The sequence below is a fragment of the Pithys albifrons genome, chromosome 5 (genome assembly GCF_047495875.1).
Source record: "Pithys albifrons albifrons isolate INPA30051 chromosome 5, PitAlb_v1, whole genome shotgun sequence".
Lineage (NCBI taxonomy): Eukaryota > Metazoa > Chordata > Aves > Passeriformes > Thamnophilidae > Pithys > Pithys albifrons.
The window spans coordinates 17,080,752-17,224,930 of NC_092462.1; the positions used below are offsets into that span (position 1 = coordinate 17,080,752).

At 40.5% G+C, this 144,179-nt stretch overlaps 2 protein-coding genes across 2 annotated transcripts; both read right to left on the reverse strand.

The window, feature by feature from the left end:
- Nucleotides 1–10,213: 10,213 nt before the first annotated feature.
- On the reverse strand, nt 10,214–50,854 carry PRKG2 (protein kinase cGMP-dependent 2). The gene is made up of 22 exons (XM_071555811.1): nt 50,773–50,854; nt 44,993–45,133; nt 44,409–44,521; nt 43,859–43,959; nt 33,336–33,842; nt 27,923–28,089; nt 26,243–26,356; nt 23,826–23,931; nt 23,361–23,424; nt 21,268–21,345; nt 20,154–20,248; nt 19,346–19,414; nt 17,972–18,070; nt 16,912–17,062; nt 15,529–15,665; nt 15,278–15,367; nt 14,919–15,060; nt 13,941–14,104; nt 13,126–13,248; nt 12,153–12,215; nt 11,270–11,336; nt 10,214–10,411 (listed from the first exon to the last, which is right to left on the reverse strand). The coding sequence occupies exons 5-22, from the start codon at nt 33,827–33,829 to the stop codon at nt 10,316–10,318; spliced, it is 2,319 nt and encodes a 772-aa protein (XP_071411912.1). The 5' UTR covers nt 33,830–33,842; nt 43,859–43,959; nt 44,409–44,521; nt 44,993–45,133; nt 50,773–50,854; the 3' UTR covers nt 10,214–10,315.
- Nucleotides 50,092–83,044, reverse strand: RASGEF1B (RasGEF domain family member 1B). Its single transcript, XM_071555812.1, has 14 exons — nt 82,873–83,044; nt 68,848–69,030; nt 66,931–67,053; nt 63,808–63,945; nt 60,944–61,156; nt 60,770–60,844; nt 59,393–59,488; nt 58,743–58,845; nt 57,948–58,027; nt 56,590–56,685; nt 54,672–54,767; nt 53,317–53,440; nt 52,597–52,669; nt 50,092–51,393 (listed from the first exon to the last, which is right to left on the reverse strand). The coding sequence occupies exons 2-14, from the start codon at nt 69,022–69,024 to the stop codon at nt 51,369–51,371; spliced, it is 1,419 nt and encodes a 472-aa protein (XP_071411913.1). The 5' UTR covers nt 69,025–69,030; nt 82,873–83,044; the 3' UTR covers nt 50,092–51,368.
- Nucleotides 83,045–144,179: the final 61,135 nt, after the last annotated feature.

Genomic DNA, 144,179 nt, shown 5'->3' on the forward strand with positions numbered 1-144,179 from the left:
GGGCAACAAAGAGGCACTTTTTCCATGTGGTTCTGGGGAAGGTGAGGCATGGGGAAGGAATATTATATTCAAGCACAGCACAAGGAATGCAAATAGCCAGATGTTACCAGCACACCAGCCTTAGCTTGCTGAATTTTTACTTAACAAGATAGTTAACTGCCAGCTAACATAGACCTCTAATCACTGATTTGAGTATTGAGATAAAAGGGAAAATAAGCAATTACACATTTTAGTAAGTACTTTTTCTCCCCCATTTCCAGGTTCAACTCAAGTTACACTCCTCTCCTTCCCTCCTGCTTAGCCTTTTATTTCCTATAGCAAAAATGCTGTAGATTGCCCTTGGCACATCCCCATTTGTTCAGGGAGATGTCAGCACACGGGAGATGTGGTTTGCATGGTGCCATTGTTGCTTCAGCATGGGTCCTCCCCTTGAGTCAGATCCCCTAGAGGTGAACCTCTCCAGCATGTGGGACACCTCTGTCCTGAAGTAAGTGTCCTCAGAGGTTTTTCCTTCCACAGATCTCCTCAGATCTCTCACTGGAGGTCTCCTCACATGGCACCTCATCTTACAGCTTCCCATCTTCTGCTGTGGTGTACAGGCTTCTCTCACCAGTTGGTGTTTTGGCATGTGATGCCCCCAGTGACCTGAACCCTGCAGTTTCTGTCCCCCCAGCACTCAAACATGTACTAAATGGGCACTCACACATGTGCTGATGAGAGCACATAAGAAATGGCTGCTTGTGTGTAAGCTGATGGAACACCCGGGCACGAGTTTATTGGGTCCCCATGTGAGCCATCTTGATGCTCGTGTGTAAACAAATTGAGTGCTTATGCATGAACTAAGTGGATGCTTAGGTATAGATTTATTGGGCACTCATGCATAACCTAATTGGGCACTAGAGTGTGAACTTTTAGGGCATTCACGTGTGAAGTAATGGGATGCTATACATAAATTCTTGGGTGTTCATGCGTAAAAGTATTGAGTGCTCATGCATGAACTGATTAGGTGCCCATCATGCAGGCCATCAAGTCTGCAGTGTCTACTCAGCAGTGGAGGTCATGCTTTCACACTGGCGTTCTACTCACTAGCAGCTGGGAACTCATGAACATCCACTCACACATCTCCCTCTGCCTCCAGTCCTGGCTGGCCAGCAAGCACAGGACAGTATTTTCTGTAAGAACTGGCTTAAAAGAAATCCAACCCCCCAAAAACCTCTAGGCAGCAGATGCCAACTGTGTTATGTGCCATCCAAAGCAAGCTTTTATCCTCCTCTGTGCAAATAAATCGATAGTAATACTTTGGAAAAGATGTTGATTTTCTCAACTGCCTGTGAAAACTGAGCTTGGGATGAGGTCAGAGGGGTCGGTGGTGTGCTAGCCTGGCTTTTATCCTCCATTAAGTGAATCGAGTGTCTGCATGAGTCACTACAGCCCCAGATCCAAGCATGGGCAGCTCCTTGCCCAGGCTTAGACTGTACCTTTCTGCCACTCTTTTGCACCATTGTCCATGCTGAAAAAAACCCTTGTGAGAAAGTGGCCACAGTGTTGCAGCAGGGATGGTGCCATTGGCCCTGGTGCCTGGTCCACATGGTGGCAGACCAGGAGTGGACACTGGGCTGCTGCTCAGCATCCAAAAAGCAGTTACTATGGCCCTATATTAGCCAAAATATCTAAGCACGTATCGAGAGAGATGGTATAGCATGGGCTTTGTGTTCCTTCAGTAGCATGGAAGTTTCAGTGATCCCTTGCAGTTCCAAGGATATTTTTAGCTGTATATTGCTTGTTTGATTCACCTATTTTCATTGATATGTACATGAAAGGGAAAGTTGAACTCCTCTGTTCTTGTTGAAAAATGTTTTGCAGGTGAATTACCATGTTTGAAGGATTAAGGTAAAAATGAGAAAATTGCTTCAATATTATTCACTATTACAGCTGAAACTTATTTCTCTTGATGAGGGATGGTAAGTCTCCTGTAAGCCCTTGTGATTATGAACATGGTGAGCGCATCTCCTCCTCCCCATGAGGATTACTGGCAAATTCCACAAGTCAGTAAAAATATTTGTGTTGCCGTGGTCAGCACTGTATCCCTATTGACTTTTCCAATCTCATGGCCTCTTGCCTGGTGTGGGAGAGAAATGATCCTGACCTGATCTGTCTCCCTCCAGTGGGATGGGAATGGGTATAACCTAAACAGTTTTAAGGGAAATAAGTTCTGACAGGATTTAAAACAGCTTTTCCCCATCATAGAGGAAAATTTTAACATCACTTATGTAGACAATCAGGCCAGTTGTGTTCCAGCATTTATGGGGTTTTTTTCAAAATATCACTAATATTAATGCAACTTGTTTGAAACCCACCCATTCATTGCTGAAGACACTCCAGGACAGCAAATATAGGGCAGTGGTCTCTTGCCCCATAAACTCATCCTCATTTTTCTGGTAACATGCTTTGTAATGGTGCCAGTGATACTGACACAGAAAAGGTCAAGTTGCTCTCCAGGCTTCTGAGCTTCCTTGGCCCTGAGGAGATGAACTCCTGTCCTGCTGGAACAGGCCCCACCAAGATCAGGGAACAGCAAGGTACCAGGTGAGAGTCACAATATCCAAGCACAGAGCTACTTCATCTGTATCAGTCCAAAGGTGTGCAGGGATCCTCTCATGGCCTCACCCCCCATCCTACTGCCTCAGCCAGAGAGTAGGGGAAATTGAGGGGATTGGAAACAAGGGGCAACCCCAGCCCAGAACTTGTCTGGGGCCACAAGTCATACCTGAGACCTGATGCTATTATCCCTCTTCCAGTCATGAGCTCTGATGGCAAATAAACATTGTTTTGTTACAAAATAAGCTGTGCCTTTACTGGAAGAGGGGAAGGTACAACCCCAGCAGTGTGATAGTTGATCCTTTAAGCGTATCTAATTAAAGATACTTGCTGTTATAAACTGCTTATTTTAAACTTTTTGTTGATTTCTCATCTCTGTTGTCTTTCCAGTTATACTTTGAGTTGACACTGGGTGGCAGCAGTCCTCTGTATTCACCAATACATTTCCTTCCCCATGTCCTCCTCCTCCTTCAATATTTTCACAGTTCAAGTGCCAAAGCAATAAATTGGAAGTCACTATCATTTTTCGGCATTCCTGTTTGTATTTATGCAAAATACTTAACCAATTAACTGTGTCTTTCTTTCCTCTTGGAAAGAGGAGTCCATTTTTATGAAACTTAGATCAAATGTTCCTTGAGGTGATGGAGGGAGTGAAAAGGTTTTCTCTCGTATCTGACTTTTCCTTGTCTGTTGGCTGGCCAGTTCTGCGATGATAATGCCACATCCACAGTTATTCCCCTTTCAAACTGGTTTGTTTACAGATCCTCTGATCTGACTGGTGCACTTGGCTGCAAATTTCAATATCCCACAAGCTCTCCCTTGTTCTTAATGTGGCTGCATCAGTTAAATTAGTCAATTATGCTGCTGTTACTCCTTGAGCACATCATAACTTTATAACAACTGTTAAATGCCAGTTTCTCTTTCCATGGCTCAGTCGTCTGATGCGATAGGGTGAGAATTTCATCAAGAAGTACCAGATTTCACAACTAGGCTAGATTATTAGTGGCTTGTTGTTTGGGCTGTGATTTCTGGCCTTTGATTTTGATGAATATTTGTGTGACCTATGCAAGCAAATTTGTTTTCTATTAATCTTGCAAAATTATCTCAAAATTTAATTTTTTAGTCTGAGTTGCTTAAAAAAGTAGCCTTTATGCCTTTTGACAAAGCTGAAAGAACCCCAGGCCCCAAATCCATTAAGAGTGAAGTAAAGATACACATCGTTCACAATATATCTAGTTATATTCTAGCACTGCTCTCCCTCATTGACTTAACCACTCTGATTTATTTCTGTCTATTTAAGTCAAAGGATGTTCACCCCATGATTTCTGTGACAGCTGTCTCATTTTGTGAGATGTTTCTGGGATGACACTGGCAGCCCTTGTCCTGCTTAGGCAAGGCCTCACAGCAAGTTCTGCTTCAATAAAAATGGTAAGTGACTTTTCTGTTTTGTTGGGGTTTGTTTTGTTTGGTTTGGTTTATTGTTGTGTTTGGTTTTTTGCCTAGGGTAACCAAAACAGTGGGTGATTTTCCATCCCTTGTGATTCTAAGAAGAAAGTCAGATGTTACAGCAGTTACAGCTGAACACCAACAATTCTGGTCAGCATACTCTAAAAGTACAGCTGAGTCTGTGCATCAGTTCTTTTCTACTGCCAGCTAAAACTGCTGAATGCCCAGACCTTCAGTTGATACCAAGCTACTTGGCTTCAGTGCTTCCTTCAGAGGTGTGTTGGTCTGTAACTTCCAAGGTTCTTGGTCTGGAGAAAAGATAAAACCAGAATAAATATAAGAGGCTGGAAAGATGAAAGCATCAACCACAAGACATTTAGTTTGCTCACAAAAGCACTTTTAATCAAAGCACTGCTAAAAGAACATGTCCTGCAAATGAATAATTTAGAAAACTCAACTTCACTTGGATGGTCCCTCTAATGATGTTATCATAAAGCTGTACAGTCAAAAATTACTTCAAACTCTCTTTTATTGGCTGGATTTCAAGTAATTTTAGGTTTTACACCTGGCACTAGGCCAATTCTTGTGGAACTACGTTCTCTTCTTTTTCAAAATAGCTTTCCTTTCTTGTGGTATGAAATGCAGACAGGGAGAACAAATACTGTGCAGGGAAACCAGCTAGTCACAGCCACCACCAGGCTGTGAATACCAGTACAGGGCAAATTCTAACCTCATTCAGCTCTAGTAACATTAAGAGGTTTTTTGTAATGAAAGCTTTGAAAGCATTCAGGCAAGAGATGGTGACAATGTGGGCTATATTGGATGGTGGGGTTTCTTTGTTGATTTTAGTTTTGTTTTGGTAGTTTTTTGGGGGTTTTTGTGCTGTTCCTTTATAAATCAAATGGAAACAGCAGCATTCTGGTAGTTTTTAGGCAGAAGGAACTTGAAAACCATTAAACTAGTAAGTTATTATTTTGCCAGGCTGAGCCTTCTCTAAGGTTAATGGGCAGGTTAGAAGTCAGACACTGTATGTGCAAATCAGATGGGCTTAAAAAACTGGAAGGCAAAAGCTGTGCTTCTCTTCCATCTGGAAAGACAGACAGTTGCAGACAACATAAAGGTTTTCACTGCTGTGTCTTGGTAATGAAGAAGAGCCTGTCTCTCTGGTGTGGAGCTGTGTGGACTATGTCTTGACTTTAAGGATAGTCAGAAGTTGTGATGTGCACAGGCTGACTGTACAGTAGGATTTTAATCCATTGGTCACTCCTTGGCCTGGTGTCACTAGGAGATGTGGGGAATACCACCTGCTAAGCTGGAAGCAGGCTTGGATTTTCAGTAGACATCAGGCCCAGCAAGCAAAACAGATGCAGTGGTTTCCAACAGTTGTCTTGCAACAGCTGCACAAATAAATCCATAGTTTATAAAATTCAGTGTGACAATGCCTACTCTTGAAAATCACACTGGCTCAAACAATAAACCTCACTAAATCTAATCTTCAGTTTGTAGAGAGCTTGTTGCAAAGCAGATTTCATAGAGCTTAATAAGACAAATTCAGTTTTGTGCCAATATGTCTCATTCTTTGTTGAAGGTGTAAGTAACACTATCACTAACATAATTTCCTGTACAATATCTGCTGCTGGTGCCCAACTACAGTCCCCCTGAGTGACAGACAATGCACAGGCTGAAGGAACTAGGACACGGTTCCCCCTTGCTTTGTTCTCAGCAGCATGATACACTGCAAGGAACAGTTCAAGGTAAGATCTGGCATGTTTCTGTTGCCCCTCCTTTCCTTCAGGGAAGCTGATCAAAACCATCTCTAGTGCAAGCTCTCAGCAGTCAGACACCTCAGCAGTGTGACTGTACTTCATTTCTGGGTGCTCTTTTGCATCCCATTAGGGCGAGTTTCAACTTTCTTTGTCTGGAATGTTTTTAGCTTAGCAAGGCAGCACAGAAAACAATCTACCTGGGGATGTCCCTAGTGACTAGCTAGACTATTCAGCAGCCATTCCTTCTGCTATTAGCCCCCCAGTTTAATTGGAATACTCATTCTGTCTTTTGCCATTGCTGGTCTGCAGCTTAGTACAGGCAACAGATTTTGGCTCTGCGAGCACGTCAGATGAGCTCAAAAAGAGAAGGGCCACTTCTCATCTGCCACACATCAACGAAATGCTGGCTGATGGGGGTCAGCCACAGTGTGCCCCTGATTTCTGTGGGTGAGGAGCTTACCTTATTTGAGTACTTTTGTCCCAGCTCCTGTCAACCAGTGATGAGCCACAGAATATTAGGAGTCACAATGAGCTCACATTTGGGAGTTCTGCCAAAGGATGCACCTGATCCCTGATGTAACTCTTGCTGCCGTCTTGCTGCTATCCCCAAGACAGACCATTGGGCAATATCTGCAAACAACAGATCATGGATTTGTGAGAAAGTAATTACCCACCTGTGCTTGGTGTGCAGCTCAGTTTGCTTTGAATTTGTAATCTCCTGCACACAATTGCACACAATTGCTTTGATTACAAGGTGACAATAGCCGAAACTAAGAGCCTTAAGAGGAAAAGATGCTCCTGACTGCTCCATCGTTCCCTGCTGGCCCAGCCTACTGAATAAATTTGTGCTGGGTCTCAAAATAATACCCTGCCCTCCCTCTGGAGGTGACTCAGGTTCCAAACCACAGAACAGACAGGTTTGAAGAAGACAGGTTGCAGCTCTGCATGATTATGGATGCATTTAATTTCACATCTTCACATCTGCTCTCTGCAAAACCTCCTCCTTGCTTTCCACCTCTGGGAGGAATTATCCAGGTTTACTGATGCTACAACGTTCAAGAACAAGGAATTTAAGAGATAAAGAGCACCAGTCTTCTGCTGCTTTGCAAAAAGTGGAAAGGAATGATGAATTTAGGACAGAGTGCTACACTACAGTTGGGAAGGCTGCCTTTACCTCTTTTCCACACTTTCTACACAATCTTGAGGAAGATAAATTGTCAAACCATCAAAGGTGTCAAAACCCAAAGCTACACAGAGCTCTCTAGAGGGGCTTTAAAGTCAAGGGACTTAAATCCCCCAGGACTTTGTCAAATAAACGTAAGAATTCTTCTTGCCACTACACCACAGGGTCCCGGGGGACCACAGCAGGGGAAAGCTCGGTCTGTTCAGAGGTAGTTTGTTGAGTATGGGGAAGAGAAAGGGATCTCAGTTGCTTTTCATTGCAAGTAAGACCTGTTAAATCCTGCCTAAATTAACAGAGATTCTCTAAATACCAGGACAGCTGTTTCTTCTCATTAAATACAAAAATCTTATAGGCTTACACTCTCTAACATCCACTTCACAGCCCCTTCTATGATCAAATTCAAACATTTGGGGCACTGGGGTTACTTCTTCCTCTTTCTGTTGACAGGTGATACATTCAGGCATGGAGGTGGCCAACCTCCTCCTTCTCAAAGGGGCAGATGTGAGGTGGAAATTCATCAAATGCACTAAAAACTGGCTGGAATTATGATATGCCTGGGACTTTACTCTCTCACTCTGCTTCTGCTCCTGCCTACAAGTCTCTCTGAAGTTCTCATCTGAATCTCCACTCTGATGTTGTAATTGGAGAAGGCACTTTCATCCCCCAGCACAGGCGAACTGCTTCTCATCTGTGCCCTCAGTCAGGAACAAATATCATCCCTTCTGCCTTCTGAGGCATGTTCTTTTGTGGCAGAAGTACATGGGAAAAAGCAGAGCTATAGCTGAGTTTCTCAGGAAGCCACACAATAAAAGCACAGCTGACAAGACAGAAAGGCAAAGCACAGATAAAAGCACCAGAGACAGAACTCAGACAATTACTGACATATTCACAGCATGACCCAAACTTGAATGTCAAAATCTGCTATTCAATGATGTTAAATTAGAAAATGTAACAATAAGCATAATCTGATCATCATCATAACTGTCCATTCAATTTTCCCATGATCTCCTGCACTGTGAAGATACTTGAGCCTGAATCACTTATTTATCCAATTGTTTTACAACAGCAGAACTCCACTGGTGCTGGGTTGAACTCTGAAGTACATCTGTCTGTCAAAGACGTTTGGCATTAGTTCAAGTAATGTTTAGCCTCTACCGTATCAGCTTCTATGATTCTATGATTCTGCTTGTTTCTGGAAAACTTCAGCTCCGTCAACTCTTACGTGCCAGAAATAAAATGAATCAAAGGTACATGGGAACTCTACATAAGTACAAAATGATCTGTGGCCTCATTTGTTGTAGCTTCTTATGAATTCATTTTGCCAATATACACCAGGGAAAACATAATCTGAGTGGGGACATGCTGCAAGAAATGACATTGGTGACTCTCTCTCCAGGGTAGTCTCTTCTGCCTCAGTCTCTTCTGAATCACGTAGACAAGAAGTAAGACTCAGGGCTACCAATCTGGACTGCTGAGTGGAATGTGCTTCTAAAATATTAAAATCCTACCCATTGCACTTTAAGCTTACTTTATTTGCACACAAATTAACAAGGTAAGTTAAACTTTATAAAGAAAATACATCCTACAGCCGCATAGACCAAGTACTAACTGCACTAAACTTCTCATACAGCTATTTATTCACTTAAAAAAATGTGTACACACCATTATTTTATATATATATATATGTATATAATGTATAAGGAAACTACCTATAAGTACAATGGAAAAATACATTCAAAAGCTTTTTATAAAACTTGGCACAATATTATTTTGACTGTAATAAAAAATACTTATGAGAGAAAGAAAAATGCACAGAGAAACATAAATAACTAACTCCCAATGCTCTAAATCCTGAAAAGAAAATCTGGTCTTTGGTGTTGCTAATCAAAGTTAGTTGCAAGCACCTACAGTCCCAGCTTATAGCCTCTGCTCCACCTTCTCTGGCTGTGCGTGCTTACCATCATTTTGCACAGGCTTTGCTGGCTGCAAGTTTCCATAATAATTTGCAAACAGGCAGGGAAACAAAACCAGCTAATTGTGTAGTGTGTCCTTTCAAGGGCTCAATCCAACCTTCATTAAATTTAATGGAAAAGATTCTACTGCCTTATTCAGGCTGAAGGTTATACAAAATATTTAAATTGATTTGCTGTCAAAGCAATGGCCATGCAGCAGCAAAAAGTAATTACAACCATGTAATAAACTATGGAACTGCCCCTGTGGCAGTCCTTCCCTCACCCAGTGGGAAAAGTCATGACCAGTAGCAGCTAGGAAGACTATCCAGCAATCACGGTAACTAAATCCTGAGCACGCAGCAGGAGTTGCCTGGGAGGCTTTCCAAGCAGCATGTGAAATGCAGGGTGCTGTAGCAGCTTCAGTTCTGAAATTTAGATTGGACTTTGTCTCTGTGGGAGATGAAACAAATCCTAGCAGGGGTTGGAGATGCATCGATCCTGTAAGCCCAGGAATGTCCCTGTTTCAACAGCTGTTGCAGTTCCTAATGGAGAGTAACAGAATTTTTCTGTATAAATCATGAATGCACAACATTCAACTGCATTTTTTTCCCTGCAAAGTAAGCGCTTTTTGTCTAGCTGTTTTATCTTCACACTGCATAAAAGCAAAACATTTTAAGAAATGGACATGGCTCTTTGAAGCAGTAAGGGAAACACATGCCACAGTCTGATTCTTGAGGCAACTTCTATTATGTATACACCTTGTTTCCTACTGGATTGTCATTTGACCTGTCTCACATATTCAACCTGGTCCAAAACTTGACTGACAGAGAGGCAGCTTCACAGTGAAGCCCTTTTAGCTGCAGCATCAGATCAAATCAACCTTTCAATAAAAATCTCTTTTATACACATTTCTGGATCAGTGTAATACTGGACGTTATGGTGGGGAAAGAGAAACACAGCAGACTTTAGATAAAATGAAAAATAAATAAATATAGTGTCAGCTGTTGACAAATGCCACAGAGTTATTGGGTTCCAATACTTATCATCTCCATCCAAAATAAAGACATATGGTAACCCTGTTAATATCAAAATATTAGCTATTTATATTTCTAATGGCAACACCATAAATCCGATCTGAAGTGTCTGAAAATATTCACAGAGACACTGTGTATTAAAAATCATTCAGGTTACATCCACTGACTGAATTCATGTCCTTGTTTTAAAGAGATGGATACAGATTTTGGTGCATTGTCTGAAAAAGTTCTGGTTGCTGTACTGTCTTCTGTTCTTCAAGGAGAACTGTGTCATTTGTAGCAAGAAACAAGATAGCAGGTCTAGTACCAAAGCCAATGTCCCAGAAGAAACAATAATCAGAAATCCTTGTCCCAGCCTGAAAGTTCATCTGGAGGAGTTCCCTCTTCAGGTGGATAGCTGTCAAAGTAGCTGTAATCAGTTGGTCCAGACAACTAGGACATTAAAAACACAAACAAATGGTTGTTTCAGAAAATATCTTTTGAAAATATTCTCTATTGATTATGCATCATTTTTACGGCTGTCAGTGAGGAAATGAAAGGCTGGTATGATACAGAAGGCTTGTTTCAATGGATGCAATTCCTCATTCTTCAAAAGATAAACCTTCAGTAATTTAATTGTACAACAGAGCAATGGCATCCGCCTTCTTACACAAAGCACTTCCCAAATGCTATCAACTCCAAGATTTCACTGAAATCCCTATAAAGTCAGTAGGAAAGCTGAGCCAAGCTGCACACAATTTTGATTCAATTTTAAGACCAAATCTACATTCATAGGGTAGCTACTCAAAGTCAATCTCAGAATTACTTTTGGTTTCAAACTGAGGTCCAAGTGAGTTTCAAATTCTTTACCCTCAATCTTGTTTCGTTTTAGGGCAAAGAGAAATAGGCCATTTAAAACAAGAAGCTTACTCAAGGATGTGTTGTAACTCAGTGGTAAGAGAACACAGGAATTTGTATTCTGCACAGTAATATGAACAATGCATCTTATTAATGTGCCCATTACCAAGGCAAATAAGGGGTTTTTCCGTATTAGTTTCTAACCAAACATAATTTATTCTAGTAATGGTGAAAATCTAATGCAAAGTACACAGGCAGAATAATATTTCCAGTATTTAACTGAATTGAAGTTATATTTTGCTTGCTGTCTTTCTTTCATATAATTTTCACTAAAAATGTCAAACTGTAATAATTCAAATGCATCTTTGGGAAATTTTGCTATCACCAACAATTGTTCTTTGAAGCCAAGCTATATTTTTAAAGCATTATGATATTGAAAGCCAAAGACAATACCTCTCTTTTTAAAGGTGATGTTAATTTCCTCATTTTCAGACTATCCCAGTTAAAACCACTCAACCACCTGATTAAAAAGAAATGAAAGACAGACAGGGAGAGACCAAGAGAGAAAGACATTGTTTTCTGTCATTATACTATAAATAGCTGAAAAACATGTGAACAAGGGCTATAAGAAATTTTTTTCACATCAACTCCTGTCCATGTAACAATACAGTTGTTTGAGCACTGTCATTGCATTACAAGGCAAGGGGAGCTTCAGGATTACCAGACACACTGGTACTTCTGTACAGAGGAGATGCAGAAGTACAGTCATACAAAGACTTCTGTGTCCCCTTGGAATCTCACCCTCTTTACAGCATGAGAAGAAGGAGTCAAGCAGAAAAGTTAAAGAACTTCTTTCCCCAAGCACAAGCTACGTGGCTTAGAAACAACTCAGATAAAAAGAGAAAGCAGAAAATGTTTTATCTACAGAGTAACTTCATTAGAAGAAAGACTTGCATTAGAAGAAAGACTTTCTTCAGTAGAAGAAAGAGGACAAAAACTTAGTATTGCTTTGGAGCTCTTAACTACTCATTCTTTAAAAGCAACTGATGGATGATCAGGAGGTCTGAAAGGCAGATGCTGAACTGGCATCAATTTCCCTGAGAACTGAATTAAACTCCTACAACCACAACAACCTGCAACAAAACCAGTAAACAATAAGACATTTCTAGATAATCATGTTGAGGATTTATGTTTGTATTGCTGCTTGGTGCAGTTGCAAGTATACTCAATAGCAATAGAGATCTCTCTTTATGGGTTTACCAGACTGGGTTCTAACACATTAAAATTATTTTAAGTTAGACCCCAAATTTTCTTCTTGACAGATTCTTTTGCTTACCTGTGCTTCTTGATGTCATTAATTCCATTCCTCAAATTTCCTAATCTTTCTGTAGGGTTTTGCCTGATAAAAAGAGGAAAAGAATAAGGACAGGAATTTACAAAATATTTCTATTTATTAAAATAACATTTATAGGTCCAAATTGCTTGGGTTTGACAGTTACACAGGGATTGGGCTTGCATACCATATGTGGCCTCTTAAGGACACATAATAAGCTGTTGTTCACTGCTACCTTTTTTTTTTTAAGGCTGGAGAAACCTTCCAGGAAGCCAAAAGAGTGTCACTCAGCTGTGAGAAGCAACAGAGTGAAATCAACTGGCTGAATTTTGGTTGCACATGTTTGTTTTTTTTCTTAGCCAGTAGGTCTGCTCTTGAGTTACAGAAGGAGCCAAATCAAAATTTACATCTACAAGGTTCCTTTCAAATCCTGGTACACAAGCATGTTGTACATTGTTCCAAGTGCCATGGATGAAATCCCACAGGAACCGGGAGTTCAAAGCCAGCAGTGTCACCAGCCAGAGGCTGTGCATGTCACTGTGCATTAATGCTTCTGAGTTATGCTGGCCCTTTTAAAATACCACCTTCTGCACATTTTCAGATGGGCTTAAGTCAGTCTTTAAGTGCCCTGTGTTTTCTGTAGAAACTATAGGGCAAAGTAATGTGCTTGCTAGCAACATCAAATTCCCTAGCTCTTTCCTCAGCCCACACTTCATAGGTTTTCCCTGAGATGTGTTTCAGAAAAAAGTCACAGCTACAGAGAAAGCCCAAAGCCAACACTTGTAGATGCTGCCTCTGCAGACTGAGAGGTGTGACACATAATCATAGGCATGCAATGCATACTGAGTATAATCAGAATGAACCGTGCTATGCATAAAAATTCTCAATCTAGTCGTCAGGAATTCAACACTCTAGTTTGAATTCTACAAGGCTCAATCTGTGTACACCCTGCCTTTGCACAAACTGCCCCTCCTACCTGCAGAGTCTGCGGATCAAATCCTCAGGCCGCCTTGTTATTGTTTTAGGAAAATCCAGCTTTTCAATGCCTTTGAGAATCAAATTATATGTCATCATTTGATCACCTCCAGAGAATGGTGGACTAGAAAAAGAAAGTGACACTGATAAATGGAATGTCTGGCAAGTGGAGATGTGGCCATTACTTATCAAAGCATATATTTGAGAGTATGGAAAAAAACCCCACCTTCCTAGTTTTACAACCCTCACCCTTTCAGACTGTTTAAGATGTTAGAAAGCTTTGAAAATGAGAAACTTCGTGTAGGTACCAGGGAAAACGCATGACCATAAGTGTTCCTCTAATCCAGCTCTGCCTCTAGTATGACTCAGAGAAGCTTTCATGTTGTGTTACCATTGAGCATTCACAAAGAATTGTCATGTAAATGTGCACGGAGGCAAAGAATAAGCCCTGCTTACAGTTCACTCACTCACCCTGTTGCAACCTGTCACCCACTAATGGGGAAAAGAACAGCCTGTTGACAGTTGTTCCTCACAGGAAATATCATCAAAGGAGCTCTACACCAGCCAATTATAACTCATGCCTGGCCCTTTCCTTGCATGGATAAGTCAGAATTGAGCATATGTACCACACTTTGTGGCATTTCTGAAATGATGGAAGGTAAGACATGCGTAAGAGGCAAAAACAAGTATCATTTTGCAAGTCTGTTTACTGATGGAAAAAAACCAACATCCCAAACTGTTTATTTTAAAAGTAGCTTTAAAAAGGTTTATGAAAACAAATAAAAGAGGTAGGAACTTGAAGTAGGAGGCACTTACCTGCCAGTAAGGAGTTCATACACAAGAATCCCAAGGGACCAAAAATCCACACTGAAGTCATGGCCTTTACTCAGAATGACTTCAGGGGCAACATACTCAGGGGTTCCACAAAACGTCCAGGTTTTCTGCCCTGATCCAATCTTCTTTGCAAATCCAAAATCAACCTGATCAAAATCAACACATGCTGCATAATGCAGAGTTGCTTTGCACTGGGAAGCCTTAAGGTCTTAATTGCTTCCTCCCCTCCTGCAAAGATCTCAGTTGCCAATTTACAGCTAAAACAACTACAGTGTAGTTGCAAAGGAGAGAGAAGTAATTCCACTGGATTACTCAATGTTGTAAAACAGCTGATACAGTTATTATCACAAGTAATTTTCTGAATTATTTTCCTTTTGGAGAGAACAACTCATGATTTCATTGAAGTCATGAGATTTACTGCTCCTGGAAAAGAGGACGTTGCTCATTGTCCTCCAAGAGGGTATTTAAAGTTCTTTGAAGCGTATTCTTGTTTCACTTTTCACCGTCACAGTCAAATATGGCAGGAGTTCTTTACTGTGTTCCCTTTCTACAAAGAGAGGGAACCCATGATTGTAGATAAAATGAATGAATGTAGAACCTATGATTGCTTGAGGCTGGACAGGGTGGTAATTCTGCACCTGGGAAATGTGGTTCCTGTCTTTACATTAAAATATTAAAATTAACTGCTGGGAGAACATGTGGTGGTTTTGTTTGTTTTTTTTTTCCTGTTTATACTGTGGCAAGAGCTCTTAGAGGCTGCAAATCTTCAGTTGGTCTGTGGCTTGTAATGGCTTTGCAATGCCTTTGTTTCTCATTGTGCAATAAGAAGCCTGCCCTCTTTTCTACTGAAGCTCAAGAATTATTAAACTCTGGAATCTCTAATTACCTGCTGTCTATTTATAGTCCCCCTGCAAAGAAACAGGAGACAAAAGGAAAACATTACAGCAGATTACATCTTACCAGTTTTATATATCCTTCAGCATCCAAAATTAAGTTTTCTGGCTTCAGGTCTCTGTAGATAATTCCTATGTGATGTAGATAATCAAAAGCCTCTGTCACACACCCAACACAGAACTTGGTGGTGAATTCATCAAAGCTGCCTCTGGAACAAAAATAATCACCATTCTTACAGACAATTAAGTCATAAAAATGCCTCATTTCTTAACCAGATAACACATATTAGCCAAATATTAATACACCATCAACCACACTGAAACAAACATCTTTTCATTACACAGCCCTTGAATAGAGAAACTACTCAGCAGACGTATGGAGCTGAGTGGTATTTTACAGGGAAGGTTACACTTTTTTGCTGTTACCTGTCTCTCAGCAAGCTCCACAATTCCCCTCCAAGGCAAGCCTCCAGGAGCATGTATACATACTTACTATCTTTGAATGTGCGATATAGTCTGTGGAGACAAATGGCAAAAACTTAGAAAATGCAATATAAAATGCAAGACTTACAATGTCTTTTCTCCAGAACTCATATATACCAAACCTCATTCTTAATAATGCTGTTCAGTGGCTCAACTGGGGGTCAGCATTCTAGGAAACCTTATGGTCAACTTACTTTACAATGAATGGAGAACATATTTGCTCAAGGATTTTCTTCTCAGAATAGACATGCTCTTGTTGTTTGGTGTCCACTACGTGTTTCTTCTTTATACACTTCATGGCAAAAGCCATGTTCTCATTTTTCACTTTAACCTGTGAATAAAAATGATGAATATATATGAGGCAAAGTACCAATCAGTTCTCAATAGGTACATTGATATCCATCTTTTACAACGTAACACAGGACTAAAATTGATGGCTGCAATGAGGGACAAATTCCAGATATTCTGCAGAACGGTTATGGGTGATTTACAGTCAAATATCAGATCTTTTTAGTTTCCCAATCCCCACTTGCAAAATTAAATGTTCTCTTTGTTCATTTTATGTATACAAAATAGCAAAAGTTTGCATAGGTACTACATTCCACAATGAGCTTATACCTCAGTGGGTCCTAATTTGAATTTAAGATTTCTAACCACCTGCATAATACAAAAGAACAAAAAGCAGAGGCAGTTTAGGAAGAATGTTTACAAATGATTATGAATTACACTGAAATATTATCCAATATGCAATAAAAAGATGGAAGTTAAAACAGGGCTTAGAAACCAAGGAAGCAGTTATCTGTGTTCTACACCTGGAAGAGAATTCAATTTTTAGCTTATTATTCAAGCAATGTGGTAGAATTTCCACTGTGGAAAGTTTGGGGTTTTTTGTGAAGCATGAATCAGAATAAAACAACTGCTGGTCTAATTACTGTGAAGGATTATTGACTTCACTAAAATCACAAAGTCTCCCTTAATTTACCATTACCTTCAGCAGCCTGCACAAAAAGCTTTCAGATTTTTCTCAGATGTTTACTATTCAGCCAGAGGAGACTAGAATTTAAGCCTTTAGGCTCATGAGGCTCTTGGTATCCCAGAAACACAGCTGTTCATGCTATTGAATATGACTCAAAAGAGCCATATAAATTGTTGGAAATTTCATAGTCAACACAGCTCAGAGAGATCACACTGGTTATAGCTGTTGTGGGGCATCCTGAAGCAATTCTAACAACACAGATTATGTGAGGCTGTGGAGATTACTTCAGGTCCAGGCAGAGCCTTGGGAACACAATGCAGGGAGGCACATCTGCAAACTCCACATACACAACCTGATGACTGTGCCTAGTGACCAGGAAGATACTTTTTAACAGCAGGAAATGGAGGCACACAAGAATGGATTTGCTTCTTTGCACGTCCAAGTCCTGAAATGTTTTTTAACTATGCATTGCTTTATATAAAATTATTTCTGCCTGAGAGGCACAAGCACATAGAATATTAAAATCCTTCACGTTATTCAGTGGCTAAATCGATCATGTAAGACAGAGAACTACTTGAATATGTTTAAAACAATGTCTTACAAGCTCAACCCTTCCGAACCCACCAACACCCAGAGTTGCAACAACTTCTAAATTCTTGAATGGGGAAGGAGGGAACTGGGCTACTTTCTCCTTCAGCTCTATCATCTCCAAAGACACCTCTTTGGTCAACTGTCCACAGAAGGATCTTCCTCTGCATTGAGAAAATGAACACAGGTTAGTGCTCTTCCTTGCCATTACTTTCAATGCTTCTACATAAAGGAAAGAAAAGGAAGGAAAAGGACAAGGACAAAGAAAGAAAAGGAAGGAAAGGAAAGCCTTCTTATTTACTAAGAGAATCTTAATTTCATTTTATGCAGAAGCATTTTTTTTTTAGGCATCCTGTCAAAGTAAATTAGAAGCAAAATGCTGCTGAGTACAATCAACAGTATTTTTAGCAAGAGCTGATTCATGGTGAGAATCCTATTGATGTTGTCAGCTGCAAGACTTTGGGCTCTCCAAGTTGGAGAACCAAAGTTTGAAGAACTGTGTACCAGTAACAATAGAACAATCAGAACTAAGAATGCAGCTGTACTCCTAAACAGAAGAAAAACATACTCTGCTAATTTTCCAGTAATGCTCAGGTTGAAATCAGAGGCACATAAACTAAAAATGTGGCCCACAGCTAAAAGCAAATGTCAGGATTATCAGTGCTACACTGAAACATTAAAAATAAACTGCCTCCTTTATGTATGTTTCTTTTTCAAAGGACAATTAGTCTTTTGCATAGTAAAATAGTTTCTTTAACTCAATCAGGAGTTAGAGTTGGCCTTTAAGGGTTTTACCAGTCAAAGAACTTACTGTCAGAATGCAAAATTTATTTGAGCACAATGTCACTTCTTTTCTTGGGATAGGGTGAATTCTTGTTGGAAAGTCAATATACTGAGATTCTACATAATTTTTGTTTCAGAAAATGTTTCTTGGACTCTGTAAGCATATCCAGACTTTTATTATAGCGTCTGCTGTTATTCCTAGGGCTCCCTCTCCATTAACTACCATGCATGATTTCACTCTTTTTCATAATTACCTACTAAAGATGTACCCACTAAATGGTCTGACTTACTTTGCATGTCGCTCTTCATCAGCCTGGGCCAGATTAGCCACATAACCTTCTAGGTAAGTTTGGAGCTCCTCATACGTTCCAACAGTTTGATTAAATGTCCTAAAACCACAAATGAAACATTATAGAATGCTAAACATTTAAATCATCATCCAGACCAAGCTTTACATTGTCACTTTTGACAGCATTTTAAGAGCTCTGAAGAGGCAGTAACCAGTTGAAGTACCAAACATTTGCTAGGGGGTAGGGGGACAGAATGCCTGATCTCCTCAGGTCATTTCATGTCATGTTTAAATAATTTTAGCAGGGTGTACTTTGCCTCCCACACGTAGTGTGGTTATCATGTGTGGTTCCACCATCTCTACCCCAGGAACCAGCCTGGCATGAGTTCAGGCAATCAGTTCTTCTGCCCCAATGGATAAATCCCTTGGTACACAGTGCCAAAGTGACTGAGATCACCTCTCCTACTTCACAGGTGAGTAACAGCACTGCGGGAAGAAAAGACTTCGACTATTTCTGTTGGAAGAGACCTACAGCAACACAGTCCAACTGCCTGACCAGCTCAGGGGGAATCAAACTGAAGTATGTTATTAAGGGCATTGCCTAAATGTATTGAGCACCTCACTAGGAAGACTATTCTAGAGTTTCTGGGCCAACTTTAGCTTCTTCGGGAACCTTCTTTGAAAAATCCCATGGGAACAGGCCCTGCAGGGAAGAGGGATCCAAGAGAGTTGGCTGATATTCAAGGATTACTTCCTGCAGGCTCAAGAAATGAGCAAGAAATTGGACAGGTAGGGCAAGAGACCTGTGTGGATAAATAAAGAAGTCCCGTCATTACTCAAGTATAAGCAGGAAACATCTGGGAGACAACAGCACCCAGGATACGGGCCACTTGGAATGAATATAGAAAGGTTGTAAGAGTAAGCAGAAATGAGACAAGGAAGGCCATGGCCCATGTGGAATTAAAACTGGCCAAGGATGTCAAGGGCAACAAGAAGGGCTTCTTCAAATATGCCAGTAACAAAATTAAAATGAAGGATAATGTGGGCCCATTACTAAATGGAGAGTGGCCCCAGTAACTGAGGATGCAGAGAAGGCAGAGCATTGGTCTTCACTGACAAGACCAGCTCTCGGGAATCTCTGACCCAGGTGACCAGGATAAACAGCACCACTAGGAGAGAAAAAAAAGAATACCTCTGAGCTACTTTTAAGCTTCTGTGTGCCAGTACCTGCTGTCAGTTTCTCCTCCTTAGTATTTCAAAAACATAACCACTCATTCAGTGTTCCCTTAAGAAAACATTGTGAGTTTGCCTACAGGGAAGTCTCATTAACCTACTGAAAGGATGCAAGTCTTTTATTAAACAGTAGAGTACTTACTCTCTGTCTATAACGAGGCACTCCACATTGTATTCATCTGCAATAACATTTGCTGATCTGACGTCGTCACTAAGAATTGAAATGTGTTTTCAGAAACATATCAAACATACAAAACTCCTCAAAACTGTGAGGATTCACACTATACCTCACACTGTACCCCACACTGTACTCAAGGAGGGTCACTGTTACTATAGATGAAACTCCTCAAAGGTATTACAGCTTGTATCTGAATATTGCTGACCCAAATGCAACATTTTAACATTTTACTGGTCATTGTTGTTGTATAACAGTATTTTTTCCAGTTTCAATAGGGTTTGGATCATGACATCCTTTAGCAACCTTCCAAGAAATTAGTGTAAGCAGTAATTAGCACTATATCAGAATTTACTACTTATTTCTGAAATAATCCTTGGATATAAAACATTCCAGAAACCAAAAGATTCCCTACTCAATCACCCACATAAATATTTATTATGTGACTCTTTCTGTTTCTTACTATCATGGGCAATGGAAACAACAGCTCAGTCCAGCCATAATTGGGCTTATCCATTTTAAAGTCATTTAGAGCCCAGCACAAGTTTTCATCACAGCTCTTACTGAAATATAAACAATAAGCCACAATGTAGAGAGGATCAGTATTTGTCTTCTGCAGGGAAACCTAAAGGCAGATGACAGTGTATACTTTCGAGTTCTCTCTTACAATCAAAACAAGCATTACATTCAAAAGAGTCATGGGTTGTAGAATCTGATATGTAGTGATAGGAGAACTGAAATACTACACATCATGAATCAGACAATGTGAACTAACCTAATAAGAGCCTTTTCTCCAAAGTAATCCCCTTTATGTAGATTTTTAATCAGCTGAGGTTTTGAGTGATCTGCTGTACTTTGGGTAACTATCACCTGGAAAGTACAGGAATAAAAATTTAGCAAGGTAAAGTTTCAAAGTATCACATGGATTTCCCTTCTTTTCTGTGTATTTCATAAGTGTCTTAAATGCTGTAATGCTGCAGAAAGAGCTATAGATATATATAATTACTCCTTCCTCTCAAAATTGAAATCCAAACATTCTCTGACACATCTCTGATTTTTGCTGAGAAAAAGGTATACATTCTCTATTACCCATCTCCAAGTGTTTTCTCTTCATACCTTTTATAATGGATCAAAATAAGTCACATTTTATTGAAAAACTAAAAATACTTCAGTTTCCACAGTGGGCAGACATCATATGAGCTTTTTGTATTCTCAGCTAAACCAATAGCCTCCAGAAGCATTAACTAACATTTCCCCCTCATGAAACTCTTCCACAGCAGCACACATTCTGTTGATGCTCACATTAGCAAAAAGCAAACCAGAATATCACCAGACACAGACAGGTTTTCAAAACTCTCCTGTAAGTTTATTGGTGAAATTCTTTAGAATCCCATGTCAGCCTCCAATGTAACAGCTGATGGGTAAAGGCTGCTGCCTTATTTCTCCGGTACTAGTAAATGTCAGGAACAGATTCTGAGACACCTAGAAGGCCATTCTCCATTAAGAAGAGGACTCCATTACTTTGTAGACGTTTCACAAGTCTATGTTTTGCCTGTCAGATATTGAACCATCTAGGAGAAGACATAGGATCAAATCTCATTTACAAAAAAATTGACTTTACATCACTGCTACAGCATCAAGAGGCTTCAGGACATACTTTAATTACATTTTAATTAGAACAGTATAATATGGGTTCATAGTGAATGGAAAATTAGGCTCCCTGAACCTCTGAAATGCTGCTCCAGGGCTTTATCACAGTATTGTGAACTTAACAGCACCCTCAAAACCATTCTGCACAGATTTTACTGAAGATCACACCTCTCATGGTAGCTTTTGAAATACAAGGGTCTGTACGTGTTAATTTATAAGTGAGGTTTATTAAATCTTACCTTTCCTTTTGCTATTATAAAGAAGGTATTTCCTTCTTCTCCTTCCCGAATAACATAATCTCCCTTGTCATAGTACTCCTGTTGGTGGGGAAGTGAGAGACAATATTCTCTAATAAGCTGAAAGTTCTGATTACTATGTAGAGTTCTTAATACATGTTGATGTTCCACTGATGCTTAATTTCCAGTCTCCTTCATTCATTATATCCCATAATATGCAACCATTTCATTATAGAAAACATGGTGGCCAATCTTAAAGCAGCAGCACATTACTTGTTTTTAAAAATAGTAACACTGGTGTCCTCCTTATGAAGCAGGGGAAAACCAGGGGAAAAATACCAAAAACTTTTTAAGGAGTTCTAAATCAAAAAGGCATTTCCAAAAGTAATTTCAGGCTTGACATCTCAGTGGGAATGCCTAAATTATCTGTTGTAAGCTACAAAGGCACCAAATTTTCTGTGTCTGCTAAGGGACCCTGCCCACCATTACCACGCATTACCATTCAGGCCATGAATTATCTGATTTTTTAACTTTCAGTTAAGCATTTTTTCCATGTTAACTTCAAGCTTTGTGACATGTTCCTCATAAGAAAACTCATTATTTTTCTGTCTTCTGAGTGTTCTCTAAAAGATTTCCCCTCCCAGGAAACCCAGAAAGAAAAAAAAAGTTACTGCTTAAGATACTGCTGTGCTAAGGCCGTTTGCCACTGCACATGATCAACATCATGATCTCCTAACCCCCTGGTGATCCCATGAATCATTCTATCTGCCTCCTCCAACCTGCTTGGACTGAGGCTCTTTGTTTACTGAAGGAACTTTTGTTCTCCCTTTGCAGAACTGTTCCAAGACTGAGGTTCCTATAGATATTCCCTATACAAAAAGAACTAATAGTTATCACTGCCTGTGGAAAAAAATGACAGCTACGTCAAGCCTTTACCTTCAAAGCCTGTTGGCAAATGCAACCCTAAGGCACACAGATATTTATCTGGATTCATATGTTTAAGACCTTGTCCTAGTTCAGCAGCTGGGACCAGTTTATCACTGTGTGGATGTGACCAAAGCTGTGTATTCTAAACCCTCTATATCATTTCTCATGAACTGTTAACAATGGACCATTTGCAGCAGTTGCCCAGGGCACACCTGACCCCTCAGGCTGCAAACTGGGTATTAAAGAAGCTTGTGAGATAGGAACTGTGACAGCTCCCCTCCAGGGAGTTGTTAACACCTCCACACTCAGCCTGAGGGGTCGTCTGCTAATGGGCCAGCAATGATTTCAAATACCCCATGACTCACAGATCACCCATTGTGGAACTTCCTGCCCTGGGGGAGGTACTGGGCATTCCCACCTAAACCAGAGGATATATAATCCTGAGGTGTGGGGATTTCTGGTACCACTTGTTTGATCCAGAGGAGAACCAGAACCTCGACAGGAGGAGACCACCACTCTTGACCAGACTGCAACCACCATCTGCACCAACAGGTTTTCCCCTTCCTTTTACTTTGGACTCTGATGAACCATGTGTGTCTCAGCACAGGGGCTAATGAACACCATTTTGTTTGTTCCTCAGGGTGCTGGGTTATACTTTTGGGTTTTGTGGGGCAAAACCAATTTCTCTTTGCATTGTTGCATTTATTGAAATATTTTTATTAAATTGTAACTCTGACTTATCTCTTTCATGCTGGGTTCATTTCTGCTGCTGGTTTACCTTTAAACCAGTAGAGACCTAAAAACATATATTTTGTAGCGTATCTGGTTCAAGGCATATGAAACTATTTCATATCCCCACTGCAAACAGGTAAAGCCTGATTACCAATACAATTAGAACTGGAGAGCAACTTTGTGCTTAATCTTAACAAACGTTAGATTATAGATCCTCTTATCTACTTGCTTGACTACTTTGATGCAAAAAAACATTACTTACTTTTAAGCCACTAAATGTTACTGTTTGCTGCCAACATGGAATTTCACTCTGATCACTCCAAGCCCACTCTCATATTAAAAAAACCTTGGTTGTTTTTTATTTTTACTGGTTTATTTTTCTCTTTTATTTTGAAAGCTTACTGAATACTATTTAGAAGAACTTAACAGTATCTTACCACCTCCAGGCAGTCCATGATCTTGGTTAATTTATCTTCAGGTAAGTTTTTCAGCAGGGACACACTTCCAGAAAATAGAAATGCAAAATAAGGAAAAAAACCCCAAACGTAAAAGAGTTATTTTTGACACTTTTTTATGATCTAATCTATATAATTTGTACAATGACATTTTATAGCTAGTTAAACTGGTGGTGAACACAATATACAACTAAGTCTTAATTTGGAAGGTTCAAGCATTCTCATCAAGCATTCTTCCTAGTGTAATACAAGAGAAAAACAATTAAAATGGGAAACACTCTCATGAATCTTAAAAAAAAGAAAAAATAGGTAAATAGTCAGGCTTTTTAGGCCATATTTACATAAAGAGCATCTTTTTCTCTCTGTTTACAAGACAGGCACAGTATTATAGTGCACCTTACTAGGCAGCCCAAAGCAGTATTAGAAATAGAAATTCATCATATTTACCTTCTGAGGAAGTTTCTGTACTGCTCTTGTCTTGTTTGTGCTGTCACTCTCATGATATTTTGAAACACTTCTCTGTCCAATGCCCATGTTTTAACATCAGTGATTGCTTAGAGAAAACAAAAAACCAAGACCAAAATCAACAATGTTTCCAAATGATTTGAGGAATGATATTACAATATCAGGTCATGCTACAAGACCAATGAGCTCTTTCCAAAGGCCCAAGACCAAGTTTTAAAATATCCAGCACCTATTGCGAACAGACTTTTAAAAGAATTCAAATTCCACTTAAACAATGCTACCTAAAGTAAGGCATAGATTTCCAAATGGTTCCTCCATGTAGCATTTTCCATGCAACTCCACAGGCTGAATAACCTCGAAAATCTAATCAAGTACAAATAGGGCTGAACACTTGTGAAGATCTACTCTTATCATGGACAGTCATTGCACTCAAAAGCTGCAATCTGCAAAGCGGCTGATTTGAAAGGAATAAAAACTTGGCTGAAGTTTTCCAAATCCTACGATGTTGAATACTGTGGCTTGGATTCATCTCTAATTCAACTTACATGTAAATGGTTGTTAGATACATAATAAGACAGAAATTAATTTCATTTAATTCTGAGATCCTCGCAGAGTTTTTCTCCAAAGTATCCATCTTATAAGGGAAAAAAGGGTAATTGAAACATTAATTATTACCCTTCAAAACATAGTCAAAATATTAATACAGTAATCATGCACAAGATTCAGCACCAAAGATGAAAACCACTACGCAGCCTCTGTGTCCAATCATTGACACAACAGAACACACTGCGCCTTTTATGTTTTGTTTTTTTTTTAAGTAAAAGGAGGTAATTCTGTTTAATGTAATTTTTTTAAAAGAATACTATACCATATACAGCAGTTTTCCTTCCGTCATAAGAAAGAACAAAACTAGCAGTAGCCATTGAAAAGCTGTTTGGGTAAAGTCTGTCACTCATCAGTTTTCAAAGACTGCAGGAAAAAGGTGTCAGTAGATCCAGAATCAAGGAAGGGTTTTCACATATGTGTTTACTCTTCATGCTCAGTTACGGCATTTTACTGCTCTTCCTCCACAAGAAACATGGGAAAGCTATTGGGGAGGGGTAGGTTTCTGCAGCAATTTCAAGTATTCAAACATCCTTTCTTGTCATAATTGGACAATTCTTGTCCTACCTCAAAACCAATTACTGTTAACAAAGGTCTAAAGCAGCTTGACATCTTATTATGCAGAAACAGTACTTTATAATGCTAATATTGTACAGCAAGCTAAAAAGAAAAATAGGGAACATATTCAAGTAGAACAGCATGTTAGTAAGAAAAATAATCACATTACTGATGCTTTTCTCTTTATCAAGCAGCAAAAAACCCCCAGATTACATGTAATAACTTCCATCTGCACAGCCAGCAATGATTAAGTGCCTAAACTGGGTGCAGGAAGAAAGACCAAAAGCTTTTAAAGCAGACAACTTTGTGTTTTATTCCATTTGCTTCTTATTAAAACAAGATGAACTCTTCATACTTACTGGTAGTTCAAAGTCCCTGCAGATTTAGATGAGAACAGAAATTAGACTTCAAACAAAAGTAATACGTATGGAATGGTGGAGAGTGGAAAACTGAACTTAATCTTATTTGGTCACTTACTTGTTTGTCACAGAAAAATTATAGTATGTTAGAAAAGGAATCAAGGGTTATTTAATGGATGAATACCCAGGAAGAGGGATATTTGTATCAGAGCAACACTTAACTCCATCCTGGTCAGTCTGCAAATAGAAGATGCAAAAAGCATTTGCCTCAGAGAAGCAGCAGGTCTCATCTAGGAGTTTCATCTCTCCCACCACCACATTTGAGATCAAACTCAAATCTCCCAAATGCCAGCTGCAAATGGATCTAGGCAAGACTCAGTAACGTAGTGATCATACAGAACTAAAAGAGGTACAGAGGGAACTAATTCCTATGTATTTTGTTTCCACTTGAATTAGACTTTATCTGCTCTACTAAAAACACTGTGGTTCTAATATCTTTTCAAATTCACTGTAATTCTCAAGTTTGCATTTCACATGAGCCCTTAAGAGCCAAAGACCATCACCACTACTAATGCACCCACAATTAAAACACAATCTTTGCTTAGTCTTAGTATGGCACAGATTAGGGTAACCAGCATACTTTGGAGATGCCTAATTGTTTATCCAGGGTTATTCTAGAGATGGAGTTATATTCATGGCATAGTATTATCACAGTTCCCAAGGAAAAACTCAAGGAAGGAAACAAGCTTACTGTAGACAAGCAAGACAGGCAAACATCTATTAAATGAAAACTTCAGAAAAAATCTGGATATAGCAGGGACCTCACAAAAATACATAGTTTTGATTTGGAGCAATATTGTCATAAATAACTGTAGGTACCTTTCACAGAAGCTGTCCTCGTGCAGTTGTATAAAATGGCTAGTTCACCAAATGCTGTCCACACAGGTATTGAGGATAGTAGCTTATTCTGCTGAAAGACTTCCAGACTGCCCTCTGTCAAAAATCACCAGGATAATGGGTATTAAAATTGTGCTCAACTGCAGGGAGTGAATGGAAAACAAATCAATGTAGTTCTGACTCTGCTGCTCCCTGGAACACATGAATGAGAGTAACAATGCAAACAGTGCTTTGAAACACACATATAAACCAGTAGAGGTTTTTTTAAAATGTACTGCTAATCTACAAATCTACTCTGAAAGGTAGGGCCATTCTAAATCCTGATGGGATAAACCTTTGCTACAACAAAGCAGTCAGTAGTGGTTCAGATATTCTAGTGCGGTGTAGACAAATTTAAGGTCTTAAAAATAGTGCTCACTGGAGAAATTACTCATGAGGATTGTCTGTTCATATATATGTATGTGTCTATATGTGCAGAACTCAAAGGAAAAGGCAGAAAATTTAAAAACACATTAAATATTCCTTCAAGAAATTGTTCTTGAGCCTCATTACAAATCAAGAAAAAGTCAAAGAAAGTCTGAATTTCCTCACAGGTTATGGCCCAGAAAAATTTCCAGGTGCACATCTTCTTTCTCATATTTCATCTGTTTTCAAAATGTTATCATTTTGTGTTGCAAGAATATGACTATCAGTTACAAATCTGGCCTCCTCTTTCTGCCTGCACCATTTATGTTATCCTAGTTCTGTTACCATAATTTTTTCAAACTAACACATGTTTATGAAGGTAGAAGACAGAAAATGTTCTTTCCAACATATACCAGTATGCTTCTGGCTTAAAAATTCTTGCCTAAACAGAACGTACTCCTTACAGCATAAACTCTAATTCATATGAGTCTCTAGGCTTTTTAGTGGTTTAAAATAGACAAAATATGCAAATTAATTTTAATAGTGAGATGATGAAAGAGACAATTAGGAGCAGGGTCCAGTGTGGATAATCTGCAACTTGAGATTTGCATGTAAGCACAGTAACAGTCAGCACATATGACTGCAGAAAGATTATTTCAGAGCTGTTGGCATTATTTTAGGGAAGCCTTTTTATCCTAAAGATTTTTGTTTGCTTTGTTGCTAGTTTGGCACTTTGTTTTTCCCAGAAAAAGACTCAAGCAGGTCTTAAAAAAAACAAAAACCAAAACAACCAACCACCCAAAAACCTTTCAGCTTTGAGAAGAGTAAACGCAGACCTCATCTCTGAACTTCCCACACACAGAAAACTGGTATTAGTTCTCATGAATGTTGAAAGGTAAGTTTAATTCAGAAATGGCTTCATCATTGAGCAGTTCTCTATATTTTAAGTAATTCCTGTTCTTCCTTTTGAGATAAAGGGGTTGGCTGCACGTACAACAAAAAGAATTTGCTGACCTCCAGGCTTTTAGCAGTGTGAAAGAGGTCATGAAATAGCATTAAATCAAGATTCAAGTTTCCAAGGTGCTTTTTGCTGTTTTCACTCTGTTTTATAAGTCACAGGTAAAATCTGCATTGCCTCATCAGGCCAGCGTAAATTATTTAGGAGCACAAACACCATCACCGTGGCTTCCTGCCAAAGCTTCTTAACTACTTTCCTGTTTCTTGCACTTGTGTGCTGTACAAGCAAGCAATATTCACCTTTGAGCACAAAAATGTGATTGCCTGGTTCTCCCTGTCTGATGACGTAGCTGCCTTGCTGGAAGGTCCTTTCATACATACATTCCACCATATCGCGTGTCTGGTGAGGCTCCAGTTTCTTCAAGAACTGATTTTTATTCAGGGCATCCGTGATAAGCTTCTTCTCACTGGTTTCAAACAAAAACCCCAAAGTTTAAAATACCCAGCATGGTTGTGGTATATTATTCACCAAGCATGCACTCCCCTCAAGATGCTTCCTCTCACTTCCAGTACTCACATGACAGGTACCACTGGCAAATATTTCAATCCTTGCAGGATTTTACAATCCTTGCAGGAAGACAGGCTCCCCAGAAAGTTTTGCACTGTTTCTCATGAATTGAGGTATGTAGCCTTGCTTATCTGAAGGAAAGAAATGTGAAATGTATGTCTTCATATATCACTGCCTGTACAGGATTATCAGCTTCTTACAAGATCTGGCTCATTATTCTAAGATTCTAAACAATTTTTTTCTAATATGCAGCAAAACCATAACACTGATAATATTAATAGGATTAAAGTCAACATTGATTGTACTAAAGCCTCATCAAGAGTTTCTCTTGAGTCATAAAAGACGTATGGAAGGAAAAGTATGCACAAACATGATTAACATGTGTTGTTTTTTCCTAGGAGAATGTTAGAAGACACTGCTAGTGCATGAAACAAAGCAAGTTGTAGGTGGATACGATTGAAAGAAGACTACAGAGTCCATCTTTTGCACTAGAAAAATAATATGACCCTGTGACATTTCCTCTTTATAGCTACTAAGTAAATCTATTTGAACGTTGTCCCGAAATTCACAAAGTCCAGGATCTAGGAGAAGCGTGTGTGGAGGTGGAGGGTCAATGCTGATCCTCTCCTGCACTGCTCTTTGCTTTCCATCTATGTCCCTGAAAAATTCCTCCTACCTCTACTGTGCCCACTTCCTTTACACAGATGACAACAAACAGCATAAATGATGCTGTCTGAGTAAAAATCCTATTTGTTCATGTGGGATGCCAAATATATTCCATTTCCTTAAGAATGACAAAACATGGGAGGATCTTCCCAAAGCAGGCCCTTTCCTCTACTACTTCTATGACTTTTTAGGGTGTAATTAGAAGTTGCCAACCCACTCTCCATGATATTTTAAAAGTTGTGGCAGTCAGATGAAGTCCTGGGTGATGGGAAAAAGGGAAACAATGTACACATTTGACTGGGGTCAGATCTGTCAGAGCCTGGAGGGCAGTAACAGACCTCATCGATCAGCCTTCCCTGGGACCACCACACATGCATCCTCTGCCCTGGACTGCATACTCTATTTAAGCTCAGGTCTGGGCATTCAGTTCTTGTCTGGGCTATGTTATAGAAATAATTCCTTTTGGCTTTGTCTTCTGGATGGGCATTGGCCCCACACTGTAAGTACTTTGCTTCTGTCTCTGGGTGAGAGCTTGCATCTGATTGATCTCTTATTCTGTGGGACTCCTGATGGACCCTGTCATCACCATCCTGCTCAGCCTACTTTGTCCAGACCTTGGAGATGGTATCCTGGTTAGTGAGGGAATTGTCCATGCTGTAGTAACCTGGTTCATTTATTCTTGTGGAGCAATCTTGTTCTTGCTGCTCCCCAAGACAGTCTCTGTATCTTTTCTTGTAATAAATACATATGAATGAGTTGTAAAGACAAGAACAGGCTATATTTGAGCAGCTGGTGGAAGAGGCCAGTTGTTAAATTTTAAGAAGAAGAAACAGTGGATGAATCCACTAACTAATAATGACTAACCAACTGAGACAAAGCAGGCTATGCACACCTACTGGGCAATCTGTGAGTTCTGATTAATTTGTGCATGTCTTGGGTCAAGGGCTTCCTATAAAGCAATGCTTTGAATCTATGCCAGAAATAAATGCAACTAAACAACCGCTGCACTGGTGGAGCTTTTGCGGACCTACTGATTAGTTCTCCTTTATTGCTGAAGTGACAGATAATTCTGCGTTTAAAGCCCCCATGTTTCTAACAAGCATGTAAGGAAGGTGTGTAATGTAGTCAACACTTTGACAGCTTTCTGAGGCATTTAAGGCCTAGTCTTGCTTGTATTCATAAAACAATCCAAGGTTGTCATCAAAACTAGGTTATGGGGGGAATCTCCTGAGGACAATCCAGGAATGAACAAACATAGGGCAAGTAAATAAACTTACAGTGTTACTAGCCATATAATGACTGAAATAAGCAAAGGCAATGAGATGAGTCAAGAAAATAAAATCAAGTAACTATGGTGAGGACTGTGTTTAGAAATGGAGACCATAAGTTACATTCTGCTGAAAGCAGCAGGGTTATTGCAATATAAGCTCTAACTTAGTTTTCTGCTAAAACCAAACTAGCTAATTTAATTTACCCTGGCCTCCATCGTGCATACAATACTGTAATAACATACTGTCATTCCATATAATCCAATACTTAAAATGAGCAAAAGAGTTTCCAGAACTACATAGGAGACTATGCTGTTTTCAGGAAGTGCAGGTGGCCACAGAGTGAAGGACTCATGGGTATCCTAAACTGTAGCTCAGGCTCTTGAATCAGTTGTTTGCTCATTTCATGGGCATCCAGCACAGTAACAGTTGTCCCTCCATTTCTCCTGTACCTACCCCACTTTTGAGAATGGCTGCTGGAAAAAACTGGATGTCCTGAAAGGAGAGAAGACATTTAGTCCTGTACTTGTGCCAGTCACTGTCCTTATGAGTAATACTCAAAAGGTTAAAAGAGGTGCACAGAGCCACAGCACTGTTCTGGTGTTGATGTCTCTCTTGTTCTCACTGTTAGTACAACTTTTCTTCACTGCCCAGGGCCAGCTTTGCCATAGCATCCTTCTCCATGTTTTGTTCCCCACCTTGTTGTTAGCCTTCATGGAAATGTCCCCCCTGCCTCTTTCAATACATTCCCAGTCAAACCCTAGAAATAGCACCTGGCACCCTAAAAATGACTTTTTGTGAACAGGATTGGGAATTTAGTCACATCATAAGATAGATGTCATCTTACAGGTGCAAGGGTACAACATATATTTTGCCATGCAATGCTTTCTTTTCATATATTTTTCTGATATTAATGAGAAATTTTTGGCTGTCTGCTGGCATTTACTGGTAAAAGACATCAATGTCAAGGGTCAAGATAGTTCTTCCACAGCCAATAATGGCCGATAACAGAACTGGGTCATGATCCTGAGCCCATAACAGGAAGGAACTTTATACAGGTAGTTTAAATGCTGCTGATGGTAATAGCATGCTCTGTAAGGACACAGAAAAATGGAGAAGCAGTCCAGTAGATAATGAGACACCTAGATTATTAATACCACAAAGGTTAAGAGATTCAAAATATTTTCCATTTGAAAGACTTTTGAGGGATCTGCTCTCATATACCACATTCAAATTCTGAAATCTTCAGGTTTTAGTTAAATTTTCAATGCTTAAAATCCCATTAAGGAAAAAACTCATTTTTTGAAACTGAGATAGATTTAAGAAACTGGCTCAAGAGAAGAAATATATACACGAAAAAACATCCACTCCCATGGGATAGATAAGAACCACTGAAAGCTTCTAAAACTTTAATTAAAATCAGTCGTGCTGAGATACTTCAAACTAAAGCAGGGCACTTAAAACCCTACTAAATTAACAGCATAAAATTATGCTATTCGTTTTACAAATGTTTTTAAAAGGGACTGATAACACTTTGGACTCAATGCAAATTCAAGAACACAGCATGGAGCTACCCCTTTTGTAATAACTGCATTCTCAACTGTGTAGCAACACTGCAATTATCTTACGCAGAGGTGGGGCTGCAGAAAGTCCTTTCTCTGTAAAGGAGAGGCAGCTACTGATACCACTAACTCTAAACACTTCTAATAGACACTGTTAGGCTAAAAGATCAGTAGGTGTTAATTACAGTGGACAGAATTCTGCAGACAGTAAACATCAGACTTTGTTCTTACCTGTATGCCAACTATCTGAACTTGACCTACTACAGTATTTACAGCCTAGATAAGGAAACCAAATGTTTGTACCTTTCAGCGTTTGGTTGCTTCAGTAGGAAGGTGATGGAGTCTTAAACAAGCACATATCACAGGCTTATCTGAGAGGCAGAATAGTGCATAGTAGCACAGTTTTGTGGTGGTTTTTTTTTTAGCTAAGCTTACTTTTAAAGTATTTGGAACATCAAGTGACACTTTGGCCACTATCACATCAAAAGATAGACAGCTTAAGCTGCAGTACTTGGGTTTGTTCAGACTGCTGCACTTAGCTAATCAAAGCTCTTCTCTTGGCTTTACTCCTCAGTGCTGTTACAATTCTGTCTCTGAAAACACCCTAGGAAACCATCTGGTGGAGTACAGCACAAGGATGGTGCCAAGGAGAAGACAGATAGGTGATTACAAGTAGAACACTCCTAAAACAAGCAGTGATTTAAACTGCTCAGGTACTTGTGATGAAATATTAATACAGTTCTTCTACTCTTGAGGAAAAACACTGCTAGCTGAAGTTCTCAGCTCTTCATGGTGACTCAGGTTGCCTTTCTGATTCACAAGACACCCCTAATGTGTAGTGCTGGACATGATGGATGAGAAATCAAATCTCATAACTCTCAGGTCTACTGTGGTACACTCAGATACATCATGAATTTTTAACAGAATAATAAAGATCCCTAGAAATCTGAGGTATTTAAGCCACTAGCTGAAGTCCAGACAGAGTCTGGCTACCACCATGTTAAAATAGATGCTCAGGTTTTGTCTGTACTGTAAGGTCTTTATGTTTAACGATACTGGTCTGATACCTCTGTTCACAAGGTCAGCTGCACACACAGATATTTCTGGGTCTTTCAGAGTCTAGAAGACATAGTTGGATGCAAAGAGGAACAAGTAAAATTTCGTTCCTACACCATGACTATCAGAAGCCACAGGGCAGGAGGATGCTAGGAGGATAATCACACCATACAAAATAGTTCATTGCATTCGGGACAGCTAAGTTGGGGTCACCTGCTCCTTCCTAAGACACCCATTCTATAGGATTAAGAATGAAAGTAGGTGAAAGCATCCAGCCACCTTCTCATCAGTGTCCCACAGCACAGCTTAAGCTGTGAGCCTCAGGCAAACCTAGACCTAAGAAGCTTAGGTCTAGGCTAGAAGAGGTTTAGATTCTGCTTAGCTGGCCATAAAGATAAATCCCCAAAAGACTGTAAGAATCTAAAATAGAGCCTTCCCACCACTCTTCATCAAACTCAATCAGCATTTAGCTAAAAAACCTGTATGAAAAAGACGGTTATTTTAATCTTGATTTATCATGAGGACAGGATACCATTGCAATAAAAGTAACATCCTTGTAACAGAATCATATAAACCCTCTGAAATGAGCTCACCTGGAATCCTTTCGGACGGTTGCTTTTTCAAGGGAAAACATAGCTTGCCTGCTCAAATCATACAGCTGCGTTGTTGGCTCTGCAGATACACCTTCCTTGGCTCCTCTCCTTCTATTGGCAGAAACTTTCAATGGAGAAGGTTGAAGAGACTGCTGTCCTTGAGTGCTAACAACATCCTGCAGCTTGTTCAACTGTATACACTTGCTCTGAAGTTCCTTCGTGAGTTCTGCTATGACCTTAGTTTGCATGGCCAGCTGTTCCTGAAGCTCAGCAACATGACTTTGACTGTCTTGCAACTCTTGATTTTTCCTCCTCAGCTCCTTTTCCAGTTCAAGTACCTTGCTGCAAAGAACATCAGCTTGTCCATTGATCACACTGATGCCCAGGCATGGGTCCATCAAAAACTTATGGTTGGCAGCACAGCCAATAGCAAGGTTTGCTATGTGTCTATCTGGCTGCCTCAGGTGCTTGGGTTTCACTAATCTATTTCCCATTTTGGCCAGAGACCTAGATAAGAAAACAAATTTGCAGTTTTATCTCATTCTCCAGGAAGAATAAAAAATAAAATAAAATCATGGAATGGTAAACAATGAATTTAGTATTTAACTGGTAGCTGAATTTGCCATATACAACTATAGTAAACACAGTTGATTGTTTTCATCCTTTCCAGTCCTGCAAGTCAGTGTAGTAAAAGGCAAACAGAAGAGGTGGATGGGGAGGTAGAGACAGAGCAAAAGATCTGATGGCTACCACTTTATTTTTGTGAGTCAAAGAGATGTGTAAACTCCTATCATCCTAACAAAGACAAAAGAAATAGCAGGAAGAAGAAAAGCTTGCATTTGACTGCTGAAGCAAGAAAATTGTTAGAAGGAAATAATAAAAGTTGGGTCACTTCCCCTTTGAGGAATAAGTATTGAGCACATAGACTAACTTAACCAGTGACTGAATACCAGCTTAACATAAAGGATATGTGATTATTAAGCATACGTGTTAACAATAATTTTTGGAAAAAAATTTAAGGGTTATGACCATGAAAGAATGCCATACTGATGAGAACAGGAGTCTGGCTAGCTTGTTAACAATCTCCAACCATGGCCATAGGGAGATGTCCAGGAAAGGGTATCAACAAGGTGAGCATATAGGCTGCTTGACTGAAATACTCTCTGAAATTTCCAATTTCCTGGGCCTGATATGTTTTATTTAATCCTCAGTGAATCTCTAATCCTAGCACTTATCTCAGTCCCCTTCCAACCTTGTAAACTTCTTAAAAACTTAAACTCAGACCATGACGGGACCTTACCGAGGAGTTGTACAGGTCTGCTTCTTGCATGAAGAATTACCTCCTTTTATATGTTTCTTCCAACATATAGTACAAAACCAAGGATACAAAAGTTAGGAAAAGCCAGTTTCAGAAAGATTTTTCTCTGTCAACCTCTTCTATACGATTTTGTAAATTACTATGCTGGTTTTCTGCCTGAGCATATGCCTGAATTCTTTCCCAGAATGGTAAGTCCTTCCTCGTGCAGACATCCCTCCAAAAGTTTGACCAATATGGCTGTCTTTTGCTGATTGCGAATTCAGGACAGAACAGAGTTAGACCTACCTTATCCCTGTTGAGGGCAGGCATATTTCATGGGATCATTTTAAGAGGAACAAGGTGATTGCTGCTTAGGTCACACTGTATTAAATGCACAAGTTGATGGAGGAAAGAAATCAACACATTACTCTTGGAAGTCTAGTGTTCAACATTCTGGCCCACAGTACCCCAGAACCAGTCTTGGAGAGCAAAGTCTGCCTGTAAATCCCATCTGTGTGCCACAACAGAGCCAGGTTACAGGTTTGATTGAGCTCAAGCCTAAGGAGACTTCCACCAGGAGAGAAGGGATGAGCTGAGGGCCATGCCGTTCAGGCACACAGAGCTTCTCCCAAAATCCCTGCTCAGGCTTTTAGTGAATCCTGTTCAATTGCATCCTGCTACTCCAGAAGACCACAGCACAGAAAATACCTGCCTTCCTTAGATGAAACACAAAATTGTTTCCTTGGACTCTGACTTTTGCTGTATCAATAAGCTATTTGAATAAGTTGTATGAAAGTTCTGGTGCACTAACCAGGCAATCATTCTGCTGTTGTGATCAGGCATCAGTAGACCCAATGTAGCTGTTTTTCTGCTTCATGAATAAAGTAGAACTTTTAGATTGTACCTCAAGTCGCATGGTTTAAGGTAATACCTTTTATCATTTCATTGGAACTGGGTAAGAACATGTCCCAGACAACAAGAAAGAAATGAAGAAGCACTGGCAATTTGATTTTACTGGTTAATAAAACCATACTTTTAACAGATGCACAATTCTGTTCTGGTTTACGGCCCTCAGTGGGTTAGAATTGAAATAACTGACAAGGTAACTGACATTGCATATGTAGTTTTCCTTAAAACAGTCTTTCCTCTCAACCCTTGTCTTGCGTACTGTGATTTTGCACAATATTTTTCTTTTGTGCCAATTTCATGGATGCAGTTTGGCAGCTGGTGCTTCAGCTTGTTAGCAGGCTAGTATGTCAGAAATAAAGGCAGATCTGTACTGCACAGGAGAATTTAAACAAATGCATATCAAGGTACCAAATCAAATAACTCTGAAGAGGGACCTGTGTGTCACTGCACACGGCTTACCTAAAGATTGTAGCTCATCATGCAGCCATATTAAATAAAAAACAAACAACATCAAACCCCAAACAACAAGCAATGTAAACTAAATGTTACAATATAGAGAGTAGGAATGAAGATTATGGGAAACACATCATCACACACAACATGGTAGCAGCCTCTGCTACTTAATGTAGTGACAATAACTGCATTTCAAATACAGGATATCACATCTATTTTAAAACTGTCTTTATATAAGGGCAAGGTGACTGCTCCAAGGTACCTTAAAATTACTAAATGGATTGTATCCAGAAACAGGTTTACTGTGTGATGATGAAAGTTTGTAATATATCAACCCCGCTAGAGTGAAAACGTTAGGAACTTCTGTCTTCTCATTGTATATGCACAATTAATTGTCAGTGTAGAATGTAGAATTGCCAATGTAGAAGCAATTGGAATGGTCACTTGTGTAGGAAACTCATGCCCTACAGCAGGATTCAAGAAAAGACTGACAAGTGATTTTGGTAATTCAACATTCCAGTGTCCATTTCTAACAGATAACTTAAAACCTTATCCCTCCGAGGTCTGATTAACCTCTGCACACAGCTAGTGAGACACAAAGCAAAAACAGAGCACGCACTGTGTTTACTACAGGGCACCTCACACGCTCTTTGGAGGTCACTGGCCAGACGTGGCCAGGGACCGGGCAGTGCCAAAACCCACCCGGGGAGCCGAGGGTGCCCACGCCCGCCGTGGGATGCTCGTTGGATGCTCGTGAGATGCTCGTGGGATGCTCGTGAGATGCTCACAGGATGCTCGCGAGACCCAGCGCCAGCAGAAACCGGGTCTGCCCCAGGCCCGCGGGGGGCCGAAGCTGCCGGGCCAGGACACCTCCCAGATCCCCGCCCCTCCGGAGCGCGGTGTCACCCCGGGGAGGCCGCAGCTCCTCCGGGCTCCCTGGCAGCCGGTCCCGGCCTCCCCCGCTCCCCGCACGCAGCCGCCGGCGCCCCTCAGTGCCTCCTGCCTGGCCCCTCACCTGTGTGCTCGGCCGGCCCCGGGCTCCGGTCCAGGACGGGGCTGGGCGGCAGCAGGGACGGAGCGATGCTCCCGGGGATCCGGGCTGGGCGGCGGCGGCGGGGACGGAGCGGTGCTCCCGGGGATCCGGGCTGGGCGGCGGCGGGGACGGAGCGGTGCTCCCGGGGATCCGGGCTGGGCGGCGGCGGCGGGGACGGAGCGGTGCTCCCGGGGATCCGGGCTGGGCGGCGGCGGGGACGGAGCGGTGCTCCCGGGGATCCGGGCTGGGCGGCGGCGGGGACGGAGCGGTGTTCCCGGGGATACGGGCTGGGCGGTAACGCCGCGCCCGTCGCGGGCGGACCGGGGGCAGAGGGGCGGGAGCCGCGGTGCCCGCCCGTCTCTCCCTCCCTCCTTTCCTCTCTCTTTCCTTCTCTGCGCTCTTTCCTTCTCTCCTTGCCTCCCTGGGCGGTGCGGGGGCTGCGAGGGCACTGGGCTGTCACTCGCCCAGGGCGTGGGGAGCCTCCGGTGCGGTGTCCGGGCTCGGCAGGGAGGATACCCCGTCCCAGGCGGGTAGGGACCAGCCGGACTCCTCACCGTGTCCCACTTCGTAGAGGGGAAGATGCAGGGCCCAGTTCGGGCTGTGCCTGGCAAGTGTTTGTGCTGCTTGCTTTCCTCTGCCCTCTGCAGGGGTCTTGCAGCCCTTGTAATCTGAAGCTGAGCCTCAGGCACCACTGCACAGCCCTCTTGTCAGGGAACCTGCTCGTGTTCCAGGCTGTGTCCACACTCAGGCTAGAGCACCGCGGCTTGCCCCACGTTAGAGCATTGCCTCTGAATTAAACATTGATCCTTGGTAGCGTACGGTTTTCACAAAGGGCTGTTCTCTCCTGTGCCTATCTTTGTGTTGTTTCAAAACATCTGCCTTCACATCAAGGCTTGCTAGACACAAACAGCCTGAGAAACCATTGCTGAAAGGATTTCGCAACAGGCTGCATGCACATCTCTCCTACTGATGCTGTTGAGGGGATGTGGTCTAACTCCAGCCTGTAGCCTCCAGGACACTTGCTCACCAATTTTCTCCTTTACATTTACAATCTCCATTTGAGACTCTTTCTTGACATGGACCCCAAATTCTTTCCTGACCCACTGTTAAGAAAACTTTCCTGCCTGGCCCTCCAGGAGACACTGGCAATCACACTGGCACCACCCCAGGCTGTCACTGCTGGGATTGAAGACCCTTCACTGTGGATGGCTCCAGTGACCCAATGGGTGCCCCACTTGACTCCCCACACTTATGTAGTCAGAGAGGTTTCCCATAGCAGAGTCCCAGATGTCTTATGTAATTTAATGACGGTGCAGCAACACCATAACAGCTCGAACAGCAGCCTCTGGGGAGGGACCCCCAACAGACGAGTCACAGGGCTTTTATACCCTTACAGTCAGTGCAACCATTCCTCACATGTTCTTCATAATCCTTACATGTGCCTTGTGATCTGGGGTCTTGTTTATTTGGTTTCTATGGAGTCTCTGGGACTGACCAGCACCACAGGTTCTCATTGCCCATTGTTAGGCAAAGGGTCGGCACCAAGTCACGGCCCCTTGTTGGGGCTGCAGCCATTCCCCTAACCAGGGCACAACCTGCAGCTCCCACTGCAGCTGCACACCGAGCAACTGGCACAGGGTGAATTTCTCACCACCATTCACGAGCCTAAAATTGATTATCAAAAGTGCCAGCACTGGTATTGCACCTATGGTGCAATTCTGGCAGTCCCATGTCCCACTAGCAATAAACCTCTATGCAATAAACAAATGTCTATCTATTAAGTACCCAGGCAACTCCATCACATACACCAGTGTCAGTTTGCCTATCTATAAATCCTCCTTTGCTTTCAACAGCTCTCAGTGTTTAGCGTGGCTTCCACAATCACTGTCAGTGTCTGGGATTAAGCAACTTACATAAACTCTAACGGGAACAACCTGGGAAGGGCTATGCAGTCTTCCACTCACAGCAGAGTTCTCTATTCCAAAAGAAAAACTCATAAAAAATGTTGATGGCATGCATTTCACTAAGTCCTCAATACCTTAAGCCAGAAATGTTATAGTGATCAGAGAAACACGTGTTGAGAAAACTTGTCCCAGTATCTGCTTACACTCCGGAACTGAGCTGCTCTGGGAAGCAGCAATCCACTGGGATTCCCTGTGGTGTGAGGCTCTTTTCCTGCTGCAAAGTTCATAAGAAATGCAGTGAGGAATCTTGAGACTGTTCCTCATTTGTGGTACTTGCTCTTTGCTGATGAAACAGGTAATGGGTACCCTCACCAGTGCATTGACCAGGAGCCTTCAGGGGTCAGCACTGCACACCTGAGCCAGCCAGTGCAGGACAGAGCTCAAAGGTCATCTGGGGTGAAAGGTCAAAGATGTGAAAGGTCAAAGGTCATAAGTCAAAGATCACATGGGGTCAAAGCTCACTGGGTCAGGTGTCAATGGTCACCTGGGATGAAAGGTCAAAAGCCACTGGGTCAGGGGTCAAAGATCGCTGGGTGTGAAAGGCCACTGTGTTGGGGTCAAAGACCAACTGGGGTGAAAGGTCAAAGGCCATAGTGCTAAGGGTCAAATTTCACAGTTGAAAGGTCAAAGGTCACTGTGCAGGGGTCAAAAGGCCGCCGAGTCAGGATTCAAAGGTTCCACAGCACAAAAGCTCAAAGGTCAGGGGCACAAAGGTCACCAGGGTGAAAGGTCAAAGTTACATTGCCTGTATAAAAGGAGGCACTCAGGGGGACATAGATAAGAAAACCCAGAGACAATTATAATATGCCTAATCTTAGGAAAATACTCAGGAAAACTGCACCAACAGAGAGAAATTCCTTAGTGCTCCAAGAAAAACCCATTAAATCACCAATCAAGATGTCAATTGCTCAATGCTTCTGCAGAAGGGCTGCTCTCAGGCTGTTTCTGTGACACTTACATGACCAACTTCCTTAAGAAATGTTTTTAGAGCTGTTTATTATTAGAGGACAACTCCTTTAGCACTGTGGCAACCAATCAGGATGAATCACATCTTAAGGGGATATCATTGTCCCCTGTCTTACTGAAAGGAGTCTGAGGAGCGCATGAAAAGCACCATAGAAAATGCCCTGCATGACTGTATATGAAACCATTTTGGCAAAACCACCCTCTTCCCTGTTAAAGAAATCATTCGTTTTAGTTCCAACCTTTATAATCAAACTACACTTTTTTTGGACTTCTCAAGGGGCAAGCTGAAATGCTGAGAGCTATTAACTTCCTTTGCTTCTTACAACACTGACAGAAGGGGATATCTGGAAAGCTCTCCTTTTCTTTAGAAAGACCACAACAGTGCCAGTATCATGCAGATATATCTGAGGTGAGGTGAGGTATTTCCCACACCTGAGGATAAATTGGCTTTCCTAGTCAGCTTGCTCCACCATCACGATGTCGTAGTGGAATCACTCATAGTGCAGCTGTGCAGCGACACCCACAGGCAATGGGCAAACAGTGAATTGGCAACGGCAGAACTGGCTTAGACCTGATAGCAAATTGTGTCACTTGTATGGGTGCAGAAACACACTGTAGTCTGAAAAAAACACAGAGTAGACTTTAACCAAAGTTGGGATGAACTTTCTGCTTTTCTTGGTTTTGCTATCTTTCATGGTGACAATCAGTTTAGCAAATGCAGAATAATTGAATGGTGCCTTAGCCTCATCCTGTTTGAAAAGCTGCACAGACATCTCATAGTTGTATTTTGCAAATATTTCTACATTCTGCACTTGGCCCAGATCTGTGCTCTGAAATGGGTCTGACTGGTTGTAAAATATTTTTTTTCTTTTGCCCTTCTCCTTATATATATGTAGTGCTAAAATGCCTGGATATACATCTATACATATATATATATATATAAAACTGGGGAGCGACTGGAAGAACACTTAATTTTTTTTCCAATTTTTATGTGTCAACTCCAGTCTTGTTCTAGATGTAACTCTTCTTTCTCATTAAACTTTCTCTGTCAGCATCACAACATTATCATCCTGTGAAACTGAACATTAAACCCAAGCCAGTGTTACTTAGATTACCTGCCACAATGAACAAAAATCCACCCTGACAAATAGTAACAGAGTTGCTGGACACAGATGAAGTTGTGGCATCAGCTGTGCATAGCAGTTCACTGAAAAAAATATCCTCTCCTGGTCTCCTTCCACATCAGCCTCTGGTTCCTCACTATCAAAGTCAATTAGAGAGTTTTGCCCTTACCTTCAGGAGGCAGGGAAACAACTCATGCCCTGCCTGTATTTCCATGTAGGCTCTGCTGTACAGAGGGAAAGGCAAAGAGCACTTTCCAAATACTTCAGGGGGGAAAAGATTGGCTGCAGGTGTCTCACAGCTGTGTACACTACCCCTGCTGCTTATTAGCACCTTAATCCATTATTTAAATGCACCTGTTCTAATTATTTTTTAATTTAGAGTGCTTTGGGGACAGCTCTGTACTTGGTGCTTATTTATGGTGGTTTGGCTTGGGTTTAAGATCCTGTGCAAATCAAGGAATGATTCTGACCTGCAGCCACAATGTAACTTGTCCCACATAGGACACCTCTAAACCCCCTTCCTAGAACATAATTTTATTTTGTTAATTAATGCTACAAGCAGAAATAAGCAGGCCCTTCTGCACAATGGCAGTTCCAATCATCGAGGTGATGTATGAAGATAATAGAGAATTTGAGTTTTATTTTAGAATCAAGATAGAAAACCAGAGGAAAGTACATTTTTCACAAAACACTCCCAAACACCGTTGCTGCTTCTCCCCTTTTCACCACATACATTTACAGGACAAAACACTTCTACAGAAGCTGAATTTACTTACAGACACAGTCTGAATTCGTTGGACACATCTGTCTCCCATTAATCTCTGCAGTATGCTGCCCTGGGCTCATGAAAATTCGGCTTTGACTATTGAATCCTATTTTACCATATTCAGCTTCAGATGAGCTACTTACAGTTCCTCATGACTTCAATTTAGTCTGCAGGCAAAAGTAACAGCTTAGACAATATAAGGGGAAAATGTGCCACTGTCTATTTTATAAGGAAAACAAAAGCTATGGCAACTCTGTAAGGCACAAGGGCTTCTACTGTGCTCTAGAAAATATTTGTGCTGCTCTTTAATTCAGTACATGATTTTGTGTCTCTCATTTTGCTCATGTTTCTTGTTTTCCATTAGCATAGTTATGCACAAAATATAAATTATTTTTCCTGATACCTGCAATTCATCTAAGAAATAAGGCTCATGGATGAATAAATACCATTATATTGAGAATAAATTACTAGAACAAAGTCCTACATGGGTTACTTGTAGGAAACCTAATCTGAGAATGTTGACTGATATTACTAACCTTAGGAAGTCTTTACCACAGGAGAGCTATTTCCCAAAGAGAAGCACAACTTTTGGACCCATCTCAATAGGCAGAAACTGACAGCTCTTCAAAAGAATAATTTCTGGGTTATAAATCTACACAAGCAATACAGAGCGTGCAAGGGATGTACGTTGTCTCAAATTCAGCTTGTGTTCACTTCTCCAAGACATAAGTTAACCAAGTCCCTCTGGGTTTGGGTCTATTTGGACATTTGGTATAGTAAAGTTAAATGCTTTTCCTCCTAGCCAGTGTTACTGTATGTTTATTTTTGCCCATCTACCACACTAAAAGAAACCATGAACTGATCAAGTCAGGACACAAGGAATAGCAAAAGTGAGTCCACAGCATATATAGAATACTCCCTAAAATAATGAGTCCCATAGGAACGCAGTGGAAAAAGGTACTTTAAAATTTAAATATGACCTTTGTGAGAATGCACTTTCTAACTGCTCAGCAGAGAGCAGTTAACCCACTTCTGAGGCAACAGCAGTGTTACATATTTTATAACCCAACTGTCAAGATCTGGTCAGATTTCAGCTGATATACATGCTGAATAAACTAAACATGCACCATTTCCACCTGCAGTATAAAAACGTACCTACTCATACCAAGTACATATTCCTACTCTGAAAACAAGAACATGTTTCCATGCTAAGGAAATCTTCCCCTTTGGAATTAGAGACTAAGACCTCATTGTGTCCTAAAGGATTTCAACAGATACGGAGTTGAAACACAGGATGCAGGAGAAACACAAACTTGCTTCCCAATCCAAGGATTCACATATTTTTGGACAGGAATATAAGGTTTTCTGTAGGGCAAAAAATGATGACACTCAGGATAATGGTTTCCTGGCTTTGTGCTGATTAGTCACACAGATAGCTGGAGTGAAGGTTCCCACCCCTGTAGGTTCGCTTTCTCCAGGGCACTTTGGGCATGGCTCTAAGTAAGCCATTGTACCACTCCATCCTTCCAGCTGGCCATGGGTGACACGGAATATGGTGTACCCAAACTATTCCATGATCTGCAGTCCATTCTTGGATGGCTTTATTTTTGAAAGCTTTCATTATCTGACTCTAGCTCAAGTGGCACTCCATGGTGGCATATATGCTCATTTATTCCTCGTAGGATGCTACTCTTGTTTGCTTTCCCAGCAGAAATCTTCTAGTCACCATGGTGACAGCCATACCACTGTGAGACTGCAGCACCAGCTGGTCTTGATGCAACCAAGGGGGCCACATTAACCTGGTAGCCAGGCTTTGTCAAACAGACATTTTTCTCCCATCACATGTGCTGTTTCATCATTCACACACTGCAAGCATGTTGTAACATTCCATAGATCTCATGCTGCCTAACTACTTATATTGTGACTTCCCAGCAGAAGACCAATCTCTGTTTTCTGTGCCAGTAAGAAATTCAGTCCCTTGGAGCATGTTCAGCAGTTTCTGTGGGCCCACCTGGCTGCAAATGGTTCTCCATTATGTTCTGATTCCAAATCTGTGTATTAAGGTTAGGCCAGCTGGTCAGTCTGCTCATTGTGTTTCTCCTTTGGAACTGCCTTTGAGACAGGTAGAACAATGTCAGGAAATGAGACATTCTAAAGTTACTACAGAAGAACAGCAAAAGCTATTTCTTTTTATTGGTGTTTTTTGGTTTTAGCTCAGTGAATGCAATGATTATTGTATAAATGGGGATGGGGAAAACAACGTGTTCACAATATCCCCTAATTATTCATAACATTTGCAGCTTTGCCAGCCTTTGCTTTGGCTGTGCAGTGCAAGAGGGGAAAAGAGTTACACAGCTCTTTGTTTTACTACATGCTGAAGAACTGCTTTATGCAATACACAGATCCTCCAATTTATGATGAATCTGGAAGGGTCTTTCAGCTTTTCCACTGAAATACTGTGCAGGTAGAAGACATATAGAAAGTATTCTGTCTGCTAAAGGTGGGATCAATCTTATTTTTACCTTTTCCAAAAAGTGTAGCAAAGAGGGAGAGTACTTCACCTGAGAAGAGATGAATCAAGTTCTGGAGGTGCCTCATTCTTTTCAATGTCTTAAACTGCATGTGCAATATCTGGCTTGTAAGTGTGACATCTCAGTATACAAAGTTCTGTTGCCTGAAGAATCAAACACAAATGTAATTTGACACAAAAGACTAAACTCAAGAATGAGCAGATAATCCCAACCTCTAGCTGTGTTCTATCTCTGTTCAAAACTTAGTGTGTTTTCAATACAAGTAATTTCCTCTACTTCAGACAACTATTTTAATGTTATTTTGTTTTCAAACATTTGTAGCTGGAAAAGCGTGAGCCAACCTCCCGTCATGAGCTTAGTTAAGTTGTATAATTTATTCTGTAACCAAGTAAATTCTAAATTCTAAATGAGATGAGCTGTCTGCTTACAGGAGGTTGTGGAAGCAATGTGATATTAAACTGATACATGAATAGACTAACAAAAGCAACAAGAATGCGATTGAAATAAACGTGGTGAGACACAGCACTTACAACTAACATTTTTGCATTTGACCAATGATGGGGCAGGGTAGAAGGGGAGAGAGGGAGAATGAATTTATCTAAAATAATTTTTACATGCTCATTGGGTCCATTCTCCAAGGATTTGAGTAGTTGTTTGCAAAATCTATATATATGTGGGTGATGGTAGTCTTGTTGCTTTTTTCTCCACAAAAAGAGTTCGTCAGAGGATTCTTTTTGGAGTTTTCATCTCTCTTTCTACAGTTAGAGTAAAAAAAAAAGAAATTACAAGAGAAAATTTGCGTTGAATCATGCTCCATATGGTCAATACCAAGAGAGACATTTCAATGAGTTCCATTTTGACTCAGTAGGTTGCAAAATTACAGCGACAAATTTCTGATCATGTTCTTGATGCTCTTATTTCTTTCATTTTGCATTTTACTTTGTCCCCATCTCAAAATATCTGAACACTTTTCAGTAAGGGCATTAAACAAGATAACATCTGTCATGTGCTGAGGGGACTCTCCCTGGGACAATCATTACATGATGGCCAAGTTGTTTCATCCCTCACCCTGTCCATACCCATCTGGAGACTTCTCTATCCCATGGAAGACACTCAGGAACTCTTCCTATTGTGTGCCAGTCCCCTGCTTATTCAGTGGAATTAGCTGAGATATGGGCTAAGTCAAAACACGACGGCAGAAGTTGAAGAATATGTAAAAAAAGCAGTTACTGACTGCTGGGTATGGTCGCAATCTAAACAAATTTCTTGCGGACCTTCATTCTTAACGTCCTCATCCCCTCTCGGATTTGTGTCATTTGTACCACAAGAGGGCACCCTGCATCAGACTACAGTTTCTCATTCACATCTTGGGAATGGGAAGGTCGCTGGACTGAACTGGGCTTGCAGGGAGAGCGGCACTGAAGAAAGAGCCACGAGGGAAGGGCCAGTTACACCTGCAGTGTCAGTGCCCTCTCCTTGGGAGGGAGAGATGAACATTCACTGTCCTATTTCCCAGTAGGAAGAGGACTCCTAACTGAATTCAGAAGCAGCAGATTAAAAACAAGGCATTTAAACAAAAAAACTATAACGCTCTTCACTGAAAACCCTCTCTCAGTTTTGCTGAAGGTAATTGAAATGCCACTCTTCCCTTCTTTTCTTCACTGCTAACTGTTCAGACCGCCAAGCAAGTCAACTGCCAAAGCAATTTAAAACTATTTTGACAGGTTATGAAAACAGCATAATTTTGATTGTCAATTGCTTGGCTTTCTCCACTGCCAACAAAGTCCCAGGCTCCCAGTGAGAATCATGCCTGAAATACTGTGTTTGCTGCCAGTATGTGCATGTAATTGCCCTCTAAGCCCCTTTGGCCTCCAGGTGCTATTCAAGACATGCTGAAGGTTTCTCCCAGGCTCTCCCTGTGGATCCTCTGGAAGGATTTGGGCGTCCTGTAGCTCCTGGTCCAAGCCTGCCAGTCACAGGTGAAGAGTATCTGACACTCCAGGACACCTGAACTCCTGCTCTGCCTGAAGGGAACTGAAGTACACCCCTGGAATGCAAACTCCTGACATCACTGAAGCAGCTGCTTAAAACAAGCCAAGCCACTGATATATTAATTTCATTACTATAGTCACAATATTCACAAGTAAGTACTGAAAACCAGCTAAATACATGACTGATACTCTTCACAAGACATTATGTAACTATTATTTTGCAAGGCAGTTAATAAAAAGGAAAGAGTTTTTGTGAAGAAAAGCAGCACTTATATAATCCAATTAAGTATCTTTCTATTATATAAGTGGAAAATTGTAAAGACAGAAGTAAATATGGATTTAAATAAATGCACAATTTGTTTCTAAAGGTGATGACTGACTGTTTCTTAAGTATAACAAGTACTTAACAGCCCATCTAATAGAAAGCAGATAATCCTGTCCCACAGCATCACTGGCACTCAGACTGCTTTGACTCTATAAATAACTGGTGAAAAATGGCTGCTTTATTCACCTTATCTTTTACATTTTTCTTCCTCAAAAGTAATCTCCATGAAAGAAGGACAGTGTACTTGGCTTATAATGACATATCCTTTTGGGTCACTCTGTAGCTAAAGCCTTCTAAAAAAGGAGAAAGAAAAATCACACAAGAGCTTAATGCAGCATAGTGACAAAGCCCCAGTTGGTATCAGACGATACCCTTTCTGGCACTAAACTCTCACTTCTAAGCTCACTGATCCATTTTTGAGTGTGAAGTGTCAGCTTAGCACATACTTAACCACAGTAAACTTGTACATAGTTTAGTTCCCGTGAAAATCCTTACCAGCCTTTTCTTAAGCTTAAAAAACAACCGGTGACACAGGACCCCATGAGCATAAAGTTGTTTGGTAGAAGCAGGCTATCTGGATCTGACTGTCAGCAGCAGAACAGATGCAGCTGTGAGGGAATGCATCTCTAAGGGATTAGCCTTTCCCTTTATGTGGGAAAAATCTGCTCAGCATGACCAAGATAAGATGGAAGAGCTGAGAGAAAAAACAGACACTGGTGCATTACAAAAAGACTGTTCTTCTTTTCCAGCAGAAATACTGCAAGAAACCCACAAGGGAGCCTGATACACACAACTAGTACAAGGAAAGCCTCCCAAAATGACAGGGAATATTCCCTACAATAACAGAAGTTTTATAAAGTAAATGACATTTTGCCTATTCAGAAAAAAAAAAATCAGTGCTAGATCAAGCACCACGTTCAAGAAGAGTCTGTCTGGGAAGGTCGACAAAAAACCACCCAAACACAAAATACCCTCATTCATGCATAGGTTCTTTCTTGCTCTTTTAGAGATGACAGTTGTAAATAGGCTTTTGCACATTTTTGCATGCAACTGACTATTCTTTTCATGATAATGCCATGAAGAGTTTTCAAAATAGGAGAAAAGGGAAATAGCTGGATGATAAGGAGAGGTACTATTCTCATGGGCTTAGCCAGACATCTAGACTCTTTTGAACATGTTTGTTCGCATGTGTCCATAAGACACAGAGTTTTTGTCTCTGTACCACAAGAAGAAAGTTCTTCACAAAGAAATGAGTAATTTTTGAGCCATTTATAAAAGAGACATCAGTGTTGCTTCCATCCCCCTTAAGCACTGAGAATCTGTCAGCACTGGGATTTTCAGTCCTGTCTGAACACTCAGCTTGTAGAATTAATGAGTTCTTGCAACTTATCACTTCAGAGAATTTGTGATGTTTTCTTTAGAAGCCAGTTGACCACAGAAGATTTAGTCATTTTCTCTCTTACTTGCTACAGACAGTTTTGAATGGCTATTTCCAAGCCAGTGGTTCAAGAGTCTGACAGCAGCTCAGGATGTTCAAAATTTAAGCTCAGCACAGTGGCTAAACCGAATGATGTAGCAGAGGCCACAGTGCATACTAACAATCTAACATCAAATACAGTTCAATAATGGCCACAGGAGCAGCCCCTGGCTTGCCTGAGGCCATGGAATTTGCATTTCCCTTTCAAGCACCAGTCACAGGCTCCTGCACCTGCTGCCCAGCTTCTGTGCCATTGCAGCAGCCACCTTGAGCTCTCTCCATACCAAAGCTCCTCTTTGGTATGTGCAGCCTTTTCTGGCCCACTAGACAACATAGAGAGTCCACTCTCTGGACAGAGGCTGAGTAATGCTATTTCTCCTTTTATTTACAAAGGCTTCATTCCAACTGCAGAAATAGCAAATCCATTTCTAAACCAGGATAGCAGTCAAACTGTTACAGTGGAGGGGGGAAAAAGGGAAGTTCTTTTTACAGGTAAGATAACACTTTGTTCAGCCCTCTGCTTTTGGCTAGAACTAAAAATGTGAAAAAACCAGGTTAATGGAGATGAAAATGTTTCATTATGGGAGGTCATTTCAGCACCTTATTATCATATCCTACTTCCAGAAGGTATGGACGAAGAATACTCAGTTTTCCATGCCTTTCTACATAGACTAAATCTTGCCTATAAGCCTCAAGAGCAGGAGAAGGATGTAGAGGGGAACTTGGGAAAGACCTCACCAAGCCATCCTACTAGAACAAGCTGATGCTGAAATCATCACCATTAACATTGTCAATCCAGCCCCCTTTTTGTCCAGTTCAATGCCCACATGGGGACCAGTACATAATGACTGCCTCAAAAAAATCAACATATTCCAGCTGACCAGATTTAAAAGATATTCCACTGTCTGAAGCAGAATCATGGATCACCAATGGAACCAACTGTGTGAAAAACAGAACCTGCAAGGCAGGGTACGCAGTAATGGTTTTAGATCATGTTATCGAGGCACAGGTGCTGCCTGCCAGCACCTCTGCACAAAAGTCAGAAATAATTGCACTCACCAGAGCATTACAACTAGGGCAGGGAAAAGATCTTAATATATGGGCAGACTCAAAATATGCCTCTGTGGCAGTGCATGCCCACAGAGCAGTCTGGAAAGAAAGAGCATTGCTCACATCGTAAGGAAAACAGATAAAGCATGCTGAAGAAATCTTAAAGCTGCTTGAGTCTGTCCAATTATCAAGGCACTGCAGAGGACATCAACAGACCAGGAAAGGGACAATGGATTGGCAGATCAAGAGATGAAAAAGGTAGGAAAACTACAACTGAAAGGGTAGGATAAAACCTGGAAAAATAGTACTTCAGCACATAGCAGTGGTAATCAATGATTTTACAAAGGACCTGGTGTGTAGCTGTTTGAAATATTATTGTTTGCAATGACTATGTCATAGCAAGTGGAGGACACAGGAACTGAATGTATAGTTAGATAAGATAACCACAAACTGAACTTTGTACCGACCCACAAAGGATGTATGAGATAGATAAATTCAGAACTTGTTTGTTCCAGAGTATAAAAACCCCTCGAATTTTAACACGTCAGACATGCATATGGAGGTGCTCACCCCTACATGTGCCCCAGCTGAATAAAGGTGTGCTTTTCTATACAGTGCCTACTGTGCAGTGGATTCCTTCGAATCACTGGTCCTTATGGAATATGTAACTCAGTGACTTCCAGCACCTTGTACCAGCAAATAAGCTGTAGTTAAGGACAGTAACCCTGTCGATGAAGGCTGCTTCAGCATTTCTTACAGAATTCAAAATTAATGTTCTTGCCTGAAAAGGCACAGATAGAATATAAAAACCAGCTTATCCGAAAACTCAACAGATGCAGCACAACAAATACATATATTTATTCTTATTTATTTTCCTTTTTTTTTTAAATAACAGTGGCAGAATAGTAGTTTTGCCAAGTATGTACTTTTGCCTATTGATTTGGCATCCAGGGTGATCTACAGCTCTATGTTTATTTTTTTTCCCATCAGGTTCATCCTAGGATAGATAGTGACCAAGTATTCAGAGCTACGAAAAACTTATTAGGAATGTAACACAGTGACAATACCCCATAAACATAATCCCTAAAGCAAACACACAGGAAGACTGGTTTGTTCATAGCTGTATTTGAGAAGAAGCCCCTTTTGTTCTTTTTGGTATCATGCTGTTTCAGTCAAAGTGGATTTTGTTCTCTACTGTTAGCCTTTAAAAAAAAAAGCAGTAATAAAAATTACTGAGTGAAATACTTTCATATTTCAATGAAGTTTGTACATCAGTTTCTCAAAGACTATTCTAGAAAAGTCAGCTTGTTCAACCTAATGTAAGAAGGTCAAGTATGGAAAATCAGAGTAACAAAACTATACAGTAAAAATTATGATGTCTGTAACATGTAGTGGTTAGTTGCAAAGAAGTGAAAAAAGAAAACACTGCCCTAGAAGTTGTAGAGCTACATAGCTACTATCTTTTTATAACAGGTAAACTTTCTACCACACCCTTGATTTTTATTACTTTATATTCTTTAAATAACTTAAAATAATAATGAGTTTGCCTACCAGCAGCGAACTCAAAAACATATTGGAAAAAGAAAAAAACACAGCCACTATTATAGTGCTGGAGAGAAATTCTCCTCAACAGCCAATTTGTTGTGTCCAGTCCTTTCCCTTCTTAGCAATCCTGACCAGGCAGACTTCTGGGCTTTACTCAGCTTATTAGGAATGGGAGCTCTTCAATGCAGACTTGGGTTTCACTGAAAGAAATGGTGAATATTTCTCCTCCATAATCTGCTGTGAACTCTGCAGAGTCCTTGCAGCAGCAAGCTGCAGCAAAAGAAAAGGAAAGAATATTCCATCCAGGTGTGAAATGATTCATAGGCGGCATCCAAGATCTTCAAAAGGATTCTGTCAGCGCTGTTCTCAATCAATACTTAAGCCTGAATCACAGCTGAGTGGGATGGGATTTTATCTCGTCTGTCAGATGTTAGAAGCTGCTTGTTTGTTCTTGAGTTAACTTCTTTCATCTTTGCTGACACAATATCGCAATTGACTGCACATTGTTCATCACTTTGAATGCCACTCAGTGTACAGAAAAATAAACCAAGCCATGCCCCTTGGTAATCCACATAACGCAGCAACAGCAGACGTTTTGTGCACTAGACTCTGCCCAGAAGCGCTGACCTGAAAGGAAGAGGGAAACGTAAACAGGTAAAGACAATCATTAGAATGATGCAAATCTTCTCAGACAGTTTCAGAGCGCCTACGAAAAGGATCCTGGGAAGCTGAGATTTGTATTACTACAGATTTTCATCTTGCCACGCACTGTAATGTGAAATCTCTGTGCCCTCTGTGGGTAATTTCCTCTTTCTGTCTTCTCTTCAAAATAATGGGAATCAATCAAATGCAATTGTTACATTCCCTTGTGATATTCCAAGAAAAACCAACATGGTCTGAGAAGAATCCTAAAGATTGTGGTGTTTGGTGTCTCTTAGCAGTGCTGCAGAGTGGATCTGAAGAGCTGGGATATTATATCCACGGGTACCTCTAGGTGTTAACATATCAGCTGCCTGAAACACTGACAAGGACACCTGACCAATGGTCAGTTCCTTGTCATATCAGTAGTTTTAAGACTAAAGTGAATGTATAGCTTAGGGATGAAAACATAGGCTATTCTTACACCTGTTTAATTCTGTGTCTCTATGCACCTGATTACTTTTCTCTTCTGCCATGAATTCAACTTAAAAAATAAAAAAAAAAGAAAAATTAAAATTCAATTGAAAAAGCATGGTTTAAAACAATGCCATAGTGGTTCATGTATCCTTCTGTGATTAGTAAAATGAAAGACTTTATGAGGCTATATTCAACCAGCAGAAGAAAAGCCAAAAATGTGATTTTGCTGAAATTTGCTTTTCCCAGCCTGGCCTCTAAATTGTTAACTGGTTTCATGAATACATTTGGCCTAGAGTGATCTTTGTGAGAACCTCAGCCTTGTCTGAAAGGCTGGTGCATAAAGGGATGCAGTAGCTGCGAAAACATCTGCTTGGAAACCAGAGTGCTCTGTATAGTACTTGTGAGGAAATAGAGATTTCTTGGATTTTATTAAGTACCTTTTTCCTACACTGAGTAACACAAGAAATTAAGATACAAAATTACTTATGCTAATTCCCATTTCATAAGGGAAAGGAAGACTGAGAGGGTTTAAGATAAAGACTGATTGTTCTATATTTTTCCAAGAGTCCCAGATTGGAGGGGGGATTTACAATGATACTGTGCTCCATCTGTTGAAACATGTAGTATAGTGTGCCATTTGGCTTTAACTGTTTGATGCTTGCTCTGTATCCCATTCTATTTGTTTATTGATCCGGGTAACCTCTGGACACAAACCTTAATGTCTTCCATCTGTCCTTTTCAACGTGATTCTCGGGACTTTCGCTTTCATAGGAAGCCAAGTAAAGTGCTGCAATCACAAGCAAATATATTATGTTAGGCCTACTGGCATTTTAAAATTTGCTTTCCCTGAAAAGTGGACTGAGTTAAATGAAGCAGGCATGCATTATCCATCCCTCAGATCAGGGCTTCAGAATCCCATTAGGAAGTATAGCATCGCTTATAATTGCATCCTGACGATACTAACAAACTGTGCATGAGAACAAAGATTACCCCAAGGGGGGAAAAAACCAACCAGTGGAAACTCAAAAGCATGAGTACAAGAAAGCACTCAAAAGAAAAATAAAAGAGCCCAGGGACATGTTGCTTTGTAAGTAACCAGTGAAGTCCTGTTTTCTTTCTCAAGCAGCACCTTTTAGTGCAAAGTCTCCTGAAAGTCCATATAAACACATTTCACATGATATTTATAGGGACCAAATAAATTTTGTTTATTCCATTTCAGAGAAAAGGGCTATGTTGATTATCACAGACCACATGCATATAAAAGAAAAATCTTATCTTCTCTCCCATTTGTAAGGGAGAAGGGTTTTTTACTTGCCAGACAGAGATGTGTCAAGGCAAAGTCTTTATTTACTATGAGGAAGCCACAACTTAACATGGAAAGACATAAGCAGTAGCCAGTGACACCAGACCTGGAGGAAGTCCAGAGATCCTTACCATCATCACTGAAGACTGGAATAGTGAGCAAATACTGCAGAATCTTCCAATCCCTTTCAAAAGGACACTCCACTTGCTTCCATGTCATAAATTCACTGACTTGTTTTGCCAATTCCCAAAATTTCTGTCAGAATAGAAAACAGAAGGGATGCTATATATTGAACTGTACTACTTACTCTGAACAATTTAAGAAGAGAGAGATATCTTAGTTTTGAGTCCAAGCCTTGGACTGTTCCCAGCTTTTAAGACAGAATTGAAAATGATCTGACTCAACAACTCAGCTTCTAACTTTTGTGTTTATGTTTCAAACAGCAGTAACTTCCCACTCCTTCACCTTGGTAAAATGGCTGTTATTTATAAATACAAATTAGTATATCATGAACAGCATTTAGTTTCTTTTCAAGGAGCTAGTAACACTCCTTATGCCAACCTTTACCTTTGATGATGCTCATGCTTTTTGTTTTGCAATGGAATACTTAGTGATTTTCACATCAGAAGTCTCTAGATGTTTAATACTGACATTTCAAAATCCAGATTTTTTTTGTTAGTTAGTTAATCTGAAATGCTCTATTTTCTTCCTGGAAATTTATATCAAAAATAAACATTCTCCATGTAGCATTTTGATGCCATTCACTGATACACTCTTTCAATTAAATTTACCATGCCTCAAGTGCACAGGGATTCCTTGAGCAAAAGGACATTCCAGATTATTGCATAGTTTAGCTTTGGAGTCAGGCTAATTCAGGTCAATGACTACAAGTAGAATGCACTGTAATTTTGTGTGAATGACCCAGGCTCCTTAAAAACTGAAAGAACCAGAAAAAAACGCTTGGGTAAGCCACACTGTCAGATAACAAACATGAAGTCAGAGGCAGAGCTACTGAAAGACAAGAGACTCAGAACTCCTTCTGTTGCTCTGTCATGTTTCTTCAGAGACAATCTGTGACTTACAGCATGAAAATACTGCCTATATATCTTGTCAAAGAAGGAACTCACTTTTCACATAAGGAATTAAAAAATAATCTCTAAAATACTAATTTGAATGATTTTATCATTAAGTGTAATAAACCTATGAATTGAAATGTTGAGATGAATTTTAGCACTAGAAAAAAGTTCTGACTTTTTTCCCCACTGAAAAATATGAATATTGAAGGTTCTATAAATACACAATCTTCAGTAAAACTGTTTTTTCCTGACTACCTCCCAGCTCCTCTGAGAAATAACAGACATAGTCAAATTCCAGTCTAATTTTGCTGTTCCCAGAATCCAGTGGAAGTTGAACCATGATATGATTCAGTTTTCTGTTAAAGGGGCTGACCCTGTATCAAGACCTCATCCCATGGTGCTCTACTTACTTCAAAATTGACATGCCCATTTGGAAGACGATTGGCACAACCCTCATTGAGGAAGTAAATATCTTTGATCAAGAGGCTGAAGAAAGGTATTACGATCTAAGGAAAGAACAACATTATTCTCAGTCTGGTCCTGAGTTGAGACATAATGCTCCAGAAGAAAATAAAAGGAAGATGCATGATACAAAAGATAAGCAAAATACTGAAGGACTAAGGTCTCTGTGATATCTCTCTCTCACCACACAAAAATTCTGTATTGAATGCATTTTGAAATACATGACGTCTCTCCACAAAAGAAGTCCTCCCTGGAATGGCAAGCTAATCCCAATAGTTTTCTTTTCAGCTTTGTGCCAAACTGCCTCCATTAACTTGAACTTCTCTTGGCACATAGCTCCCTCAAGGTCACAACCAAAGTACTCATTAGCAACTCACTGCTTGTCAGCTGTGGCTGTGAGACCTGTTTAGAACAATAATATGCTTAACATTTTGTTTCTATGTCATGTCCCTCTTGTTTTCAATTTTTCATTCTTCCTTGCAGATTCCAGAAGAGAAATGCTCAAAGGTGCCTACTTCTTGCAAGTAATCCCTGCAGGGTATTTTGAAGTGCAGCTTTCCCTCTTGACAGGACTTGCTTGGTAAACAGGGGGAGATGCATTAAAGCACAGCAGGGAAAATTTGGGGCTATCAGCACAAATGGTTTTTGAACTACAACTCCCCGAGCTCATGCAAGAAATTGAACCTTGACACTCGCTGGCTGAAAATGAAGCCTTTCCTGCCAATTGAACAAAACAAAGTATTTTTCTTTGGAGAATTCTGGAACATTCTCACATTCTTATTCTATTTTAATTTTCATGCTATAAAAATTTTCACAGCTAAACATCCTTGCTACAACTGGGGATAAAACAAATGCCACATTGCTATTTCCATGGAAGACTTCACTGCACTATTTCAATATCTGTAAAGTTCTTTCTTTGAAGACTTAAATTCACTTTTCTCTGAAAAGATGTAATCATCTTACTTAAACTTCTAATATTTTAAAAAATATGTGAACAGATCCTTAGGACTTAGGAAAAAATTCCACATATAACAACAGTATAGACCAGCAAACAGCACATGGATTTTCTTCATCTGCCTGGTAGTTTATTCTATGAGCAACAAGATCAGGTTTATTAAACATAGTCCTAACATTATAAGCAGTTGAGAAGCAACTGCTTATAAGTGGAAAGGAGCTATGAAGCTATTTGGTTCCTTTCCACAAGAACTAAAATGGAGATTCTTCATCAATGTATGAAAAAATACAGTTTATTTTTCAGAAGTTAATTTATTTTAAGAATAAAGAAAGATCCCACCTGTATCAAGGCATAGTTCACAGTTGCTCTTGAATCTGGAAGGTGGATTTTAGCCCAGTGCATTACACAAACACCTGATTACGCCACCATTTCCACTAAAAAATCTCAGAGTATATTTAAAGTTCATCTAAACACTATACACAGGAAGGCAGCTCCACAGCTTTGTCTAAATTTAAGAATACCTTTTCTGAGCAAGTTTTAAAGCTTTTCCACCCTCAGTCATAAACCACTTAAAATTTAGCACAAGTAGCAGCTCTAAGAGCAAATTACAAGCACTCTCATTTCAGCCCCTAGCTTTTCCATCTGTTTTACTGGTTTGTGAGATATAGTTCTTTGTCAAAAAAAAAAAAAGCTGAGGCAATATATATATTTACTTTATTTAAACAATCAAAGTTTTTATTTAATGTTTGCAGCTTTCAGTCAGCACCAAACTGAACTGGTAACCTAAGGAGCTTTTTACAATTCCACCAGGAGTAGAGCTACTGAGAATCAGAATTCCAAGATAAAAGTTTGCCATGCAACTTAACAAGCACATTTCATTTTGCCTCCTGCCAAGTAATTTGTAAACATACCTTCTCTCTGTTGCTATGAGCTGTCAAGGACCTCTGAGTGGCTCCACGCAGAGCAGTTCGGTAATTATAAAAATTGCTAGAAGGGTCCATCTGATGCTACAAGGCATAAAGAAATTTAAATAATGAGGCAGTAGCATCACCACAAACAATCCCTTTTCAATTGTGCAACTGTTTTATAAAAGAAAAGGTCTTCTGAACAGCACCACAAGTACAGCTTTTTTTAGATGTCTGTGGGTCTCTTTATCTGTTCATTTGATCAGGTTCTAACCTGATTCTAAACAGTGTTCACTTAGCACAACAAGGGATCCAATACAAGTCAGGGGCAGGAAAGAAAAGGCAGACTTGATGGACCTTCTTTCTCTCTCCACAAAGAAGGTCTCTCATCTTTAATTCAAAAGTCAGAATCATGAAACTGAGAAAACAATGGGTTGGCACTAATACTCTGCTCTTCCTAGTATGCAGGTTTCTCAGAGCTGATCCAGTTGCAGTGGCAAAGTAAGATCAGACACCTAAAGTTATTAGTGCCCCACCTCACGGCTCCACTGCTCACCAGCTGCTGCACCTCAATGATTGGGATCACTGCATGGCTCACAAAGCATGACCTGAACCAGCAAAGTCCAGCCTGCACAACCAGGTCAAAGGAAATAGGGCTGTAATCTTACGAGCAACTTCCTGAGCTGTGCAGCCACCCTTAAGGTAAGGAAGGTTATTTTCCACCCAAGGGTGGGGGATGGAAGTGTGAGTTGGCTGCAGCGATCCAGTTTTAATTTGTTGCCATAATACAAGTCAAACCTCCTGATGATATTAATAAATATTTCATGCTTGTGTCAAGCACAAAACATTATCTTACCTTACTAATAAACAGCCTGAATGAACTGATTGTCATTTACAGCAGGATAATTAAGTAGCTGGCAAATAATCTCTTGGGTAAATCACAAACACGTACAGTGCTGCACCTACATGATCTTTGACCAAGTTTTCTGCTACCTGAAGGTAACTGTCAATCAATTAATTCAAGACAAAATTCTCTGAAAGTGCAAGGCAGCTGCCTTACAGCTCAACTTGATTTTCAAAGGCAGAACAGCATAAGGTCAATCTATACAATCCCTCTTAAATGTATCTCCCTTTAAAGGGCTTACTCTTTGTTTTCATAATTCTTAGGAAGTAGGTTTGGGAAGTAAAAAGCCCAAACAAACAAACTTCAGTTTCCTTCTTCCAGTTCAAAAGAGCAGTCAGCTGGACAATTTCCACAAATACACTAAATTAAACATGCCATACTGAAGCCAAACTCATATTTTAGAGCAGTTAAAAGCAAAATGCTATTAACAATCCCCTGTTCAAATATTAGCCAACCTTACCTCAAGAATATAAAATTTGGCTGTCTTCACTTTAGCCCAGGTTTTCTTTAATCGAGACACAGGACTCATGTTCATGCCAGCTTGATATAAGAGAAAGAGATTGTTGGAGTATTATTAACATTTTTTTCCAGTAACTAGGACTAGTAAATATTTCTAAAGCAAAGGACCTATTAACAATATTTTTAACAAAGCTACTCAAGAAATTGAACTAGTTGTTTTCTTTACATTCCAAAACAACCTTGGAAACAAAATCTGCACCTCTTACAGAATGAAAGCTCTGAAAAAATGCTATGACATTATTTAATATGGATTTGATGAAATGAGTATACAGCAGAAAAGCTCAAATGAGTGTTCCCAACACCATGTCTTACATACTCTTTGAAAGCTACACATAACTATGAAGTTCTCACATTTCAAATTAAAAAAAAAATTCCCAATTTTTTCCTATCAGATGTAAAGAGCTGTAAAATTTTTAAACCACCAGAATATTTATGGCCTGACAGAAATAATGGAAGACATTGATCCTTGATATTACAGGAAAAGTTACTATTCAATTTAGCACTGAAGTTGGTTTAAAAAGGTAGGGATTTAGATCTCTGAACAGTTGCAATGAAAACTTTGGTTTTGAGTAATTTGTACTACACACATAGCACTACAACAGTGTTGAGCAGTTCTCCAACACTTTCCCTCCCAACTTCATGCTGCTGACTAAGCCAAGCAACAGACTTTAGTGTAAAGCACTGTGCTTCCTTTGTCCATATTCAAACAGGGACATATCTCAGCATGCATACTTACAAATAATGGCCATTAAGGAGTTAAAGTTGCCAATGTTAAAACATTCTCGTGCCACATCAATGAAATATTCTATCACTCTTGCTCTGTGCTTCTTCTTCACAGGCTGCAAGAGATGCCATTTTAGTGTTAAGCTCATCAGCAAACAGTGCACTGACAGATCCCCAAAAGAAACAGCACCCCTGTTAAAAGTCTCTTCCACATGTACCACAGTTTCACACAATTCTCTGCATGTAGAAGAAGCCACACGATTGTGATCAAAAGCATTCAGGACAGTAAAGACAACCCAGATACCAGGCAGGCAGACAGTAAGGACAACAGGCTCTGCCAAGAAGAAGGATATGAAGAAAAGTAGAGCAGAGCAGAGTGTCCATTCACAAGGGGCTTTCACAGGAGAGAACTACAGGCCAGATGCACTCCTGTACCGAGAAGGTTAACCCAGCGTAACATCGCCACTGTGCCACAGGAACAAGGCTGACACACCAGTACAATGCTGAAAACACTGAACTTATTTCCTCTTCAGGCATGTGCTAACTTCACCCAAATGTGAAATAGTACAGAGCTGAGAGAATGAGAAGTCCAAGAGGCACCAAACCTATAAAACCTTCAGTTTTAGATAACAAAATCCTTCAGCAAAAAAAGTTCTTGCTTACCATACAGATTTCTGTTGCAACCAAGTAACTGAGCCTGTTAAACCATTCCACATAGGCTTCAAGATTCCGAGCCTTCTTTTGCTCTCCGTAGCAGCTCTACAGATAAAAGAAAAATAGCGACTTTGAGTGCAATTTTCATCTTTTACCTTTTGGCTTTCTGCCTTGCCATCCCCAAACACTGTCAAGCAACCAGGAATAACACAATTATCCAAAGTGACAAAAAGCTTAGAGGGAAAGCAGCAGTGATGGCATTTGAGCATGTTCTGAGCTGCTGGCCCAGTGAAGCACTTGAGCAGGCATGTGAAATCCATCATGTGCTTTAAGTCCTACTTGAGATACTTTCAGGACTTAGGATAGACTTATGCAAACAACCAAATCTAAGTATCTGCTTAGAGCTTCTTTGAACATGAACACTGTTTCAGTCCTTACTCCTGTCCCGCAGTGGAGTACATGGCTGACACAACATTATGCTCTCTGCAAGTGCAGAAGGAAAACAAAGGCCAGGCCTCTCTGTGGGTACATTATGTTGATGACAAGTTGACATACTGCATCCTAACTTTGGGAGGTCAGCTCTGCCATTTTGATTGGATGTTTCCTTTCCTGACAGGTGCATCTTGGAATGACTGCCACATCTCAGGGCTGCCTAAAAAGGGGTAGGGAGCAGTTTTAGTGATCTTTATCTACAAAATAATTTTCAGAGATCATCTGACTGAAATCAATTGTAAACTTGTGTCACCATTTTGTTTGTCAGTTTTAAGGAGGACGGTTAATTCAAGTTTTAATAGAGTGACTTTGTCATAGTCTACTTAAAGACCTTAAGGCATCTTGAAAAACACAAAAAACAAAGTCATAGCACTCAAAGAGATAACTCTATCGCAGCTAGTTAAAAACATTGCATCTTTGCCTTTCATCTTATACGGATCTAGAGCTCATTGCCCCCTTTTTGTGACATATGCCCTACCTGCAAATTGCCCCACTTGCCAATGTGCTGCGAAGAGGTCAGTTTACTGAAAGGAAGAAAAGATGTTGAAAATGAGTAAGGCAAAAGCCAAATTTAAACTCAGCCTCTTCCAGCTGTAGACCACAGCTGGCCTGGAAGTGGCCTTGTAGGTGGCCTGGAGAAAACGTTCATAGGATGAAGTTTTTGTTTCAAAAAGTCAGTTTGTTGGCTGGGTTTTGGAGCCCCAGGAGTTGTTCTCCAAAAACAAAAAAACATTAACAAAATGCTTAAGAGGAATACTAGAGCCTTTTCATTATACAGACTGTTTCTACTGGTCCTCATTTATTGCTGGACCTCACTTCCCTCTCATGGTGCACCTGAGCTCCACGATGTTAAAATGCTGCATTTCAGAGCTGCTCCACATCTGCTCCAATTACCTTGTCATTATTCAAAGGATCCTTTTGAACAAACGCCTGGATAAATTCTTCTGGTCCAATATAATTGAGTCTCTCCTAAATAAAGAACAGAAGTAGCAAAGTCATATCCCATGCTAACCTGTACTTCAAAAAGAGGGGAAGGATGATATCATTCTTGGAAGTATAACAACTCACAAGCTCTATGTGTGTCAGCTGCTGAGCTAATACATAGGGATCATTGCAGACTGTGATTATGTCCCTCTGGATGGACTGGGGCTTGGTCTTTAGAACCGTGAGGCGATCTGTGGATGTGGCATCAATTTTTGCAAGCACTTCCTCATACTGGCTGACAGCAGCAAGCTTCCGGATCAGGTTCTGGAGGAGCTGCTGGACATTCTTCCGATACATCTGTCACGATAATAAGCAATCAGTGAGACATTTTCAAAGTGCGAGGAGGTAGCGTTGAAGTCTGCATGACGCCAAAACACACGGATGCTGATGTCTGCATTTGTTGCCAACTTAAGATAAGCCCTACTATGTGAATTTGTAATATTAGCATTTCATCAGATCAAAAGGAATCCAGCTGAGGATTTTAATAGTGATTGTGTCATAGATTCAATATTGACTCAGTTAGCTCAAGGGACAGCAGAAAAGCTCTGCACAATCAACTTCCTGAAAAGTATTACCAACCATCAGAAGAAATACAGAAAATGAAAATACTAGATCTTCTCCTGTTTAAGACCACAGGAAAAAAATTGTGGCCATTCAATGATGAATAAAGGGCCTGCTTCTCTCTAGAGCAATTATAGATCAGTTTCACCAAAGTCAGAGTTAAAACTTGCACTGAATCTGAGAAAAAGAAGATAACAAAACCATCTCTCTCTTCTTTCACCTTTGCAGGCCTTTCCATGTAGTAGTTTAGGTTAACAGGAATGACAAATTTAAGCAGGAGCAGGACTCCATTCTTTAGTAGATAGATATGTGTAACCAAGGTGGTTACTCTTCCAAATTCCACGTATCATCCTAAAGCCATTAACACAAAACCCAAGTGGCTGCAAAAAGGATCATTCAAAATCTACTGGCAGCACACTACAGTGTGGTCAGTCCAAGGCAGCAATATTTCCTTTATTCTTATGAATTTGCCATTCCCTCCAAAGCATTTTCCACGGATGTTTTTTTGAAGGAGCAACATGTTAGCATAGTGAGCCATTTTAGCTGGACTCTTACTGACAGCTCTTAATAGTACCAGAGTTCAATAATTCAGGAAGTGGAATAAGAAGCTACAAGTACAAGAGCAATAGTGAACAGGAATAGGAAACACTGATTCTTTTGTATTCTTTAAAGTAATGACTCACACAAATCCAAGCAATGCATAGAAAAGCAAGGTCAAGGAAATTGCCATTTACTGTTCCAAATAGTTCACAATAAAACAAGTAAATTTACTGCAGCACTTGCTTTCCCTTTTTCTGAAGGAAACTTCAAAGTCAAAAACCCCTCAAAGCTAGAGCTAGAAAAGGTTTATAGCTTTCTGTCAGAGTAAGATTGCTCCCGAGTGCTCATTTTCTAGCAGTTTTGTACATCTGCCTTTCCCCTCAATAGACGATTTCACTGTTTAAACTGTGTGTATAGCCAGAAACTTCACTGTATGCAACCCTTCACTCTTTTCATTTCACTCTTGGATCCACCAACTCAACTTCCTCCAGGCTAAACAGTTCTTTCTTTTTGTGCCAATGGGTATTTTTCAAGTGGGTGTGAGTCCTCAATCTTACTACTTGTTTTTGAACTGAACTTCAGTTTCCTACCTTCCTATTAAGAGTACCTATAAAAAACCCAAAACAGTATAGGAGCAGTGTACAGGGAAAGAGGCCTTCTGGCACCTCTACAGCGAGAGCAAACCTATTGCCTCTTCATTGTCCAAAGCTCCCTTTAACTACCTTGCAGCACCTCTCAGCCTGGCCATCAAATTAGGTCTATTTTTCATTTGTATTTCATACTTTCATTCCTCCCTCCTTCCACAACATCAAAATGTATTTCAGCTTCCAAATGCTGCTTAAGTTTGTTCTCTTCCATCCTTGTTTACAGCCTCTCAAGACCCTCCTAGGCCTTTGGCAGCACTCTCAACTCCTCCCAGCTTACCTACCTGCTTGTTAACGTGCTGTTTGCTGCCTTGTCCATATCTTTATTCAAAAGCTTACATAAGGAACACCAGCCCCTGAGGAAAGCTGGAAACACAATGCCATTTAGTAATTGCTCTTTGTGTTTATAGTTCTTCCAAATGCCACTCCAGTGTCTTTCGTAATCTTAGTATAATGGCAGCTACACAGGAAGGATCTGCTTATTAAAACCTTGTTAATTGCCTTTCCACTAAGCAAATATAAGCCTTGGCTTTTGGCTGAGTTCATTTCGGTACTTAAAAGACAACCATCAGTTGAGCATCAAAATATTTCATAATACCTCCATGGAACTTATATCTGAAAACTAGAACTCAGGGAAAGGTCAATTGATTTCCTTCTGTGCTTCATCCAGAGAAAGGAATATGACAGCTTTCCTCTTGAGTCTGTAGCCAACGCTTTAAGCTCAAGACAATTCTTCCTGGTGTAGTCTTCTTTTAGTAACTTTCCTCCAAATCTGCTATTAACTTTTCCATTAACCTACAGATCAAAGGCCCAATTCCAACACACCTTACTTAGGCAAATCAAAGAAATTATCAGTGTTGATAGGGATTTCTCAGACATGCAGGGCTTCCAGGTGTCTTAGCGAGCTTCTTCCATGCAGAATCACTAAAATGATGAATACTAACGTCCACCAAGTTGTGCCTGCTTGCACAATGTGGAATTATGTTATGTGCTTAGAGATGGAGAAAACCTTGTCCATGCTTTGAAAGAGATCTGCTTATGCTGTGTGGTTTCTTCCAAGGCCTATGTGCCTACCAGCACCTTCGTAATAAGTTAGCTTAACCACCCAGAGCCATGCCATGTTATAAACAGCAACAAACCTGCAATATCAAAGCAGTAAAAGAATGCCTTTTTATCCAATAATTTTGTGTACAGGCAACTTACCTCATCCCCACTGGCTATTCTTTGTGCCAGCTCCTTTAGGTTCCTCATCATCCTTTCATCTCGGAAATCATAAGGAAAAGTCTCCGTCCATTCAGTCAACAGCTGTAGGATTTTCGGTGCAATTTTTTGCATCCAGTTCTATTTGAAAACAGTAGTGAGGAATGTTACATGTAACAGCAATACAGCAAATAATCTAACTCAAAGGAAATAGAATTCTGTTCTGTAGGATACTGTGGCATGTAAGTGTATGAATGTCAGTTAAATTTTTAAGCTTAATTTAATTCAGCATTGGGTTACAGGATAGAGTCAATAGCCATGGAAGCCAATGAAGAGACTCTCATTGGATTAACTGACCTGGAAATTAGGCCTCAGGTAGGTGGAAACCTTAGTGTGACTCCCCTCATTATCAGGAGTGTCTTGGTGCAAGACATGTATTAGTATTTCAGTAACTCATGACTAATTGTCAACAATGAGAGTGATACGTTCCAGTTCTGCCAAGGCTTATGCACACACTACACCATATACTGAGAAAGCTGTTTATGAACAGAGAAGGGCTGGTGGGAGATGTGGTGTTCAGAGGCTGTCTTCAGCATAGTGACCACAAAATGATTTTTGATTCTCAGTGAAGTAAGGAAGGAAGCTAAAAAACTTCTACTTTGGACTTTCAGAGGATGGACTTGGGCTTGTCCAAGGCACTGGTTCAGAGAGTCCCTTGAGAAACAGTCCTTAAAAACAGAGCGGTTCAGGAAGCCTGGACACACCTGAAGAAGGAAATCTTAAAGGCACAGGAGCAAGCTGTCCCTATGTGCTGAAAGACAAGCCAGTGGGGAAAAAGACCAGCCTGGCTAAACAGGTAGCTTTTGGTGGAACTCAGGGCAACAAAGAGGATTTGTGACCATTGGAAGAAGGGGCAGGTAACTCAGGAAGAGTTACAAGGATGTCGTCAGGTCATGTAGAGACAAAATAAGGAAGGTGAAAGCTCAGCTAGAACTCAATCTAGCCACAGCTCTGAAAAATAATAAAAAGTGTTTTTATAAATACATTATCAATGAAAGGAGGGCCAGGGAAAATCTCCATCTTTTATGGGATGTGTGGGGGAAAACTGTCAGCAAGGATAAGGAAAAGGCTGAGGTACTTAATGCCTTCTTTGCCTTGGTCTTCAACAGAAAGGCTTGTTATCCCCAGGCAGCTGGCCCCTGAGGCTGGTAGAGAGGGATGGGGAGCAGAATAGACCCCCTGCAGTCCAGGAGGAAGGAGTGACCTGCTGTGCCACTTAGACACAAGTCTATGGGACTGGATGTGATTTACCCAAGGGTACTGAGGAAGCTGGTGGAAGACCTCACCTAGCCACTCTCCATCATTTTTCATCAATTCTGGTTCATCAGGGAGGTTGGCCATTGTGATGCCCATCTGCAAAAAAGGCTAGAAGGAGGATCTAAAGAACTGCAGGCCTGTCAGCCTGACCTTAGTGCTGAGGAAGGTTATGGAAGAGATTATCTTGAGTGTGCTCACACAGCACATACAGGACAACCTGGGGATCAGGCCCAGTCAGCGTGGGTTTAGGAAAGATGAGTCCTGTCTGACCAACCAGATTTCCTTTCATGATGAGGTGATCCACTTGGTGGATGAGGAAAAGGCTGTGGATATAGTCAACCTGGATCTCAGCAAAGCCTTTGATACTGTTTCCCGTGGCATCTCCTGGAAAAGTTGGCAGCCCATGGCTTGGAGAGGTGCACTTTTTGCTGGCTTAAAAACAGACTGGATGGCCAGGGACGGACAATGGTGGTGAATGTGCCACACCCAGTTGCTGTCTGGTCATCAGTGGTGTTCTCCAGGGCTCAGTTCTGGGGCCAGTCCTGTTTAGTATCTCTATTGATGATCTGGATGAGGGACTGAGTGCACCCGCAGCCCAATGAAAAAGCACCCGAGGGTGCTGGTCAACACTGAGCTGAACATGAGCGAGCAGTGTGTTCAGTGTGGCCAAGGCCCGTGGCATTCTGGCCTGTATCAAACCCAATGTGGCCACCAGGACCAGGGAAGTGATTGTCTCCCTGTCCTCTTCACTGGTGAGGACACATTTCAAGGGCTGTGTCCGGTTCTGGGCCACTCACTACAAGAAAGATATTGAGGCACTGGAGCAAGTCCAGAGAAGGGCAACAGAGATGATGAAAGGTTGAGAGGGTAAGTCATATAAGGAGCAACTGAGGGAGCTGGAGTCGTTTAGTCTGGAGAAAAGGAGGCTCAGGGAATACCTTACTCTCTACAACTACCTGAACTGAGGTTGTAGCTATGTAGGGCTTGGCCTCTTTGTCCTGGCAGTTAGTGATAGGATGAGATGAAACGGCCTCAAGATGTGCCAGGGGATGTCCAGGTTGGACATCAGGAAGAACTTTTTCACAAGGTGGTTACACATTGCAATGGGCTGCTGAGGGAAGTGGTGGAGTTGCCATCCCTGAAAGTGTTCAAGACATGACTGGATGCAGCACTTAGTGGTATGGTTTAGCACACAAAGTGGTATTTGGTCAAAGTTTGGACTTAATGATCTCGGAGGTCTTTTCCAACCTTAATGATTCTATGAGTTATTCAAGTATCTTTATTTAATTTGTGTAATTTTCTATTGTGGTGGAGGTGACACAAAACAACATGCACTCTCATGCAAAGGGGCCAGCAACCTAAGCCACTTTGCAAAGACTGTAGCAAGAAGTGTAGCTTAAGCATGCAAGACATGTCGGTGTAATTCTCGTTGATGTGCTTAACTCATCTTTCCATCTTTTCAGCAATTTGGCACTGTATGTCAAGACATTTAGAACTCTGAAAGAAAAGCAACCACTGCAGGGCCAGTACAAGATATGTCATAAATAAAAGGCACTTTTGTTTCTAGTCCAGGTATTGGAGAAACAAACAGTGCAGCAGAAACAACAGCCTTCATGGAGGACAGGCTGAGGAGTGTGGAAATTTCCCATGAATGTCAGTGAATAAAGGGTCAAATTCTAGTTGCCTGTGTCGTGTTTTCAATCTCTTTAATCCTACTGGGGACTCTCTTGAGTAGGAACATTTTGCTTTGGGCAGGGTAGAGACATTTGACTGGAACTGACAGGAGTCCCTGAGAGTGTGGGACCTTACCTTGTCCAGTCCGGGCTCACTCAGTCTCTGCTGCTCAATGCACAGGTGGCACACTTTGGCCATGAGCTCATACGGATGCATGAACAGACGTGAACTGAGAAGAAAGGTGAAGATGTACGTCCTCTGCAAACAGAAGGAAGACAGAGAAAGGATAAATCACCACCATTTTGATATTTTCTCAAAATGCATTCCTAACAAATCTGTTCCCAATACATTACTACCTGTAGAAGAAAACTCTGCATGTGGCTGTGCCAAAAGCAATTACTACAGAAGAAAGCACTTAGCATTGCTCCAGAATCAGTGTTATTATAATCTTGTGCTTGAGCCAAGTTATGCAAGATTTAACCAAAACAAGGCAGGGCAGAGGTAGTTTAGCTCTCCTATTGCACACAGCCTTATTGCAAGCTCATTATGTGAAATTACTCAGAAAAAAATTTCAACTGATCTTCTCTTGCTCTACAGTGAACCTTTAAGAAAGCCATTACCAGATTACATAACTCTTTTTAGCCTGACAATGGAGTAACATTCATACTGCAAGTCCAAGCTACTTAGAACACCAACAGAGAAATCTTGTCTGCTTCCACACTGCTTGCAGATGTAAATAGTCTACATAAAAAGAACAAAAAAATACGAGTTGACCAGATTGTTAGACTGACTCAATTTTGACCCATACACCATCTTTACTACACTGTGTTTGCCTGTCTAACCTTGGTAAGTTGCACACTATGACCTTTTACTTCATTTAAGAATCCCCAAATACTGTTCATTTCTCATGATATTGATTGTGTCCTTGGTGAAAGTGGAAGGAACTACATAGCTTTATTTAACAGAATAAAAACTAGTAACTAATTCTAAGGTTACAAGAAAAAGTTTCTTATTTTTCTTCAGTTTTCCATATATCATGAGTGGAACTCATTGTGAGATGAATATTCAAAATAGTCATTCCACTCTCCACATTGCCAGCAGTTAAATATCTGTGGCACCCACATGAAAGATATTTCAATGTTCCAGATTTAGGAATTTGGAATAAATGATCATGTTTGACCAACCAGAGTATAAATTGCCACATACTTAAAGTTTACATCAAGCATTATTGGCTAAGCACTAGCTTGAGCATAGCCCTGTACTGCTGCTAATTCTGACCCAAGTTATAAAGGATCCTGTCTTACAAACATGAATAGATATGACAGAGTCTTTCAACAAGCAGAGATGCAGTTTTATCATTCCTGAGTTGTAATGAACTGACTCCCAATTTTTGATATAGTTCTTTTTTATCTTCTTTTCTAATAATTGTATAAAATGTCTCAATGCACGTGTCTAGATATGTCTAGACAAGCCAAAAGTTCTCATACAACAAACTGCTCTCACATCCAGGCTCTGCTGGTTCCAAACAGTGTAGTACTAGTTCAATGTCTCTGCTGCTAATTGCAAGATATATATGGACCTCAGATGCGCAATAGGAAATAGGCATTAAAAACTGTTTTTGAAATAAATACTGTCATTCTCTCATGCTGGTGGTCATGCCTTTCTCCTCAGCTTGCCTGGCACATTTAAAGGGTCAATGGTATATACAATCCATTAAACAGTAAGCCAGTTTAGGCTTATAATATACAAATATTTATAGTAATAAACATTATAATATAATTTATATATAAAAATAAATTATTACAATAAAAATTATAAATGGGTCACCACACTTGTGCACCTTACAACAGGAGCAATAAAGCATTAGACTTGCTGTGTTAGGTGAGTTATTGCATGCTGCACTCACGTAAAGCATGTTTATCCTATGGTTGCTGATCAGTCACTTGAACTCCTTCCTTAGTGACACATTCTGCTTCTGCTGCACATGTGGCAGTTCCCCTTTAGGAGATGCATCAGACCAAGCCATATAGTTATCTGGGTGTATAAACTTACATCAGGATAGTAATCTACAGTGGGTACTAAGTGCTGGATCAGAGCTTCCAGAGACCCAGACAGGAGATTGTTGTCATGGTAATAGAGCCCTCCACAGTTGTCCTCTTTTGACTGATACAGGTTCCTGTTGTAGCCACTGCTGTCAAACATCGCTGCAAAGGGAGGTGTCTGTGGCATCTTTCCCTGAAGAGACACACAAAAGAGATAAAGGATAATTCACAGAAGGTACAATGTAAGAGGTTTTCTAATCTCCAGAGACAGTATTGTGCTGAGAAGGAAACCCAGTGTCACACCATGGGTTGCTTGCATACAGTAGTAAAGATTGTACCGTTTTCAAGCCTCTGCAGATTTCTCAGGAAAGGGCCAACACAGGCTCTCATCACTGCCTATCACACACATTGCCAGGTGTTTCTTTTATGTCTTCTTGTTTCTTCATTAAATGACAGATAAGACAACAAAGTTAAGAGTTAGAAGGCGCGTACAAGAATACTGACAGGTTTGGGGGACTCAGACTTTCTATAAAGCTTTTGGTATAATGTTCACTGAAAACTTTGGGCAAATCCTGAAAGTAGCTACCTAAAAGCAGCCATCTGATGGAGAAGAATGTTCAGGCTGTCAGAGGCTGACACACCCCCAAGCCAGTGCAGAAGGAGAAAGACTGAGGTAAGTATATGCGAGAGGACAGTCTCCTTATGCAACACCACAGCCTTGTAACTGCAATCAAAAACTTCCATTTCCCAACTCCACCCTAGTAAATCACTGCTGAGTTTTTCCAGTTACAGTGTGACAGGTGTGACCCAGGCTAAAGCCTGATGCTTCACTGCATCTGCCTCCACCTACACTCTGAGTAGCTCTACAGAAACTTGGAAAAATATGCCCGTGTAGAGTTGCTTACCAACGTTGTCCAAGTTCACCAATGATATAAAAGATGAGAGCAGACTCAGAGATCTGTTAAATCTTTTCCCCAAATGCTGTCAAAATGTGAAAAATCCAGCTCTGAGCTTTTCAGCCTAAGGAAAAATAAAGCAATTACTCATCAGTCTGCATCTCAGTGCCTGTGGAATAAAATGTCTTTCCAAGGAAAAGATCAGTCAGTGCTACAGGCTATTCAGTCATCCAGAGTAGTGGGTGGGCATTAAGGGGACTATGACCACCCAAGAGCTCTTTTGGTGATGCAGTGAAAAGGCCAAAAGATAAAAATCTTTCTGATTACTTGAGTCTTGAGTTATAAACTCCTTCCTTCTCATTTCCCCTCCCCTACCTTATGGGACTAGCAGCTCTTGCCAGCGTAAGGAACGTAGGTTTTACAGCCTCAATGGCAAGCTACGTTTCTGCCTGCTTTTAACCCCAAATATGTGCTGGTTTTAACTACTACAGCAGTTACTGAGCTGTGGGTGCTAACAGCCATTCAGAGAGTGGCCAGATAAACTGCACAATGATATTGCACACTGCTTCCCATCCTCCCCACAACTGCGAGGCAAAGGAGATCAAACTGAGAAGGCTCTCCACAGGCTGCTGTGCTCGTGTGTTGACAGAGCATGTGCATGTGCATGAGAAAAGCATTAATGCCCCTGAGCCACCATTGTAAGTGCAGGTGCTGTTGCTTTTCTCTCCATTGTACCAAATCCTATTCTGGAAAAGGCTCTTTAAACCCACAGACCTCAGCAGACAGCAGTCTGTGAAGGCACCCCATTTTGAGAACAACTAGAGATGTGACAGCCTGGAGATAAATAGTGTGCTGCCATCTGTGTGCTCCACAACTCACAATAAAGCACTTTGCAGAATGAACTCGGCACAGATGAGAAGCTATTAAATTATTAGCTAGATTCCTTAGCTAAGTAAGACCTGAAGTACCACACAGGGAGCCACAGACTTGTGGCTGCTGGCAACATGTCCAGACAATGGAGGCATTCAAACTAGCACAAGACTGAGTGGTTCAGTAAGTAAACAGTAAGAGAAAGCCAAAAACAGTTGCAAAGACAGAGGAAGACAGTGAAGAAAGCCTCCTGGCCCACATGACCTGTGCTAATCCCACCTTGTGAGATGCCAAAAGATATTTGTGTCAAAAATGAGAAAGAAAAAGGAGTCTCCATTTCTGAAAACTGACATTAGACACTGTGCAGCTGTTCAACCAGCGATTCAACTCCATTCAGCTCAAGGAATTGGGAGAAGAGACGAATAAAGTAAATACACGAGCTGCAGCATGACAGCACGAAGTGTGGGACTGAGCAAAACAGGGTTCCTGTACAAAAGAGTTCAAACTACTGGGCAGGTGAGGTATAACACAAACACAGCCATGCTCTGCAACAATAAGGCATTCTGATGCAAAAAGATTCCTGGTCTTTCAAGTTCTTTGCAAGGCTAACACAGTTTAAGAAACAAAACAGTACTGCTGAAGAAACCTTCTGCTGAAGGAACAGCTGACAGGAACCTTCTGTAGCATTTCCTATGTTTTCATACTTTGTAAAGGCACAGACTTGAACAACTCCAAACTACTTTTCAGCCACTGGCACTGAAAGATGCCCGTGTTTGCACCAAAATTCATAATTCTTTCCAGCTACTATAGTGAAGTTTATTCAGTTAAAATGCAAGGGGTAGTGAAGAGTATGTAAACACTGCCACCCACAAAACACTTGTAGCACTGTGACTCCAAGGCATACTCCACAGGGAAAGTGAGAAGGACTAGTTGGCATCTGCAAAACATCTTGACGTCAGTATTAGCACTATAAAAAAAACAAACAAGGAGAGTAGTTGTTTCAATCTCGATCTAGTATTAAACAAAACAGCCTAATTCAGGCTGAGACTGGAATCTGCAGGGGATTTAGCCAGCAATTAGCTGTGATTTCATACAACCTGCACCACCCAAACCAGACGGGGAGTGTCTCAGTCTATTGGAAAAACCTCCACTTCCACCATATCACTAACTTCTAGCATGGGAAGAACTGAAACAGGTGTGAATCCCAGAAGGGCTTTTCTCTGACATATTTTACACATGCATACTATATATTTCTGCCCAGTAAAATACAAGACTTTTTCAAAGGCCAGCAAGCAGTGCTTAAATTCTAATAACTAAATCCCAAAGGGAATGAGACCTTTTTGAAGCTTGCAGTCCCTAACTCTCTGCATAAAAATTAATCTCAGGACCACGCAGATCTTTCTTCAGACAAAACTAAATTTGAGACACAGTCTCCAAGTGCCTCATCAAGAGGAAAGAAAAAAAATCATCAGGTTGTTAATAGATGTACTGATCCATAACAACAAAAGAAAATTGCCAAAAGCCTGGCCCACAAGGTCCATATTAGCTCATTTGTTTACTACCTATTTCTGGAAGCTGCTTGATAAAGAGGGCTCAGTTCTACTTCAGCGAGACATCAAGTTGTAGTAGCTGAAAGACATTGTGCACCCTCTACGTTCAGACCCTGGATTTCACTGGTAAGTGAACAGGACAGGACACGTTCTCCATGCGATGAAAAGAGATGATATCACAGAGATAAATATAGCATAGCCAACAGGATGATTCATACAACACATGTGCTTTTCCAGCATGACTCCTTTATTACCTTGACCTTGACTCCTCTGCTGTATTTTATATGGAGGTGGAGGCACATAGCAGCATGCTTAGTTCTAATTAGAAGTTTCTTTAGTTAAAGCTTCAGCCAAATCCTGCCTTCAGACTAAGTTTAATGGAACTGAAATTTGGTTACAGAGCAGAGAATGGTCCACAAAACCATGGCATGCAGAACAGAGGTATCTTGGGACCTAAAACTACTGTTGCTAAACTACATCAATACAACATCTGTCAAGCACGAATTAGACAAAAAGACAGGAAATATGACTCTAGTGAAAAACATACTGAGAGATAAAACCTGAAACTTTTTAACTGGGCTTTGGAAACATTTGGCTAATAATCACATGGAAAACCATTTGTCTCTCCTTTAGTTTTTTCTTTTCTCTTTTTTTTTTTTATTAAAGATTTCACTTGAAGGAAAGTGCAATGAAATAATTTCCTGGCTTACAAGTGAGGTTCTTCTGTGACAGAGAAGAGTTGATAACTCTCTGCACTGTGGAAAAAGGAATAAATTTTTTCTGCATTTGGTATAATTATGGAGAATGTGAGACCTTGGGTGTTAAGGTCCAAATTCTGACTCTGAGCAGCTTCTGACAAGAAAGTAGTTTCAACCTTCCCAGAAACAGTAGTGTAAATCGAAAGTCAGAGCCAAAGATGATGTGCTCAAACTCCCACCACTTCCTGTAGGAGTTGAGTTCCAGTTTGGCAAAACTAAAGGAATCAGCCATAGCTTCCAGGTTGCCAAGTGCTAGTCTAAACCTCTATCTTCAGCAACAGAAAAAAAGAAAAAAAAATCTGTTCTCTACTATAAACAGTGGAAGGTTGCATTGGTTTCTCTTCATTTATATTAAAGAGCTTGGGCTGCACATCAGATGTATAAAACAAAACCAACAATGTGAACAGCTTGTATCCTTTAGAGAAGCACCCACTGAGGAGTTCAGTAGTAGCCATGAAAGGTGCCTTTAAAGCCACTGTCAAACATTTTCAGCTCCACTGTTATGTACAGTTATCTCCCACACTATATCGTGCAACCAGAAGAACGGTGCCTGAATTTGTTATGAGTCCCAAGGCACACCTCCCCATAGAAGATGCAAACTTCAGAAATGCAGTTACATCCCCTCAGAGGTTTTTCCCCATACAATCAGAAATCCCAACCCACATTTAGCAGATGATTACCATTCACCATTGTTATCAAGGATATCATCATAAAATTGAGGTATGGAAAAACAAAAGTCTGGTGGGAAAAGGACTACCAATATTATCAGCCTGCACCAACCTGGGAGAGTCTGAGCAAGTCAGAATAAGCCTCAGCTTTAATACAGAAAGGAAGTAAGGAATAGGTGCTTGCCAGCAACATCCAGCTTTCTCTTAAGTGTTTCTGAAGAGTGTGGAGTATTTTAGGTGATCACAGAATCATGGAATTGTTTGGGTTGAAAGGCACCTTTCAGTTCATCTACTTCCAATCCCCCTGCCATGGGCAGGGACATCTCCCACTAGACCAGGATGCTCAATGCCCTATCCAACATGGCCATGAACACTGTTTGGGATGAGGCATCCACCATTTCTCCAGGCAACCTGTTCAAGTGCCTCACCACCCTCACAGTAAAGAATTTACCCAATATATCTAACCTAATTTTTCCCTCTTTGAGTTTGAACCCATTACTCCTTGTCCTATCACTACAGTTCCTGTTGAAGGGTCTGTCTTCTCTCTAGGCCCCTTCAAATACTGGAAGTTTGTTATAAGGTCTCCACACAATCTTCTCTTCTGCAGGCTGACTGGCCTCAACTTTCTCAGCCTGTCTTCATAGGAGAGGTGCCCCAGTCCTCATATCAATTTCGTGGCCCTCCTCTGGACTTGCTCCAACAGTTCCATGTCCTTCTTATTATGCTGGGGACACCAAAACTGTATGCAATACTCCAGGTAGGGCCTTGCCAAAGCAGAGTACTCTTTCTCCAAAGGGCTGCTCTCAATCACTTTACCCAACCTGTAGGTGTGTCTGGGATTGTACTGACCCAGGTGCAGGACCCTGCACTTTGCATTGTTGAACTTCATGAAGTTCACACAGAACCTCAAGCCTGTCCAGGTCTCTCTGGAAGGTATTCCTTCCCTCCAGCATACTGACTGCACCACATAGCTCAGCGTCATCAGTGAAGTTGCTGAGGGTGCACTTAATCCCACTCTCTATGTCACCGATAAAGATGTACAGTATCAGCCCAAGTACAGACTCCTGAGAGACCCCACTCCTCACTGGTCTACACGGGGGCAATGAGCTGTTGACCACAACTCCTCTTGTTGTCATCCAGTCAATTCTTTACCCACCAAGTGGTCCATCCATCAAATCTGTATCTCTCCAATTTAGAGACAAAGTTGTCATGTGGGACACTGCAGAACGCTTTGCACAAGTCCAAGCAGACAATGTGAGTTGCTTTGCCCCTATCCACCAGTGCTGTAGCCCCATCAGAGAAAACCACCAAACTTGTCAGGCATGATTTGCCCTTAGTGAAGCCATGTTAATTATCACAAATCACCTCTTTCTTTTCCATGTTTCTTAGCATAGTTTCCAGGAGAACGTGCTCCATGATCCTGCCTGGCACAGAGGTGAGACTGACTGGTGTATAGTTCCCTGGGTCTTCCACGTTCCCTTTTTTAAAAATGAGGGTTATGCTTCCCTTTTTCCAATCCTTGGGAAGGCTGCCTTGGAGAATCATATTTGCTACCAGTTCCCCGCTGTGATGAGCACAAGGTCCAGCATTACACCTCCCCTTATTGCCTCTTCTATCGCTTGTATGTGGAGGTTGTCACTGACAAATTCAAGGAACCTCCAGGATTGCTTGTGCCCTGCTGTGTTGTCCCCCCAACAGTTACCGTGGTGGTTGAAGTCCCTCACAAGGACCAGGGTTTGTGAGTGTGAGGCCTATGGACAGCTTCATCCACACCCTTCTCCTGACTGGGTGGCCAGTAGCAAACTCCCACAATAACATCTCCTATCTCTGCCCTCCCTTTAATCTTGACCAATAAGTTTTCAGTTGGCTCTTCATCCATCCCCAGACAGACTTCCATACACTCCAGCCTGTCACTGATATAGAGGGCTACAACCCCTCCTTGTCTCCCTAGCCTCTTTCCTAAAATGTCTATAACCTTCCCTTCCAGTACTCCAGTCAGAGCAGCCATCCCACCACACCTCTGTGATGCCCATGGTATCATATCCATACAGATGTGCATGCTGCATGTCTGTAATTCCTCCTGTTTGTTTCCCATTCCCATTTGTGTAGAGGCATACAAGCCAGGACCTTGATAAAGGTGATTCGCTGCCTGGAGCAGCTGGAACACCTTTGCACTGCCCTGGGCATCCACCCAGGTGACCCAAAACAAAAGCATACCAGACACAGAGGCCATTGGTCACATTCCATACAGCTCTGCATGTGTGTGCTTTGCTTACAAAGCTTTTGTTTTTTCCACTGAAAGCTAAAGTGAAATTTTACAACCTAAGCTATTGAGAAGACAAGCAAACTGAAAAACTCACAGATCGGTGTTTCATGTGCCTTACTTGTAGAAATTAACACCACAGAACTATCCCAGCTCAAGCCTTCTTCCTTCCATTCTTCATGAAGAATTTACCATACAATTCTCTGAGTGTGACTTCAACACCAACTCTGACTTTTAGCTCTTTCCTAGAAATGCTTCTTATTAAGTGTATCTTGTAAGAGGCAGAGTACAGAACATTATTTCATACTCACAAAGGAGATGAAAAGAGGAGTGACATTGGCTTTCTCCTGTCTGAAATAGAGAATAAGATCAAGAACAACTCAGAAGAAATCCACTCCAGAGCAACAAGAGGACCAAAACTATCCGTAGGTGATACTGCTGGACAGTGACATAACAGTAGAAATACATCTTGCACAGTTGCTGGTAGGTCTAGGGAAGACCTGAGGTAGACATAAGAAACCCAACTGAGCCTTCAAGTTCTTTTTCATTTTCACTAAAACAGAGAATGGACAATTTTGTAAAGTTTTTAAAAATTACCCTGGCAACAAGCTGCAGATGAAAAGCCCCAGTAGGCAAAGAATAAACCAGAAACTGAATTTCAGTTAGAGGCATTTTCCTCCTGAATGTGCATCTTTCTTGGATCTATAAATAGATCCAGCTGATGATGTGGGAAGGTCAGATGCAAGACTGCTGACTGATCACTCACATAAGAAAACTTTGGCACAGTTATTAAGAGAATCTTGAATGATTTGAAATTAAAGACCTTGGATACTGAACTGCAAAAGTGTGATGGATATGAATACATTTCTGTGTGGGCTTGGGAACACAAGGAAAAGTGGGGGGGGGCGGTTTAAGAATGCCTTGAATTTCTCAAAATCTGCAAGGGTAGAAAAAGGGAAGGAAACAAACATGTTCCTCTTTGTTGCTGATGTGCTGTAAATCCATGTGCCCTGCTTAGGCACCAAGAATCAACTCCTCTTCTACCCTTTCCTCACGCTCTTCTTCTGTGGGGCAGGAAGAGTGATGTGAGCATAATGATGCTGAGAGTGGATGTGCTACAGCACTGTTGCAGTGCCAGACAAGCACACACAGGCAAACTACATCATGGAAAAAATCCCAGTTGCAGGAAAATTACCCAGTCTAGGGAGAGGACAAGATCGATATTCCTTCTATCCAAAACATATGAAACAATTTGTGTGTATTGCTGGACATACAAAAGCAGCAGCCTTGAAACACAGAACAAGAGAAGACGACCACACACATAACGTATTAACTTTTGCAATGCACTTGTATCTTACCATGATCACAACACAGCTGTGATTTCTAGCTGTAGGTTAAAACTGAGAAGGCCAAAATTATTTAAAGAACCTACATGAAGTATGCTTCATCCCTGACTGATTAATCTTTTCATTAAGTTCATTTGTAAGCTATTTTTAATTTTATGGATAATTTCTTCATCTGGATGGCATGCTTTCAGCATCTGAATTCAAAATATGGCTGTTCTCCTATAAGTGTGGTTAAACACATCTTTCGGATAATTCCGTATCTTTTTTTGCCCCTGGTTTCAGAAGAGAAGTTTAAAACATGAGCCATACAGGAAAAGTATCTATTTTCAGTGACATAACAGATTAACACAGCAGTAATTATATATCAGAAGGCAGAAGAGAATCTAGAAAAGTTCAGACCATTGCATGCTCCATAGTGACTCCTGCAAAATGTGAGAGATTTACTGAGAAAAACGCTTCACATAAGTCTCTGCCCAGCCAAAGGATGCAACAAAGTACCACCCATCTTAAACAACAGACAACACATACATCTACTCTTTTCTACCAAAACTTTTGACCAGACAGCTGGAGCGAAAGTAAGAAAGTTTTGATAGACAATCAATACTGGGATTGTATTAAGAAGAAACTTCTCCTCGTCCCAAGATCTCTTTTCTTTCGAAAAATTCATAAATGGACTGTTCTCCAAGCACTCTGTTTGAAGTCAAACTAATGCACAAGCCAAGTATGATCTCCTCAGTTCTATGTGCTAAATTTTGTTCAAAATCAAATACCATCAGGAAAGACAGACAGACTACTGGCTGGCCAGTACAAAGCATTAAGGAATTGGCTGCAACTGCTGATCGCTGAATCAAGAGCTTTGACATAAGACTACAAGTATATTAAACGCAAAGAAGACACAAGAACGCTACCAAAGTCTTACACTTCTTTAACTTACGGAGGCAGAGTGGGGATTTCAGAAGCACACAGCATTCCCCTCACTGCGCCCAGCGAAGTAAGAACAGTTTTGCCATTTGCTGTTCTGGGAACAGAGGGCTCTTAAATGTTACAGTCATAAAAGACTAAAATCCCACCTCTCTACTAAGCCAGCTGCAGGCTGGTTTGTCAGAACTTCCATCCACAAGGAAGCTGCAAAGCTCTAAAGACTCAAGGAGGTCACCATCCCAGTCTCCCAGGCTACTGAGTGAACAGCTGAGATCCTGTTTGTCCATCAGCTGATGAATTGCTGCAGTTTTGAAGTCACAAATTACAAGGCAAATGAACAGCAGTGAGGATTTACTTCAAAACTGTAAATGGAGTGATTCAGCAGCTGACTCACAGTGGCTTAGATGTCCAGGAATGGGGTGTGAGGTAGGGTGGACAGATGGGACCTGTGATGTCACACATGCTATACTATCCCCACTAGTGAATCAGAACTCTGACATGAGTTCTATAGCTCTGTATCTACAGAGTTCTGCACTCTGCATCATTTCTGTAGTGTACTTTGTGCCTCCTGCATACTTCAAACTGAAGACACAAAAATTTGAAGTTGTCAATGGAGGTGGGAGCAGTTTCTCCAACACTATCATCAGAAGAATATCATTGATTCATTGTGGTATTAGGCTTTCACTAACCTTGGGGAATATGATCCATTTTCTGTGACAAGGATGTGCATCTCTGTAATCCTAACTAACCTTAGGAGATCAAGACCAATCTCCATGGTCAGTAGCTAAGTGCAGGTCCAAACTATTTCAGAATGATAACCAGCTTGATGCAGAACCACAGAAGCATCTAGATTGGAAAAGACCTCTGAGATGAAGTCCAACCTTTGACCTAACACCACCCTGCCTACTAGACCAGGGCACTAAGTGCCACATCATCAAGAACTGTTCACAAAGCCATCCACAGTCAACAGAAAAAACATTATTATCTCAGTGCTCAGACCTGGAAGCTGGTAGCTTGAATCTGCTTCTGACTCTGCTACAAGCTCCTCACAGGGCTTTAGTCAAGTCACTCAGCTTCTCATTACTGCATTCCTCTGACAGCACAAAGAGGGACAAGCGTGGGGTTGTTTCCTTTCATTATGCACTAAGATCTTTTTTCAAAAGGGGTACAGGAGGTGTATCTCATTATATTAATGCCAGAAGCACAGTACTAGCTTTAAGCACGAAGCTGTCTTGACACAGTTCCTTCTTCAAACTCATCAAAGCAAGACACTTTCTGAATCCAAAAACTGTTGCTCTTTGCAGACACCCATGCTTGGCAAAATCTACGATATGTTTCAGAAGACAGCACCATTCCCTTTTATAAACATAATAGGCAGCCAAGTTACAATTTACCACAGCAAGTTGTAGTAGTGTTAAAAAAGCTGTACTTAATTTCATTTAACTGGTTCTACCTAAAACCTCATTGCCAAATGTCTCTTTTCCATTTAGATGATACAGACAAATTGCTGGTTTTAAGGGCAAACAATTCACATGATCTTTGTTTTTGCATTTGCTGAGACCTTACATTTTCATAAACAGTACAGAATTTTTACTGAGATTTAGACATATTTGCAGTTTCTGCAGTGGAAATACTTCAGTTAAAAAACCAATCAGAACAAAAAAAATACACTTTCCAATGTTTAGGTTGAAGATAAAAGTGGATGGTTCCACTTTGACAGTTAAGAAAGCAAATGCAACTCTGTATCTGCATCAGTTATACTTTGCTCACACGCATTTATATCTAGCCTGAGTATCAGACAGTGGTTTCTAGACCAGAGCTCGGTCTGAGGTACAGAGGACTCAAACAGTTGTCTCCAATCAGCTTGACTGACTCCTTGGGAAATCAAAGAGAAACACATTATAGTCAAAATGACTGAAAAGAGCTTTTCCTCCCGTCTAGACAAGGCCATAGCAGAAATCTCCTCCACTCACATGCTGCATCTGATGGTTCATGTCAGCCTTTAAGACTCAGCAGCAGTTCCCGTGCTCGACTGAGGGTGGACCCTTGGGCTCTGCAATCGGTGGTCAAAGGCTGCTTGCAGTGAAACAGCAACTATGAAGTCAACAAACAGTAGTGTTGAGCAAATGTACCCCAGTTTGGGTTGTGAAAAGATCATTACAAAGGTGGCCTAATAGCGTCTGAATCCTGGCAGGATGTTTAAGGGAGGATCAAATCACAGTCCTGATGGACAAGTATTGTCAGTTCAGCACTACATTCATGCAGAAAGCACCTAGTCTTGTATCAATGAGAGCAATTATCTCAGAGAATACCCCACTCCCCAGTCTGACTCAAGCATATTTATCCTGTTTTATTCCTCATAAATCTGAACGTCTCGTTGTGCTGGCTGATGCAGACTCACAGCTGCCAGGCTCATCTCTCTGTTGGCATGTTAACTGCTAATTCTGTTCCACCTTCCAGAGGTGACCAGACGCAAGCACAATATCTGCCCCATGGGAGGAGCACACAACTTGGGGAACATTTTACTCTGGGGAGAAGATGTATTTTACAAATCAAAACAAAAACAGTCAGAATGTATGGATCTGAGTCATGCAGTGCTATTCTAGAGCCGCCCATGAAGAGTGAGCTGGATTGCTGTCATGATCCTGCACATTTTCCAATTAAAAATACAGTCATACTAAATACTATCCATTCACGTTCCTCACTGTAGTGATTTAGGCTTTTTAATAGTACTTCTTACAGCAGCTAGAATAGAAGAGAAATTAGTAACAGCTTTCAGCTAGAGTCTTTGCCTCCTGTTTGTAAATTATGCATTGTCTTTGCTGTGGCTACAAAATACTCTCTGGTACTTTTGTTTACAAGCTCATTTTGTAGCAATTTGTTTATTGGATAATGTGGCTCAGTCCCTCATACCCATGCCAAGCTAAGAGCACTTGTCAGTGTTTGCATATACTCCTGTGTATCTACTAACATTTTGAAAAAATGCTTAAGTACATGCAATCACAAATTCTGCTTCCTCCACTGAAATGCAGACATCCTATTCCACCCCGCTCTAGTACATGTCATAACACCAGACCCGTACAGTGATGTAGCACAAACTGGCCATATGATCCACATGTAGCTCCTTCCTGTCTTCACCCCAAGAAAAATTCACTTTTTAACCACTCTGAGTTACAAAAACAAAATCCCATGTTGTCAGCTTTTCCAGTTCATATTCCTTCACTGATGATGCTCCAGTGTTGAACTGTGTCTGTCATTTTTGACACAGTGTGACAGCAGCTTACCCCACAGACCACGAACAGGTATGGTGACTCTGCATTCCTCAAGGACTGTTTAGATAACTCATACAACTGGAGCACAGGTATCAGCACACTATACTGTCCCCAAAAACCTCAGCAGAAAGAAACCATGAAGAATGTAAACCAACAGGGATTCATTGTACCATACAAAAAAGCAGTTTACTCCGTGTGTGGCAGCACTGTGAGTTTAACCCTCGCTAAATCAGCATCTCCTTTCCTCCTTTGGAAACATTTAACCAAACCCATAGTGGCCTGTTTCAGTCCTGTCTGTTTAAAGGACTGATATTCCCATTGGATATCCCAAATAAGTGCTGAGTCTCACCTACCAGTTCTCCCCAGTACAGCTCACCAGTTAGCTACTTGTCTTGAGTAAATTTAGCATTGATTTTCAGCTGATTACCAGCTTACCTAGGCATCTCATTGGAAGCCATAAGATAAGCCTGAGGAACCCACACCTCAAAAAGCTATTCTTGGCTTTCAGAATAAAGAGACAGCCTAGGGACTCAGTCCTGCCTGCCCAAGTCCCAACTTCCCACAGACGGCATGTTATCTCAGCCCACCATGGCTGTAATCTCACTGAAAGCAACCCCCTCAACATTCCTCGCTTAGATGGATAGCTGCCTGAGGTACAGAGTGCCTCTTTGTTCCTGGCTCTTTTGATTTCTCAGGCCATTCTTGCCCTTTGAGAGGAGTCAGCCCTCCTCCGCTCTATTCAGGGGAACTCCTCTGAAAGAGTTCCTCATCCCTCAGTACTATATTTAGCTTTATCCACAGGCAGACAGGGAGGCACTGCTTGTTAGGGCTGCCTTAGTTTGCAGCCTGGACTAAGCACACCATAGTAGATGTAGTTGACAAGCAACATCGGTTACTCTTCTTCTGCCCCTGAACTGCTGCCACCTCACACAGCAGGAACCTCACACAGGAACCTGAAGTTTTACCACAGTCACAAACAGCAGATGCCCAGCCAAAGAGCAGCCCATTAACATCCTTAGGTGACACCACACACACACACACACGCATCCTGCCCACACACCCACTTCATGCAGCCCTACAATCACGATCTAGTAAATTAGTGCTTTTTCATCCTTCGCATCCAAGAAAATCAGCCATCAATTAACTGAAGGGTTTAAGGGAAAACGGGGAAAGCTTCTCCCAGGACTACAGCCACAGAAAAATCACATCGCGTAGTTTTACGACCTTGTTCCATCTTACTACAGGGAAGGGGAGAGGGAGAACGACCCAATCACTGCAGCAGGAGAGCGCTCTTTTTTGCTAGGTTGAAGTCTCTCCCCTTCTCAATATGCTGATCCCTCAAAAAAGAGCAGCCTTGGCAGTGCAGACCTAGGTAGCCAGGAAGGAGATCACACCGCAGGAGGAATGAGACCACCCCGCCGGGGCTGGCAAGAAAACAGATGGATGGACGGATATACGGACAAGACGTACGTTCGGCACCGCGTACTGTACCTGGAAGTGGCCGCAGGCGCTCCCAGCTCCAGACGCTGCGTTATGACTCTCAAGCACTCATGGTCCGGAGCACAGCACGACACGGTTCTGTTCGGCTCGGCTCTCCACGGGACTCTCCCTGGGGCAGGCGGAACGCCGGTCAGCGCCGCTCCCCCGCCCCGCCCGCGCCGCAGCGCCGGTGCCTCCGGAGGAGGCGGAGCGCGGTCCCGGCCCGCCCCGGCCGCCCAGCCGGCCCTCGGGAGGGCAGGGCGTGGGTGCCACCGGCGGGCAGGTGTCGGAGGTCCTGGTGACAGGCGTGGCCCGGGCTGGTGCGTGACTGACCGCTGCCCGGCCGGACGTGCATCATTCCGCCGGCAGCGGTCGGGAGAGGAGGCTGCCAGCGGGCACGAACAGGACACACATGCAACAATGCATCCTCTGAGCAGTCTCCCAGATTGTGTTTCCAGCACAGCCGAAAAATTTGGATTTCGTTGGATTTCCTCGGATTTCCTCAGCCTGATGCTGTTTCTTCAGGAGATCTCTCTTTGCAGTACTCCTCTAGTTCCTCTGCAGCTCATCCACAATAATCTTCAATAAAGACTTGCACAGATCCACTACAACTCCTTACCCACTGTCGATCCTTGTGGGTCAATTTCAACAGAATATTCTGTGATTCTTCATTTTCGCTGCAACTATTTACTGGCTTGGATGTGGTATCCCATTGCTCATGCATGGAGTGACAAACACTTTGCTCCTACGTGCTCTCTTCAGAGTTTTCTCCACTTCATTCGTAGCATCCTCAGTCACTACTTTTACAGGCTGAAAAGCCCAGGTTTACCCAGTCACTTTATCAACAGAGTCCAAATCTCTGACCATCCTTGTTACCCTTCACCAATCTTTTTGCAGTACTTCTAAACTGTCTGAGATGAGGGAAATGAGCTGCACGTGCACAATTCAAGGTGCAATTGAAACTCAAATTTAGGGAGCAGTCCTCCAGCTTCCCCTGCTCTCTAATCCCTCCTCGCATTTCCTGATCTATACTCAATTTCCCTTTTTAGACTGCACCTGGGCACTGAGCTGGAGTTACCCCTCAGAACATCCGGTCAAGATATTCTAACCGAGTGGGAGCAGCCAGGAAAGAGCTCAGTCAGATCTTTCACTAATTGAAAAAACCCTGCCCCTGGTAGTTAAAGCTTGAAAGACACGAGTGCCTCTAGCTACTCTTTCTACATTCAAGCATAGAAGGAGCACATAAACCTGGCATCCTTTGGCCAGGATGAGTTTGGGGGCAGTCACGCAGTCCTGGCTACCTGGGTTTCCATTTCTTTAAATGCAGTATCAAAAAAGAAGTACTTGTAAAAATTATTTTAAAAGTAATTGTGCTGGAAAGATAACTAATAGTAAAGGGAACCCCAACACAAAGGACCTTTGTGCACCCAGCACTCTCTAAAATTGGGACTTAAAGGTGCATGTGCTCTCACTGTGGATTCTAGAAATTACCTACAAGTCTTCAGGTTCTGGATTCACACAAAATCCTGCTCTGTCCCTTTGGACAGCATCACATATGTAAAGTATAACAAAATGACATTGCAATGTTATTTTTGAAGGAAGATTATGCAATGCCAAGTTGGAGGTCGCAGCCTTTGCACACATATCCTGGTACTTTTCCCATTTTGATGAATATGTCAGAGGGCGGTGCTACATATTTTCCTCAGGTTCTGCTCTGTGCTGTTTCTATCTCCAATTCCTCTCTGTGACAGGTTTCTCAGTGCAATGAACTACCTACCTTGCTTGACTCCTGTTTACCCCTACAATTCTTTTCATCAGATAACCCTTGTTATCATACATACAAGAGATCTAGTATAAAAAAGTTTTAGACTTCATCCAGATAAAGGGCTTTCCCCCTTTCTTTTAAACTCCTTTTGGATTCAAGGTCAAACATTGTTTTTCCGTCCTCTTGTACCCCATGTTCTCATATAAGATCATCAATTAAAGTGGAAATATTTTACTGAAGTAATTGCATGTGCAGACACATCCTGGTTTGTTTTGGTGCAAACTGACAAGGGCCAAGGCAGCCTGTGGGCTCCTTAACAGAGAGGACTACCCCAGGGAAACGACTGTGTGTGAATCAGCACCACTGTGCTGCTGTGAGTCTGGCAAATGCTAAGTTCAGGGTGGGCTGTAGTCAAGTACTGCATTAAGCAAGTAAGGTATTTTTTCTACTGCGCTTAGTGTTGCTCAGGCTACATTTGCAGTAGTGCAACTGGTTATGAGTAACTTGGCAAGAGCTGAGAGGGGATCAAAAATCATAAGGAGGTAAGAAGTACAGTCATAAGCCAGCGCTTCAAGCACAGAACATGCCCGGTCTGCATTGCTGAGATGTTTTGCTTATTTATTCTTCCCATTTTGACATGGTAGTCCTCACAACAGCAATGCAGACTAAGGGAATCAAGCCCAAACAATGCCTAAAAAATTAAATGCGGGATGATTAAACCAATTAAACCAATGCCTACTAAACAAGTTCTATGCAGGCAATGTTTTCCTAAAATCCAGGCTTGGGTCTCATGGCTGAATCTGATGGCATGAAACCCAGCATCTAGTCTGGGCTTTAAGACTGTGCCAGAAATACAGGCTACAGGCTTGAACTACAAACCAAGCCTCTGCTTTGCTTGGGTATTTGAGTTGTGGAAAATTTCATCCACAGCCCCATTTACCCCCATTATTACTGCAAATATATATTATTGATCTGCATGTGAAAATGGAATGTGTTACTTCAAAACAAAGTGGATTTTAGGAGACAAGTGATTTTTCTGTTAGACTTGTGAAATCTCCGGGCAAGCAAACTACAGTTCTGGCTAATTGTGTGCAGGCTCCTGGGGCTTTCAGACCCTCAACAGAAAAGGCAAGTTGAAACAGCAATGCCAATATCAACTGCTGAAGAAGCAGAAACTTTAAAATTTCAATACTTACATAGAAAGAAAGCACATTTTTCCAAGACATTTCTGTTTACTTTTTAGGATTAGTAGCTGAGCTAATAAGCTTCAAATCAACACATTCATCCTATCTAGTGTCTCTCTCAGTCAAAGGAATTAGAAGTTATAAAGAAGGAGGTGGGGAAGGCAGGGTGGGGGGTAAGCATATTTAATGGCATCAGATACCTTGAGGAAATAAAGCTTTAGAAAATTCACCAAGCCTGGAATACTAAAAATAGTGTTGTTAACTGCATGCAACTTCTATTGTGGACCAACGGTTGAAAATCTGTGTACTGGTAAAGTAATCCACACCCTCCCCATCCCTGGGTTTATCCTGATCCCATGCAATGTTGCTTGTGCTTTGTGCCCCAGCCTAATAGTTGTAATTTCCAAGTGATAAATCAGACACAATTTCCCTCAGTTTACCCAGTAATCTTTCACTGGTCATGGAAGCAGAGTCTGTAAAACTGTTAAATGATGGTGAATTTTAAACATAAAGAGTGAACATTCTCTCTTGCTTCAGCAAATAGCTGTCTGGACAGTTCTCTGTCAGAGCAATGTGAAACGATTGGCTAAACTAGCTGCTTTCTGCCTCCTGTAACTCCAAAACATCACTGAAGAATAATAATTATGAGAAAACAGCCAATGCCCATATTTTTTTCATTGTAGTACTTGTTGCTTTGCAAATACATCAGCCCTTACCCTGTGGTTTGTAGCAGAAAGACAGCAGGTTTCATTTAAGGTCTATGTTTATTCAGTTTAAACTTGAACTAGGATCATATTAAAAACAGATTACAAATCATTTAGGAGCTCTTAATGCTTGCCCAAACTAGCCTGTGGTTTTAAATGAGACGAAAGTCAAAGTAAATGAAAAGTAGCATTTAAGTCACTGCAGAGAAGTCACGTTACATAAAAAGTGCACAACATATTTGGAATTTCAGGAAGTACTCAGCAGAGTCCCATACACAAAGAGTACTCGGTGCAAATGGATGGAAGGGAAGGATTTAAAGTCTGAAGTCAATTGTCTGAAATTCAAAAGTAAGCATTAGTCTGGCAATACTAGCACATATTTAAACCTGTGCACAGAACTCCTACTGAAATCACTGAGACATCAGCAGCATTTGAGATATATTTAAAATTGTTTGCAGAGGCAGGTATCAGAACCTTTGACCACTTTGAATTTTCAAAAAACTGCTTCAAATTGAATGCACACTGCAAAAATGTAGATCAGGGGAATTCAGTCCAGCAAATCACTTAAATCTTGCCTCAGCTACAAGTTTGAAATTAAGTGCATACTTCAGTGATTTGACAGAGGGATTCAAGCACAGTCTTCAGTGTTTAGATGGAGTACTGTGACAGTGCAAATGTTTGTGAACATTAAGAGATGTAGAAGCCCTTGGGGCACTTGAATAGTAGGCATATAGTAGTTCCTGTAACAGATTTTTCCTAATGAGACTTTGATTTCAGCTGTTCACTAGTTTGTCAGAATTTAAACAATTTAGAATTGTTGATGGCAGGTGCCTGCTTCAGGCTAGGGCAAAATTCAGATAAAATTATTTATGCTTTTCTGAAGAAGTGGTGGGAAAAAAATTACTGTTATTGCCCATGTTCCTTTGTTGACTACAGCTTTCTGATTTCTTACCGTTACCCATTGAAGGAAAACATTCTGTGACAAAGCTTTGGACACATCTTTAAAATCGAAAGAATATGCTCCCTCTCACTTGCCTTTAATGTTTTGCCTTGAATTCAAGAACAGCCGGAATTCAGACAAGCTCTTAATTTCTGAAAACTCTCTGCCTGCCCTACAAGCTCAAGTGAGAATGTGTCAGCATAATTCTCACAGACCTTCTCACAACTGATAACACCAGTCCCAAGCTTCAGGCGCTGAGCTGGGCTTGCACTTAACTGATCTCCTTCAGTGCAGGGGGCACTAGAGTTGAGAAGATGAAGAGATTCTTCTATATTCTCATGCTATCCATGTTAGCACTGAGACAGTGTAAAAAGGAAAATGTCTCTGTTTACTTTGCAGTAAACATAACTTTGCTGGTACTATTGGATGCTTTACAAGATCAAAAACATCAAAAGATGTACAGCTCGATGCATGATCACTCAAGTGAGTCACTATCCCTGAAGGTATTTAAGAGATGACACTGGGGAACATGGTTTAGTGGTGGACTTGGCAGTGCTGGTTTAACAGTTGGACTCTATGATCTTAAAGGTGTTTTCCAGTCACAATGCTTCTCTGATGTTTCACTAGTCCCTGATGTGTCTTATAAGCTGGAACATGCAGAAAGTGAGTGAAGTTTATCCTGACTCAATATGGCTTAATCCCACTTATTTCTGAAAGATACTGTTTTTCATTGCAATCACTTATGTTATCAATTACCTCTATTTAATTGTCCCAAAGGAATCAGTTGTCCAGAGTGAAATAATAATTTCCTTTTTATTTATATAAAACTCCCCCAAAGTATCTTAAGTAATATATCTTTACAACTACATGCAAATTTGAAAAATATTCCACCTTGTCTTAAAGACAAAGAAACGGAGGCATTTCCAAAGTCATGGGATGCAAGACGTGAGCACCTAACACCAAGAACAGAACCGAATCCTAATCGACAAGTCCTCTGTGGCTTGGGAAGTCAGAACCCCGTGGACTGGGAAGTACCCCTAACTGCAAAGCAGATTATCTAGAGGAAATAACATACCTTGCAAAATCACTATCTTTAACTATGGGTAAAATCACTCATTTGGGACTTTATCTGTTTTTATATATATGAAATACAAATACAGGAGAAACGGGAGTACTGATAAACACAGTCTGGCTTCTGTTCCTAGAGAATAATTGCAAATGCTTCTGAATGTCTCAATGCCATCTGCCTCAAGCTTTAAAAGACCCAAAAGCATTATCCCAAAGCTAGATATTGGGACCTCTATTTCTGTTTAGTTACTGATTTATGTTTGCTTTTGCTGGAGGCAAAGACGAGGAAACATTTTCAACTTCTCTTGCCGCCCCCATCCTTTCCTCTTTCAGTCTGACATCCTTTCACATGATACCCGACAGACTGCGGCAATCACACTGTGAATGGTGGGTCATTTTCCTATGACAGACTCCCATTTACTCTGACACCTTCCAGCATTCTCTGACCCTTACATAAGCATTAAGACATTAACAATCTGACACAGGGTTTAAGGGTTTGAATAATAATGTCCTGCAGACTCACTGCACTCACATAGGCAGCCGAGAAAACCCCCTTGTGCACTAAATTTTGCCATCCTGGCGGCTGGGAAAGGCGCTGGAGGGGTGACTTCGGTGACCTGCATGGATGAACCGCCACGTTTTGCTGTTCCAGGCAGCGAGGCCTGATCTCTGGCCAGTGAAGCTTTGAACATCTTTCCTGTAATGCAATACAATTGAGATCTGGGCTGTAAGGGATAGACTCACTGTTTTAGGAAAATGACAGAAAAGAGCAAAGAGGAAAAAAGGAAGTTTTCAGGAAAAATCCACAAACAAATCAAAACAAATCAAAACAAAACCAGCAAACCCCTCTCTAGACGCAAACCTCAGATTAAAACAAATAAACAACCTCCTCCTAAAGTCAAAACCAGTCCTTCTTCTGAATTATGGAGTGTTCATAAACCCTTCCTGAGCTGCTGGACTGGAACTTGAGAGCTCTGAATTGGTTTTGGAGGGCATTGTCTTGTACTGCAAGTATCAGGAGGGCAAAACAGACTCCTTTTAAATGGACTATCAAATTGAGAAAGTGATCCTACTATATTTGCTTTAAGCTTTTACTAGCACTTTGTTTGTTTCTCTTGTGTGTGTGCCTGGTGTACAGCCAGTCTGGGAGTGGTATAATGGATGATCTATTAGCTTGAAAGACATTCTCTTCTGTCACCTCCAACCATACCAACCATGTCAGAGCATGTCATGGAGGAAATTAATCCTTTCAACTTGCTGCAGTGAGGGCTCTTAGTAACTGTAACTGCAAACCTCAAAGCACTGGTTATAGTAAGAAGCTTCTGTACCAGATGACTTACAGGAAACTTGGTATGTCTCCCAGATGTTTAATAAATTTAACAGTGTCCTCTCAAAGTCTTTGGCTAGAGTTCAATCATCTCTACCCACAACCAGTGCACAAAGGATTCAAAGACTTCATAAACCACGGAGTTTGTTTTGAAGTATGGGTAAAGTATGCACACACATTTCTCTGTGCATGCAATTTTATGATGGGAGCTGGGATGTTTTCCATCCTTATGTGCTGCAAAATAGGTTTTTATACTTCAACAGAAAAGATTTCCTGAAAACTAAGAAAATTAAGACTTTATTACATTTCAAGTGTCAGCTCAGTTGCTAGTTAGTGAAGAAAAGGGAAGATTTGTTACTAATGAAAGCAGTTTGACAGCCTAAGTGAAAGGAATTTGGTGCACAACCTCTCTCACGTTCAGGGAATCGATCTACATTTTCCAGATTCCCACCACAGCATCCAGCAGCTGTGTGGGGAATGGCTTTTGTATTCCACAAGTATTTCTAAGATGTTGCAAATTCCTCCCAAATCAGAACATATATTTGAAATCACCCCAAAAATTTATGTTAATGTACCAACAATTCCAAACATATACCAGAATGAAATTCTAATTTATTTAGTTTTTAAAAGCAAAAATTTCAAAGTTTTGCTTTATTTACAATCTGGTTTAACCAATTAATCAAAGTGTAAAAAAAATGGCTTGGAAAAAACAGCCTCAATTTTTAATATTCAGAAGTAACTAAGTAGAAAAATCTCAAATATTTTTTTCAATTCTCTCCCTGGGAGAAGGTTAGGAGCTTGTTCTTGCAAGTACTACCATTTCTTTTTTCTTTCCTAGCAATTTTCTGTTTTAAAAAATTTTCAGTTCAAGAGGGGAAAAAACAGTCAGTGGAAAATTTCCTACTCTTTCCACTTAATTGAAAGGTTGCCTGCTGCGTCCCCAGCTGTCCCCTTCCAGCTTCTAGTGAAGAGGAGGATTACAAAGCACTGCAGAATAAAACCTTCCTCGAGCCACTCCCACTACCCCCCACCCCCAACAAAGCAGCTACTAAATCCAAAGCAAGAAAAATATCCAGCCCTCACCCTTCAACCTCTTTTCTTGGCATGGTGTGTATCTCCCAGAACGCTGGGGACAACAGTTCCTGAGCTCATAGGCTGCAAGTGTTACTGTCCACCAGGCAGCACATACAAGGCAGAATACAAAGCTAAGCGCAACAAAACCTTCTCCAGCTACAGGTCAAAGCACTGGCAATGTATCTGTCTACATGGGTAGGCATCTCTTCATTCACAAGTCTGCTCAGACTTTCCTGAAAAGAAAATACAATGGTGGAGTAAGGGATGGAAACTTACTATTGATGCTTTTTTCTGCTGTTATTCTCTGTAACTGCAAAGACTTGCCATTGAGTCTATAGTTTTGATGGGCAGAAAATGAACACAAGGAAACAATATAGACTTATTAGCTTACACAGGCACCATTTCAGTCTTCAGTGTTTCATTCTATTAAGAAAGCAACAGTCATTTGAAAACTGTTTAAATGTTACTTCATGTAACAGAAATGGCTTCAAAACAGCTATTTTTAAAACAGAATAAACAGGGAATGTGTCGGTTCTTGTCTAAATATGGTTTAGAAGGCATACTTTTGCACCCATGATAGGCTGCAACTCTCATCTACTCCCAGTTCACTGGCTTTAAGTAGCAGTTTGTTTTTCCCCCTCTTACAGCATAATAGAAAAGAAAGGCACTGTCAGAAACCAAGATTCAGATTCTGCAAACTGTTATGCACACACTCAGCATCAAAAGGAGTTGATCCGAGAGAGTTTCATTAAATATTTATACAGTACTTCATATGGTGCACATGAGTTCAAGTATGTAGGACATAGGCTGAAAGAGGGACATTTACTCTAAAGGGTGCCATTTCTTCCTCAGATTTACAACAGTGTTTAAATATTATTGCTTTGTTGTCTTTACTTAGCAGGGCTGTATTACTTTATCACAGCATAACCTCAGCCAAGTAAGGTGTTTCTCACCACCTCTGACTTTATTAGAACGAACATCACTGCACAACAGGCAAATAGGAGAAATTAATCAGAAAACTAATTTTAAAACAATAGAGACTCCAAATCTTAATTATGTTAATTTTTGTTTATTTGCTTGGCTTTTTGTGTGTGTGTGTTTGCCTATTCTTTCTTCCACAATTTCCAGGCTTCTGTGATTTTGGGGTAACTGTACTCACCTTTCATATCGCAACAAAAGCCAGAATTGTCCTGCCATTTTTCAGCAATTCAATTGCCAGCTCCAGAGATTTTATCAGAAAGGTTATAGAATGAAAATGTTTGCTTCCTTGCATTGAAAGACATTTTATAAAGCAAAAAAACCTAATATGTCCTTCATTTGGTTTTACCTAAATTTCATGGTTATTGGAAGGAGCATGTGTATATGACCAAAATATATATTTAAGGCTCAAAAAGGCACACAAAAATAAACTTATTTTTACATCAAGGTGTTTCACCTCAGCTGTCAATTGTTTGGGAGAAAGAAAAGGCAGAGGTTTTAGGTGTTACACATTTCACCTTCATACCTCTCACAGCCTTGTTTTATGCACACGAAAATGCAGTTGGACAATATGTCTGCTCTGTTTTGTTTTGTATCATGTAGGAAAAATATTTTGTGATTTTTTTAATGATTTCTATTGCATATTTCAAAGTAACTACAATATTGTTCACAAAAAAATTCCATTTGATTCCAGCTAGAGAGGTTCAATACAACATTGATTTTCACCTATTAGTTAAAGAGTCAACTATATATTAGCATAGCTCTCTATTTATGAAGAATAAACATTAATTATTTCATTGATCAAGAGCCTGGCCTATACTTTCCTTTTTACAGCATAGGGGAGAAATAAGAAGCTAAGAAATATGTACAGATTGCTGAGGATAATCTGTGTAAGAGAGCACTTCCTCCTGCAAAATGAATAGCTGTTCTTTGAGGACAGGATTAATTTAAGAGTAGGCTTAGATGCAATTCATAATGCTAAATGAGCAGGTGGCATTCTTAATAGTCATGCAGAAGTTTCTGCCTCTCTTGGCAAACACAAATGTTTGATGTGAACAAAGCCAAAAGGGTTTTGTTAATTGCTGAACAGTCGATGCTGGCTCCCATTTCCAAGCTTGCCTTCCCTTAGGACATATGGGCCTTGTTTCAGTTACTCACTCACACAGATTAGAGGTTATCCTAAAAAGTATTATGACTAAGGCAGCACAAAGCTTTAAGAAGGTTTCCACTTCTTAAGAAATGCCCTCAAATATTATGCTTCCGAAAAGGGAAGGAGCGAGGTCATTTGGATAAATAGGGCGGATTGGCTAAAAAAGGAAGTCCAATGATGAAAGTAATAACAAAACTCCAGGATGCAGAAAAATAATTAAGTAGGATTGTAGTTCCGAAGAGGAAATCAGAGATTATCATGTACAGTTTTCACTGAGCCATTTTATTGCAGTTTAAACTCTGCACAGCTGTGCTGTAATCAAACAGGAAGAACACCAGCAAGGAAGAGTGTGAAATTCATGTGCATGACAGTCTGCTAAAACTCTTTGGGTCACCCACATAGAAAAACCCCAAGCCTGTGGTGAACAGCTTCAAAAGCAAAGGCAGGTAGGTGACTACATGCTGTTTCCTGGAGTATATAACAGATTGGTGCACTTCACTTTTATAAACATCAAGGGCTTGGTCTGCCCTGCAGAAAACCACAACCAAATGGTGTATGTCACTCAGCTAATATGGTCAAAGGAAAAGAAGTTTCAGGGAGCTTGGAGACAGTGGTGCCAATGGCTATTGATGACACAGAGAGAGAATTGCAAAGTTCTCAGGCTCTGTCACCAATGCTTTCTGTAACTGTAATGTACATAATTTCCCTTCTATGCCCCTGTTTCCCTTTTCGTTTCCTACAGGATAAGCATTTCTGAGCAAAACCAACTTATTTCTATGTAACTATCAGACAATCCACAAATCCAAAATGAAGGGCATCATCATGCACGAGGAGTTCAGGATGCTTTCACATAGAACCAGAATTAAACCCACCTTCTGAATCAATTTTTAACAGTTAGCAGGACTTTTATTTAATCCTTTGCAAATGCAACCACCACACTTCACAGCATCAGGATGAGCTGCAGAGCACCAATAGAACACAGCCTTTGGAAATAAAAACTATGCTGGCAAAGGGGGGCGGTGGTTAAATCATCGGTGAATGATTGCTACAATACTTTTAATTATTTAATGTACAGAAGAAACTTATTCTGGATTCTGGTGTTCTTCAGTGCCATGGAGTTTGAAGTGAAAAAATCACAGAATTCATAATGCAGTAAGCAACACAGAGAAGAGTGACTGTCACAAAATGAACCTACTGGCTTGCTTCCTCTGGCATGTCTTTCCAGAAGTGTTTACCAACAGGCACTCTCCTGCACTCCACAGAATGGATTCTGTTTTCCTGTAGCTGCACACAAGCTTTGCTACAACACTTAAAACTTTCCCATCCTGAGTCTTGGAACCTTGCAGGTGGATGCATATAAGGGGAAACAGCCTTGTTCTAGTATTGCTGAGTGACATAATATGGGCTAATTTGGGCTGAGATATCAGTCCCTGAAGGGTGAACTCTTGATGACTGTCATTTTTAGAGGCCATTTCAAAGAAGTCACAGGTGTGAAGAATTCCAAAAGCTTAGAAGGTAGAACCAGTGGCAACATGGAAAGAAACTCAACAGGTGTTAAAACTGACATTCCAACTGAGTCCTGGGGGGTGAAAGAATATTCTCTCCTCCTCTACCCTCCATAGTTCTATATAGTACCATCACTCTGAGTGGAAGAGAAACTGCAAACTTGAAAACATTGACTGATAGAAGAGCCTTTTGTTGTAGGAGCTCATAACATTAAATGTCAGCCAGCACTGTGACAAATCATCCATCTGCAGTGCTGTTGATATAAAAAAATACTTCAGAGAGCTGATATGTTGGCTAAAGGCATTATTTAATGTGGTTGCTAGAAATCCCTTCATAAAAATTCATGGCTCCAGCAGCTGGTTGTAGTTGCCATGAGACTTCTTGTGTGTTCTTCTTTGGAAGGCAGAAAAACCAAAACCATACTTCAAGTCTCATCAAAGAGCTGTGCCTGTTTTTAACTAAATTGAACAAGGAAAGGCTCCCATCACTACTCATTACAGAGATGCCTTTTCTGTCACCTGCAGCTCAGAAGCATCATTCCAATCTGCTGTACTCTCCATAGGATCAGGCAGCAATGAGCTTTAAACACAATGATTAGATGCAGCAGAAGTAACCCAGAAAGCTTTAGGAGTGTTGCTGCATTCATGAAAAGGAAGAAACGGCTCAAAGGGGCACTGCTACTCATATTTACATTTTAAAAATTGTTCAAAATTTGTACTCAAGGATAAGAAAATATCTCTACTGGGGTATATAAAAATAGTGTCCTATAATGGGTATATAAAACTAATGTCCCATAATGGTATCCAAGTAGTTCACTTCTGATCAGGGCCTTACAAACACTTCTTTTTATACCCCTCTGAAGCTGTCAAATTCATCTGTTTTAAAGGGGATCTAAAAATACCCAGGTGAAGCAGAGGGACCTAGTTTCCCAAATTGCTGTACTCAAACAATGAGAACTAGGTGATAAAGTTTAATTAAAGTTTAATCCAGCACATTAATCAGGTCACCTCTCCAAACACTCTTTAGAGATTAAAACTCACTATTAACACAGTCAGAAACTAATAATCCTTAGGGCAATGAAGCCCATGGCTCCCACATCCTTCTCCCTCAGGGTGGACCGCCAGGTTCTGGCAGCAGCAGCAACTGAGGGTGCTCAGTTGCTTCATCAGAAACATTCTGCTCAAGACATCATTTCTCAGTTAAGACACACTCTTAACTGGAGCTCTCAGAACTAGGTGTCTATATTCTGAAAACATCTACACATGAATCCTTTAAGCACTTTGAAGCTCTACTCTTCTAATGCCCAGTCTGACTTGCTAAGGACATCTTCCCTTTCAGAGAGCAAGACAGTCACAGACCACAAAGTGCTGAATACAATAGTTTAGCTCAAGACAGGAACCATAAGGTTCTACCCCATCACCTCATGATGTGTAACTTACTACTCACAGAAGACAAATATAACTCCCAGAACTTTTCCTTCTGCTTCTTGCACATTTCCAAACTGGCTTGTGTCAGTATGAGAGTTTACCACACTGCCTTGGATAACAGGATTCTCTGCATACACTTCCCTGTCCCTCCTTCATTTACCACTATGTGTTATTACAGCATATCTGTGGAATAGTTACTGATCAGCTACTGATTCAGAAATAGGAAAACTCACACTATTCTGTGGAAAATATACAGAACTATAATGTGGTGGAGTTCCTACGGAGTTATTAATTGAAACAGCTTATACAAAAGCAATTTTGAAAAAAATAATTAAAAAAAATCTGCTGGCTTAGACTGTTCAAAGGTTTCTTAAATTGAAAACATAAGCACTTTCACTTGCAGTGGGGGTTTTTTGGTGAAAATGGTATTAAGGACAATGAAATTTCCAGTTACATAAATATTTCTGAATTCAAAGTCATGCAGCACATGAATAATTAATACTATTCAAAAGTAATAGAAGCTACTTCAAAAACTGCAGTCTTTTCCGTTGTGATACTTTTCAGTAGCTCTAAATGGAGATAACTGGTTTTCTGTGGCATATGCAACTAGCCAAAGAGAGGTGCAGGGGTTTGTAAAACACAGTATTCTCTGGGATGTATTTTCTATTAATAGAAGCTAACAACATAAAATTTGTCCACTGTTTCACTGAGTATCTGCAAAGTGAGTTAGGTAGCATTTTTCTCAGAAAGTTTCATAGGGGAAACAGTCTCAACTGTTCTCTGACTTGCAATTGTTCTCCTCCCTTGCAAGGCCATTACTGCTGCTGCAAAGCAGACAGACAAACCATTCCCCATGCGCAAAAAATTGGAGATGGTGTCATGAAGTGTGCTCAGAAAGTTACAAAAATTGCTAAACTAAAACTATAAAACTCTAAGGTACTCCAGAATAGAACACTGAGTCCTTCATGTACAGTGATATCCAGTGCAAGAAGGAAACTCTGGGTTTCCTGGCTAAAATCAAATCACAGAAGAGAAATAGTGATTTCTCTGCTTTTAATGGGGTCATGGTCTCCAGCCATCTCCTAAGACCATATCTAGCCCTGTAGAAGTAATGAGAGAGAAAAAAGCAAGGGAAAGCAGCAACAGCAAGTAGCTGAATCCAGACTATAAGTGAAGTGCTTATGTTCTGTGACAATCAGTTAACTTTCCCCAACTAAAATGGCCTGAAGTCTCCAGGACACACTAATGAAGGCTTCAGAACACTTAGGAGGAGCTCCTAGAAAGATGGAGCTGAGTTTCTGCTTCTGGGGGTTCAGGATCTGTGTGAGACATGCTGGGTCTCCCTATCTGCCCGCATTTAAGCATATTTCTTTCTCCTACTCTTTGTTGTGACATGTGGATCCAATAAATGTCTTCATCCCTTCTGGATATCACATACTTGCTTTGCTGGAGTTTTACCACCCCACCACACTCTTCCTTTGAAAATCTGCCTCCCTCTCCAGTGCTCACTTCCTTCAGTTTAATAGCTACCAAGCTTTGCCTGTGTCCTGGGCACAAAGGGAGAGTTTTATTCCTGCAACCCATGTCTGGACTGAACAGCACACTTTCTTTGCCAGAGTAATGCTGCAACATTGGTTGGCTCTGAGGGTTCCAGACAGGGTGAGGCTTAAGGACTCTAAATCAATTAATGCTTTATAGACTTTACACTCAACCTTAGTCCTCTAGCTGTTTTCTTCAACAGTGCCAAAGGGCCAATCTGGACATGCAGGAAATAGAACAACACCTGGGACATGAGTCAGCTTTTGTAGTAGTCATACTGTGAGCTCTGAGAGGTTAGGTTTTGCTCAGTCTCTACCCCTTGCAGCCCTGCTTGGGGGTGGACATGGCAAGTTGGTTTGTTAGCACCAGAGCACATATGTCAGCACCAAGATGAACTGTACTTTCCCCTGAGGCACTGACTCAGTTTCTCTTCAGTCATCCATCAGCTTTTGCCTCCAAGTAACCCCTTAATTCCCATGGCAGCTGCCTTCACCCCAAGTAACTACTACTGCTATGCATTGTAGAAAGAGGAACCGATGAAATAGTCCGCTGATAAACAAATACACTTACCCTATAGAAAGCAGGGGGAAAATGTACTAAATAGAACAATGGCAACTTTCAGAATTTTACTGGGCAAAGAAACTCCTCCATCCCAACAACCTCATTTCTCTCTGTGAGCTTAAATCTACATCTGGCAACAGATGAGTCGAATACAGACTGTCAAGAGTAGGCTTCAAGTACTTTAGCAAGTTCTCCAGCTAGGAACAGGTGCTTCTTTCTATTGCCCCTTCAAGTAACACAAATTTCAAAGAAAATTCAGCAGGGTTTTCAGTTATCACTCTTCTGTCTGTGTCTAGTTGGACACTACAGGGAAACCCATCTGTGCCAACTCTCCAGTTCCCCTGTTTTTGTACTGCAACCACCGTTGTGACAGTGACTACCACTGTAGAGACTAGAACTTCTGTTTTGAAGTCAGTGTAGGCTCATCTATCCCTTGGACTCTTGAGATGTAAAAAGGCTTCCAGAAATGTAAAAAGAATTTCAAACTAGAAGAGTGCAACCTGATGAATGAAACTCAGACCTACAGACTATCTGAGCCTGTCAGATCCATCTAGCTTGCAGGCCTGTAAATCCATGGGTCAAATAAAAATCCTGAGCCTAGAAACATTACACTCCAGTTCTCATTCCTGCTAGGTACCTGCTGGTGATTCTCAGACTGTCCTTCCTACCACATCTGCTGGGCAGGTAGTCTTTTTCATCTATATATTATTTCAAAGGCAGGTGTCTCTTTTCCTGCCTTTAGAAGGAAAAGAGATGAGAGGTTTGTTTTTCTTGCCTCCAAGCAGAAACCACTGAAAAGATTAAAAAATTATGTAAAGTTTATCAGGAAATGAAACTTAAATTGAGTGGCCTAAAGTCCAAAATAAACTAAGTTATTTAACTTTAAAAATTACATCCTGTATCTTTAACCACAAGAATATTTTTCTCTTTTTCCCATCCCTACATGCTGACATTCTTTCCATTACCACTATCATCAGAGAGTTTCTCTCTATATAGAGTCCTTTTTTGTCCATATTGTCCTTGTTGAGTAGATTCAAGTCAGTCCAGTGATCGACAAGTTCATCAGTCCAATAATTTCAGGGGTAAAAGTCCTGGATGAGTCTCCTCACAAGAAATCATTCCTCATTTTAAGTTGTCTGGTGTACATTGAACAACCACATAAGAGACACATTGAAAGAACTTTATCTTTGTAGCTCATATCACCAATTACAAGTCGGAATGAGAACATCTTACTCATAAGGGTAAATGAACTGCAAGTCACAATAAGAACCTCCCAAGAAAAGAACTACTGGCAAATAGAGTCACTGTGGGCCTGTGTTCACATGTCATGGGTGGCAGGTGAAGCTCCTTCTCCTAGAGGAGCTCTGAGAGCTGAACATTTTAGAATCAAGCCACTGGAAATGTTTTGCCTGTTGTTCACATTTCTGACACTTTTAAATGCAATCAAAAGTCACCCAGCTGGTTTCATATTATAGCCTTCACCTTTCAGAACATCACTGTAGTCACAACTCTTCACATGACTATTGGGATATCTGTTTTTAAATTACTTTATATGATTTTATTAATTATATGCTCCAAGGATAGAATTTGGTAGGGCCTTCTGCAGCGGCTGAAATGAAGGAGAGTATTCCAAATGTTTCCACATGAATGTGCCTGCAGGATCTAAACCCATTTTTGCTAGTTTTTATGGAGTGGGGCCATGATATTTTTTTCTTTTTCTGTTTGTTTTGCATTTCAAAGGGATGCTAAATGTTTATGAGAAATTTTAGGTATGTTTTTCATTTGATAACATCTAGAACTGTAATTCAAGAAATAGAAAAACACTGTCAAGCAATCTTCAGATTGCTCAGAGCAACATCCTCACAGTGTACATACCCATGCATGCCTGAGGGAACTGTACCACCAAGGAAGACAGCCTGCAGAGTTCTCCCCTTGTTGTTCCACAATAACGCTTGTGGACAAAGGTAAGCAGCTCAACAACAACATGCATGCTTGGGAGATTTTGGAGACCAGAACTTGGAAATAACAGTCAAGTCTAGCTGTATGTAGGGTTTTATATTAAATAAGAAACAACAAAACAACCAGGTTTGGAAACTCCTTGGAGTAGCAAAAGATAAACTGAGCACACAAACATTGACACATAAGCAGGTCTTGCTGCTCAAATCCCAAATCTGAAAGGCACTTATTTTTATTTACACTGGTTTCAGAGAGCTCAGGGTCAAATCTCTGAAGGGAATCCATTTGCATAGGTATGCTTCGAGTATATCTTCAGAGCCTGGAAAACAGATACATTCTGTAAAAGGAGAATAATGTGTACTTTGCTATGCGGGAACTAAAAGTTTCTCAGGGACAATGAGACCGTTTTACAAAGGAAGCATAGCTCTGTGGATTGCTGAAGAGCTGCAGTAATGCCTGTACCAAAGAATTCCACAGTAGGCTTGTGAGAGAAAACAGACTTGATACACTGGGTGACTTCTGAGGTATGTGGACATATTATTGAAACATTGCAACCTCAGTTAGGTGGAATGCAACCTATCCCTTACCTAAAATCCACAACCTAAGTATGGAGTAGGTATGGTGGGAAAGCTGAGCTTTTCCTAATGCAAGTTCCTACCCTTTTTTTGTCAAGTTACCTGATGACTATGAGAGTGACATACTGAAATTCAGCCCTCTCCTCTTTTCTGTAGGGTAGGATAGAGCAGCATTCAGCATCCCACACTGCAAACTGACAATGTACCCAAGCATTTTCTTGCCAGTGCAGACAGCACAGGCTTGTTCATGCTGTAGCAACTCTGAGAATTACTGCGGCAGGGAAGTTGGTATAAAAATATTCACATACAATTTTCAGTGACCCAATGACAGTCTCTTCCATCAGCCCCAATTATTGACCAGAGCTCTGAAAATCTGGGAGAATTTTGTCACAAATAAAATCCACATGTTGAAGGATAACACTGGTAGCAAACAGAAGACAGAACATTATTATAAAGGCAAACAGTTTGCCTGCTTTCCTTTTCAATTGAAATCCCCAAAACACAGTTTAAATGTAAGAAATTTCTTCTTCTCCAAAAGGTTTTCTGGTTCTTGGAAACTTGTGTTTTGAACAAACTCTGACAACAAAGGAAAAGTTTATCCAAATACCAGTATCTACTGGGAAAAAAAATCAGTTTCTTCTTATTCTGGCCAAATTATGCAAATATCAGTTCTGAGGCTTGGGGACCAGCTGGACCAATGTAATACATATCTTTCAGCCCATGATGTAAAAAATGTGCTCTACACCACAGCTGGGGAGAATGGTCCTACCTGGAGGCTCTGGCAGAAAGCACCAGAGGAGACTCAAGGTCAACCCCTAGACTTCTGGAGTGAAAGGCAGCCAAGTGATATGCCACAACTGATATTGCTAATGCAGTTTTCTAACTAAGATCAAGAATTTGTGCTGATGGCAGGATGGCTGAAATATAAACATGGGGAGGCCTGGCAGATTGACTATATCACACTCCCACAAACTCACAGGATTTAAGGATGATTATACAACCACAGTGTAGGTTTGCTAACAAACTGTAAAATGTTTCATAGCTATTTTCTTCTGCAAAGAAAACTTGGCAAAATGCTTAGTGGATAGGTTTTCAGTGTGTATTTACATCACCATGAAGAACTCAGTGAGGGCACAGAAGACTGGCCTGAAAAAGACTTGGCACTCAGAACCCTGTAACTAGGGGTGTGGATAGACAAAGAGGAAGGAGTTTATTTGGCATTTCAGAAAGACCACATTAAGTTTTTAAGGCTGAAGATTTGAAAACTATTCCTTTTACTTCTCAGCTGCATGTATATAATACAGTACTCATGACACTCTACACAGAACCCTGTCTGACCAATACAACAGCCACCAGATATACCCGAATATAATATTTTTAACTAAACTGCAACTTTTTTTTGCATCACAAATGATCATTTCAAGATGATGCTGTCAAGTAGAAGAACTGATAATCTGTACAGTACATTGAGAGCAAACTGTTGCAGATTGTGTTTGCTTTCGTCTGTTTTCTAACTTCTTGTTAAGTGGCTGAAGGACGAAATGTTTCTTTTCTTCCTAGATTTAGATTACTGTTTTGAGTTAGCTGACTTACCAACGGAGAACATGGACTATTTTGACACCCATCAACACCATCCACCTTCTCATTATTTCTATTAGAGAAACAACTGCAAGAATTTTAAAGATATAAAATAAGTAGGAGCGTGCTTCATCTTCACATCGACATACCTCCTTCTTCCAATCTACCGCATGAAAGTAAAGGATGTTACTGGGTCATGGGAGAGAGCTGCAATGATAACCTACAAGATCCGCCTTCCCTAAACATTTGCCTCAGGTAGGTAAGGCAGAGGAAGTAATATTTCTATGCTATTTACTGAGAATATAATGACTTATAATCTGCAAAGGGATAAAGATAAACCATTAAAGTTATTTACCCCTAAATAGACAAAAATGATTTTCATTGAAGAAATTTGACCTGGTGCCATTCCATTTCTCCAGGTCACCATCAGGCCCTAATACCCAGCCCACCCCCATCTCTTTCCTTCTGCCTTTACTAACACCAGGCAGGTTATTTTCTGAGCTGTAATCCACGTTCCTTCTGAACTTTTTCTGAACTAACATATTACACTTTGATCCTATCTCAAAACTCTTTGTAGTAATGAGTAAGGAAATTCAGAAGTGAACAGGCCACTGATGTGCTCTGATGTGCACAGACTCTTCTAGCTGGTATTGGTTGCACCAACTCCTGATGCTTCCTTTTCTGAGTTTAGCAATTTACTCTTTACTGATTGAGATCATAAGTTCTCTTACAATAGAAGAACTGTGTTCTTGTTATAAGTTCATATTGTGCTGAGCACCATCATGTCAGGAACAATGATTCATAGAAATGCAGAAAATAAAGTTCTGATTAATAGCAAGAATAACCTGAAGGAATTCAAAGCAATATAAGAAATTCCAAGAAATTGAGACTTCCATGTGGTATATGGGCTGCCCTTAATTGAGCCCAGTACTAAAAGTTTCTAAAACAGGACGTTGGGTTATACACAGTTATGTCTCATGTCACAGGCAATTCTGTTTGTGTAGCAGTGACAAAATCTAAATGGTTTCTGACGTATTGCTTCAACCATCAAACTTTTATTTGCTGATTTATTCTGTATTCTTACTACAGCAAATTTCTAAGCACCCAAACAGCACTATTTTTTTCATGATTTTACCCTGTGTTAGACAAAATACTAATAAAAGGCTCTTGAGCTACTGCTGAGATACTTGATGGATCTCAAGTGCCATGTGTGTTCCACTGAAGAGCTGCTGCCATGAAATGGAGTAATTGTGTGTCTTCCTAGTGGAAGAAAACCTATGCTTGCCCATTGATTCTATCATCAAGTATCAAAAAAGCCACTCTGATTAGGTCACACTGATAATGACCTGTACAGTAGGTTGCTCATAATTTTGAATTTCTGTGGATGCAGTACAATATAAGGCTTTTTCCTTGTTGAATAACTTTCCCAGCTTACGTAACAGAGGTGAGGCTGCATGATACCCAGGTGGTCTCCTGCTGATCATCCCATCCTCATGTTACTGTGTGAGGCAGCCACAACTCCACCAAAACTAGGGAGGTAGATCACAAATCATGGAGAACAACCTCATATAGCTCTGCCCAGATAACAATGCACTAAATACTGAAGGATTACCTTTTATCCAACTGTGCCCTTATGCTGTGCATATTGAGAGAGTTTACTTGTATCAGAGTTACTGACTTAAATAAGAGCAATCTCCAGGTTGTTTTAACTTGTGCTCTAAATCCAAATCTTGAGGATTAAAGCGTATTATGCCTTTTCCCCTAATCCACAAAGCAGAAGCTTCACTAGGGACAGCACATACAACCATGCAAGTCACAGGACACTGAGGACATATGGTATCCAAATAGAAATGCAATTATAAAATTTCATGACAGCACTTGAACCATCTGGACTTTTAACCAAATAAGATTCCATACACAATTGGAACAGAAGGGTCTTCAGGAATATGCTGTGTATCCCAAAACATGTCCCACTCAATTATCATAATTTGAGAACTGAACTTTTATGTCAGGTATAACTTGAATGAAATATTTTGAGAACTCATGATAATGTAAAACCAAACAAACACAGCCCAAACTGATAAACAATAACAAACACCAAGACCCAAATAGTTAGTGCAACATGTGAACATATAAAAGCTCTTTTCAGCAGCTGGTCTAGCTAAAAAAGCTCAATTTTGCTCTCCACTTGTTGACCCATGTCTTCAACTAGTGTAAATTCACAGGAAATTGTGGAAGTTCACGGAAAGGTTCTGATTACTAACCCATGCATAAGATTCACCCAAAAACAAAGGATTTAGAAGATTGTTCATAAATCAAAGCATGACTGCATGCACCCCTGCCCTGTATCCCAACTTCACAGCCAATACACCTGGCACCTTCTCCCGGCCAAATAAACATACTTGGATCTCAGAACCTATCAAAGAACTCATAATCCTTTGCTCATCAAAATGTTTTGAGGAGCGAAGTCTTTCAGCTGATTTCCTAACTATTTATGCAAGAAAGTAAGACTGTGTACTGATGACTCCCCAGTGAGTTAAAACAATACTGAAAAGGAAAGTAGATTCTGACAAACAAAAAATCATCACGGGTTGAAACTTATAATAACCTGTGTGTGAAACAGCAATGCTAATTGCGTTAGAAAGAGAGCTAAAAACAGGCTAAATGTTCATCAATACAAGAAAGGCAGAACTAAAACAACATTTCTTCTTTTAATAAGTAAACGATAATAAGGAAGATTCCCAGAATGCAAAAGCTGGAGCCTGATTGAAAAAAAAGTATTATTTACTTACCAACCAATTATTAAAAACTGTATCTTGTCTTTGTATTTATGAGATTTCCTAGCTAATATTTTGGAGGCTTCAAATGCCTTTCCTGGTTCAGAAAAACAAAACAAAATGTAAACTAAGATTCTCATGTAAGTAGATGGTTCTAGGACCAAAGATTTCCAGAAAATTGCTGGAAATTCAAATCGGTGTCAAGAGAACTTGCATTGCCTTAACATCAAGGCAAAGAACTAGACCAGGAACTGTGTATCTTGTCTTTTAAAGTGGAATCTCCAGGGAGCACAGTCTGGTTTTCTCTCTTATGTCTTCAATTACTTGACACAGAAACTCTTGCCTTCAGTTAGACTGCCTGAAAATATATAGGCTGCTTTGTTTTGCTTGGCTTGATAGCCCCACAAATTAACCTCCTGCAGATACAGGTGCAAGGGAAGAACTAAGCTCTGCAGAGCTCTTCTCTGTTAACAGCTCTATCTGACACAGTCCCAAGTTGTCCTGTTCCCATTCCTGCAGCAGCAAAGCTCTCCTCCTCCAGGCTTTGTGCTATTTAGGAGACTCTTCCCTTGGCATTTCCCCCAACCAGCTATTCATCAGACACAGTAGACAGATATCCCCTCTGTACCCCTGGCCATTACTACGGTGCTGGTGTTTGAAAGAACACATGGTGAGAAATTAGGATGGATAAAAAGACCAGACACGGCTGTTATAAAGATTTCTTGCCTGGCCTCAGTGGGCCAGGCTTATAAAAATTAATCTGCTGCTGCTACCTGACATAGATTTCTGCCTAATAAGTCCTCCAGACCTTGGGTAGGAGAGTGTGAGCAAGGCAAGAGTTAACACAGGATCACACTGTCCCTTAAACTCTGTGGCCTTAGCCTGAATAGGTCCAGATTCTATTAACTTGCCAATTGCAAGTAAACATGCATGGGTGTTGGAGAAAAGTATTGAAGTTCTTTTGTTTTGTCCAGAAAAAGTAATATAAGCATGTTTACTTAATAATGGAGTGGGAAAAATGAACCTTTCTGCTCCATATCTTCTCTGGTTATTTTCACCAATAAAATTTATCTTTGGCAGGCATGTTTTTTATATTTTGAAATCTGTCTGTATTTCAAAGGGAAAGATTTTCTCTGACAACATACAAGAGAAGCAAACAAACTGGCAGATACAGTGACACATGGGTCACTAGGAGCAATACTGGCTTCAAATAAAGTTTCTTAGGGTTGTTTTATTGTTTATATAAGACATTTAGTTCTATTTTTCAAAAAGTGCCCTTGGGCAACTACATAAATCCCATTCCTTTAGTGTAATTGTACTAATTTTAATCACAAGCAGCTTGTGATTTCAGTAATCACTGAAATACCTTCTGACTAAAACTATTAAAGCATTTGACAGTGATGCATGCAAAACAGCATCCTGTGATTAGGTTGTATCATTAGTGGGAGATGTTTCACTTCACATGATTAAATCTTCTTGACATTTGGTACTGCATTTAGGGTGGCTGTTTGATCATGAACCCACACACATGACAGCAAATCTGCACTCACTCAGACAAGGTCAGTTGTAGTGAGCACAGAAATGCTGTAAACAATATAACAAGCAGCCTTGTTTTTGCCCACGTGGAGCAGGACAGAGAGAAAGAACCTATCTTGAAACTCATGAAAAGCGCCAAGAACCTTGCCGATTCTCTCAGTTCAAGCACAGGCTTAAAGAGTTTTTGCTCCTAACAGGTCATTCCCAGCTCATCCTTGGCCTGCAGATGTGCCAACACAGATTGCCTGGAAAGCTGCAGCAGGAGCGCCACTTGGACATGGAAAAGAACTGACAGCAAAATTTCTGCGTCAGTCTCCCAGTCCATTTCACCCTTTTGTCTCACTATTGCCACAACTGAAGATGAATAGCTAGCTTGTTTAGGAAGGTTTCCTGCCTGACCACTCTGGCTGTAACACTCGCAACCACCCCAGACTGTCACTGCTGGCTCTGAAGCCCCTTGAGAGAGGGTGGTTCCAGTGACCTGATTCTTGACTTCCTACTCACCCCACACTCACACAGTCAGACAGGTTTTCCTTAGTGACTGGACCCCAGGTTTCCCATAGCACAGTCCCAGCTGTCTGGATCCTTAAAACAATTTAATCATTCTGCAGTAACAACTGAACACACACAGCTCGAGTTGGTGCCTCTTAGAAGAGACTCTGAAAAAAAGGAATCCGAAAAAAAGGAATCCCAGGGCTTTTGTACCATTACAATCTAAGAGTACAGTAGCTGGGGTCTTCCTCCTGAGCCATCGCGCTCCTGGGGTGCCGAGTGGCAAAGGGATGGTACCACCTCATGGCCTCTTGCCTTGGACTTCTGCCGTTCCCACACCCAGGGCACACACACCCTGCAGCTGCACACCGAGCTACCGGCACCAAGTGTATTCCTTGACACTGAAGCCACTTAAGCTGGAAGAGCCACTGAGAGGTCCAGAACTACATGCCTTTTGGCAGCAGTGTCCACATCTACACTAATTTAAGGCAGCTGCAAAAGAATGGGTTTAAAGTGAAAGCACTGGGCTTTTTTTACTTAAAACAGTGGTGTGGATGTGGGGACAGATTGCTCTGGATGTGTTCTCTTTGATCTCCCATAAGCTGCAAACTACCATTTACATATCCCTAGTGTCTGGCCAGCATCCTGGCACAGATGGCTGTTCTACACATCTCTGCCAGTACAGCCAAATCACAAAGGCTATGTGGTGGTGACACCCCCACTCAGCCAGAGAGAAACCTTTGTTTAAGTACAGCTACACTGGCAGAAGATGAGTTTTAGCAGCACAGACTGCACTGGCAGAGAATGAAGTGAACAGAATTTGTTCAAAGCACAGATTTGCTTTCCTTGAATGTACCAGTCTTGTCAAAGCACTTTTGTTAAATTCCCACTGTATGCAGGGCACATAATTCCAACAGGAGCAGGATTTTCCTCTCAAAACCGTAAGCTGAGTCATGAGGCACTGCTAAGTACATTCCCACTGGGAGACAACTCTGATTTGAGAAGCCTTTCATGTCATCAATTTATTTTGAGGAATTAATACACAGACAAGAAGTCTCTCCAGGCAACTTCACTGCTCATGCTCTCCCAAGACTGAAGAGTTATAATTCTGGAGGATGCAAAGCTGTTATCAACAGGTAGATCATAGATATATTCTGTTTCTTTGCACTCAGAGGAAACTTTCAGCTGTACGTATTAGCTGAGAAACCTTTTATTTCTTTTTCTGGAAGCATTACCTTAGCAGAGGCATGCAACTGACAGTGAACTAAAGGCAAATTTTGGTCTTAGGGGTTTGATGTGAATAGTAATGTGACCACTGCAAACATTCCTGAATTAAAGGTAATCAAGATCTTGAGAAGACCAGTATAGGCAGGTCAATCTCTTTAAACCCTTTGCCATCTTTAAGCATTTAATTTCAATTTAATTAGGTTTCTGTCAAAACAGCTTTCAGCCAAACACATTTATTCAATTCAGACATTTACACTGAATATGTTAAAGTGCAGGCTGACAATATTTACTCATCCTTGTTTTACTCTCTATCAGGCACTCTTCTCTCCGTTAGTTTATTTATTTTTTAAAGGAAAAGCAAAGAACCCAAGCAGCGTGAACCACCTCATAAAGGATCAGATGAGCCAAAACAATGGAATTAGGCAGGGAAGGAGCACAGAGGAGTTGAATGGTTATATTGAGTCAATCTTTGTCACTATTTAGGGAGAAGGAATACTGCTTTCAATGCTTAAGCTGCTCCCTCGCTGCTCAAGGGCATTTCTAGCACTGAGCTGCAGCATTAATCATAAGGGACTCGAAAAATTTCATTTAAAAGCCTCTTTATTCCATCTTGATTCAATTTGACTTGCAGTTGTCAGAGGTCTCTTGGGTATTTTGTGTATTCCCGGATTGTTTTGATGAATGGAGGCCAAACCATCAGCACGTAGCAGCAAGGATTCTGACACAATTGTTCCTGGGCAGTGGCTCATTAGGTCGGGTGCAACTAAGTTAAGATCACCAAGCTTCATGGTGAACTACAGAAAAGATGGTCTATTCCATTTATTTCAGTCCAGTAGTAGTATCTAACACTCGGAGAAATAGTACTGAACACCAAATATTCAAAATATAAAACTAAAGTGCATTTTAGGTTGCAGAAACTTTCCTCTGTAGTCAGAACACAGCATAGCATCAGAGAGCAAAGTAAAGGAAAAAAACCCCAGCAACTGTTTCATATTCTTGTGGAACAAGATTTTGGTTTTCCCTTTGTTAGTCTTTGCTCAAGGAGTGATAGGTGATGGTACCATAATGGTAACTCACTATTATTTCCAAGCAGAAAATTCTAGTTAAATTATCAAGTTAAATGTCCAGGGAGTAGACAGGGAACTTAACAAAAAAACCAGATATTTTCCCCTACACACTGTGTCTCTGTCGTACCCTCAAAATTTAGTCCAGATTCAATGAAATCACCTCAAAATTCAAGCTCAATTCCACATGAATTTTTCCTGAGTTTCAGATGGACCTTAGACTAATTTTTTTGGACTAGAAACCCTGGGAAATATCTTATCTTCATGTGATCAAACCACAAAAATGATGAAAATGAGCAGTTTAAGCTCAGCCTTGTTTTGAAGGGTTTTGTAAAATGAAGTTCAGTTACTGGGAATTCACATGTTGCAGAACCAGAAATAAAACCTTCACAATGTCCCTGAGAAATGAAACAGTAGTATTTTACCCTACTTCCCTTTAAATGTCCTTAAGTGGTAATTATTGTCTTGCTTACTCTGTTTTCTATGCTTCTTTTCCCAAGCTTGTACATGAAAACTTCTATCTACCTCAAACACCTACTCCTCTGCTGAGAGATTGTGGTGAATGGGAAATTGGATTTGTATATGTTTTTCCCATGTGTCTTGTTTGGGCTTTCTAATGTGAAGAGGAAAGCACTGCAAGTGCCTGTTTTACAATTGACTGTTTGTTTTTGGCAAATTTAAGTTAAAAATTGAAAACAGGGACTCACCAAGCCAATCCTATCATAATCTGGATTCCTAATCATAAATAAAGAAAGTGGTTACCTGGTTTACACTGCTAGCACACACAGTCTGCAACACAAGCAAAACAGCATGGATACTAATGTATAAAGAGCTGCATATCCTACACCCATAACATAGTAAAGTACTACAAGCACAGACCTCTGCATTTAAAAGAATAGCCCTTCAAGGCAGGCTTGGTCAGGATCCCTTACCAAACTGTCAGTCAGATGGAAGTTTGATCATGATCATGTTTGAATACATCCAAGTCTCAGAAATGAGATGAATGAATTAATTTTTGCTTTTGATATGTAGTCTTATAGCTGATATAAATACAGATACAAATGTGAAGGTCAGTTAGAGATATGATACACTGTTTGTATATTCTGGAGAGTGGATTTGTGGGGTAAAACAGGGGAGAGTGAGTTTAACCCTTTGTTGAGTCCAAAGTTCTTATTATATTCAGAAAGTAATAGATGGCATTCAAGTGAAATATCAAGATTTACAAGGAGCTGTCACAGTCTTCAGTTGCCAGAACTGAACAAGGTCTGCAGAAAAGGGACTGAATGCAAATGAAACCTGTGGAAAAATTCTCCAAGTCAGAAAGCCTCCAAAGCAAATTACTACAATCTCCTCTGAGAAACCTAACTAGACCTCAGCTAGGCCATCACCTTCCAGGGATGTAGAACAGAAGGCACCCGCAACACAGTAGCCAAGTACAGGGGGATACCTTTTATGTGTTACTTTGGTATATGGAGAAAAAACTTGCATTTTTATTTCTGTGGGGTTTTTTGTTTGTTTGTTTGGGTTTTTTTCCCAGTTGGATTTTTAATTTTTATTAGTTCTAGTTTGAATTAAGGTTATTGCAAAGTCACTGTTAACATAACAACAGTACTCAAGGGTAAGGTCTTGAACTAAATCTGTGTGTTAGGCTGTCTGAAAACTCTTGAAATGCTACATGTCAGAACAGCTAAGGAATAACTGGATGTGGCATCATGGCGACTTCAGAGCCCTGGTGGGTGGCCAGTATTGCTAAGAAAAAGGCTTCCATAGAGGCCAGAGGTCTCTGGCATGTAACCAAATCTTCAGAGATATGCTAAAATCCTGAGGCCCACAGGAATTTTTGACAATATCCATTCTGCTGTATGAATGTTCCTCAGGAACTAAGCATCCCTGTGGCTGCTCTTCTGGCACAAGCTGGGCTGTCTCTGCGTGTTTGCAGCATTTCACATTTTCTCAACATCATGTGCTATCCCTTTCTATAGCAGAGATCATCTTAAAATTTAGATGCCATGCACTCCTTGAGACACTTAGAAGGTTTTCCAGAAATCCGTGTTGAGACCCAGAGGTCCCCTGGGGGACCTATTTCTGTAGCAGAACAAATTGGCACTCAAATGTTCATCTCCTCCTTCAGCATGACCTTTCCACCCTGTGCATCTTCTCATGTCAGGTCAATGTGCTGAGTGCAGGTTTTCTAAAACCCTGTTACAACAGGGCTTACTGAAAAAGCATATTTCAAATGCACTTTCATTAGTAGTGATGCCTCCTCTGAAATGTACTTACTTGGCTCTGTAAATATCCAGTGGCCCAGAGTAACCCTTGGTTAATAATAAAACCTCACTAATGTAGATCCTGATCAAGAAAACAGGAACAATAACACGCAGACTTCCCATCCTTTAGTTCATCTTGTCTACCAAAAGTACTGTTTTGTTGAAGCATGCCACCATCTCCTCTGTCTTTGGAGAGCATGGTGGGTGTGCCTGGGTCCAGACATTTCACAACAGAAATTCTGAACAGTGCAACCTCCTCTGCTACGTCTGAAAGACACACAAGTGAAGAAAGAGAAAAATCTCTAGAAAAGTCCAAGATTACTATTGAGGATAATGACAGAAAGGAGCCACACAAAACTGAGAAAAGGAAATAGAATCTCTGAAAATTACTTATAACTCTCTTTTTAAGATCAATGATCTGTATTAATGAACCAATGGGAAGCAATAGGTATCACAGTAAAAAAGGGCTGGACAATCTCCTGGTAAAAAGAGACCCCCCTGTTTCCATGTAAGTGAGCAGACAGCATTCCTCTACTTCAGTCGCTAGTATGACATAGTTCTGCTCCACAGTTTTTCCCCATTATTTCTCATTTTGCCATGGATGGTGGCAAATTTGCTCTCACTCTGTTTAGTTATCTAAATGACTTCCCGCTGCATGCAGATGGCCTTTTTAATGGAAAAGCAAAGGATAAATAACTTTCCATGTGATTTTTTTTCCTGTTGACTGACCTTTCTATTCACCATTTCATCTGAGCAATCATATGAGGAACACGGGAGTTTTTCTATCATCTGCTTTTCTTAAGCACACTTGGGCAAAGCTGCAGTGAGAGAAGCCTGTGAGAACTTCCCATGATACTTTTTAAATTAGCAGTTCTTTCAGGCTGCAGCTCTTGAGAGGACCAGTACATTTGCATCAGTGACAGCCAACAACTGCTCCTGGGTCATTCCAGTCACATTTCTTTTGCATCACAGTTGACACTCAAGGTCAAATGACATGTTAGCTTTGACACTGCAGTGATGTTTGACTTCATCAGTCTCTCAAGGTTAGGCTGTTCTTGGCTGAGCAGCACAGAAAGAGAAGCCTGCTTGCCTCCCTCTGCCTGGTCCTGCTGTGAGTATCCACAGCAGGGAACACTTCCCTCTGCCTTACTGTCAGGTGCCCCTCTAACTCCTCATTGCCCCATGTATTCACATGACAGATTACTCACCATCTGCTGTCAGACCCAAGTCAAAAAGGGCTACACCAGGCACTACAGGCAAAGGGAATGTAAAGGAGGGTCTGACAACTGAGCATGTCATTTTCATCCTTGACATGCAATAAAGAGCAGGACACTGAAATGTCATGAGCAATGTATACACTACATTCAGAATCCAGCTCTCTGGAAACATCAGCACTCACCGTGGAAAGAGAAGGTGAGATGCTTTACACAAAGCTCTGCTAGTGCCTCTCAAGCCGGACAGACACTACTTTGGTGATTGGCTTTAACAAGCACACAAACACACAAGTTGGTGCTGTGCTGAGCCTCACCTTGCTTTTAATTTCTTAGAAGATGTGAGAAGGCCTTGGAGCTTCAGGCAAGAGAAGCTTAAAGAGGATATATGTTTGATCACTAACTTTATTATGACCACTGTTGCATAGCAGCCTCCTCTTTCACATCACTCTGTGCTACTTAAACCTTTGTGTGTCACTTCTAGTTTCCTTTGATCATAATACTGTGAAACAGTTCAGTGGCAGACAAGGAGGGGCTGAGAGAAACCTGTGCACTCACACAGCATCACACATACATGATGGAGAACCTTTGTTTACTTTTGCAGCATGAGATATCTGGGAAAGCTTCCTGGAGGCAGACTTGTAATGTAAAGTTCAGGACAAAAACAGGCAAAAGAAGAATGTTCACCTTATTGAGGACACTGTGATTGGGACAAGTGACATTCTTCCCATTCTGTATAATTACTGTAAGGGTTAACCAGCACTTTGACCATTATGTTTAAGAACAGTCCTAAAAATAAGTTGCACTACATATAGACTGAAAACAGACAAAATGACACTTTCAGTTTACATAACACTAAAAAACCCCCACCAACCCAACTTGATAAAATTCAAAACTAAAAGAAAAAAATTGATAAGGATATAAATGACTTCTGGCTACCACACAAGAGCCATCTCAGCATCTTCTGAAGCTGTAATTGTATTTTGGCTCAAAACCTTCAGTACAAGTCAGGAATATATGAATAAATAATAAAAGATGAGCATGTCTGTCCCTTGGTAAAGACAAGAGAAAACAATCTATACAACACTTTACCTTTTATTTCAATAAAATGTTTTGAAGCACAGTATGTGATGAAAGGTCATATAAAAAACCAAAGTCACCACTATGGCATTTGAAAACAGAATATACTTCTGTTTGGCTGACTTATTTCCTTTCTTTTTTCCATGCCTGCAACATTTGTTCTGCAGTCTGAAAAAGTCCCCAATCAAATCTGCCCTAATACTCCACGTGTTCATGCCCTGTGCAGGCACACACATAGACTCACCCATTTGCTAGAACAGGCCTACACTCACCCCCCTGGCACTGTGCTGCCATCAGCACATGTGCACACACAGTCACACAGCACCAGCTGTGCTCTCTCAGCCTCTGTTGCAGGCAAATAAAGCCAAGGTCAATTGTTTTCTCTGTTAGCAGTCCATTTCATCAGTTTGCACAGAATCTTCCTTTACAAAGGAAGAATCTTCCTTTACAAAGCTCATTTTATTCAAAACCATTCTAGTTGCTGCTTCTTTTTCACCTGGGACTCTTTTTATTTGATCCATTATACCAAAATAAATTTTTGTCAGCCGAAAACATTCTGTTTCAAGGTCACTAGTTTGTTTCCCTTTCCCTCACTAAAGAATCTCCAGCTTATTCCTTTTCATCTGATATTTGTAAAGTCTTTTCTCTTTCAGTGCTCTAACCCAACATAGTGATTTTTTGCTAGGCCTTGCCAGTGACTCATCTTGTACTAAGACAGCAAAATACCTCTTTTCTTCCACTCCAAATAGCAGAACAGAATAGTATTAAGTGACAAAAAATTATTAAAATAACTTGAAAGTAGTAGAAATAATTTCTCAAATTCTACTACCACATGCAATAGTCCTCCTACCCTCCTTTTTACTCTGAATGATCTGGTTCACTAAAGGTACCCAGAGTATGGAATTCTATCTGTTGCATCTATCCTGCCCATTTACAGCAATCCTGGCAAAGGTTTTCTTGAGCTAATCAATATTCTTGTGCTCTTTATCTCCTGATAGTCATTACGTGGTACCTTCCATGAGATGGCCAAAAAACACCACACTGGGACTTCCATAAATCTGACCCTCTTTATGGTGTTTCAAGGTGAAAGTTCAACACTTGCAATAGTGAGAAGAGCATTATATTTCTATCTTAGCCATTTTATTCCAGGTCTGTTCCTTTGGTGTTATGAAGGCCCTTGAGGCTTAAAAGAAGGGTACTGAGAAAGAGCTTTTCTAAGAGAGACTGTTTCACCTTTAGCCTCAGTATAGCTGTTTATTCCTGGGCAAGGAGACTGAAATTATGTACAAATAGATGTAATTTGCATAGAGTAAAACCACACTTATGCAAAGAAAGAAGAGAATCAGATGTGTGACTCAGAAAGCACTGAAAAACTGGTGCCTTGCACCAAATCTATTAGACTTCAGCTCCTTTTTAACTGATCTGCACACAAATATTTTTATGCTCATTTTTGGCAAGATATACTGTTGTCTGAAGCCTCAGAATAACCACACTGTAAGCTTACATTTGGCCTCCAAATGGCATGTTGAATTATCAAAAAAGGCTTTTTCCATCCAAGCACCATATAACTTGACTGATCTATTATTAATATCCTAAATTAATAACTCTTTGAGAAAACTGCTCCTTGACTAGTCATTACAAATGTTTATTTCCCATGGGAAAGAAAGGGTTTTCCAAGCTGCTTGCCCTGTATATGTCAATATTAGGCAAATTTGCCTGCCAAGAGCCTAAAATAGGCTTTTAAAAGTTAAAAAGGGCTCTGTTCAGAAATATATGGTTCATGTCAACTTGCATTCTCAGCTGTTGGGTTGGAGGTCTAAAAAGCAATCTCAGAGGACTGAGTTACAAGCAAAGCAGGGGGGCTTAAATACACAACTTTCTCACTGGCTGTCATGGTTTTGTGACTTGCTGAGCATCATACCATGGAAGGCAGGGTTTCAAAACAAAAAACCCCACCAAAATATAAGAGCTTCTGAAATGAAATTAGAACAACTCAGTTCAAGAGACAGAACTGGAGATTCCTAAGACTGTGCCTCACTGCTGAAATGAAGTAGTATTACTCTCACCTAAATATAAACATGTTAGATATGAAAGCTGGAGCTCATCTTTGAGATTCCCTGTGGAGGCCCATGGAGAGACATGGATTAAAAGCAGGAGTACAATTCTGGTAGCAAATCAAGTGTCTGGGAAGTATATGCTTTACCTCTTTCCAGTGGGGAGAAATGTGGGACGTTTCCTCTAAATTCCTAAAAATCAATTTTAATACAATCTAATAGAAAAATATGGAAAAAAAATTAAATATTTTCTCTCAGGGTCCTCTTGTAATGCTGTGGAACCTATGGCAGAGTAAACACAGAGGTTTCAGGACAACTCTGATCCATAACAATTGTGTCTCACATTCCCTCATAGTAGCCTCATGTATATCCTACCACATAAGGGGGCAACTATAGCAAGGAGCACTACATATACAACTCTTCTTCATATGACTTCAGTGATAGCATCACATCATTATTAAATGGGTAACTAAAGTAAGACAGTGAAACTGCTCCCAGTGTTCTCTAAGAAAAACAGATTTCTAACTTTATAACACAGGAATAGGCTTATTCTTAATCATCAACAGGAGAGGAGACTATATTTAGAATCTTCTTGCAAGCAAAACCACAGATGGGGAGAATTATTTCCTTGCAGAAGAGGCTGCCCGCACATTTTGTGCCCTCAAAATAGTTCAGTTTATATCAACTCCAGATGATCTGCTTTTCAACACTGCTCTAAGTAAATACCGCACAATGCGGGCACTCCCTGCACAGAGTGAAAAACACAATGCATTACACCTGAAAAATGTCTACAACCCTGTCAGGAAGAGGGGCTGAGATTCCCCTCTCTTATGGGCACATGCATGTACCTACACACTCCTCCTATGAAATCCTGGCTCATACTGTGAGTCAAAAAGGCCAGAGGGCTCTTCAGCAGTAGCTAAGTAATGCTCATTAGCTCTAGCCTTTACAAGGTGTATTGTAAGCAGCAATTCCTGCTCCTGCGACAAACATCATCCCTGCAGAAGACAAATGCCCTTTTCTTTGTTTGTTTGTTTTGACAATTTCAGTGAACATATAAATAAAATCCCAACCATGATCTGCAAATAGCTCCTCAAGCATCGATTGTACACTTCTGCAGGAAAATATGTAAATCTTGAGAGGTATGAAGGAAAAGTGGAAGCAGTAGTGTTTGAGCCTTTCCTGAGATATCAGGATTTACAGAATCAATATTTAAATCCTTGGTTAAAACATATACTCAAAGACAGCAATTGTGGCAGCTTAAAACCCCCAATCCGTAAAGAATATGGATTCTCCATTTGGGTCAGCTTTGGGCTACCAAGTCCCCTTCCTCAAGCTTGCTCTGTAGATGTTCTGTGACCCCCAAATGAGAGGGCACAAAGGGCTGCAGAGCCACAACAAGCAGCATCTTCCACAGCAGGGTCACCTCAGATTGAGGAAATCCTCTGGCTGTTTTGAAGGGTTTTAAAGTTTCTCCTAAAATCAACTGGTATTTTCAAATTAAGATACTGAAACTCAAATAAATGGGGACCTTTCAAATGGCTTGTTTTGTTTAAATGGAGAAGATGGAAGAGGTGTTAGCAGTTGTGGATTTTTCCAGTGATACAGAAATTAGTCCCTTAGAGTTCTGATCCAGAAAATCAATTTATCTCCAAATAGCCCCAGCAACATATTCTTCTTTTGATCTAAATAGGTGACAAAATCCTAGTTAGACAGTTATCAGTAAGATTAAAATTGGCTTCAAACCCTGTTGAACCTTGGAGCACCACAGCACTGAACTAATGCTGAAAAGCTCCATCTTCCCCATAAACTACCTAAGCCTCCCCCTAATGAAAATTATATGCCAAAAGACCATGCTTTAGTTTGAGGAAGTGATTGTGCTAGCTCATTTCTTTCTTGTTTCCTAAAAGCAGAGAATCTATCCCTGAATTAGAGCCTAAAACAAATGTGAGAAGAAAGTGTTTAATCCACCTCCTAAAGAGAAAAGTTATCTCTTGCTTTTCCCATCCCATCACAGAAGAAACGGAATGTCAGCTGCACTAGTTACCTTATTTCTTGTGCACTTCTGTGTATCCTCCATAGTCTTGTTTCTTACAACTAGGGTGAATATTGGAAAAGCAGAACCTTGGACATGGGTTTGGGAGGAGAAGAAGGATAAACAAACTTCTCTTGTGATTTTCATTAAATTACATCTTTTTATAGGATGATTCATTGCAGCATGTTTGTTTTAAACTAAACATACTTGAAGTCCTTGGGTATATTAAGATTAAATAGAACACCCATTAAAGAATGTTTATTTATTCATTCCAAGCTGTTTATATTCAGGAAAATATTTCCTCTATTTGTTGATTAAACAGATTCTGAGAGGGTCAAACTGGGCATTCAAGCAAGAAAATCAAAGCTACTGCTTAAAATAGGAAAACCTTAGCCTTGCCGCTTTCTGGACATATCAGCAAGCAACAACAGAAAGATACCACTATAAGTAGTAGACAAAGGCCTGTGAAAAGTCTTGAAAGAGAGTAAATGTATTCCTGTGAGGAAACAACACAACAGGAGCAATCATATCACATTATCAGAAATCTAAAGAAAATATGAGCTGTTTCTGAATGATGCCACAAAGGCACTATGATCTGGATTAAAAATCATGAAGCATTATCATGAAACTAATTGTTTATGATATGAATTTGTTAAATAGGAGAGTAACTAAAAACATTCTGCTTTACTTTCCCTCAATACGTTGAGCACAGTTAGCTTTCAGTAGACAATCTGCAGAACCATAAATGTTTTAGGCGCACTGTGAAGTCAGTCCTTTTTTTTTTGTGTCACTTTATTCCAGATTTTAACATCCAGGCTTAATTATTTTAACTACATGTTTAGTTGGAACCCATAATTACTTTCATCTGCAGGGGATTGCAATAATTCCATACTACAAGCATCTCATTGCTTGAATCATGCTATGAAATATACTCCATGAGGTGAAATACGAAGTAGATGACAAGAGAGAAACTTTGGACCCCCATCACTACTTGAGACCAGATTACATTTGCAATTGCCTTTTGGGGGAGATATAATCTTAAATCCCTAGGAAGACTTCCACTGAGTGAAGTAATTGGAGGGTAGGAGTTGACCCTTAGAGAGAGCATTCTCTGCAGAAACTAAAAGTACAGTGCTGAAGGCACAGGGGGTGATTATCTTACAGAATGAACATAATGCTTAAAGCAAAGGACATCTAAATGCAGGTAAATACACAGAGCATGTTCATAGAGAGCCCCAGAGAACCACTGGACGTAGACCTGAGTGGGCAGTTTGCTAACATCCAAGGTGAGTGACCTTGCTGCCACAAAGCAGCCTTGGAAGGGGCCATGTACACTTCCCTAAGAAATACTCTTTAGCTGCAGTGCAAAACATGGTCATGGTCTTCCTTTTGAGATAAAGGAATTTGAGACAATACAAGTGAGGGTGATTTCCCCACATCCCTAACCTCAACCTGTTTATCTCACAGCAGACATTCCTTGGAAAAACTCAATCCATCACTTCTACTCACAAATTGTTCCATGCAGTCTAAGAGAGTGCATTCGTCCAGATGCATCACTGTCATCTGCATTTTTCTTGCAGACTCCTGTATGCATTGCTACCAATCACTGCCAGAAAACCCAGCAGGGGACTGGCACACCTTGAGTCTCACCCAGTTCAACTGCCCTTGTGCGTCTGGGCTGCACTCCCTCTCACAGGGACAGTCATGGGCACTTGCAATTTCAAAGTAATTATGTTTTTGAAGAAATGAAGTAAAGCCTATAGGCTGTGATGGTTAATGAAAAGCCATCTGCTGGAAGTTTTAAGGAATATGATGGGTTCTCTCAAGGAAAGGGAACACACTTGCCAGAAGTTGGTCACCAAGCAGAATAAGTTTTTAAATGGCTACGACTTTAACTTGGCCAGTCAGAGTGGAAATTTATTCAGGCTTTGAAGTTGGTAGCAGGTAAAATATTCATGAGTCAAAAGGGCTCTTACTTCAGAGCTGAGCTTTTCTGCTGACACCCAAGCTAAAAAAAATATGACTAAACAAAGCTCAGATGGGTTTAAACTCCTAACTCCAAACCACAGTAAAGTCCATAAGATTTCCTCAAACTTTCTACTTAGACCCTGAAACAGTAATATCCTCTGGTCAGGGATGTTGTCTTCCCTTAGGATGATTCTACTGCCCCATAAATAACAACTTGTACCAGAATCAAGCATAAACCAACTCTCCAGCCACGCAGGGTCTCAAAGCTTCAACTGGTTATGTGGGAGGCTTGGGTCCTACACTAATTTCGAAAGCCTCTTGAAGGAACCCAAACATGACTTGTTTGAATTACCATAATATCATTCAAATCTCAGGCTGTTTACACATTTTTATAAACATAAGATCAAGTGCAAACTACCAGCACTAGCCTGAGTCTGGATCCAATCCTATGATTTTATTTGGATTTTTTAAATAGCCTCACAGCCCGAAATACTCGGTGAAAAACAGTTTTGTGTGAATCTAATGCATTTCAGACTGATGCCTTTAGTTCTTTTCTTAGCATCATCTTCTGTCACATTTCACAGGGAGGAGCAATCTAAGATACAGAAGCAGATTTTTTTTCCTGTATCTCAGAGAGTTGCTGAAAGAAATCACACCAAGTCAGTCATGGAAGGCAAGGAATCCGGGCAGTTTGTCCTTGCTGCCACACAGCAATCTCACCACAGGGTGGGAACAGAAAGGTAAGGTTGACAAGGTGACTTAGAAGCTGCTATGGAATCTTCTGTGAGGGTCACAGACTGACAAAGAAATGAGCCCAGCATGCTAAGGGCTCTGTATGCCTATGATGGCACAAGACAAAAAATTCTAAAAGGAAAGGCCAAAGGGGAAGAGGAGGCAACAGACACTGTGTGTGCCAGTGTTCAGGCTGATGTGCCATGAAGAAATGCTCACATCTTGCTCTCTGATAGAGTTAGCAACTCTGCAAGGCAGGCAGAGGGAAGGAAGAGGAAAAGGGGGAATCCATAGTCAAGGAAAGCAAGACAGAGAGTAGCACAGAACTGAATCACTCAGCTGTCAACAGATATGCTATTCTTTCCACTGTCACATGGAGCAATCAGGTTTTTTCAACAGGGACACTCGCACTGTGTGGCTGCTCATATGACCCCTCTCACCCCTGGAAACTCTAAGAACACATTCATGTGACAATCCTGGTCTAGCTATTTCTCTGTGGAATGCACTACCTCCTTGCTAAAACCATCATTTTTAACAAAAATCTCCTTTTATTCTGGTGTTTTAAAACCCTTCAAGTAGCACAGTAAATACATTGCCCTAACACCATGTATAGTTTTTCCCTTGGTTTACAGCAGCTTGAATGTTTCTTATGCTGTATTTACAATTCCTTTGTTTTTTCACATCCCTTGCAGAAAAAACCCAAACCAACAAATCTACTCCCTTACAACAGCAGAGTTCAAAAGAAATTAATAATGTCCCTGTGATCACAGTAGTGTTTGGGACTGTGAGAAGTAAATTCCTTTCAGTTCACCCAAAAAACACCTACTGAGTTCTGCAGCTGTTAAATATATGTTATGTTCCAACATAAAAAAACCCTTTGGTCTCTTTACTTCCTTCTCTTGCTGCCATTGCTTCAACTTCCTCTTTCCATTTTATTTTTCTGATCCCAATAAACAAGACAGAGTTTTTTAATCACTGTAAAGGACTGATTTTATTTTCAGCTTATTTTGTGGTGCAGGTGTTACTGTGGGCTAGCAGTGATCTGACATCTTAGTTGCATTGCAGCTGGGGTTCTGCTTTCATGTCTCTGGCAGAGCTGTCACCTGACTTGGTTCTTCTATGTACTGTGTGTAATTCATATGAATTACCTAAATTTCACCAATTCTTCAAAGTTAAAGCAAAAATAGTGAAGAAAAGGTCTCGATTAGCACTGTCTCTCAATACATCTCTTGAAACAAAGTCAGGCAGCAGAGGCTGCTTGGCCTGATCTTTGCTTTTGAGAAGCTCCATTTTCAGCAGTGCCAGATTGAAGTCCTGAGGTTTCTATTGTACTATCACATATGAACTTGATATTGTAAGAGGAGGATTGAGGAACTTCAATCACTTCAGTAACTCTGCCTAGCCCAGCAAGCAAATGCAGCTGTGCAGAAACCACAGAGCCACATCTTCCAGCCAATCCATATTTCCCCTGATTTCCCCAAGAAAACAGTACTTCCGTTTATAAAGGAAGACTGAGCACAATCAATTTGATCTTCAAAAGTAATTCCCTCCTGTCACTCCACTGGTGTTGTGTCTCTCTAGTCAGTGCAAACAGGAGTCATATGCCATGACTAGCATAACTCCTATCAGAAAGCAGACTATGGTAAATGACTATAACATGGTCATGTGAGCTTCCTCCAACTCACAGCACAGTGGCTGTGCACTGTCATGTTTTTCTTACACAGCACTTTCCTGCCCAGGTATATTCACTCTTGTGTACACTCACTGTGTGTCTCTTTGTACTCAAGCCTGTGTCACACACACTATTTGAAAAATTACCCTAAACAGGCAAATGACAGCCCAGAGCACTTGAAAGCCATCATGAATCCCAGAGCTGCCTAATAGCCTGCATGTGCTGAAAAATAAGAATTTCAATTAGTCTGACACTACGTAGTTAGGATATGTTGATTTTTGAACTGCTACATTAAAACACAGAACTTTTTACTCCTTCAGGTAAAGGTCTGCTACAAAATTAAAAGAAAACTAAGTTCTAACCAGGCAAGAGATACAAAAAGCACACCTTTGATGAGCTTTTGTGAGACAGTGCCTCAAGTCCCAGAGGCATTGTGACTAGCTCTAAGTCCAGAATGAGCTTGAGGCATAATTAGGAGGCGAACCCAATGTTTTAGATGTCATTTCTATTAGTGTAGAAAAACCAGAACCAAAATAGCAACTCAGAATTGAATAGTCTTCTCAGCTATGGCTTTGCAAAAACAAATTGTCCCTTGAAAGGATTTGCCCTGCCATGTGAGAGTGTTAAATAACTCCCTAAACAGAGAACAAGTAATCTTCTGTGAATTCATTCAGAACGAATGTGTTCCCATGGGGATCCTTTGATGTCTAGTACGAGGAGATCTCATACTACAACCTTTCCTTGTGGATTGATTCTTGTCTCTTCAGCTGCATTACTCATGCAGAAGCTGAATTTCCTTCAGCCTTCTGTTGTACAAATGTGTAAGCCCACAGTGACAACAGAGTGGGGAGAAGAATAACAAATATATAATATGCATAAAAAAAAAGAAAAATCTACAAAAGTAGACTGGAAGGAGAAACCACCAATACTGCTGATACATGAAACATGTTCGAGTTTCCCTGACAGTTGCATCCAAGTCCAGCAAGCTTTTGAAAACCTTTTTCTTATTACAGAGACCAATGTGAAATCCTGAAAGCAACCAAGCTAAACAACTGGATGATTCAGAAACAATTAGAGAAACTTATTTAATTGAGTGGTCAGGGCAAAGTCCTTCAAAAATATTGAATGCTGTAGGTCGCATTCATTTCTTGAAAGCTCACTATACCCTAAATTCATAGTGAACATGTTTATCCCACCAACCTTTTCAAAGTTGTCTTATGACTAAAATTGCTAGACATTATTTAAATAAACAGAACTGGATATTTTGGTGGACGCAGGCACCAGAACTTGACAACTACTATCTCTTGTGTCTGTGCAACTGAAATCCGATTTTAATTTAAACTTTGTTAAGCCGCCACCACTGCGTCCACTGTGCCAAAACTAACCTCATGTGAATTGGGGTGCCATCTGTAATATGAGGGAACAGCACCTCAAGATACCTGTCCACTCACTCATTTGACAAGCTGAAAGACAACCTGTTACATTCCGGGCTATCATCAGGCTACTACAACCACTGCGAACAGTGCTTTTGGAATCAGACAGCAGTGACCTAACATCCAAGTCCAAGGGAGTTAATCAACACCACCAGAATTAGTCCAATGCTGAGATTAATTCTGTAAAAATAACCATTTTCAGACCATCTTTGTAAATCCATTTTTCTCATTCTTGCCTGGCATGTCTTGCCACCTAGACCTCCTGTTCACACATTTAATGCTACAACACAGTTTGCACACAGTATTTTTCTATAACAACAATCTGTGGATTTTCAAAAGTCAATAAAGCAAAGCATAAGTGTAACAACAGGCAGAGGAAGTAATAATGTCACACATACTATCTGCATTTTTATGCCTACAGAACACATCTGATAGAAAGGGATAACTTAATCTGCATTAATTTAGTCAATATTCTGGCCCACAAAGTGAACTATAACTAGACCTGCAGGATCAAAGCTATGAGTTAACAGTCATAGGTAACTTGACACTAATTTTAACTAGTAGAGGGAATATAAAAAGAAAACTGAAAGCAGATACAGGTGTGTGTGAATTGAGAAAATCTGTCTCCTCTCAGTATAGACTGTCCTTCTGATACAAAATCACATCTTCAACTAACATTCATGAAATAGTCTGTGGCTGTTGTCCCAGGAACTGGGCTTAATGACAGAGCAGTCTATGTGGACAAAGATCATAAGCAAAAGGAGAGCTCCTGAGACTGTTGGCCAGGTCAAGCTGCAAACTTCTAGGGGTTTCAGTAGGAGAAGATATTAGATTCCACTATAAAATGAGTTTTATTAGGTCAAATAATCAGACAGTGTAGGACACAACTAACACATTGACTTCAAAGAAAGTTGGCAAGTTCCATCATCTGTCCCAAGAGTCTGTGTTTTACTGTTTTGGAGTAATGGAGAATATGTCGATTAATGAGCATATTGCTTAGTAGTTCTAGTACATAATAAGAACTGACACATACTTGAAGTCTGGGTAAAAGTAGTGGCTGAATGTATATCACATAAGGTAGCTTAGTCTTTAATTATGGAGAAAGCATCAATCAATACTATCCTGAGGCAGCAGCTGCAGAAAAGTTGCTTTTCACTACTGCTAAATCATTATCTTTCCACATCTACACGGCTTCCCTGCACTTTTTACAGGAGTGATCTCTGAATTGTGCAGTGAGTGACCAATGCCAAAGCTTTACAAACCCACCGAGTGGTGAACAAAGCCCTTTAGAGCACACTAAGCCCATCTTATGTCAGTCAGGCCAGTCTCCTGCTGTTCAGTAAAGGCCAGATACTAAGACCTGCTGAGCACCTTCTGTTCAGTTTAGCACAAGACTCAGATGCCTGCCAGCTTTCAGGATTTAGCTCTGAGCTAAACTCTATTTTTGTATACTCATTAGCACACAAACTTTCTATTTTTCATGCTAGCAATGCTTTTCATCAGGATAAGCCCAGAGACACTAATGTTGGCTGATTTAGGAAGAAAGGTTATTTTCTCTTTCTTGTAATTTCTATCAAAACATTTCTACTCTTAGAAAATAGAATTGTCTATTCAACTGGACTTTACCATCTGGAAAACCAAACAAGTTTTTCAGCTGGCAAAGATCAGTGTTGATCTCTGTACCAGAGTCAACTAATGCAGTTTTGCCTCTCAGAAGCTCATGTTATCTTGTTCAGGGCCTGTTGTGGTCTCTGTACCAGAGTTAAGCACTGCAGTTTCACCCCTGTGAAGCTCATGTTATCTCTTGCAATGCCTGTTCCCTGGAATAACATCACAGTGTCTCTCAGTTGAACTGCTATGGATAATCACTGCAGAGTATAGTAAGTGCAAGATGATAGATTGACTGTTACTAGTCAGTTACCTGATGTCAGGATGAGATTCAAGAGGGAATTCTGTACAGTTGCTGCTTTTTCTAGATTGAAAAGTAGTGTATATATAAAATAATGCTATGTCATCTTTCTATGTGTTTTCCCCCATGAGAGCAATTTCATAGACTAAGGATAAAACAAGGAGTTTTATGCAACAACTTTCACAAATAGTAAGGCTCCTGTCCCTATCCTTTGGAGCGTTTGTAATATAGCTTAACTGCCATGTTAAAACTGTTTCAAACAACTTTCAGCTTTGACCTGAGCTAACAAGGTGAGAGCTCACCTTCAGATTGCTGTCTGAAGCAATATTCAACAGGTGGCTTTCCACACTATGCAATGTGACTTGAATGACTAGAGAGAGAGAGAGAGAGATCCCATATGACTCTGGAAAATATATTGCAGATTTTTTCTCCTCTTGTATAATCACTAATATTTCACTGTCCGGTAAAGATTGCACGTGTCACCTGCTGATGACAAATTATATATTTTGCCCTTTTGGCACTTGAAATGTAGGTTTCTTTCCACCCTGATTACAACCTCAGATGTGACACTTTACATGGTTTAGAGGTGTACACAGTGGTGCTGAACTGACGGTTAGACTCGATGATCTTAGGGGTCTTTTCCAACCTTCACAATCATATTGTTACACAAATCTTTAGAGCCATCCTTCTTTTTGACTGCAGATATAAAAAGGAATTGATCTCTCCCCCAGGGGCCTCCATGAAAAGGAAAACATGGTCAGGCAGCACGCTTGAGAAAACAAGCCAACTACCCTTGCCTTTGATCTTATTACAAGGGAGGTTTTAACAAACCACCAATGACCACCCTTCACTACTCATCCTTGAATCTACAACACGCAGTGACATGTCACAGAGCCCAGAAATCTGGGAACTACCATTTAGTTTATTTAAGAACCTCAGGGAAAAACAAAAGAAAGCCCCAGGAGCAGCAGCCAACTGTGACAGAAGGAACCCTAGCTTCCTTCATGATGACCCAGTCCTCCCACACACTCTCATTTAAGCAGTGGCATATCAATTACAGCATAAATTAACTGCTCGGTTGGGTTAGTAGGTTATTAAGCACTGAGAAGCAGTCCAGCCTGTACAGTTAAGAAAGACAGAAAAGACAGAGGCAAAGTTGCTCAAGGGAACCTTTTACATCAGTTAAGTGAAAAATTACAAAAATACATTGTATGCTGAACTCATGACTCACCCTTGAGACTAATAAAAGAATGCTTTCAATATTTACTGTATTTATGGTATGGAGAAGTACAGTTCCATTTTATATGTCAAGTGACATTCATAAACTTCTATCACATTGCCAGTTATAAACCTACTGTTTTGTTCACTCAAGGTTAAAAAGGATTCCTGAAGGGATGCTCTGCACACCAAACCAAATCCAAATATGAACAGTGGGAGATTGTTTATGTGGTTTCATTAAGACACCTCAATGTTGAATGAACACTCACATTGCTTCAGCTTGTCCTGTGTCATAGCTGCCATGTCTATGGCATGTGTCAGGATGGTTTGACTGACAAGTGACATTCTAAGGATATTAATCTTTAATACTATGCAAAATTGTGATGGATGAGGTCATATATGAAGAAACAAGACAGACAAAAATCTCCCAATGGAAAATGTTTTTTTCCAGTCTTACTCTTCGAGTTTCAGTTTAAAATAGTAACACAAATCAGCATCAGGTTCTCACCTGGTAAAACTACTGTAGCCTTGAAAATATTGCTTGACTTAGGGCCAGAAACATGTGCTAGACAGGCAATGCTTTGTCAAAGGCTCTCTGACTTGGAAGCTTTCAGACTTTCACCTTAGTTTGAAATACTCCAGGTGTGGAAATCAGAGTTAAAGACTCTGTTAAGATCAAACTGAACATACTAGATGAATGGCCATTTAAAATACAAAAATAAAAACCCCTTTGCCATTGTTTGAAAGACCAAAACCTAAAAGCAGATGACAAACTTCTGTTTGTAAATTCACTTGCTGAAAGTAGAGCTTGTGCAACTCCAGAGGAAGATGAGGCCGGATAGGAAATTAGGGCAGGTACTCAATGAAGCAAATGAAAAATTATCAGACCTTCTGTCAGTCTCGCTTTCTTGCTTAGTTCCTCTCTGTGGTCTGTAGAAAAACATGAAAATCTCTACCTTTATCAATATCTTATGTTAAAGGTCTTGAGACGATTAAATGAAAGCCAAGGCATATGCAACTGGTAGCACAAAATCATTGAACAGAAATGAAGAAATTCAGTACAGCCTCTTGACAGCTGCAACAATTTCTGGGAACTGAGAGATATTGGGCATTTGAAACTACATTAAGAAATTACTGTCCTGTGAGGGGTGATATTTACACAACCTATTAGAGAGATCTGAGCACCAGGAAGCTTCCTTTGATATCAGTGGCAGTTGCCAGATGCACTGTACTACTACAAATAAATTACTGCAATGCTTTCACCTCTGGTGACCTTCTCAAGAGGCCTGTTTTGTTAAAACTTGTCAATTCTGAAAGGGAGTTGCACAGCTGAGTAACCATTTGGACTTTTAGTAGAAACTCTCACATTATAAGACTATTGGCTAAGAGGGAAAACTCAAATTGATCTTTTAGGTAATTTTGACACTAAAATTAGAGACACAATATTACTGTGTAGCAGATAAATTGATATTTGAGCAATAGAGGTACTTCTACTTCCACCACATAACTATGCATTTCATGATTTTGATCATAATGAGGGGTTATAAGGAACTGAATTTTTCAATAGGTTAATTTTCTAAGTAGTTCACACAAGCTCAGTGTTGGTCCACCTTTTCCATCCCTTCTCTTTGTTAGATGGGATGTTTCTGTGACTAACATCACACTCAGATTCGAAAGATTGCGATTGTCTCCTGGCTACAGTAAAGAGCTTGTGCATGAAGTCCAGAACCACGAATTGGATCAAAACACAACAGGTTCATTTCAGTGAGTTTGAATCAGGCTTTTTGTTATCAATCATCAGAAAGCAAAAAGGTTGGTCATGCTCTCCAAGTTCTGTTAAGTCAACACCAAATATTACAGTCAATGAAAATATCAGAGGAGTAAAAAGCTACAACTTTACAGCCATGTTTTCAGAAGAGATTGTTAAATTTTACATGATTGCCACATCTGGAGAACTGGAAATAAAGATGTATTCAGTTCAGATTTTTCAGAAAAAACCCCAACCAACCAGAAATGCTGATTACAGAGTCAAAAGACTAATTTGAAATGAGCCAAAGAGCCAGAAAGTGTATCTAAAGGCTACTACTAAAAATCCACCCAGCTGACTGGGCCTTTCCAACACTGCATGCTTCCTCTTATTCACTATGTTTAGCCTCAGTCTTAAGAGACTGCCTGTACAGGTTTTCTGTGCAGGAACCTGAAAGATTATTATGATGTGAGACAGCTGATCTATGAAGTCATAGCTAGTTTAAGTGTGACTGTTCACAATCAAAAGCTAGAAAACTGTCATTCAAACTGTCAGAAACCAGGTAAAAAATCAACAAGAGGAAAGGATACATGTGGAATTCACTGCAGAAGATGACTGTGGGTCCCAAAAACTGACCTGAGTCCAAAAGGAAACTGACCAATTTCAAAAAAGAGAAATCCATCTCTCACTGAGACAAAGTCACATACTGAAAATACTTCAAAGGCACAAGTCTCACCTAAACATGCACCATCCAGGAGCCACTCTGGCAGTCTCACTCCCACTATCCCAGACTGTCACTGCAGGGACGGAAGCCCTGAAGCAGTTCAGGGACCTGATGGGTGCCCCACCTAACTCCCTACGCATGACACACTCACACAGTCAGGCAGGTTCCTCTCACCAGCTGGACACCAGGTTTCCCAAAGCAGAGTCCCAGACGTCTGGATCCTTGAAACAATTTAATTGTGCTGCAGGGACAGCTGAACAGAAACAGCCTGAGCTGGTACCTCTGAGGAGGGACACCCCCAAAAAAAGAATCCTTGTGCTTTACCATTACAGTTTAAGTGCATGGTAGCTGGGGTCTTCCTGCCAAATTGGTGTCAATTCACAGCACCTTGCCTGGGCCTTCAGACGTTTTCCAGTGCCCAGAACACACCCTGCAGCTCACACCCCGAGCCACCTGCACTAAGTGTATTCCTTAACAATAGACAGGTTGCAGACTACAGCCATCTTGGTTCTGACACTGTATGGATAAAGATCATCTTGATCAGATATGGTTTTTTGTACTGACCCATACTCTTTTCCCATAATGTGCAGTCTGTTCATCACAGCTGTTATTGTCTGCACATACAATTCTTATGCTTCCTTAAAACCAATGGAGATTCATGTAAAACAAAAGACTGGTTTGGACATATGCAAACACCCCAAGTTACTCATAGAAGGAAAGGGCAAGGCTTCCTGAGTAACCACACAAACATGACCTGAAATAAGAGAAAGGCCACATTTACATGTTGCCAAGTAATGGGTTATGCAAACAATCAAACCAAACTTCAACACACATTTTCCTGGTGTTCCTGAGAATACAGAGAGGTGTAATCCTAAAAGGCAATTTTCATGGTTCATGCATTTCCTGGTGGGCTGGCTTCAGCAGCCCCATGATCAGGACAGCTGTTATTTTTCTCATGGAAAGTGTGTAGGTGTGCAATAGCTTTCATACCAAAAACCTTTTGGAAAGTTACTAGTGAAAGGAAAGGTGCAATTTCTTTTCACAGTCCACATAGAACAAGGAGAAATCAACAGACCTCATTGCCATAGAATCAGTATATAAACAACTCGGAAGTAGTTTTCCTAGACTTTAATAGCAGGTATGCTTCATACAACATTTAATATAATCACCCCAAACTCTATCTATCTATGATATAGCCTTGGAGTTACTAGAGACAAAAGAGGGCTTGGGGTGTCAGACCAATGGGAAAAGGCAAATGCCATTAATGAAAGCATGAAGGATATTGACAATATTAGGAACAGCAACCCTCAAACCATGCCTTACAAAGCACCTGTGTATGACATGGATATATAAAGTCAATCAGATATTAAAAAATCAGAGTTGTAGCCTGAGGACTGCCACAAAATATTAATGCTTAATCTATAAGCTGTATTTCAGTCCTTCTGCCAACACTCGAACTATAAAGATAACATTTAAGGTAGCAGTCAGATCATAGTTCCTACAACTCAAGCAGATCCAGGTGCATGCCAGGAGGGAGCTCCTAAGTTTATTCAGAATGTGAAGGGTGAAAGTAGAAACCTGGACACAAACCCTCAATATTTTGCTTTGAAAACAGTTAAAAATTAATCCTAGCCTTAACTGAGGTATCAACTGAAATGAACATATCAGGAATAAATCTCAAATACAGTAAAAACTCTAGGCTTAAAACTGTGGTATTCCATAAAGAGCTGCTGAAGTCAAAGCAGAGATCACTTTGTGTTAAATGAGTGGACTTGGGCCCTGGGCTGCTGTGCTCATGGTTTGCCAATTTCCATTGCTCTATTCAACTGAAACACCAGATGTTAAAAGAAGAAAACCAATTATTTCAGAAACCTAGTAGTTCTCCTGCAACAGTTTAGGATATTGTCACAATCACTGAAGGTGACACACTATTTTAGATGAAGAAATAGGGTTTGCCAACCCTGTGTCAGACTCCTGCTGCTCCCAGTCTGATGACCCTGTACTCTTATCACATATGTCAGAGGAATAACCAACTCGAGTTGAGAAAGGATAACTGTATCCCTAGTAGGATCAATCTCTCCGTTACTGGAAATCTAAGTGCACAACTCCTTCACACATTTCTATAGTCCTTAATGTGTTGCAACTAAGGACTTTCTTGTTGACAATATAAATATGCAATTCTCTAACTCCTACTATGCAATGAGCATCTGTTTTCATTGAATTGTTGACATTAAAACCTTACTCTTCCACCTTATCTGCTTGCAATAAAGTAAACCACATCGGTGCCAGAATTCTTACTTCCAACATGGACTATTTGGCACTGGCTTGAGTTTAATCTCATGAGCTATGACACTTGAAATCTTTGCAGCTTTGGAAGGTCCTGCCAATGCACTGTAAACTCTCCTCGATTTTGCTAACATGTACCTGGATGCCACTTGCAAATTCTACCCCCTAGATGCTGACCTCTTCTGTTTGCCAACCTACTAGCAGAGGAAGCAAGTTTATTGTTTCGATTTCTCATCCTAATTTTGATAGCTCATGTCAAAGAAAAAAATATGCAGAATTTGGATTTCTTTTCTCCTGCAATGAACAGCAGAACACAAGACAAACAGGAAATGTGTGAAATGTGGAAAGTCAAACCAGACATGCAAAAAGTGCTACCTATAGGCAGGAAACAAATAACTAATGAGAACTATCTTCTGTGTCACTAAAAGAGCAGGCAACAATAGACTTCTACTGAAGAACATGCCAGATTAATCAAGAAAAAAAATGTTTTATTTTCAAAGGCCTTTATTACTATTGTAGCTTTAGTTCTTTCCTTACCTTACATTTAAAGAAAATTCAAAGTCTGTCTTTTGTATATGTGGCACTGACCTTGTTAAACCTAAGCTAGGGATCACAGGTAATTCCTGTAAGTAACACTGAATACTTTCTGAGTATAACCTAGAAGCCAAATTGTGTCAGTGTTTTAGGAGCAGGACTTTCCCCTTTTGCTCAAGGTGAACAGTCAGAATCCTGCAGTCTGTTTTTTGCTTATTACTCACCCCATAGCCATTTTCTAAAATATGTCACTTAAAAATGAGTTATGCAGTCCCCAGTTTAAACCAGTAAGCAAAAAGGTAATTTGAAATCTTCAGTTCTGTGATAACAATAGAAACATACCCCAAAGACCATGCAGAAAGACTGGCACAAACTCTCTCCAGAATCTAGCAGCTTTTTGCATTTCATTTTGTCTGGGAAGACAGGAATTTAGAAAGGAATAGGCTTTGGAAGACATCCTAATGGTTAAAACTAGAGAAAAACTGAGCCCAAGTAGGGCTTTTATAGAAGTTCGGTGTGGTGGTGTTTTCAGAAACAACATTCACAGGAAGGTACCTGCCTGAATACTGTTCTATAGAATAAATACACTTCCCCTCAAACCCCAGTATGACAATAGTATCTTAGCATGACAGGTTTACCCTGGTTTCTCATAAACTATTACTAAATCCTGGGATGAGTAGTGGTAGGTGTTAAGGCCTGTTAAAGCCTCAGAAACAAGAATAAAGAAAAATTACTTTAAAGCAGCAGATACCGCAATCTTATGAGTCCTCAGAAATCCAAGTAGGTTCTCCAACAGCCATTTAAAGCTGATGTTTTCAGCAGAGATGTAGTTAACCTACCACTAAGCAATTATACCAATCTTCTCTACTTTGTGTCAAAAGTAGAGTGTCCAGTTGCTGGGAGAAGCAAAAAGCATGGCCTTCCCTGGACCACACTCAGTGCCAGTCAGTGTGGGCCAAAGACTCACATGGGCTCATGAGGCTTTTGCCTGTGAACTTATCACAGTGGTACTGCTCATGTTTCTACTGCACTGCAGTTAAGAGCAGCTATTGCTCCTGAGAGGTGGAGAAAGCAATCACATTGAAGTGTGCTACAGTGGCTTTTAAAAACAACCAGAAATACTAAGGACAGCAAGCTAAATTCAGCATTACTGGAGCCTCTTATCACAAGGAGTTGGAGTGCTAACTATATGTTTGTGACAGCTCAGCCTAAATAAATAGCAGTTTCTATTTGCACACATTCAAACTTTCTTCTTTTTGGGTTTCTTGTTCTGTGTTTCTATTATGGAAACATCAGTTCTCATAGCTAGGGCTGTGTGACAGGTGGGTGCACTCCTGTTACATGCTCTCTGCTTCTCTGGAGTCCTGCAGTTTCAGGCTCCAATGGTTCTTTCTGTACCTGGTGATCACCGTGAAACAAAAACTCAGTTGAAATTTGTGGCCTTTTATGTTAGCACCACACATTAGCCAAAATAAAACAGAATATCATCCCAAGGACTCCAAGCCTTGAGTCAAACACAGTATCTACCAGATAATGAACACTTTAAAGAAATCAGTCTATCAGTGACCACAATTAGGCATTTGTAAAATAAATATGGAAAACACATCTGGAAACTTTAGGTATTACTATACCCCTTTTGTGAATTCCTAATCCAGGTGTACATTCTGCTTGTTAGCCATAAAGGCAGGACTAACTACCTCAGGCAACAAAACCCTTCCTATTCCACACAGACCATGTCAAGTATGCTCCTGAATCACCCCTGATTGCCATCATGATTGTTTCTTCACGCTACATTTTAATTTTCAATATATTTTCTTGCATATGTACTGGTAGGGTCCTTACAAAGGACAATCTAGCCTTTTCTTCTTTTTGCTTTTATAGAGACACACATCTACATTTTCTTTGTGGTGGTTTTGATCATCTCCGATAAGAGTCTTAATAAAAGATAAAACCCAGAACTGAAAATATGTCCTCTGCTGTACAGAGATATATATAACTCTTAAACCAGCTGCCCTTGCTTTCTCTAAATGGGTTCCAAAGAGGACACACACACAAACTGTAAGGTTTCGGATGATGAGTTTGCAGTGGACAAATTACTGTGCTGGATATGAATTCACCAGTCCAGACCTGTCAATGGCTCTGTACTTCGGCTTACACTGAGTGTGTGTGCTGTAATCAACAAAAAACTGGCTCCTCAAGCTTGAAAAAGGAAATAAAACCCAGTCCCAGCTTTTGACAGCAGTGTTTTGTATAATTTCAGCCAATTCAAAACCAAGTAGCATTTCAATATCTGTTGCACTGTATATTTGCAGTGCAGATCTCAAGATTAAGGCTTTCATTTTAAGGGTCTTTCCTTTCAAAGGCGTAAAATCCTTCTGACCCACAGATCTCTGGTACACCATCTGTCCCTTCTGATTTTCTTCTGTTACACAAGACAAATGTGACGTGACAAAGCTTACAAAATCAGCTCAGGTAACAATAGTTTCAGTGGCACATCCTCTTTCTTTTTTTCAAACCAAGAACTCTGTATAAACTTCTATTATAAAACCTTTCCTTGTGAGAACAGATCCTCACAAATACTCTTCATTAATGCTAAAATTCCCCCTTTAATACTGTGTTTTTAATTCATCTAAATGTTTGTCCAAGGGACAGACTGCTTCAGAAGCCAATTTAATGTATCACACCACCATTAGCATACTACAGATCGGCAACAGACTGTGGAAAGCAGATGTTTCTCTGTTATGATCCTTACAGGCACATCACAGCCAAAAGCTTTTCCAGTGAGTCACATTTTCACAGATGTCATATTCCTTGTGTTGTGCTTGGAAGTGAAGGCAAAACACTAATGACCCCTGGCAGACTTTTGCCTCTCCCACCCACACCCTTGGGTGGGTCCAGGGAGATAAAGATAACTCAGAAGCTGTATGCAGACCAGAAAAGTTCCTCTTCAGAGACAAAGTGCCATTGATTTGTGTGACATGGCCATATTTCAGAGCTTGACTTCTGCTTATGACACAAGCTTTCCTTTTCTTCAAGAGATGAAGATTCTCTTTTCTACCTCATGTTCCCACTGGTGAAGAGCCAAAAATCAGTCAAATTTGCAGGTTTCAAGGCAGAGGGAACCAGAATGCTCTTGTTATGGGCTGCTATGCAATTATTGATACTCCCTTGATCTGGTTATGATTATAAATGGGCAGACTTTGTTCTGAGCCCAGTAAGCCTCAGGACCCCTTGAATTGCCCTTATATTGCACCAACAGTCACTAGTTTTAATATCTTGCTTCCAGTGACATTCTGCAAGGATATTACAAAGGGGAGTAAAAGACCACCAAGCACATAGATGATAATCTGTCCCCTAGGAAGCTATGAAGCCTTGAAAGTCACACAAATCTCATCGTGCCCCAAGTAAACTGCTTATGCTTATAACAGTCATTGCAATAATACCAGGAATCTGTCTTATCCATTACTTTTACTTCAGTTTATGAATTCTGCAAGGGACAGATAAGTTGGATATTATCTGGGAAAAAAAATTGAATATTTTTTACTTAGCATGAGAAGATAACCTTGAACTATCCTTGTCTGGACATTAACAGCATTAATTTAACCATTTCATTAATTCAAAATGTAGCATAATACAATTTTTAAGTATAATTTCAGTATTGTTTCACTGAGATTGCATAGTATACACAATATTTTTCTGAAATATTTTCAAAAAAGATAAGGTTTGGAGATTTACTGTTATTTCACACTGTCCATTCACAATTAGAGTGCAGATGTAAAAAGATAATGAACAAAACATATGAAAAATAATTTAGAGATGTGCTTTCAAAGTGTGGATGCTGGTCACTTCTTTCCTTTTAACCAGATGGAATAAGCATCAAAGATACTGTAGTGAAATTCCTGTTGGCATCAGGAAAGCGTGAAAAAAAGCTTAGCAGAAACCTCAAGATCTGATAATGTAATTCTTTCTGAAGAGGGAAGAGGGGAGGAATTATTCCTCAATCTTTTTTTCTTTTTCAAATGTTGTGTCAATATATTTTCTGATGCTTTTATTGTTGGAGTTGAATTCGAGATCATTTTAACATAGTTGATCCTCAGTTGCTAATGTATCCCCCACCCCACCCCCCAAAAAAAAAAAAGAAAAAAGAAAAAAAGAAATCTTCCTTCTCCCTAGCCAAGATCCAACTCAGCTACCTTTCCATTTCAGAAAACTTAAGTCAGTGTTACCAAGTAAAACTTCTGCCAGAAATATGACCAAAATGAATAGTGGGAGCACCCCCTGCTCTGATCTATAGGATTGTTATTTACAGTATGTTTTAGAATTTTTTCCAATGTGAACTGAAATTATTGAAAATATTTGAGAAATTTTACACTTTCGGTTTTCACCATTACAGGTTTTTTTTTCCCCTACCACATGAATACCTTCCTCTGCTTGAGCATATGAACTTAAGTGCTTTACTGAATTGGAGCCAAAAGAGAGACAGAAATCAGAGCCTTGAGCTTTTTCTCTTGAGCATTATATCATATTACAAAGTTCTCAATTTTCATATTCCTTCCTTATGAACTGCAGCCAAAAAGCAGAATTAGACTTGCCCAGAAAAGAGCAACATTTATTACTTGTCCAGGGTTTTCACTTATCTTGTGTCATTTCACATCTTTTCTTTAGTTTATATGATATTTTGACATCTGAAGATCAGCCCCCATTTCCTTATAGGTAAAAAGGGGGAAACCAATGCCCTTGTGCCAGCATCAACAACTCAACCACAACTAAACATTTACATCAAGCCAGCTATAATTTTTTTTTGAAAAACATTGGCTCTTTAACTTTAGTAACAGTACTCTTTTCTGACAACACATGTCATCTTACCATGTCCATTTACTTCAGAGATACCTGTGTGGATCTATCTATAGTGCATACTGAAAAAGATCTGACTTTTAAAACAGTGTTTCCAAATCTGAGATCGCTCATCCTAACAAGCTACTTCCTCCAGATAATTTGTACAGTAATATTTAGAACTGCATGGATTTTAAATATGTTTGTAAATGCAGTATTGACATTCTATTCTCTTTTCACTTTTGAACCCACAGGATTTCCCAACAAGATTATTATTTTAGGATAATTTCAAACAATCACATGAGAATCTGGAGTTTTCAGGACCGTATTTAATAGCTAAACACCATTCAGGAAGCTGCTATTATGTGTAGGATCTCTCAGCTTTACACCTTTTTTTCCAAAACGCTGCTCAGGTTAACCTCTTCAGTGAGAAGCACTGCTCAAGGTAGCAACTCCTGCACTATTTTCAATGCCCTGATGAGCAGAGAGAAAAGCAGGACTTTAGCCAAGAATGGGATGGAGGGCATCTGCCATAAATGATCTTTCAAAGTAGTATCAAATCACAGAAAATACTCTTAGGCTTTTCCATCATCTACTGCTGGCAGGAAAAAGCTGTCCCAGGGACCTTTGCAAAGAACCATGGCCAACCTCCAAAGCAAGTATGAATCCAGAGATACACATATATGAAAACAGTCCCATGAGCCAGAGCACTCTTCAGCAAAAGAATTGAACAACAGAAATGTCAGAAGGCTAAAGAGAGAACTCAGTTCATGATGTTCAGAAGTGCTGTTTCAGAAGCTCAGTTCTTAGCTGAACTACAAGATAGTAGGCTTGAAGGTCAGAGAGAAGCTGTAGCTCTGAACTGAATCACAATCTCCCTTCTAACAAGAAGGCTGATTAGACTTCTGTTTTAGATGGCTCATCCACTGTACTTAGTCCCTAATTTTATGTTTTTCCACCTATTTACAGAAGTGGAGAAAAATGAGGTATCTCTGGAACACAATAAGGTCAGTTCCCCTCCACCCATGTTTTCATGGGCTAAAATAAACCAATTAAAATATTTGGATCTTGCCTGGACCTAAGAAAAGACCTTTATGCTTAGCCTGAACTAGATATTCAGGTACATGAGTTCTTCTACCTGCAGTATTTCCTAGCTGATCCAATCTGTGACAAAATTATGTCTATGCTAAAAAGTTATGCCTGGCTAAAACTACCACAAGGGGGAAGGATGTGTGTGAGGTATCAGAGATATAAATCACAGGTGGGAAAAAAATAAACACGCAGAACAACCTGGGGCAAAGGACAAAAGGTACCTTGCCCCATTCTTCCTTATCTATGGTTCACAAGCATGACTAAGGAGAAGGGAGAGAGGCACAAAGGAGTTATTCAAGGAAAGCAATATATCTACTACTTGCCTACCCCAGACCTTCTCAATAAGGCTGCTGTGCCTGCCCTTGGATAGAACAGCAAATCACTCCTCAGGTGCTCTCAATGCCCTGCAAACAGCAGTATTTGCAATCACATTCCTCAGAGTCCTCACACCTTTCTATCAAATGCCTGTATTTTCACTGAACACTTGAAAACAAGTACTTTTAAGAGAGCAGCCACCACACAATGAAATCAAGAGTATGTTTCATACTCCTCTTGGAAGGAGATGGCACTCAGGTGGTTTAAGGAAGAAGCCAGTCACAATTCAGGACAGCTCAGAAGTAAAAATAAGCAATATTCAAATCTAATTCACTGTACCATGAGGGTAATTACTTTGACAGGAAGGATACAGCAGGCTGAGGAGAGCAGTGTTTGTCAAAAGCACAGAAATGATGCCAAATTTCCCTTCAGTCTGGCAGCAATTTCTTTACCCTCTGACTTCCCTGCACTCTACCTGATTGTAAACTAATAAGTTATCAAACGGAGCTTGTTTTGTCATTTTAGACAAGGCTCAATAAATTTTCATTAAAAAAGCCTTCTACATTTCACTTCATAAGTCAGGTTTATATAGTGGACAGTCTTATCCAGAAAAAAACACCTCCCTAATGTCTTCACAGGGAGATAATTTAGTAAGTAGCACATACTTTATAAAACTCATTTGTGCAAAGACAGATGGAAGCAATTTAAATCACCTCTTCAATTAGTTCATCTCAAACAGCAGTTATGAACTGGATGGCTCTGAGTGACTGCAGAGGAAATGATCTCTGGGCTTTTAGAATGAATCTCTAGATTGTTAAAAATCAAACAACTAATATGGAGTTAATTAATGTACCAATTTTTAAACTGCTGAAAAAGAGTTTAACATCTGTGAGCAGCTCAGATCACACAACTTGGTGTACTATTTTATCTCCCTTATTTTTATAAATCACTTTTCATTTCACTTCTCAAAAAAAAAATACCTGTGACCATTGAGCTACAGGAGATTGTCATTTAAATGCATAGAATATGACAAGACCTAACACAGGCCCTGAGCTACAACTCAGACACTATACAGAAATGATACGTATAAGCTACTGTTGATAAGAACAAAGAAAGCTAAACTTCCAGAGAAAATACAAATATTAAGATAATCTGGACATTGAATAAGACAAATTTCAGTCTTCAAGTTTGCCAAGTTCAAAAGCAACTAAACCCAGCCTTTGCTGAATTGTACGATCTCATCCAAGCTGAGGATTACTTCTCCAGCATATGTTCAGACAACATGTCTGATATCAGTCAGGGTTAATACATATCTGTTATAATACCAAATAAAAAAATAGTAGTAAGACCTACAAAACCAGTAATAGTGATCTTGCACTAACAGTTGCAAACCCAACTGTTACCTCTTTCACTGACCCATCTTCTATCCGTAAGGGCTCAGGAGACAAGTCCCTAACATCAGGACAAATCATTTTGGTCATATACACAGTTAAATATCAGATAGAACAGAAAGGAATTAATGCAGAGTTGGTTTTTTTTCCTTGCAGTTTTCCTAACTGCTCCAGTCAGGAAAATATTATATAAAAAATATTTTCCATAGCACAATACTATGATGGTTTTAGGGATGGATGCAGCACTATCCATCTAAGAGACAGCAAGTCAGGCCCCTTGTTACTGCCATGTTTATGACTGTCCAAATTTAGGACCTGTCTAATTTCTGTCTCTTATGATCTCATAATTCTCTTTTCACATATACCATCCACTATCTCTTTAAATAATCAAATAACATTCATTAAATTAAACGGATGCCCTCAAGCATAACTGGTTTTTTGCATAATAGTAGACTACTGCCCTGACATAATTTTTGCATAAATTGATAATTTACTCCCCCTGCTGTGTAAGCAAATGTTCTTAATCTGAATTTCTTTGTCTCCCTTCAAAACCCAGAGAGCTGTTAGGGATAAAAATGGCAGTTTTCCCATTTGCAAACCCACCAGCTTCTATGCAGGGTCAAAATGATCTGAGTGAAAACATACCATACTGGGACTTGAGGGTAAGGGAAGCAGCTTGAGCTGACTCTAGAGCTGAAGTCCAAGATCTGATGCTTTGAACTTTAAGCAGAAAACAAACTATGCTTCCAGTTATTTCAAACTGAGCAAATATTTACTGCTCAGATACTCGGGCGGGCAACAAATTGAATTTTCAAGTTGATTTTCCAAAGCAATAATTGTAGTACTGCCTATTCAACCATTTGCGATTCATTGTGCAAACAGATCTATAAGATCCACTGCCTGTGTTTACAGTTCCTGGTCACAGCAGGGGTGAAATAATGTAAGCAATACATTGAAACCAGATTGCTGAAACAACAAACAAAGAACAGTTTCGTGTTAAAAGCGGAAGACTGGGGAGGAGGGTTTTGAATCACTCAAGTGACTTTGCACCTTTGATAAATCAGGGGGAATAGCAGGCCAGTGGTCCTCTAGAATGAAGAGAGTTTAACAGGGCTCGTGTCTCCTCTTATATACATCTGCCAGGATGATGTTTTGGGGATCTGCTAGTTATCGAGGTAATGGAAATAAATTTTCTCTTTGTGTTTTTGTATAAGTTTATGGTTGTCCCAGCTGCCTGTCTGTGCCAGCTCACACAAGCAGAGAACCTAAAGGGACTCTTTTCAGATCCCAACAATCTGCTCCATTGTGAGCAAGTCACAGCTTTGCCAAGTTTATGGGTTGTTTTTAAAGACATCTTTCAAGTACCCCTTCCCCAAGCAGAAATACAGTCACAAAGAGCTAGTAGAAAGCTGGGCCCAAGGGTGAATCAGTTGCTGGCTGAGCCAACAGGATTATTTTGTTGATTTTTTTTTTACCTCTAACATTGCTCTCAACTCTCCACCAAAGCATGGACTGTCTTGCAATAGTTAAATACCAAGCAGAAATAGTGTACAGAAGATTTTCTTAGTTTTATTTTCTTAGTTTTGCCACCTTCATAATATTTGCTTGATATGCCAGGACATACATTATTGCCATGATACTTATGGTACTGTCAGAGTAGTATGTAAATGTTATTTAACCACCATGTCCATATAAGCAACAAAATTTCCGGATAAGGAAACAAAGTGAAGGTCACAAGGATTTCATGTGTACTTCCTATAGGCATTTTCACAGTACAACAAATTGACAAATGCTTACAGGTCTGAAAGCAGTTCAAGTTAAAAACAAACCAAACCAAAATAAACATCACCTAGAGGCAAATTGCATACATTGCATGTATTTCCCTATGCAGCCTTGTAGCATCAGTTGCCCACTGCAGAAATGAGATCACTGCTACTGTTTTGGTAAAATAAGCCACAGATTTATTGCAGTAACAGCAAAGGCATCAGTAAGCACAGAATCACGTTTCATTCTTTTCTTAGGTCTGAAGACGCAAACCCTCACACCTTTGGCTATGAGATCAAAGATCTATCTAACTTTGCTCAACCTACTCATGCCCAAGTTTTGTCACCATGAATTTCCTTTACAGACTTTGGAACTAAGACATAAACATATCCTGGGTCTAGACTTCATGGGGTTTACCGCAGCACAGTTTAAAAAGTCAAGAAAATTATCTTGAACTAGTCCAGCTAAGGGCCTAGAACACCATTACTTTAAAGTTTTCTCTCAGTGAAGAGTTGAAATTTTGCTATTTCCTGTCATGTTCTTGTCAGAGACTGAAATGGTTAATGATTTATGCATTGTAAGAGACTTTGCAGGCTTTTGAATTTTACATTATACCCCTGATGGGCAGTTGGGGCCCATCCCTCTAAAAGTGTAGAGCCCGGAAGAGGCAAGAAGAGTCGTTACTCCACATGAACCCGGCGAATATTGGGGGTTCACAGCCCGCCTGGTGGCTACTTCGAATATTGGGGGTTCACAGCCCGCCTGGTGGCTACTTCGTGGAAAACAACCCTCTGCCTCGGGGGAGGTGCAAAAGGCATGCTGAGAGTATATAAATGAACTGGTGACTTTGAGAGTTTGGGTTCTGTTCCTTGCCCCCACCGCCTGCAGGACTGATGAGATGCAACGCTGGATTCCTGGGTGGTGACTATGTAAATATTTTCATTCTCATTTTTTCTCATCTCTTCTTTTTCCTTGCTGTCCTGGACTCCTCTCCTGTCTTTCTTCCCCCTGTGCATCTTCCCCCTCCCCCATTAAGGTTATTTCTATGTCACATTACACGTAATTGTTAAAATAAGCACCGATTATCTAGTGTCGTTTCACTTTAATCCACTCCAAGAGAATTATTGATAACAACCTAGGTTATCCCTGTCCCCTTTCCCAGGAGCGGGTCGTAACATATTTTGCACACATATACTTATAACCATAGAATACCATTGTGAGTGGACACACCAGAACAAAGTCCCACTGGTTGAATGAGCTTCCTGTACTTGTGCAGTTCAACCTTGACCTTCTGCACAGAAATAGTCTCATCCTTCATTAACAATGTTTCTTTTCAAGCAATAGAAAGGACATAACTGTCAACACTCATGAAACACACTAATTTCTAAGAACTTGGAGGACACATCTAGCATGAAGTATGAAGAAAATATTGTCATTCATATACAAATATCTTGATGATGTTGTGAGTAAATTATTGAACTTCTTGGCACATGCATGGTTATGTTATACTCTGGCCTGTCTGGAACTGATGACGTGCAAGGGAAAAGCTGGCTTTATCTTCTAACATCTTTAGGTTGATCCTCTGCAACAGAGGAATATGGTCATGTGTCTCATGCTGGGTCTTTGTGACTGTACTTTCTACATGGCTTTCTGTCAGGCTTTTCATCTCTTATGCAAGTGACCAGATAAAACATATCCTGCTCTCCAGGGATTAAGACATGTCTTAGAGTCAGGCAGGTTGCTCTCCTCCAAACTCCAGCTTTTCATTCAATTTCTTAAGCTTGTGCAGTAATTCATTAGCTCCAGGCAGTCTTTCTGGCCTGAAACCATCAGAACTAGTACTTGACCTGAAATTACAAGTAATTCTGTAATTAGCTTTAAACAAAGGTCTCTGCAATAGGAAGTTAAGTACCAGGGCCTTAAACAGTGACCAGCACAGCAGACATCTTTCACTCCTTTGCTTGCAATACAAAACCAGCTTTCCAGACAGAAAAAAAGCCAAGCAGGATGTTGAAACACTACAGAAATGGTCATTTGCAAAAAGGTTCTGTTTTGTCTCTGACAAAAGACACTTAAGAGTGGCATGACAAGTTTTCTCTTCTCAAATAAATTGTTCCCAATTGTAGAACTGCATTAATTCCCTGAAAACACAGCTACAGACCAGAGAAAGCAATTAACAACCTAAGCACATGATAAAGCCTGAGGGATATGCAAACCATACACGAAAATCATTGCCTTTGGAATGGGCCAAAGGTCCAGATGCTGCTGCTGGCTGAGAGCTCCTCAGCCTGGTTACACAGAGCAATATGCTGAGGCAGTGGAGAGTGGGTTGAGTGTCTTTTTCTGAGAAAGTTCTCCTGTCAGAACAGGCAGCTGGAGGAACTACACCACACAGTGACACCTGAAAGGACAGAGCATAGCTGGTACCCTCACCACATCCACTCTCATAACAGCACCACGGTCAAGCGCCAACTCTGTCTGTACCAGGGGTTATGACAGGAATATGAAGCATACTGGAGCTCCTCCTGACCTTCACAAGCTGAACCAAAGCATCCTATGATTTTCTCCTGGTGGTTTTCCATTTCTGAGAATGACTAATATAGATTGGAAGTTTTTGTGCATCCAG

Excerpts from the sequence above, each read along its gene's own strand:
- PRKG2 (XM_071555811.1), bottom strand. The coding sequence starts at position 33,829 with ATGGGAAATAGATTAGTGAAACCCAAGCACCTGAGGCAGCCAGATAGA. Across the intron at positions 20,249-21,267 it reads TTATAATAGCAAAAGGAAAG|GTGATAGTTACCCAAAGTAC; the intron begins GTAAGATTTAAT and ends TGTACTTTCCAG. Across the intron at positions 11,337-12,152 it reads AATGACATCAAGAAGCACAG|GTGGTTGAGTGGTTTTAACT; the intron begins GTAAGCAAAAGA and ends CTTTTTAATCAG.
- RASGEF1B (XM_071555812.1), bottom strand. The coding sequence starts at position 69,024 with ATGCCACAGACACCTCCCTTTGCAGCGATGTTTGACAGCAGTGGCTAC. Across the intron at positions 53,441-54,671 it reads ATGGGCATGTCAATTTTGAA|AAATTTTGGGAATTGGCAAA; the intron begins GTAAGTAGAGCA and ends CTATTCTGACAG. Across the intron at positions 51,394-52,596 it reads GACAGATGGAAGACATTAAG|GTCAGCGCTTCTGGGCAGAG; the intron begins GTTTGTGTCCAG and ends TCTTCCTTTCAG.